This window comes from Embiotoca jacksoni, unplaced genomic scaffold (genome assembly GCF_022577435.1).
Source record: "Embiotoca jacksoni isolate LCO1_2020_lvr unplaced genomic scaffold, fEmbJac1.0.p SCAF_15, whole genome shotgun sequence".
Classification (NCBI taxonomy): domain Eukaryota; kingdom Metazoa; phylum Chordata; class Actinopteri; family Embiotocidae; genus Embiotoca; species Embiotoca jacksoni.
The window spans coordinates 335,136-460,000 of record NW_027185285.1 but is presented as its reverse complement, the minus strand read 5'-3'; the positions used below and the strand labels follow the sequence as shown (position 1 = coordinate 460,000).

The window sequence follows — 124,865 nt, the reverse complement described above, 5'->3', positions numbered from 1 at the left end:
TTGCCCATTTGACAGATTTGCTCTCTTTACTTCAATAAAAGTCTTTTTCCCTTCAAAACTGGAACATTTTGCAAACCGCTTCCAAATTTTCATCAAACTTAATCCAAATTTAATATTTTTTTTCCCTGTAAAATTTGGCTTCCGTGTGTTTGTGTGTTTGTATATGTGTGTGTGTGTGTGTGTGTGTGTGTGTGTGTGTGTGTGGGCCATCGCACTAATTTGTTGCAAGGTTATACCACATGTAAGGACACAACCGCAGTTAACTTCCAAGGATGCAGCACAGCCTTCTTTTCAATGCACCAGCTCATGTACAACATAACATTAGAGGGAAATATGCATATTCATAGGACCTTTCTCTTCACAAAAATGCCTTAGTGCTGCGTCTCTGCCTGCGTGTGTGTTTATGCGTATGTGTGTTGGAGGGTTACTCGGGATGAGCGTTCTCGTTTTTAAACGTCCTGGATAATGAACAGATGCTGCAAAAATTAGGAAAGAAACATCGACTCCTCCCAGCAGTGCCACTTTGGCCCGGTGAACTGGCACACTGGCGCACACACTGGGTTGTCCTCTCCGGAGCTCCTGGTGCTGCTGCTGGGGAACATTAAGGGACTTGGCACGGCTCTCCATCGCCAGCCTGCCAGGCTCTCTCTCTCTCTCTCTCTCTTTCTTTTTCTCTCTCTCTCTCTCTCTCTCTCTCTCTCTCACACACACACACACACACACACACACTCTCACTCTCACCGGACTGTGGAGGAAGAGGAGGAGGTGGTGTGGGGGGTTATTTTGATAGATGCCCTCTCCCACTGCTGGCTGGCTTCACTTTTGGATTGACTCCTCCCGAAATTCATGCAGCTTCTTTTTTTTTTTTTTTTTTTTTTTTTTTACTTTGCTGATGAGGCCAAAAAATAATATAGCGGCCTAAAACTAACACAAAAGTGTAACACACACACACAAAAAACCCCGGAGTGGTTTGAAACCCATAACCTGAACCAGCTCGGCAGGACTTCTGGTTTGATTCCCAACAGGGACTCTCACTGCACTCAAGCTGAAGAGGCAGCCAAATGGAACATGTTGTATAAGACAGTTTTTTTTTTCTAAATTGAATTTCGACGGGTGAAATTTATTAAAGTAAAAAATAAAAACCACTAAGCAAATCATAATTTGTCCACCGGTTAAAAATGATTGTCTACAGTCAATCTTACTTGCACGATCTACAAAATATTCTGATAATATTTCTCTATTACTGAACGAAAAAAACTGCTGCAGCCTAAACTAAAAGAGCAAGACTTTTTTTTCAATATTTTCTCAGTATTTATATTTTTAATTAAAAATGGAGATGTGTATCTCTTTTTTTTCTTTTCTTTTTTTTTTTTTGAGAGAAGGCCCGGCATTAACAATTTAATTTTTTCGTTGCAACACACGCTACAGGCTGCATTTCATGTAATTTAAATGATATTTCATAAACCGACTGAAGACTTTGTTGATTTGTTGGTTAAAATTCGCCTATAATTTACTGTAACCTGCATTTTAACCGTGTTGAAATTTTAACTGAAGCTGATTCAAAAATACGTATTTTCTATTAATGTATGCCTTTTATACGAGAACGGGCTTTTTTTGCTTTTCTTTAATGATCTTGTCTGTTCTTTAAACTTTCAAACCTGCATTTAAGAAATGGAATTCCTGTGGACACGCTCGTGGAAGCACCGATAACAGACCGGAAATTATCAGCAAGTAGTCCTGTGCTGCTTTTCCCCTTTAAAATTCATATTTGTAATTTGTATCTTTTAAGATCAAAATTGAACTTTTGGATAGCTAAAAACTTCAAGTTTTATTTTTAATTAGCCGAAAGAAAATCTGAGTTCATCTGTATTGCATTTATTGGTATTAGTGTTCGTATTGATGTGACTCACCATCTCCCGCCACCCAAAGCCTGCGTGTGTCCTTACAGCAGAGAGCACCCAGGACATTTTGGGGAACATATGGGTCCCGGGGCAGCGCTCCAAACCCAGCCGGGGTGGCAACGGCTGCCCCTTGCACTGTGTGTGTGTGTGTGTGTGTGTGTGTGTGTGTGTGTGTGTGTGTGTGTGTGTGTGTGTGTGTGTGTGTGTGAGAGAGTGAGAGAGTGTGTGTGAGAGTGAGAGTGAGAGAGAGAGAGATAGAGTGTGTGAGAGTGTGTGTTTGGACACCGTTTTTTTTTTTTTTAAATGGATATTTATATATTCATGAAAGATTAGTTATGAACTTTCCCTATGTGCTTAGTTAACACAGCTTCTGTGAGTGTCATGGTTTATATAACCAATGTAATTCATTTAAACACCTGATTATATATTAACATTTCCATATGAATCAATTTTTTTTTTAAGTATTACATAAATATAAGATGTGTGTTTGAGGTTAAAAGACTCTACCTCCTTATTTAAATCTGATGTTTAAACTTTATCAACAAATACAGTTTTTAAATAACGAATATTTTGCATTTTTCATTGTTTTCAGAGCAGCTTTTTCCCCTCTTCTCTGCGAGGTTCATCGTTTTATTTACAGAATCTAAAGCACATTTTCAACAAGTACCTTCACAACTAAATTATCACTAATCTCGTGAATGTCTAAGACATCGAAAACATTTTTTATAACTGACTGAAAGTGTGTTTTTAGTGTTTTTGACCTGTTAACATTAGACTAAGTGCATTGAGGAGACCTGGTGTGAGGCCAAAGGACCTGCATGCATAATGCATTTGTTATTTTTGGGATGCAATATCAAAATAACCCCTAAGATTCATTAATCAGTTTATAAAGCATACTGGATGAGAATATAAAGATCATTGCGTTTTACATTATGTTGAACTCTGAGTTAAAACTCACCGCCTGGACCAAACAGCAGGTGCATGAGCTGTCCGTGGTGCTGAAAAAACACACTCTTCCCTCCCATTTTACATTACTGGTCAAGAAACCAAGGTCCAATCAGCTTGTGGATTAAATCTAAATCCAAATGTCTTCACCACAGCTGCTGAAGTCCACACAGGTCAATTCAAATCATTCCATGCATTTTTTTAAAGGTTGCTTTGTAAATTGGAGCTGCTTGCCAGGAAAAAATGACGCATTGGCACCATTTCATTGCATTGGGGAGGATGGCAACACTGCTCTCTCCCTCCTGTCCTATTTTATAAGAAAAAGGCCCCGAGGCTCCGAGGAACTCCTGCAGGTTGTGGCACCAGGCCTGGTCAGACTCATATTATCCAGGCTATGTTTTTTTTAATTTTTTTTTTTTTTATCTAAAGGCACCAAGCCATCCTTTAATAACTCAAGCCATATAAAGCCATAAATTCAATCTAAAATCCTTCAGTGACAGAAAATCGAAAGTTAATTCATACGTCATGTTCAATAAGTGATATAAAAACAATCAATGTGCACAGTCTCATTTATTGTCATTTTATTTTACCACACAGTTGTTTGAATACAAAGTTGAAAGACTTGAATTTTATGGAAAAAAAAACCAATGCTCAACACAGGGTTCCCTTCATTTTCAAAGACTATTAACATTAATTACAAAAAACAACACAATAAATACGTGCAATAATAATAATAATAATAATAATAAACTGAATCAGCACTGCAGATTGCAAATAACAAATATTCAACCAAAAAAATGACGTGAAATCAAAATAGTGCAATGCCTCAAATAGAAGAAAATATGTAATTTCATGATTAAAAGTAAAAACTAAAACAAGAAAATGTCTGATTTCAGTGTATTTAATGATTTTTTTTTTTTTTTTTTTTTTTTTTTTTTTTTTTAGATGTCTAACATTTTGGCCAGAATGTTTTTCATGGGTATTATTTCCAGTGAGTGTGTGTGTGTGTGTGTGTGTGTATGTGTGTGTGTGTGTGTGTGTGTGGGTGGGTGGGTGGATGTGTTTGTGTGTGTACTTTTGTCTGAGCGCACCCGTGCGTGCAGCAACAGTGCTGATGAAACATACAGTGTCTTTCTGGGCCTCGTTGCCCGCTCTGTGGTCTCGTTGGGTTTTGCATAGATGCGAAACGATTGATTTGCTGGAGAACAGATTCTTCTAAAACAACCCAGCCAGCACATTTTTTTTTTTTCTGAGTTCAGCATTTCCCTCTGCATTCTTTTATTCTTCAAAAACCACAACCTCCTAAATCTCACAATTGCAGGCGAGCAAATGTGATTTGCATTAGCTTGTTTATTGGTGTATTTCTAATTTCATTAGAAAGCCACCACCAGTGTGCGTGTGGAACAAAGCTGCAGCCAGCGATGTAGTGGTACATAAATAAGTGGGTAAACTTTGACTTCCAGCCATCAAAATGCAAACAACCACCGATACAAACACAAATCACACATTAAAAATATTAACTTTTTTTTATTTTTTTATTATTATTCCCTTGTCGTCGCAAATCTTGATATGATTTGTTTCTCAAATTTCACCCTAAAACGCTGGATGAATTCTATTGCGCAACATAAAATCGTGGGTTGGATGGATTACCCTCCACTACATCCCTGACTATAGCAAAAACACAAAGTTAAGACACCAAATTAAAAGATAAACACTAATGGTACACGAGTGAATCTCCAGAATGCCTAAATCCTGGCGGGTACGCTTGTCAAAAAGTGTGCCGTGGATAGATTGTTGATTGCAAGGGGACGCACGATAGGCTTCATCATTTAATTGTGAAAAAACGCGTTCAGTTCATCATACGCGGGGGGCCTTTCGTGGTGTAAGTGCATGTCGTGGTAAGGCAGGACGTTTTCAGAGTGAATGCCGCTCCGGGCCCCTGAGGAGCCAAACACCAGGTTGTGGGCTCCGGCGGGTCTGGAGCCAGGCAGGCCGGAGTAATGCATAGAATAGTGGTACCCCTTCTCGTTGTCTGGGGACGCGGAGCCTTGGTGCTTCACGGAAAAGTTGCCATTGACGCATAAGGGCGGACTGAGAGGCCCCTCATACTCGGGGCTGTTGTACTCCGGGGATCCACTCCCACCATATGAGTCGTAAGCCGAGCAATAGCCGTGCGTCCTCAGCGGGTGCGAGTTCGAGCCTGGCTGGCAGTGGGGGCTGGACAGACGCGCGCTCTGGTACGGGTAGGAATGCATGGAGAAGGAGCCGGACCCGTACCTGCCCCCCTCCGGACACTGCTGCTCAGTGATGAAGTTGCGGGAGTTCAGCTGCAGGCATCCCGCCACCAGGTTGGTCGTGGGCTGGGAGAGTCCCTTGCACAGCGTCTGGACGTAGGCCACAAGGTCGGGCCTTTTCCCAGAGCGCAATATCTCCGACAGGGCCCAGATATAGTTTTTGGCCAGACGCAGTGTCTCGATTTTGGACAGTTTTTGCGTTTTGGAGTAGCAGGGCACCACTTTACGCAGATTGTCGAGCGCAGAATTCAGGTCGTGCATGCGGGTCCGCTCTCGTGCGTTGGCCTTTACCCGCCGCATCTTAGAGCGCTCGACCCGGGCCGGGGTCATTTTGCGCTTCTTGGGGCCCCTTTTCTTGGGCCTGTCCCCCTCCGTGTCCTCCCCGTCGTCTTCTTCCTCCACCTCGTCGTCCTCGTCGTCTTCCTCGGCATGCTCAGAGTGTGTCCGGCTGTCTCCTCTCAGATCAGAGGACTCCATGTCGTCCTGGGTGTCCTGGTCATCATCTTTGATGTTGGAATCGTCGTCGTCGCTGTCTTCTGCCCAGCCGGAGTATTTCTGCACGTCGGGAAGCAGCGAAGGGTCACTGAAAAGCCTCGTCAACATTGTGGCTCTGGTTAGAGAGAAAGAAAATCGAAAATTAGGCCTCACAAAGGGCAGTAAATTCACAGTGTAGGATGTGGCTGTGAGGACATGTCCGCTCCCAATATCTCCAATTACAGTCACAAAATCTTAAAAACTCACTATTACGCACTTCACCATAAACATCCAAATACTGGACCGATAGAAATATCACATATTCTTAAGATGAAATCTTTCATTTCGAGGTGTAGAGTGAATCTTTGTTTTTGCCCCCAAAGGACAAAAAGTGTAAATCTGTGTAAAAGAAAAAAAAAAAAAAAAAGAAGAAATAAAAGAGGAATAAATGAGCCCTCAAAGCTCTGCGCTGGGTTACAGCCAGACGGATCCCCATTTAATTCCCTGCTGTCATCCGTGTGCCCTGTCGCGTCCTCTCGCAGCGGGTCCCAGCGGCAGGGGCCACATTACAGGTCCCATGGGGGCCCCCACTTTCACTCCTCCTGACGCCCATATACACTCCTGGCTGCATTCCAGCACTATTCATCCACACTACGCACCTCTCCTTGGTGCAGGCAACAAAAAGGATTTTTTTTTTTTTTTTAATTTAATTGATAGGCTGGAACTCCGTTTAAAGTCTGGCTGATTATTGAATTAAGGCGTTTATACATATCTTAAATCAAGCTGAACAAGGGCTTTGAGAACACATTTAATAGAATAACCTTTGAGAAATAACCAGAAGAATTGTTTACACCTCGAAAAAAGAAAATGTGTTAAATGTCAATACAGCCATCATAATGATAATAATAGTAATAATAATAATAATAAAAACAATTTATAGTAAAAAAAAAAAAAGTGATTAAAAATAAATAAAATCCCTACAGTCTAGTTAAAATGATCCTCTATTAACTACAAACAATTAACCATGAAAGAAACGTGTTAATTTAAACATCTGAAAAACGAAAATAAATTGATCGCCTACCAGTTATCCATCAAATGGAGTCCCATCCCAGAAAAAAAATTAGTACAGAGAGACGAAGTGATCTTTGACAGATTCAATAAGCCTCGATTGGCTTCCTCCTTCCCTTCTATTCTGATGCTGTAGTGCAGCAGCAGATAGACTTGCAGCCCATCATGGTAAGGTAGGCTGTGATGGTTGGTTAATTATCTCGGGGGGTGTGCCAGGGGCAAAATCTAGTTTTTAAATCTCAGGCTCAGGAGGCTCGCTCAATTAGAAGAAAAAAAAAAAGCCCACAACAACGTTTAATTAACAGACCGTGCAGCTTACACGAAATAGATTTCACACGTAATTCAGTATGCACGAGTGCGCGATTTCAAAGCACTTTTTAAGTCAGCGATAACCTTTTACAGATGGAAATCGCTTGTATCCTTTTAGCCCTCGTTAAATATATAAAAAAAAACACAAAAAAACCCCACAAGTCGTGAAACACAAATGTCCAATCTTGGAAAAAGCTTCCATTTGCTCTACTGAAACAGCACTGGCTGTGGCTTTAAACAATGTTATGCCGAGATAGATTGCTGAAGATAAAAGCGGACAAACAGAGATAAATCATGCTGCAGACTGCCTGTCACACTCGATGGCGTTGTCCCACCCTTTCATTTGCTACGAGACTGAACGTGCAAATCATCGACAAATTCATCAATAAATCTCCCATTAAGCCCGAGGACGTCCTTCGTTGAGGCAAACGAGCTGACATTAAAGGAAGAAAAAAAAAAAAATCTTCCAAAGGAATTCTTATTGTTCACACTCTTTTGTCTTTTGTCTCTCAGATTCAAGGTCCCAGACGCAGGAATCTCTAAATTAAATTAGTGGTCCGATGTGATCTATTTACGCGCTGCCGGTCCGGGGCTCCTCCGATCCTCGGGACCGGCTGCCTGCAAAGGATCCTGGAGGTGCCGAGACCGGGACCGGGACCGGGAGACGGCTTGCCTCTTTGACTCGAGCCTGTGCTATTTTGATCATATCTTTTATAATCCAGGTAGATTTGGGTGTCAGAAGTTGAAGGGCAAGAAGAGCGAGGGAGTGAGGACATAAGTGTGCACGCGCCCGTGCGTAAGCCAATAAACTGACAAACATGGAAATAACCCCCCCCCCCCCTCCCATGTCAATGTATTCATGACATTTTCTTTTTTTTTTTTTTTGTCAGACTGGGTTTCAAAGTGTGTCATCGCCAGAATGGACATTTTTTAAAGAGGCTGCATGTCCCGGATCGATGCGAACATACCGGAACAAAGTCACAGAGACTGAAGGCGACTAGATTTCCATGTGGATTCATGCCAAATAGATTAACCTTCCAGTTTAATAATTATTCCCTATAAAACAAGATATTAAAAGTGTATTAGGACAACGTGAACACTTGACATTAAAATGCATTTGTTTATCTGTTAATTGGATTAATTTTCTCCTCCATTTTGGACGGGCACCTCAGCATCCCGGATTTTTTTTTTTTCTTTTTTTTTTTCTCCAGCTATGTTGTTCCAACTTACCTCGGCTCGGGCTCTTCACAGGGGATGGGAGGCGCGCACACACACACACACACGCACACGCACGCACACACACACACACACACACACACACAAAAAGCACGCGCTAGAGTTTCAGACCATCTTCAGGGACCGCGCGAGCGAGCGAACGAACCTCCGCTCTCTGTCGGTGTAATAGGTGCAGGGAAGCGCGCGGGCTTTCTTTCACTGCCGGTGTTGATGGGTTGTTTTAGCGGCGCTTCTCTCCCCGAGCACGCGCACTCGAATAACCGGAGCCTACGAATGAACGAACGTGCGTCTTGGCGTGTCTGTGTGTATATGTGCGAGCGAGCGAGTGAGTGAGTGAGTGAGCGAGCGAGCGAGCATGTATGCATGTGTGCAATATGCACGTGTGTGTGTGTGTGTGTGTGTGGAAGTGCGCGTGTGGCAACCGTGAGCTACCGGGGACGGGGTTACATACCAGCTAAGGCTGTGATGCCAGCGCCCATATGGCTGGCACGTCACCGGCAAGAGCCATCACATGAGAGCCCGGTGATTGACATGCGCCCGCATTCGGAGAGATTTGCCCTCCCGGGGGAAGAGAGACACACAGAGAGAGAGAGAGAGGAGAGAGAGAGAGAGAGAGAGAGGAGGTGGTGGAGGTGGTGGAGGAGGAGGAGGAGGAGGAGGGCTCAGCCATCTGTCACCGCGCTAGCGCTCACACAGCCAGAAAAAAGGAGGAAAAACAGAAGAGAGAGGGAGAAAATAAAATGGTGGAACAACAAAACTCATCATTGTTGACCTGTGCGGCTGTTTCGAGACATGGAGGCTACTTTTTTTTAATTTTTTTTTTTTTTTTATAATTATCTTTTCTTTTTTTTTCTTTTTTTTTTAATGAAACCTGAGGATTTTCTAATTCACCTGCCAAACTCACGAGTCAGTGTTTTTTAATTTTTTTTTTTTTTTTTTTTTTTATTACAATTGAGAGGTGAGCTGCACAGATTTCCCAGCAGTCACAGTGAGGAAGATGATATTAAACGAAGTGAATGTACAATTAAGTGTGTAAGGTCAATGTATAATCATATACTTCCTAAAAGTGGTGGTCACACCTCAGGGTCACTCATGTAAGCTATATAAATATAATTAGCATAAAGTGACAGTACAGTAGGATGACCTCGAACAAGAGCTGCTATAAATATACACACAAGCAATCAATCAATCAATCAATCAATCACTCAATCAATTACCCTCTTTTGAAGACTATCCTCATATACAAGTGTTGGGAGATGATACGATATTACTGTATAAAGCCTATTATACAATAACATCAATTAACTCTTCAGCAAATGAATGGAGGTGAACTGGTTTGTTTAGTTGCTGGATTTTTTTTTTTTTTACCCTCCACCACATCCCCGGTTCAGAAAGATGAGTGGGGGTAGGGGGATGGGGATGCATTATAAGTGCATTAAGGCCATGGAACAGAAGGCATATTGTTTATTTATTTACCTAATTGGATCAAATTATGCTTCTATCTATTCAGAGGAAAGACAACCAAAACCAATTGTCATTTGTTCTGACTCTTGTGGGCCCAAGCAACGGGTGCAGATGACCCACTTGCCAGCGCAAATTAATCTGATTAAAATGTATAATATTACATAGGCTTCTGCTGCATGCACGGTGTGTGTGTGTGTGTGTGTGTGTGTGTGTGTGTGTGTGTGTGTGTGTGTGTGTGTGTGTGTGTGTGTGTGTGTGTGTGTGTGAGAGACGATCAAGTGTTTACTGGTAGCTGTGTCCGAATGCGCCAGGCTTGCCAGAGCCGCTGCTGGTGTGTTTTTCAGCAGGCGAGGCTGAGAGAGGGGCGCCTGCAGGGGCGAGCATCAGAGAGAGAGAGAGAGTGAGACCCAGGTGTGCAGGCCCACTAGGGATGTATGAAAAATGAGGAGGAAGGAGGGAGGGGGTGAGGGTGGGGTGGGTTGGTGTGGGTGTAGCATTAGATGACAGGGAATTGATGCCGGTAGGAGCTGGCAGAGGTGCCCAAGATTTAGGAGGAGGCATGTTGGCACATCGGTGTTGCGGAGATGCAAGAATTCCTCGCCACCAGCATCCCGGTCGCTCCAGTATGTGTGATTTGTTGCATTGTGTCCATCACCAGCTCGGAGATCTCTCTATTTAGGAGGCATTAGTGGAGTTAATGTGGGCGAAATGAGCCCGATGACCACAAAGTCCAACTTGGCACTACGAGACCCGTCGGGCTGAGGGATAAGGGACCTGGAGGCTGAGAAATAGCAGACAGAAGCTCATCATGTCCTTGGGCTCCGGATCACCCCTACGTCTCCTCCACGGCAAACCACCGGGGGAGTGTTTGGGAGGTTGCGGGGGTCATCCCCGGGGTCACCAGCAGTTTGGTAGCTGTGGCTAGGGAGCCGTGATGCTGCACATTCACTAATGTGTCTCCTCCCCCTGTGGGATGAGGGGATGATAACCTGGCACTGCCCCAAACCATGGTGGCGTGATTGTGTCAGCGTGTGTGTGTGTGTGTGTGTGTGTGTGTGTGTGTGTGTGTGTGTGTGTGTGTGTGTGTGTGTGTGTGTGCGCGTGTGCGCGTGTGCGCGTGTGTGCGCGTGTGTGTGTGTAGAGGGGCATCCAGCTTCACCGCCAGCCAAATCGGTGCCCTATCCCTACCTCAGCTGCACCGTAGAAGGAGGAGGGGGAAATGTGAGGGCCTGTGGTCATGGGAGGGGGGGGGGGGGGGGGTTGGTGCTTCTCAACAAGTCCCAAACAACCTTCAGGTCACCTTGCCAAAATAAATGCTAAATGTCAACAGTGTGGCCTCAGCCAGCACTGGGCTCTGGGCGACTCCAATCAGGGAGTCTTTGATCTGATATTGAAACGCCAGAGGAGAGCTTGTTTGGAATTATGGTGTTTTAGAATGACTTTGCATCCGGTTTGTATGCGGATTAGTCCTAAGTAAGGACCACCTGCTGTGCTTTTTTTTCACAGGCTAAATGCTAAATCTCAGCCCCTTTCCCTTTAAGATATAAAAATCTCCATCACTCCTTTTTCCTCCATGGTCAAATGACACCCAATAGCCTTTCAAAGTCATCAAGCCACACCTCCATACCTTTGTCATCCCTCCCTCCCACCCCACTTCCCTCCTCCTTCTCCTCCTGTTCTCACTGTCAGACATGTGAGGTGATGACCTGCACTTCACTTGTCTTTCTGGAAGAAGAGCAAACTTCTGCCAGCACAGATATGAAATACAGCACACACACACACACACACACACACACACACACACACACACACAAACACACACACACACGCACACACACACACACGCACACACACACACACACACACACACACACACACACCACCCCCACCCCCCACCAGACTCCCGGACCCCATCTGCACTCTCCTCTCTCCAGCACCCTAATTGCATATGCACAAATGCAAATGCCTATTAATTAATTACTTGACTAATTAGTGCAGTGGTATTTTAGGGCGATAAATCAAGTGGAGATGGGGCCGAGGACGGCGGGGCAGGAGGAGGGCTGCACGGAGCATCGACAATGAACCCACACCAGAGGGAGTGCTCCTACTGTACGAGTCCTCTGTGTGTGTGTGTGTGTGTGTGTGTGTGTGTGTGTGTGTGTGTGTAGAGTGTGTATGTTAGTGTGTGTGCAGTGAAGAGGACCTGCACACTGGAGCTGCTTCTGGAGTGAAGCACCGTTTAAAAACCGCTGAAGAGCCCAAAGAGGCGACTGAGCGAGGCGAGCGCTTTCTGTCTGGAGGAGGAGGTGAGGAAAGTAGAGAGACGGAGGGAGGAGAAGGAATCGAGGTTGAGAAATGACCTCTGCTCCACCAACTGTGCTGTTTCCTGGCACGTGGCCAAAGCTGGGATGCTCGTTGCACCTTTTTCCACAAAGGGAGAAAGCATCAGCTACATACTGTGACTGTTCCTACTGATGCATATTTATACTCATATTGTAAACCTTGTACAATAGTTCAATGAGCATAACAGTTGGCATCGTTTACGCCGTGATACTGATGTGATAATTGTGGCATCTGTGATTGGGAGGTGAATAATTCTGGCAGCCGCAGTAAGCCGGGTATCTGCCTATGTGTGTGTGTGTGTGTGTGTGTGTGTGTGTGCGTGCCTGTAGGTGTGCCTGGCCCCCACCAATAGGTACCCATGGAGATCTCCGGACTGAAATATTCATTCTTGTTTGCTCGCCCAGACAGTGTGGTCCTAATTGCAGCATCAGAAAGCTCCACCTCTCCCTCTCGTCTTGGCTGCAGCGGAGACAAACCTCATCTGGGAGAAGGATGCCTCTGTAAGCATGTGTGTGTGTGTGTGTGTGTGTGTGTGTGTGTGTGTGCGTCCTCCTTTTCTGGGGCTGGTAGATGTGTGCTTGGCTCGCTCTTTCCTCACTTTCTCACCCATTCACAAACACAAAAAAAAAAGCCCGTTTTCAAGGAGCCGTTCACGTCTGTCAAATCCATTCATTTAATTTGCCTGCATGCCACATATTTCCTCGTGTTTCCGCTCGCCTTCATGCCTCCCTCTCTCCGCCTGTGATAGAGTCGGGTCGTCTATTGATCTCTCTGTCAACACGTCCCTCTATCTGTCGATCTGTCTGTCCACAGGGTGAGCGTGAGGCTCTGGAGTTTTTCATCAGTTCCCGTGCCAACCCTACCCCTCGCCTGGCCAAGCTGAACCATCTTGTGGGATTTTTGGCTTTTAATTATAGTAAGAGAGGATTAATTATGGCAGTGGAAACAAGGGGCCATGCATTATTGATGCTATGAGTGAAGGGCTGGAGGGGGTAGAGGGTGCTAATTAAATCACTGCCCTACTGCCATGTCCTCCTCTGTCTCTGCCTCCACCATGTCTTCCACCTGCTACATCTCCGACACCCCACCCTACTTTACTCCTCTCTCTCTCTCACACACACACACACACACACACACACACACACACACACACACACACACACACACACACACACACACACACACACACACACACACACACATTGTCACTCTCACGTACTTCTGTTTGCATCTATCTGTCGCATTTACTCTTACTTGGATCTCACTGAAATGTCCACATCAAAGTTTTAAAATGATGACCCAATCATTCTCACCTTTTCAGGAGTCTCACGTCACTTCAGAGTTTCCTTCACCTCCTCAGTTTTAGAAAATGTTTTCCACTGTGTCTTCATTTGTATCCTGTTCAGAGGGATTTATCCATTTATTCAACATCCCTCAGTGGTGACACCTTTTACATTCGCTTTCATCTTAAATGAGCACCTCAGTTTTAATTTCCAACCCCCATTAGGGAAACCCTTTGAGTCAACATGGGATGAGCCTTTTATTGAGCCAAATGTAAAAAAAGGCTGCCATCTACTGGAATTGAATTATAATTGTCACCGTGATCATCTCCATACAAGCTCAGCGTGTTGTCTGTGTTTACACGTCACCTCTCAAAACCTATTTTTAAGTTGACAGAAACTCTGTTTAGCATTAAACTGATCTGAAATTAAATGAACGGCTTGAAATATGAAGCATTAAATATTTCATTTCTTATGCCCCAAAGAAGACCTGTGCTGTAACAGCATGGTGGAGGTGTAATATTTTATTAAAAGCAGATTATTTTACACCATTTCTCAAGTTCCCGTTAGAGTACTTAATGTCAAGCCATGAGGAGCTGTTACACAACTTTGTCCAGCCAGGTTTTCTTTTTTTTTTTTCTTTCACGTTGAAGGCCAACAAATACACCGCAGAACTTTTTTTTTTTTTTACTGTATATCCTCAGGATTTGCTTGAGTCCCACACTTGGGATTTGTTTTATTATCTTTTGTTCCTGAAAGTGCACAGTCAACTGTGGAGAGAGCAAAACCAAATTATACATAATCTCTCTGAACTTCTTCAGTGAATAGTGAGCTGATCACTTTGGGACCCCACGGGGACCTCTACATGGGGCTTGGCTGGTCCTCAGACCCCAATTTTGGAACCATACTTTTACTTTTCATTTAACCTTCCACGTTGTTCCTAAACTAGTGTACAATTTTGTATGTACTGTGTATTATTTCAGGAAGGCACTCTGTTGTCCTTTCATAAAGTCTTTCTTGTTTTTGTTTTCTCTCTTCTCGAAATTTCTCAGGCGACATCGTGCAATGTTTTCCCGACACATTCCAGATGGATTATAGTTCCTGGGTGAGCTGAGGAGATAATTTCCTTTCTGTTTATCTGCCATATTTCCATGCACAGTGTTCAGTACACTACTTTAATAGACTTTTAAAATATCCATCCTGCTGAAATAGAAAGTTAAACTAATGAACACGGTGTTACCATATTTTCTAAAATAAGAAATTGAATTTGAACATCTATATACATAAAAAAAAATAAAAAAAATAAATAAGATGAATAGTTTAAAAAAAATGCCTTTAAGAAAATAAAAAGTTGTAGGACCTTGTTATTGCACCAATAGACCAGTAGATGGTGCCCATGCATCCTTAATCACCAACACAATGCAACATCACAGCACCACAGTTGGTACTGAGACTGCTGGGAGGTGCGGCTTTCCCAGGTGTGCCTGACTGTGTCTGTTCCTGCAAACAGAGCCTGTTTATTGTGTGATGGTATGTTATATAACTGGATGAGTGGGGAGTCAAGTGAGGTGTTGACTGACAGGCAGTGTCTCTCTCTGTGCCCCCTCGACAGAATTACCACCTGCTACGACGGCACAAAGCCTCTCTGTGATCCCGACTAATGGAACATTTCACCTTTTTACGGGGATGTTTGTCCCTGAAATCTTCCCGCGAATGTATCGGCTCATTAAAGCTCTCGCAGTTAAGGATGAGGGAACACTAAGGAGAGGAGCGGACACTAATACTACAAATCTGTTAGTTTAGATAGCCTCAAACTTTGCTTCTTTTTTTTCCCCAATACAGTTTATTTTTTGTTATTTTTTTTTCTTTTCTTCATTCAGAATACATACCCAGAATGCATTTGGTCTTTACAGCAGGTCGGGTATCATCTTGCAGGGGGTCTGGTGCCTGTGAATTACTTGCATAACAGGCAGGTTTTTGTCAGCTCTTTGCTCCACTGACTGTCACATGGCACAAGATGGTCCTGTTTAGGACGAGATACAATTACACACTTTCCTCCAATCTGTCTTTGGAGCTGGCTTGGAGTCTCTCCAGTTTGTGTGTGTGTGTGTGTGTGTGTGTGTGTGTGTGTGTGTGTGTGTGTGTGTGTGTGTGTGTGTGTGACTATATAGTACACATGTCACACATTTTGTACAGCATGTCCTCACTTGCTGCCGGTGGAATTATTATCAAGCTCGGTGTTGTCAGGCCACAAGTGTGATCTATCTTCAGAAGGATTTTTTTTTTCCTATACTTGTGCCAAAACTGTGATTTAATGTCGTGCCTGAAATTAAATGTATAAACACAGTGAGGCGTAATAAAAATAGAGGCAGACATACGTGGGTCCACATATAGATGGGCTTAGTGAATGTCTGTAAATACACGTAGCAGCATCACGAGTGGAGCGAGTGACATTTCTGACTTAATTAGGGGTATAAACAAACAGAAGACAGTCCCAGGGGTATTCAAACCCACAAATCACATTACAGATACACCAGCACTTGTTACATAACAGGTCAAATGTTAAACAAATCAATTCAAATGGCTCAGAAACAGGGTATTATGAAGAACAGCTGATATGCACACGGAAAACCAAAAACTGCATGAGACGGCAAGAGAAGTTCTTCTGTGAAGCGATTTTCTTTGTTAATCCCTTCATGCGCGGCTGAGTTCGCACGCCGACGAACATCCATTTGGTTTCCAATTAGAGCAATTTGTTGTACTTGTCAGTGTGTCAGCAACGTGGTGTAATTTTGTTAATATGACAGACGGCCTGGGGATTTTACAATGCCTGGCTGCTCTGACAATTCTGTGTAATAGATTTGAAAGCTTACCTGACAATTTGTCTCTCTAGTAATTCATACAGCTAAGGGAGGAGGGGTGTTCCCCCCACTCTCCAGGAGTCAATATTGTTGGATTTTTCCAAGAACAGACTGTGTCATCTGAATAAAAAAAATAAATAAATCTGATTTACTGGTGCCCTAAATCTGACTTTCTGGCGCTGCAATCCAGTCAGTACAGTATCTAATATGCAGCATGGTGTCTCAGTTCTCAGTTGTCCTTTAGTCAAATAGAAAATGCTTAAAGTCACTTGCTGTGAAAGTGTTTAATGTTTGTCAATGACCTTTTCCAGAAATGATTTTACGTATTGAAAACAGCATTAACACTGCAGCTCGTATCGTTCTGATGTTTATGCACCATGCAGCTCCCTCTTTTCTGACCAACTTTAATTGCCGTCACCGATTTGATTCTCTTCTTTGTAATTATATTTTTACTTCATTCATCAACACTATTTTATTTATGAGAAGTTACTTCTCACTTTGCTAAATCCTTCCTTATTTTACCAGAGAATTATGCTTTTTCTTGAAATGCTTCTTCTTATATTGACGTTTCAGATCACAGCTGATCATCCTGTTTATGTTTACTCTGCCAGCGTTGCTCTTGCTTGTTCAGCCTGTGTTTGGTTCATGTTTTTTCTACTTTTATTTCTGCTTGTCCTCCCAAGTTTGCTCATTGGAGGTTACACAACAAACTCTACCAATTCAGTTATATATGCAGATTTTGAGAAGAATATAGTCTATGGTGGAAACTTAACTGTCCAAATGTGGACAGTTTTACAAATACTTTATTGATTTTTGTCAGAGCAGAACAATAGAAGTCCCACAGAAACACAAGTACAGTGATAAAAGAAATGAATAGTAATAATGATAATAACTAGAAGGGAACTCGAAGACCTCTGTCTATTCTACATCTATTTAATACAACTACTGCAGTGATGTTATAATTGTACCGATTCTGTTTCTCTTATATGTACCCACTCTCTGTGCTGTATAACAAGTGCTTGCTGTATCAGATTTGTACTGATCCCCTTGAATGTAAATTATGATTATGGAGGCATTGAATTTCTAGAATGGCCTGTTTTGGCACTGTTGAACTTCACTACCATCTACTGGATAATACGTATAGTATTTAGTTGTGGAAGGATTAAATATTTGCATTATTTGGAGGTTGGCTGCCCAATAGTAAAACTTGAAATTGGGTAAGTACATGCCCGCAATAGCTTTATAGCTCTTTTAGGACTTTTTTTTTTTAGTCCAAATACATCATAATATCATTGAGTAAACTTTGGTAATAAAGAACTGATGTGGACATTTGCTGTGGGCCTTTGACAGACAGTGAACAGAGATACTCACCGATGAAATCATTTGAAACTCATCTGGAAAATAAATTCTGCAAGATATACTGATTACAAAAACAGTCTTTAAAGAGTAGCACGTGTGGTTGCAGGTGCAACTGAGGGGAAACAGTAATCTAAAATATGTTCTAGCTGCAAATAATGCTAAAAAGCAAGATGTAAACATAGCTGAAAAACTTATTCATCACCTAACACCAACATTTTCACTCCTGGTCCCTCAGGAGCTGCTGGGAGAAAAGAGAGGAGGGGGCTTTTCTGCCTGATTTTCAGCCATATGTCTTGCTAATATTAAGAACTGCAGTGTTGACCTGAGAGCAGCTAATCATCTCTTTCCCATGATGTTAACATCTCAATTCTGCAGCGTGCCCTCAAACCAAACACGTGTTGAGCATATTTGCACAGAGAGCGAGTTGAGTCCCAAATCTGTATCTTATTTGTTATGAAGAGAACAAAGGCGCTTGAGTGCACCTGTTTTTATTGCACACAGAGTTCCTTGAAGACTCTATGAGGCTTCTGTTGCCTCCCTGATTGGCCTGCCTGTTTAACGAGGAAACATTCTCTAATTCTAATTCTTTAATCATTGCCTTATTGCTGGACAAAAATTACTCAACCACTGGTTTCATTAAATGCTGTAATCCTGCAGCTTGAAGTGAACCAACCTGACTCTTGCACGGAGATTATGAGACATTCCTCTTGAAAAAAATTGTGCAATTCCTCCCAAACACACTAGAAGTTATGCAACCACTCTGGATCAAATGCCAGTGAGTGACTGGAAACAGATTTGAGTTTATTTAGAAGCGTTAAGCAACTACTTAGACAATCTGTAATTATTCCAACATGTAAAGCTTTTTATAAACCGCAACCTTTTGCGAGTTCATGGGCATCAAGAGAAGCAATAATGAGCTGCCACCTGCAGGCATGTGCTTTGGACAAGAGTGGCTTTGTAGCAGAGTCAAGCCCCCCCTCAACACCGTCGCCCACCCCCACATGGAAACAGTGAATAAATATCATTCAGCCGTGGTTGGTTCGCTCTAACCGGCGGCACAAACACTCAGCTGACTCTTTAAAGTGTTTCTGGACTCAGACGTGGTCCCACAGGGTCACATATACCTTGACCTTCTTTCTTCTGCCTACAAAGCCCTTCCGGCCTTTCTCATTCCTCCTCCTCCTCCTCCCCCTCCTCCTCCTCCTCCTCTACCCACCGCCGCTATCTCCTTCACTCCAGCCCATGCCAAAGCTCAAACTCTGCCCCGAGGCCAAATCCACCACTCTCCACTGTCCAAATCCCTCTGCCATGTGAGTAAAATAACAGCAAGGGCCTGGAAATAGCACTGTAACAGCCCTTCGCTCTCCATTCCCTTTATGTTGCCATCAACAATCTGTCTCCTCTCTCCTTTGCCCACCATTCTCTTTCCCTGTTTTTCATCTATAAATCCTGATGTCTCATTTCATCACTCTCCTCCTTTTTAATGTTCTTTGTTCAAAAACAAGGTCATGAAAACTTTGTATTCTTTTTTTTGTTGTTGTCATTATTCTCCTTTTTTGCCCCTTTTAATTCTCCTTTATTTCTGCTTTTGACACACAGACAGCCCAGGTGTTTCTCTGTGATGATAGCAGGGCTTTCACTGACATTCATTGGTCGCAGCATCACCCATAAATCTAGTGATGTCAGTCGCGTGTGCTTACAGCCGCTGGATCCCCATACATTACCCGGCACATCACTCTCTTCTTGTTTATCCTTCCCTGCTCCCTCCCTCTCGCAGCATAAATCTCTCATTCACAAATAGAGGCCAAAAGAGGCTCAGCTGGATGTGATGAGATTATTATATTTTTTTTCTCTGATTGCAAATCAACCTCAGCTTAGATAGGTAGGAAAACATAGCTGCTCCCCCTCCACCCCTCATTACATCCTCTTTTTCTCTCCTCCCCTATTTTCATTTGGCTCCTCCCTCTCCACCTCATATCCCCACCCTCTTTTGGCTACTGGCCCCTCCCCTCCACCCCTCTTACCCACCCACTTCCCTCCCTGCACAGCCAGATCTGAGGACATGCCTCATTCAGTCCTGCTGCACAGGTTTTAAAGGAGTGCAAAAAGAGGAAAGAGTGAGAAAGAGGAGGAGAAAAAAAAAAAACAGAGTGGAAGAGGAGGATATTAGCAACTGCTGGAGAGGGAAAGAGGACAGGTGCAGTCTTTCTCAGTTTGTTGCTTTCCTAAAACAGGAAGAGGGAGTCAGGGTGTGAAGGAGTGAGAGGCAAGAGAGCGAAGACAAGTCCTCAGGAGTGGGACTACCCAGCAGTGGGAGGTTCCTCCAGGGAGGTTATAGAGATTTTCGGCAGCTTCTTCTCCTCTCCGCTGGGAGTCAGACCCCCAGGATCCAGAGTCATGGAGCCCTCCGTGTCGACCGAGCTCGACGGGGAGCCCAAGGAGAGGAAGAAGATCCAGTTTGCCGTACCAGCGTCTGCACCCACCAACCTGGACCCTCGGCAAGTGGAGATGGTGAGCAGGCGGTGGAGATGTGATTGTTTGACCCATGAGGACAAATCTCTTCTGTGCAGATTTACTTCTTAGCTATGCTTTTTTTTGTGTGTGTTTCAGCCGTTTTACAACTGAGTTTCTCACTGACCAGTTTCCCCTCTGACTGTCATTCAGTCATTTAAGGAAAAGGACTGCACTGTTTATAAAGGGCTGTATCATTACTGGCCAAATTTCTCCACTTTTGTGCAGCTTCTCTTTGCATCTCCTGCTTCTGTTTTACTTTCCCTTTGAACAGGTTTTCTGTCACAGAGCCGGAGTTGGTGGCTCTGCCTGCCACACTGTTGAGAAATTATGATGCCATTTCCCTCTCTCTGTTTCCTCATGAGCCTCGCTGTGTCATGTCATCTTCACCTGTGTCACAATATGACATTGAAAGTCATGATCTGGCATTTAAAGCCGCTCTTTTGTAACAACAGCAGCAGCAGCAACAAGTCCTTGACATTTTATTCGTCACACAAACTGCTACTGTTAATAATTACTCATTTTGATCTGTGTTGTCTGATTGTCACTCCGTCTGACTTCATAACCTTCAATTTTTATCCTTCAATCCTGATTTGTCACAGAAGTGTCTTATGACTGACTCAGCATGGCCTGCAACAGTCTGTGAAAGGTTTAGGCTCATTTTTGACAGGACAACTCTGATCTTCCTTTTTGGCTCCAATGCTTGGTGGCTCTTATTTTAGATCAGGGATAAGTGGGCCAAAGTAGAAAACCGTTCGGTATCATGGAAGATCGAGGCCATTGGCTCATTCCTCCTGAGAGCTTGATGAGAAATGGGGTGGGAGAGCGAGATGTGCTAGATGAAGGAAAAACAGAGAGACAAAGATGTAAAAAGCTGATCTCTGGATTCACCTGTCTGGGGTCAGCTCCCTCAGCGACTGTCCTTGTTTAATAAGCTGTCATAGAAGAGGATTTTAATGAACGAGAGTGACCTGAGATCATGCGCAGTCCTTTCCTGTCACCTACTCTCATAATAAGCTTGTTATAAGATAGTTTCTCCCATTTATTTTACACGGTTTCCTTGAGTTAATGATGATTTTCTTGCCTTACCTTATGATCTTGTTTGAGATTATAATACATAGTTATAGACTGTAAGACTTGCTAAAATGTAAATGTTTTGCAGCACCCTACAAGACTTCCGCTCATATCTGCACATAACCACTTGCTCTCCTCCCCCTCTTATTTTCTCTATATATCTCATCACTGCACTCTGATCTCTATCATCTCTTCCAAGAAACCACAGGATATCAATGCACCATATGTCAGCTGCTCCTTCGTAGAAATGGTTTTACTTCCGTTTGTGTTGGGGTGGACTTTCTTGCTCAAACAACGTGTGGTCAAATAGTGATCACCTATTTTTAGGCTCATTGTTCTGGCTCTCCTCCCCGTTGCGTTACTTCCTGATAGGTTGTATGTGCTGAAGCTTCTGCATCTAGCTTGGTGCAACATGTTCTGGACACCAGTTCAGTCAAGCTTCCATGTCATACCAATGCAAATATAAAGCCTGAGGTTGCCTGTTTACGATACTGTGGATGCAGGTGGATGAATGTTCGTTGTTGCAACAAACGCGCTGAAGCGGCTCATGGGAAACAGAAGGAGCATTCAGGAGAGGATGTGTTTATGTGTGTTTAAAAGCAGATAGCATCTACTCGGAGCGGACGAGATTCTCCAGGGACGTGTGGGTGGGCAGGGATAATGGTTAATGACACTCAATTCATTCCCTTCCCCTCCCATTGCAATTACTGGCGCCCACAAGTCCGTCTTCGCTAATGAATTTCAATGACTAAACCATTCTTTGGAACTTGTTACACAACTGGTAACTCCTTACTGTTGTTTCCGATGGCATTTAAACCCCCCAAAACTGCTATCGACTGAACTGCCGGGGCCCTCGTTACTATGGAAACGGGGCTGCACAACTATGTCGTCGAAAGCTCCCCCGCAGTTGGCATCGAAAAGGTCAACTTTAATGGACAGTTCTGCCCATCTGAAAAGGTTGTTTACATTGGTGGTGCTACATATTTGGAGATATGTGAGCGTGAATGCTCTTTGATGGTGTGAGAGATGCTTTCGTACCTCCCACTCAGTGAAAATATTGCACATTGTGGGAGAAAACAGCAGTTATTTGTGCATGCCTCAAAGGTGTAAGATAATCGTAGCGATTATTTCTCACCTGTTTGTGGACGTGTACTATAATTTAATGTCTGTAAAACCACATATGGAGGTCAGACAAGAGCAGAAACCATCTATTGTTGACCCCTCTTGGTATTTTCATGTACATTGTATTGGTTTTATTTTGGAAAACGTTGAGGTTATTGTGTGTCTTCTTGAGTTTATCAAAGGTGTTTGCAGTGCTCACTGTCTTCAAAAATTACCTTCTGTGATTTCAAAGGAACATTTTAATCACTAATGTCGAGGCTGAAGATAGTGAAACACTGAAACCCCTTAATTGGCTCTTTGCATTATACTAGCAGTCACTTGCTTCTCATTTTGGACACAAGTAAAATCTTCTCACCTCATTTGACTCACTGTTACATTACATCATTGTGTAAAACCTTTTCTTTCCGTCCAGTGGTAAAACTAGTGAAACCCTCTACTACCCAGAGTCCTTTTAGACTCCATTTGTCATCATAATATTTCCTTTCTTGCTTTCCAGTGCCATCCCGGATGTCTTTGATGCCCGTGGCTGTGTTCTGCCATCCAAGCATCTTCTAGAAATAACAACCTTTTAAGATTAGTATCCTAAAGTATTCCTCACTTTGAGAAGTCAGGATCATCACTATTACTGTCTACAACAACCCAGAGAAGGCACATGGTTGTGTTTACCATCCCTGACACCACTCCATACACACACACACACACACACACACACACACACACACACACACACACACACACACACACACACACACACACACACACACACACACACACCAATCCTGCGTGCTTGTGCAAGTGATGTAGGGTAATGCCCATAATGGACAGAGATTAGGGTCATGGTGCAGACACTGCATCCCCTGATTCCCTCCAAGTCTGCCTCCCTGTGGACTCAACAAGCAGATGTCTCTCAATGCTTCCCTTCTCTTGAGTCAGCCTGCTATTGTCATGCTCAGGCTGACCCTTTGAGTTGACATAAAACTCAGAATATGAAAGGGAATATCAAAGGACGGGAAAAAGGCACTCGTACAGAAGCTCCCAACAGCAAACTGGTCCACATTAATCTATGATAAACCTGAAGGGGTTAGGGAGGCCATCGTCCCCGCCCACTCTCCCCGCCGCATCTCCCCCACCCTCTCCCCCCCGTCAATCTCCCCGGTCCAGTTGCTGGGTTAAACATCAGACAGTGACCTTTGATGCAAGCGAGTGTTTGTGGGTAAACATAGGCAGTCTGGGGGACTGTCAACATGCACTCACAGAAAGAACTTCTTGTCGGATGGCACAAAGCATGCTGGGACTGGACACAAGGGTGCAGTGATCTTTTCCCTGTATGTGGACAGTGAGGAATGCCACTGTGGTGGTCTGACTCACTTCGCCCAGTGACGCCAACTGTCACATTTATGAAACCGATTTTTGTTTTTATGTTGCATGTAAACTTTCCTGCCCAACGCAGTTTGTGGCTATTTGTAGTGGCAAGAACTAATTGGGAAATAAATTATTAATGAAAAAAATAAAATAAAAGATGAATGTCCTCGGCTGAAACCACACATTTGAATTTTAGTTTGGACACAATCAATGGGTCTCTGTCTACTGTGGGTTACGTATGTGTTTGTTCCTCCCTGCTTTTGACAGTCCAGGCGTTTTGATTAGTTTATGACTCTGGAGCAACATGTTCGCGGCCTGTATCTGTCCATAGAAGCTTTTCACAAAGTTTCTTTTCATGTTGTTTTTCCATTTTATTTAAGCAGCACAGTTTCTGTACAAGAAAACCTATTTATCCCATTTCATCTTTTGTATTTTATTCTGAATATCAGCCTCTCTTGAAGAACCAATCAGTCTATCATTTACCCATGGCTCTGTGTGCATGGATGTGTAATGTGTAAACAGTTAGAAAACATAAATATTGAGCGCGGGCAGAGTGATTTGTCACCTGATTACAGTGTACACAGGGAAGTTGAAGATGTGCCATAATGCCTGCTGCACCTCGGGCATGCACGGGTACGCTACAAAACCTGACGGCCTGTGATGCTGTCGCACATCCAGCCTTTCCGCACTGTGGTCAACAAATCCTAAATTTACCCACTCTCTCACTTCATCTTTAGTCAGACAAAGTCAGGCTGTAGTCAGCGTACGAAGAGATACAGTATATCCCCGTTATATGTATTCAATCATTTCTAAGTGCAAATCCACTTCTTCTTTTTTTTTTTCTGTCTGTGGTGGTGCAGAGAGAACACAGTGCATCTTAAGCACTTCATCTTTTAACCCTGGCCACTGCAACAAACAATAGCCATATCTGCGATGAGAAAAGGAGGAGAGGATTAGAGGGGTAGCAGTGGTGCACCAGGGACTAGAAACGGAGGCGTGGGGGGGATCAGAGCCGGACAAAATCTGGAGTTGATCAGGAGCTGACGTCACCAAATGTCGTCAGAAGTCAGTATTTCCACGGCGGCTGTGTCAGGATCTCAAACTGTGACTTTCAGCTGCCTTCCACCCTCCTGATTTGACCCCTCTATGGTCAGCTGCTGTAGCTGGACCCGCCACAGGACGGTCACAATGATGTAGGCATATTAAGAGGAGCACTGAAGCATGACTCAAAACAAATGGGATTGGTCTCAATCCCTGTTTCATCAACACAGGAAAGACGTAGCATTATGTTATTGCTGTTGTGCGAGTTGTAATCTCTGATTTTCAGCGCAGTAGTTGAGACGTTTTTTCAGTGTTTTTATCTGCCTGCGACTTAATGAGCTTGCACAGGGGCACAACAGGTCATCTTCAATATGTTTGGGAGGGAGTGTCCCAAAGCCAAAACAAGGTTACTACGCACAAAATATCCACACGAATCTGACCGTTATCAAACGGATTGTAGGGGCCTGCTGAACTTCCGGCACCTTCTCGTAGGCCAGAAGGTTGAATAACTGCGACGTCTACTCGCTGTAATTATGATCACGTGAGCAAAAGAGGCAGTCATGTGATGCAGTAGTACAAAGGGGGACAAAGTCTGCACTGGTTTGGGGTTGTTGGATGATATCAAAAACAGGACTTTCACCGCTGCTCACATTCCAATGTCAACACTGATTTATTTTAAATTACGCATCAAGGTTTACCTTACGCAACATTTTTAAGTTACGTAACCAACATCACATTACGCAACTTGCGCGAGTTCAACCCAAACCCAAATGATCTTTTACTGACCGAGTACTTTTGGTACCCAAACTTAACCAAACCACAACCACCAAGTTAGCCACATGTTTATTATTATAATGGATGTCCGGTGCACCTGTCGCTGGTTCTGTCCACATATCTCTTTGATAGCGTCTTGAACCAAGGAGGCCCCCACTAGACAAAATATTTGAGGCAGATGTGTGATGATAACTGCATATTGAGGTGGTCTAAATGTAGTCAAACTGGGATGTTATACAAACAAAAAGTTTGACCTGCCTGGGATACAAAACAAATATTTGTAATTTACGCAATCAGATGATAAATAATTTTTCGCTATTCTAAACCATTTAAAATTACTGCGAACAAATCTTTGTTACTTTTGCAACCAAAACAAAGACATGTAATCTGCATAGCAACTATCAGCAGTAACCTTTTTGTCATTTATCACCGGTGGGTATATGTGACGTTGTAGATGAGTAACTACAAGCGGCTGTGTCCTCTGTTTGTTGCTGCCTGTTGACCTCTGGAACTGCTCTTTGTAAGCCGCACACCGTGACATCCCTGAATTTGAGTGCATGAACGAGAAAAAGGAGAATTACCTCCGTGATTACAGGCTGTCAGTGATGCCATCGTCTCCATGAGAACTTTGATTGGCACTTTCCCTGGTGTGCGCTGTGGCCTGGCAAATGGCTTCCTGTCACTCATCAGCCACTGTGCTGTGCTGTGATGGCAAAACCTTCCTTCCAACAGTGTCTGGAACAACAGGCCAAACTGCTATCAGCAGCTAATTACATAAATGCTGGGAGGTACTGTGAGACAGAGGAGACGGAGTGGGCCGGGGTGGGGGGTTGTCTGAGTATGATATCATTGTGCCAGTGGGTGCAGCGTGATTACATTTCATATTTGGGGGTCATTGGAGAGCCCCTCCAGATGCTATCTGCAGCCCATCTGTTTGTTCAGTTAGCCAGTGGTGGGGTTAAAGGTCACTGCAGAAGTGTTGCGTAAATGTGGAGGAGGACCATGCGGCGGCCTTTCCGACTTGTGGGAATTCAGTGATGCCATGTATTTGAATAGGAATGAGCACGTTGTGCAAATCTGACAGTCGGGGTTTAAACTTGCGTCGCAGTGTCCTTGACCCTCTTTGAAACAGCTGGAAACGTATTTTATTATATTATTATTATAACTCTATTATAAGAGTTGAGTGCAGCACCGTCTGTTAGTGATGAATGAACACAATGAGCTGTTTTGTGATCACTTTTGCTTGTTTTCCTGTCATGCTTATGGAAACATCTTGTGGCCTGGTATTATAGGTTTAACACTGACAACAGACAAAAGCGTGTCATGTTGTTCGACCAAAACACAAAATTTTATTAAATCTAATTCATGAAATTGCAGTGTGAAAATGCCCACAAACAAAACATCATGTAGAAGTGATGATGAAATGATGATGTCGAATAAACAAAAATGCACTCATGCTTTAGAGTTTAAACATCCTTGGAATGGTTAAAACAATAAAACCAAATGTTTCACTAATGACAATTAGTCAGAGTTAACAGAACTCGTCGGAAGTCAGTTTTAATCAGTTATAACCGATCTTGTAGAACACATTAATCCGTGAAGTGTTGTATTCGTCTGCATGAGTAATGCACAAGCAGAAAAAAAAAACCAGTCATCTTATAGCAGGCGGGATCATTTTTCACCTTATTGCATTATTGAACTCATTGCTAGATTGCATTTAGAGCCCCACATGGGGTTCTGACGCTCCAATTTAAAAGCCTCACACGGGGGCACGGCTCGGGAAAAAAGGGCAACATCATGGCTGTTTAATTGAGTTCAATCCCGCTAAAGATCACAACCGCAGAGATGAAATGAAACTGCAGCAGAGTACCTCTGACTCAGACATGGACAGAGCTGAGATGAATAGCAAGAGAAAAGGAAATTGATATTCAGGTGTTATGTTTGAGGTAGGTAAAGACTTGTTAATGACAGTTAGTCAGAGTGATCAGAACTCGTCGGGAGTCAGTTTTAATCGGTTACAGAATCAATTAAGGAAACAAGGGGTCACAAATTAACCCGTCATGAAATCATTGATCTTTCTGGATTAGGACACACAAAGAGCAAACTCACAAATGCAAACCAAAGAAAATCAAAACTGTTAAATGCAAACTAAAATGTCAGCAATAAAGACACACTGAAATGACTGTATGTCATTTACATGTCTTCCTGTCAGCATTTTACCAACAGCTTTAGGTTACTTTTATTGTCAGTTGGTTTAGGATCCAACATTTCTTTTATATTTATTCTAATCAGGCAAATGAATGTCCATATAGTTCCTGCCTGAACCTTCATTTCACTATGTTCCCATCGACATACTGTGCTCCTGTATGCCATGCACATATATGAGTCCTTCTTTCCGAGGGATGTAGTGGCCATGCCTGCGGGCAGATGTCATAACTGCCAATCAATACTGTATGGATCTATATCTATCCATCTGGAGCTGGGTTACATCCGTACCTCCAGAGAGTTGGAGCTTCATATGGACCTGAGGCTCCCACCTCCATCACAGACAGCTGACACACACTGCCTGATAGGATGACCCGATGTAATGGAGCGCTATTGGACACAAGGGAGGGAGGCTAATGGGGAAGGAGATCTGAGGTGGGTTTCTCTCTGTGCTGTCTTTGCGTCATGGCCAGCTCTGCACAGCGGACTCCTCTGGAGACGGCCGACTTTTAACGCTGGTGCAGTTTTAGAGCCTTTCTGTCTCATCCCACGGAGCCCCCGGAGACCCGCTCCGATCTAGTTTATGCTGTCCTGCAGCAGCCGCTTTTTATAGGCCCGAACCGCGAGAGCACCAGCTTAGAGGACGGCCTCTGGGGAGCAGACCCACATCAGCCGATCTGCACCCAGGCTGCTACGCCAGACAGTGCTGAGCCAACGCACACATGCCAGTGTGCACTCCGAAACATGCCAAGTCAACAGTTACCAGTGACTCATGTACCTGAGACAGCACAGTAAGTTGGAGCCCGACATTAGAATCATTCCTGGCTACCTGTTCGCTTTGCCTCCAATTAAACCTGACAAAGTTAAAAACAAACAACTTGTTTCAGGAGATTATGATTTAAATGGGCCGTCAGAATAGACACTCTGAAATTGTTTTGCAGAGGTTTGAAGAAAACATCAGAATAATCCATGAAAGTATTGATTATTAAAACATAACCTTTTATTTAAAAAAAATTATCAAATATAACCTGCCTTCCTGTTCAGACTTAGAAGTTTTGTAGTCTGTCAAATGACCTCTGTCACATGACCTTCATCACATGACCTCCCTTTTCAACCCTGGTCATATGTGTGTACTTTTCAAGGCCAGACGTGGCACTGACACTGTGTGCTGTAGTCTACTGATAGATTACTCACCTGATACTTGGCTGACTAAAACACACAAAAGGTGTATTTTATATCATTTCATATAGCCAAATACTTTGTTGTACCATCTTTTATTGAATCCAGAAGTTTCTCTCCCTCTTCCTCCTCACACAGTGCAGAGTCAGCACATTATTTGTTTTTACACCCAAGCTTTAGATGAACTCCTTTCTATAACTATGATCCACGAGCCAATGTTTTCATTGAGACCAAAGCTCTTTCTGAAACCTGGAGAGGTGCGAACTGCCTCTCGGTGAAGCCTGCAGGCGTGCACCTGCGGAGCCACTGAAAGGCCACTTCGAGCCCCTGAGTGCAAGCCCGGCGTGGCTCGACTGATCTAGGTACAAAAAAACAATTGCTGCCAGTGGTGGAGAGGGTTTGGGAGATTGGGGGCAGGGAGGTTTAGAGAGGCAGAGGAGGGGGAGGGAGGGGATGGAGGGATAAAGCATGGAGCTGGAGTAATCTCACACGCTGTGCCCCAGTGTTGCCGTAAATGAGGAAGTCAACATACAATATTATGTAACTTGGGCAGAGTGGGGTGGTTTTAAGGCTGGAAAATTACTAGAGACACCGTGTGTGTTTATGTCATCTGGCATCGGCCGTGTCACACAACAGTGCGTCACCACCGCCGCCACTGCTTGGTGTATGTACATGTGCACAAAAACAGAAAAACACCCACGTCTGACGAATGAATGTTATTTATTATGAACTGTGTTACACTTCACCTGTGAAATGGACTGCTGTCATTTTCAGGAGGTCATGTCTTGACATTTCACAAGACCACAATGATGATTATGTAGACAAGTACAACAACCACATGCACACACACACACACGCACACACAGCGAGAGAGACTGCATCCGTTCGGGTAAATAGATCATCAGATTATGCTTCTCAGTGACCTCCATTATTCCACCCAATCATTTTACCTTCCATTTATCTCATTGTGCCTGTTGTTTTGTTTTTTATCACCATTTGAGTGAATGAAAAATCGACTCTTTAGTTATGAATCTTTTCCTCTTTTCATTATGCAACTGTATCTTTCAGTGAACCACTGTTGGTTCATGAAATGGACTTCGGACAGTGTGATCATTTTTGTTTAGTAATTTTCATTTTTACAGAAAACGGTCTGGGACCACTGTATATGTTTTAATAGATATTAATGAATTAATATCTATTAAACTAATGGTCTGATACCTTTAGTTTCTTGGTCTGGGATATTGCATGCATTGTTGTGGAAATTTGAACTTGATGTTTAGCTGGTATTTTGTTTTAATAGATATTAATGAATTAGGAGCAGGTCCCATGGATTTACCCCGAAGAGTATTTCCATAAAAAGAGCAGTGACCAAACTTTACTGTCACTTTAAGTTGAATAATGGAACACAAACATACCTCAAAAACTAAAAGAAGAGGTCTGGCAGCTAAAAATAAATTCAGAAAGTGAAATCAACGCTGTATCCCACCAAAGTATGCAATACGCCTGTCAGTCCACTAAAGGATACATGTACTGTAAGTGTCACTTTTTAACTCGCAGAGGTGTATAAAGTAAGCTGCCTTAGGTTTATGCGCTAAAAACCGTGTGCTAAAAGATCATGGTTTTGGTTCAAATAAGCATATGGATCTAACGGTATGTACGTCACAAGAGCACTTTACATAAGATACATGTGTTATGTAAAAGAAATTACAATAATTATTTCTTCGTGAACGTTATGTGTTTGTTCTGTCTAATCATCCCCAAACATCCTACATTTCTCGTACTCTCTTGTCACATGTCCTCCTCAACGAGCAGGTCTTATGTGCCTGGGGCAAAACGTGACACTGAAGCAGTATCCTAGTGGACGGACGTGAGTTATTACATGCGATGCCAAACAGTGGAAATGTCCATCGAAGATGACATTCATTTTACTCTGATATAAAATGGAGAAAAACTGAAAATATTCCCATTTATCAGCTAAATTGAAAAATGATATTATAGTCAACAAATAGCAACCAACTAAAAGGTCAGGCAAGTAATTGTGTCAGATTTAATGTGAGAATTTGTTGGAATTACAGGCTATGACTGTCAGAAGCATCGGGTGGTCCCCTCTTGGTTTCCCCTTTGACCTCTTATCATAACCTATAAAAGAATAGAAGAAACCTGAGGAACAATCCAGTGGTTTCCCCAGTTTAATGGCTTCAATTCCTCAGGACCTGGAGGACTCAGTTTGGTCATGGTAACATCTGGTGTACGCTCTTTCTCTCTCTCTGTGTGAACCACCTCCGGCTGCCCTGCAAGGCGGGTAGCAGGTGTCAGGCGGGCAGAGACAGCAGGGCTCTGAGCAGTGTGACGCCCCGGGCCCTCAGCACCTTGCCAGGGGAGACAGAAGGAGGTCAGAGGAAGCACTGTTATGTTCCCTGCTATTCAAGAGAGAAAGAGAGAGATCAAATTAGGAAAAGGAAAGATCAGACAAGTCAGCCAATAAAAGGATAATAATAGGATTTTAGACATGATGCACTCTGGTAATGCAAAGGACAGGAAGATAGTCGATGTGGGTAAATGTCACTGTCAAGGAATGAAGGATGGATATGGAAGTAAACAGGATAGATGAAGCAGAGGATCAAGTGAGATAGAAATGAGAGGAGCATGACAGATAATGTGAGAGATCCAAGGGAGACAGGAAAGCTGGAAGTTGCATGATGAGATTAAAATTTGCGTAAATAAAGGTGAAATCCACGCTTGATTACTCTGTGTTGTCCAATTTGACGGGAGCAGATTTCCGCCACGCGGCCCGGCAAGCCTCTGCTTTGGCAACACCTCGCTTAACACGACGAAAAAAAGAGAAACGAACACAAACAGGAGGCGTGCCGTTTTACACAAAACAGAGCCGGGATACTTAACTCTCCTCCTATGATGTGGTGTGGTGATGCCGTAAACAGCAGCGCATAGGTTCATGTCGGGGCCAAGGTTGGCTCGCTGCAGAGGACAACTTTCAATAGCTTGTTTGTCTGACCTGCCAAGTACACTTAACTGCTCTGCTTTTATTTTTTACAACAATTTATTCTATCCAACAGTTGTCCAAAATGTCAGCTATAATTTTCTTCACAATTGTCGGCCAAAGCGCTGAGCTCACAGAAGGGCCTCACAGACTCTACTCACCTGAGCGTTTCAGGAAAGTGATGCTTCTCCCTGACTTATTTTTTGAGTATCAAACAATCACTTCCTCTTTGTCTGAAATGTGGCTTGTAAAGAGTTCGCAGTTTGCTTTAGTTGTGACTCACAGTGAAAAAGGATGTAGTAAAGATCCACAGAAACTTTAAACCACTGCTAAAGCATAAGCAAAATCTCTGAACAGGTGAAAACTAATGATTATTTTCATCACCAATGAAGGATTAGACTATTTTTCAGATGAGCTGCTTAATAATTTATGAGTCATCAGAAAATAAAAATTCCAAGAGTTCAACGTCAAACGATCCGAAACCAAAAGATGTTTGATTTACTGTCATATAATACACATGATTAATGACTTTAACTGTTGACATCAAAGTAATTAATTGAAATGATTAAATTATTAATCCTCTGCGCTGCATTAGTGTGTCAGTATGTTAATAATGTTCCAAAACACTTCATATGTTTTGCGATAAAACAACCAAAAACGTAACTTCTGTCCCTGCAGCACCATGTTTCATACTCGACATTTTTTTTTTCCCCCTCGGTTTCACTCTAAATCCAATACAATCAGCTCTTTTGATGAGTGAATTCTCACAGGCCGGCCACGACACTGTGAGCTGGAGGGTGTGATGGGCACAGCTGGGCGTTTGTTCCCATCCAGGGACAGAGACTTGACTGTATACAGTGTGAGAGGTGCAGTGCAGACCTGCAGTGTTCGTCTGGCCCTGGTTCTGCTCTGAGGCCGTCAGCTACCTGAGTTGAGCCTCCATGGAGCTGTGTGTGTGTATGTGTGTGTGTGTGTGTGTGTGTGTGTGTGTGTGTGTGTGTGTGTGTGTGTGTGTGTGTGTGTGTGTGTGTGTGTGTATAGCTGTAGAAGGAAATTAAACGGTGAACCGGAGAGTCTGGGCGGATTTCTGTCGTTCATTTCGTCCAAAATCCCCTTTTCCACGAACTCTCTGTAAATGGTGCCCACATGTGATAAGACCCACTTGTATATATGTGAGGAGGTCATTCATCTCCAATAAATCCCGAATTAAAAGTTTTAACGGCTCTTGAATGCTGGATAATTTAAGGCATCAGTTTAGCTTCTGTTCTACACTACAAGACTTTCTCTGTCTGTTTGTAAAATCAGAGTTTTGACTCTTGCCGCTGCTCCACTGACCGCAGCATGTGCTCTGACCTGTGCACTATTGAGTGGTGAAACTTGCTGTTGGCTGCGGACCCATCAGCCATCACTAATGAAGTCAGCGTGGACCCATCATACCCCTTCGCCAGCGTGAAATGTCAACATTTTCCACGTGATTGATACGACTTTGTGGAGAGCATTATGAATAATACAGTGTTAGCAATTTGAATTATTCATTTATTTATGGCTGCCCTTTATGTTTGTGTGTGTTTGTTTATAGATCCGACGCAGGAGGCCCACACCCGCCACACTCTTCAGAGTAGCCGACCAAACGTCTCCCGAGGACGATCAATCCACCCATCAGGTAAAGGTGAAGTCAAAACACTTTCTGATACTTAGTGTCTGTGGATTGTGACCTCCATCAGTATTACTCCACCCCATCAACGGAGTAAAACGTTTGGAATTTCATAAAATTTCATAAACATCATAATGATGTGTTTTTTCATAACTGTAAATCGAGGCTGACAATTATTTAGCCTGAAATACTTTTTTTTTTTTTTTTTTTTAACCCTGCATGTGTCCACCATCACAAACTCCTGTCCTGTGGTCAGACATCGTTCAAACCCAAACACTGTAATTTTCAATTCTTTGAGCTTCACTGAAATAGCAGCATGACTAAAAAATAAAAAAATAAAAAACATGTTTACTGATGATGATCATGAGAGTTGGCTGAAATCTAGAGACAAAAAACAAGTGAACCTTTTGATAAAATTTTTAGTCAAATTCCAGTGAAGATGTCCAAAATGTTTGCGTGATTAAATATGCCAGCAGGACTTTGGGAAAACATCTTGCGGATGCTGCATCAAAATGTGCACAACATGTAGAAGCAGTCAAATCCTGACATTTCTTAACAGCCACACCTGTCTTGCAAATATTGATTTGCATTTGTGGCCATTGTATGAGTTGAAAGACATAAAGACGGATAGTTTTTTATTTGACGTAAAGACGAAGCCTTGAAAAAACACAACTTCCTGGGTTTGAATATGTCGACATCGTAAACTGCATCATCTTTTATACAATTTGTGATGCACTTTGAAATTCCCATCATGTACGAAATGTCATGCCAAGTCCATTGGAACAATATCTGTTATTTTTTCGTAGGCATTTATATGTTTCTCAAACTTTAAAGCGCCCCTTTACTCAACAATATTTTGCTTATTGTTACTTAACTTCCGCTGAAAGGACCAAGAGAGAAAGTTATAACAAAAACTTTATTTTCAGCAATTTAAAAGTTTAAAAAAAAGAATGAATTAAGGTAAATGCTGGAAATATTTTGCGGTATTTTCATGTGTTGAAACTTGTTTTGAGTGGATCTTTCAGGCGTAACTGAAGGAGAAAATCAGGTTTAATGTTTGCCTGTCTTTGTCCTCAGTGGGTCGTAGGAGAGAACGGAGTGCTCAAACCAAAACGTGTCAATCCAAACGTGTATCAGCCTCCATCACTCAAAGGTTGGTGCAGGCCTCATTCCTTACAGGTGGTGGTTGTGTGTGTTGTGATTCATCCCAGTGTTTGAGTGCTTGTTTTACCATGCTTCGCTACAGTCACCTTCCTCCCAGCTCTCCGATGTCTTATAGCAGACAAAGGGGGAGGGGGGGGGGGAGTGCATGTGACAGAAGGGTAGATATGCATTAAAAGGCTGTGTCTTTTCTTTCTACGCATGTGCCTTTTCTGATATGCATGGGTTTGTTTTCTATGATTTTCTATGCTTTTATTATACTCTACAACATGGTCTGTATATCTGTGTGTGACAGAGGGAGAAAGGGAGGAAGAGAGAGATTAGAGTGTGACAGCTGCGAGACACTGAGTGTGAGTCTAGGAAAGTCTGGATCATCCAGGATTACAGTCAGTTGTGTATACTGCTGTGACACACACACACACACATACACACACAGACATGAACACACATATAATAGACATGATTAGAATGCATACATGTGCTTTCTTTTGTGTCCTTTGTTGCATGTGGTCGTTAAAGACGACGAGTTTGTCAGTGGAGTTTCATTTACTGGGGATTTCTGAGTGTGCGCCGTCGTCGTCGTCGTCGCATGTCGACTGATGATATAATGAGCCAGGAAGCAGCGTTCCTGCATCAGAAATCTGCCCTTCATCAGCTGAGACACAGAGAGTGGAAGAGAGAGCGAACTCGGAAATCATTTCTAGTTGCATAACTCACCTTAAGCTACAAAAAAAATACAAAATGAAATAAAAGTGACCTGCCTGAGTGTTGCTCTGTGTATCTGAGGGTGTGAAAGAATGAAGGAGAGAGAAGCCAAGGTGACCTGGAGGAAATGAGGAGGGGGAAGGGGGCGGGGGGGCTGAGATAATATCAAAAGGAGAGGAGGGTGTTCAGGGAGGAAGAGACTTAATCACTTTGAGGGTGAGTCAGTGAGATAGCACGATGTGGAGGGAAGGCAAGGGTACAAACAAACAGATGGGATAACAGGGTGAGAGAAAGGGTGGAAAACAACAGCGGATGCTCTACTGTAAAGAAAAATCGGTGTGGGATACCGTTTTGTAGCTGCCTGCCTGTCTGTCTGTCAGTGCATGTGTTTAACTGGCTTCCTGCCTGCTTGGCATGTTTTCAACCCCCCCCCCCCCCCCCCCCCCCCCCCCCCCTCCAAGGCTTGATTAAAAAAACCTGACAGTGTTGAAGCGTGGTAAAACAACATTTCCCTCTATCCCTGTGCCCGTGTCCATGTGTTTGTATGGCCGTCTCTCCCTCTTTGTGTGTGTGTGTGTGTGTGTGTGTGTGTGTGTGTGTGTGTGTGTGTGTGTGTGTAGCTGTGCAGAAGATGGCTGAAGCGCATATGCAGCACCTAGGTGTCTACCCTCCTTTGGAAGACCCTTGTGAAGGGGAGGAGGAAGAGGACCACTGGCAGCGAGAGGATGGTAAGGATGCGTCTTCCACCAAAGCTACTGGTGAGAGGGAGGCTCTCTTGTCAGCCGCCTGTGACCGAGAGAGCCACACAAGGACGACACTGTTATTTTAATGAAAGGAAAAAAAACACATTGAGATGCTTCAAAGCTGTCATAAGAACACAACTGCTGGCGCCGCGACTTCATTTCCTGGGTGTCGTTTGGCTCGGAAGTTGATATTTTTCTCAGCATAAACAGTGTGAAGAATTCAAAACACAGCTGCAATCCAGTTTAATAGGAGAAAAAGAGTTTCATCCTGAAGTGAATTGAAATGTCGCAAGTCAGATTTGCTACTACATTGTATGATTTTACTTAGTAAAGTTATCGGAGTTGAAAACAAAAAACATTCTTTTCAAACAAAATCTGGAAGATTTGTTTACTATAAATTCATATCACAATATCTTATCAGAACATATAAAAGTGAAACTTCACAGACTGAAAATATTCAGCGATGTAAGAGTATCTAAAAGTGTATTTTTCCTTCCAGTTTGTGTGAATGGCCCAGTTTCCCCCTTTTTCCTGTACATTTATCCTGATGGTGTCTGCATATTTATCGCATTTCACATAATGTGAAATTTTTTATTTGTTTTTCTTCTGATATAAAACACCATAGTTGCTTTTCCTCAAAAAACTAAAGAAAGAGGTGTTGAAAAGTTGTCTAAAACACATCAAACTTATGCCTGAATATCTTTAGCCCAAGTTTATATCATATTTATTCTCATTCATATTATATTATCACTAAATTTTGTATTTATTTAGTTGGAAACATTATATGACACTCAACCGGATGGTTATCACCTAAAGTTTTTCCAAAATCCCGTGTATCTTTATCACAGTATCTTAATATTTGACTACATTAAGATTGTATTTTAAAACAATGGCAAAACAAATGATTGTTAAAGTCATAAATTTACTGTAAGTGACATGCAATTTAAGGAAATGGAGTATGATGCAGGTGGTTTCGTTTACAGCCTGAACATTCAGATTATTTAACCTGCTCTAAAATCATTTATTCCTGTAACACAACAAAATATAAAACCCACGTTCGTTTCCCAGAGGAACAGCGTTGCTGCTTTCTGTGGAAGAGTCCTGCACAGTTTTCAGAGTTCGCTCCTTTGTGTGCTGACCCGCGGGTACAGAGGTGAAGCTCTGCGTGTTGAGTAACGACTCCACAGTCATATCAGCTGTCTCACCTCATATCTGTGAGAAGTTACACTGCAGCTAATGGCCCAACATTCCTATAACCTACAAGTTAAAGAGTCCAGACCGGATTAATGTGCAGAGCGAGGCCAATGAGTTTAACCTGCGTTAAAATATTTGTGTAAATTTGATCCCCTGCCAAACAAACCTGAAAAACAGTGCACAAATCTTATTCTACTAAACATTTATGCATATACACATTGCGCTTTGTTTGTTTGGTTTTACCATGCAAACTTATAGTTTATAATCTCCATTATGTCACACGAGAGCAGCGGCATTTCATTCAGAGTTATTGCTCTGTCGGCCCAGATGACACACTCTCCCAGTAAATCCCTGAGCATGAGCGCAAAGTACCAACAGCATGTTAAAATGTACTGATTGTAGCCCGGCTCTTCCCTGCTGCCGCTCACAGCTTCGGTCTTCACAGTGATATTTGGGTCTGGTCATACTGGTCAACTCTGATGTTGGTTTGCAGCTTTGGAAGGAAAACATGAACACAAAATGAATGTACAATCTACTGAAATATTACTCTTTTTTTTATTTCAATAAAGTCAAGCTCATCTTTCCTAATCGATCTTCATGCCTGAAAGAATTAGGCATCAATCTAAACCGATCAGATATAACATAAAACCACTGACAGGTGAAGCATTAAGTATGATACAACAGCCCAGCTATAAATCCTCTATTCATAAGGATTATAATGTTAAGTTATTTTTCAATCTGATTCACAGAAGTGTTGGTTTATTTCAATGTCTCTTCCATTAAAATGAATTGGGTTGACAAAATATTAGGAACACCTCTCAGTGTAACCTGGTGCAGTTCAAGTGCACCACAAATCACAGTAAAATGAATGTTAAAATAAAGTATCACCTCTTTCACTCATTGAATAACAACTGAACATTATAATCCTTATGAAGAGAAGATTAAATATCGCTGGACTGTTACACCTGCCAGGGGTATTAATGTTATAGCTGAGAGGTGTATATGCTATTCAATAATACTAAATAACCAAGAGAAGAGCATAAAACGAAACAGAAACATAAATCTATCAATTAGGACTAAAACTAGTATTTCAGTTTTTATTTAACAACAAATGATGATGTCTTTAAATGTCTTTTTTTTTTTGTCTGCCTGCAGTAAATAAGTCAAAGCTCTTCAGTTTATGAGCTTCGAGCAGGGAGTTATTGGTAATTTTGCTTTAAAAAAGTTAGCCAATAGACTATTCCAATAATTCACTGAATGCTTCAAGCTGTCAATATATGTGTCATCCTGCCCTCACTGCAGAATTAACTCCATGTTGTCACGAAGCGCTGATATCTCTGGATACAAATACCTAAATGCAAAACTAGGTATGATTATTTCACTGCTGCTTCTGACATCAGTCTGTGCGTCCACAGATCACCAAGAGACAGCGACCACCGAACAGTCCGACAAGTTCTCCAGCGTGAGAGAGACGGTCAAGCAGATTCAGCCTGCACAGGAGGAAGACGAGGAGGAGGAGGAGGAGGAGGAGGAAGGGGGACAAAACCGAGGCAACGACAGAGGAGAACAGTCGGGGGTGTAGCTGAGAGAGAGAGAGAGCCAGAGCGTGGAAAACGTTCGGAGGGAAGATTCGGGGAGAGTGATGGTGTTTTGTCAAATGGTTAAAATCTGAAAAACTCAGAGCGGTGAATCAAAACTGGGGTTTGCTTTATTTGTGGATGTCTGAATGTGACTGAGATGAGACGAGAGCCGCTGCTCGACTGTGTAGATACTTTCATGAAATCCAACATGTGAAAGATTTCTGTGCTACTTCGCCTCCAGAGGTGGATTTAAATAAGAGGACAGAGAGGGAGTTTGTGTGTTAATCAGCCCTTATGAGCAGGTGAAGAATGATCTACTGACAGAGCAGACCATACAGACGCCACTTTGGCCCCATAGTGTCCCTTTGTTTATACTGAAAGTGGAAGGCCCAGGGGCAGTGTGACCAAAAGCCCTTTCTGACCTGTCCTCCCTCTACTTTAATGCTTCAGCTCAAAGCTAAATGTCTCTTTAAAGGGGGTAAAAATGGTCGCAAGAAACACAAAGTACGCATTTAAACTTTATAGACATAAAAGCACTTGAAGGTCTTGAAATGTGTTCCACTTTTATTTTGAAAACACAGCCTGCATCATTGGTCTGACTTGCAGCATGTTCAATGTTTAGCCCTTTACTGCCATCCTGTGGTAGAAAGTAGGAGTGACAGGTTTAAAGTGCTACTCTGGCAACTACTTCACATTAAAATCCATATTATTTTCATGCAATCAAATTCTGTTTTTGATGCTATTTACTGTCTGCGTTTTTTTTTCAACAGTCAGTAAATAGCAGCACAATGTAATTGCTTCTCTTAATGTTAATATTAGCCTCACTGTTTACTTTCATTACTTCTCATAACAGTTTATCCGATCTGTGTGAATTTACTGCAGACTCAGATCTGAAAATTGAATTATTACTTTAACTATGACCATTTGAAAGCTTGAAAGGTGGCTGTTTTAGTTTTATTTCTTAGCAAGAGCATTAGAAGTCATCAACTTTGAACTTTTCAAAAGCCCGTACAGTAATATACCTATATCAACTTCTCAAATCATTTCTGTATCATAATCTACTTCTGTCCTCCTGATCTTCGGGCTTATTATTTACCAAACTGTATAAGGCTAAGGCCACTGAGTCTACACTAAAAAGGATGAATGCTAAAAAATATTTGGCGTGGAGTATCACTTTAAAATGTATGACTCAATGGGACTCAAAAGCCTTCGTCTTTGATTTTTAATCCACCGATTGTGGGTGAATGTTTTTTTTCTTTTAGACTTTTAATGATTTAAGTATATTTGAAATCAATTTTTAAAGGACAAGGCCAACTTTTTTCAAAATACCCATCCGTTTCCTCCATTGATCACATGTTTGAGCTGGATTCATCAAAAACTGACTCGATATGAAAATCTATAACTGCAAATCTTTTCCATTTGGGATTCCCTTTTGTATATTGACACTTTTATAATGTCATCTTTTTGATTGTTCCCTCGTAATTTGTATGTCATGGATTTGTTGTAAGAGCTATTTTTCTAATCTGAAGTCCAGAGTATGAAGAGCTCAGCTCTGTCCTGCTATCTGAACACATAAATGACTCACACGGCTTCATGTAGCATGCAGAGCAAAGAGCCCAAAACCACGGCTCCTGTATGACTGACATCTGAGCAAAACCGTCACTGCAAGAACATTTTGTGGTATTTCTTTTTTTTTAACAACATGACATCACATTTTTTTCCTTGGGGTCAATAACAATTTCAAATATCTTTAGTTAGCGTTTGTCGAATTTCATTTCAAATTGAACAGAAAAAAAGATCTGACGTATGAGAACGATTCCAGTTGTGACAGAGGATGAATACATTTTGCTGTTTGTATATAAAACTTTGTGAAACTTTTTTTAACCTCTGACCTGCCCCAACTGTGGGATGACTGGATGAGCAGGTCAGGTGTGTCGAGGCTCTGCAGCCGATGCTGTCCTCCCTCCCTCTCGCGCTCTTTGTCCACCGCCTCCCCTCTCCTCCCAGGTCAGAAGAAAAACATCCACGGAAAGACATGTACGAACTCTTGTGCTTTTTCTCTCTTTATTTTCATTTATTTTCCATTCTCTTGTTTCTCAATGTGACGTGGGTGTTTTAAAGTGAGCAACCATATGATATGAAAATAAAAAAAAACCTTTTTCTCCTTCAACCCAACCTGTACTTAATATGTGTGTGTGTGTGTGTGTGTGTGTGTGTGTGTGTGTGTGTGTGTGCGCGCGTCCGTGCGTGTGTGCGTGCCTGTGTGTGTGTTTACTTATATTATTTGTGAGGACAAAAATGTGTTTACTTGGGAACATTGTGGGGACCTGCCTCCATTTTCAGGGAAGATACTTGTAATGTATTGCGATGGGAATTTTATTTCATTTTATTTCCCTTTTCCAGCCACTGATATCAATAAAAACAAACGCTGAAACGGCCATGTGCTTAATACTGTGGAAACCCCACTGTTAATTTAAAGTTATAAAAAAAGAAACCATCACCATTGTAAAAAAAATATGCAGCTTAGGTTTATAAAGAAAAATAATTCATGAAAATAATCAATCAACTTTTTTCTAACTTAATTTTATTTGAAATTAGCTGCAAAGTTAAACAAAAAAGAAATGAACAGCCTGCCTGTACTTTATCATCACTACTTCATTCCAATGAATTTGATCCCCATTAAGGTTCGTGCTATTTTCAAAAACTGAATCTGCATGATTTCTAAATAAAATCAACATCTGTCAACAGCAGATAGAAGAAATGCTAAAATACAGAATTGTGAAAGACTTTCAAACAAGATTATTTTTCTGGACTAAGCAGTGAATAGGTCCAAGCACTTGTGAAGTATGTGCAAAACATTTCATTTGTTTATTTGTTCATCAGTCCATTTATTTCATTCGTTACTCCCTCTGGGACTGCATGAATGAACCAGAGCTAACATTAGGTAGGTCATTCATTGTTTTTACAATCTGGCTCAGGGCTTGTTTCAGATTATTTACATCTAACAGTGAAAGAAAAAAAAATAAGGGAATAATACAGCTTTCATCTCCTTTATTCAATTTCTAAAGCTTTCATATTGCAACAGTTTTGCACCTGCTACTCTAAAACAGTTTGAAATATTATTTATTTCCTTGTTTTGTTTACTTTGATGCTTTCCCTCTATTGAAATGCTGATTTTTTTTTCTCACAGCCAACACTACATGGCTATACTGATGATGCAGTCTAAAAGATTTCTTGCTTCTCTAATTTGTTAATTAGGACGCAGTGTCTCCCTTTTCTCTCTCCCTCCCAAGTTTTTATTTTTATTTTTTTATTAAATACATAGAAAACGTTAGATAGACTTAAATCTTTTGCGGTGCAACCGTGAGATGTAATGCATTTTTTTATGTACTGTTTGGGCCTGTATATTCGATTTACATAGGCTCCTTGTTTTGAGACTAATTTCTGTTTTCTGACGAAACCGGAAGTACATCGCAGTTCGCACTCTTGCCTGATTTTAGAGCGCTTTGCAAGCGTGGCGGTCCCTGGACGGTAAAGTCGGCATCGTTAGCAAGGCAACACCAGTTTCCACCAAACTAACAGTTTGTTTGTTCTGAAATTGTGTTTTGTTTTTAATCTTTTTTTTCTTTTTTCTTTTTTTTTAATCTTTTTTTTATATATATATAAAAAAGAGGGTTAAAAACAGGGCTGTAGTTACTGACATGGACCACTGGGGGGGGGGGGAGCGCTGAACAACTAACGAACTCTGACTGGAACATCCGGTGCGGACCTTCAAAATAAAACTCCAAATCGGGGTCGTGGCTGCGGTCACGTGACTTCCGAAGCGAGAGGCGAGTGAAGCATCTCGCGCAGTAATTTCTTCTTTGAAAGGTCAACCCGGAAGACTTCACCTGGCGATGATGTTGTGGTAAATCAAGTGAGTTTAACGCCATAAACTTGTTGTTTTTTTTGGTTGGGGGAGGTGAAGGTGAAACCATTAATAGGTTATCTCGTACTTACATGTTATGGAGCACGACTTCCTGTTGCTGTTTACTCGAGTCATGCTGTGTGTGTGTGTGTGTGTGCACCAGCTGGCCTAGCAAATGAAACGAACTTGTTTAGGAGCTAACCGGGGGTCGTTGACAAGTGTTCCTGTTCATTAGTTCAACATAATCACATCTGTGGAGTCGTGTGAGGTTGTTTTCCAGCGATCCTAGTCGATGTTTTCTGTCCGTCTCGCTTTATTATTATTTATTTTTTTTAACAGAATTCAAATACTTTGTTTGTTTGTTTGTTTGTTTTCATAGCGGAAGTGGAGGGGTCTCAAACTAATCTGAATTTTAAAGATTTGAGATTATGTCGTTTTCCGTGTCAGTAGATAAGGCGGAGACGACCAGTTCAGGTAGTTGGAGAGATAATCGACTGATGAGTGATTCAACTGGACTAACGATGGTCCAGTGGTCCAATGGTCCAACACGCTGGTTTAAAAACAACAGGCCGACTTCCTGTTGAAAGCTTTTCTTCTGCCAAAAAAAAAAAAATGATGTCATGTCGAAAGCATCCTAAGATAAATGCATTCAAAAAAAAAGTTGTCTGAGGTGGTTTGCTGGAGGAACATTGCCTGTAAATCTGAGATCAAATCATGAGCGAGTTTTAAAACAGTTTATTTTATGTAAAAAAAAAAAAAAAAGGCAATAAGCCAACAATGCTACCTTTTTTTTTTTATTTTATTTTTTATTAAAGCTGTTTATCTGAACCACAGCGAGGTGAGGAGAGTCATCAAACTGCACTGCAGAGCAGAGAGAGTGTGAAGGATGGTTATCCTCTTTCCACCTCTGCTTCAGTGCACATAATTAACCTGCTTTATTCACCAAAAGTTTTTTTTAATTTTTTTAACCGTCTTCTCGTCATGACGATGTGGCCCTGATGTTGTCATCAAAAATCTCTGAATGGCTTGTGATCTTTTGTACTGCCTGCTTATGTTATCACGGCCCTCTTTTTCCCCCCGTTCTTCATAATATAAAATGTTAAAGGCCCACAAATGATAACTTCCGATCTCCCCTTTCTTTTTGCATCATAAATCAGATTGAGGTGCCGTATAAATCCCGTTGACGCATCGAAAACGCTCGGTACGTGGAGAAATATCCCCCGTTACTCAGCAACCGTGCCGTTTGGACAAACTCAAGCTGGTGACATACGTCCGCCCTCGGCATGACCTGCTGTCCATCATTTTATGAGGAACAAAACACCCAGCGGTCTGCGATTAGCCTGAGTGTGTGTCACTCAGAGAAGGGTCAGCCAATGGGAAGAGAGGGTCATGGATATTATTGTGCCTTGTACACACAGATGCACGCAATAAACGAATACCATTTGCACGAGGTGCAATTGCACCATTGTTTAGGTGTATATATGTATTTCTTTCTTTCTTCCTTAGCTGTATAGATGTAAATTTACGTTTTATAGGTCGATTTATGCGTGTCAGTTTTTGTTTTTGCACACTGAGAGAACAAGTTACAACCAATGTGTAAACATACCTGAACAATAAAGCTGACTCTGATTCTGATCAATGTTTTTGGTGGAGCTCCAGAGAGAAGCTAAAAGCGAAAAGATGTACAACTATATTGAGACATAAAAACACACACACACACACACACACAAAAAAAATCTTCTTATGGATATTAAGACAGCAAACAAGTGCAGGAAACGTGTAAAATATGGGATTTATAATAGCAGCACTTAAGAAAACGGTGACATGCAGTGTGTTTCATAGTTTCTATATATATATTATTTTTTTACATATATTTATAGGGGCGGTCGCACTAAATATAACAAACGGCCACCTTGCTCTCTCCTGCCGCAGAGGGAGTTTCCTGTCTCTCAGCAGGAATGCCGGGTGTAGAGTACGGGGAGCTCGGGGCCAGCATGCCTGCCATCGCCTCCCTGAACGCCTCCTACTCTACATCGCTGTCCCTCCCTTCCCCGTACATGCTGGTGCCCCCCGCAGAGCGCAAGGTCATCTCTGACGTGCGGCGCACCTTCTGTCTCTTTGTGACGTTCGACCTCCTCTTCATCTCACTTCTCTGGATCATTGAGCTGAATGTGAGTTTTCCCGTATCTTAAACGGCCGGAGGACTTTAGAGAAACACTCCGCGACCCCGTCGGCTCTTTTTGTTGCAACGGGTTCAGACTCCGTTTCATGATGATGTAGCCTCTGCTCTGTTGTCCCGCAGATTTCCAGCACAATCTGGGACAGCTTGAAGAACGAGGTGCTCCGTTATAACTTCAGGTCTTCCTTCTTTGACATCTTTGTAAGTGGGTCAATCCAACTTTGGTGCATTTTCCATTTCAGTTTAATGTTGAATTGTTGTTTTCAAATCGGTGGCGTGTAAATCCTGGTCATGTTTTCAACGCTTGGATCGTGATATGAATCGGCTCATTTTCTGCCTTTTTTATTTTTTTATTTTTTTTAAAATTATTATTGGTTTCAAAACCTGTAGAAACTGACTAGATTAGTCACACATCTGCATTCACAAGGGAATACAACGTTTACAGAGTCAACCTTCCTGCAACATGTGATAACACCAAAGGCCTGAGGTCTCACTATTTCTCTCTCCTCCTCCTCCTCCTCCTCCTCATCGTCGTCTCAGCTTCTTGCCGTGGTTCGTTTCCTGTGTCTACAAGTGGGTTATGCTGCTTTCCGCTTGAAACATTGGTGGGTTATTGCGGTGAGTGAGCTCGGTCGCAGGGAAACACGCCCTGATGAGATAGTGTATGATTTTATATTTTAATCGTAGCAGGACATAAATGAATAATTCAAACATTCTTCACACTCCGCAGGTTACCACTCTAGTGACCAGCGTCTTCCTTGTTGTTAAGGTCATCGTATCCAATGTGAGTGCCCCCCCCACCCCCCTCCCTCTTCTACACTTTCACAGTTGTGTGTGTGTGTGTGTCTGTATCTGTATCTGTCTGTCTGTCTGTCTGTCTGTCTGTAAACATGTCAGTTGAAACCACTTCTACTTTTTTGCTTCTTCATTTCTGCCGGTGATCCACAGTCTGAGCTGATGAAAGTCTTTATGATTTTCCTGCTCTGTGCCGCTCGGAGGACCAAAGACGTTTTCTTATCTGCCTTTTGACCTCCGTTTATCATCAAGTCCTTTATGCCAGATGCTTTTATGTGGCTCAATAAATGTTTTGCATGCAACAATAGGGGAGTGAACCAACACAAAATGCAGCTTCCACCTCTGTTATGGAAGGTGTAAAAGTAAAAGTAGTTTTATGTGCTTTGTACTTTTATGGTTATTGTTTTTTTTAGTGTTTTTTTTTTTTTACCTTCTTTGATCCTGCTTTCTGTCTCCTAGCAGCTCCTGTCCCAGAATGCCTTTGGCTACGTCTTGCCCATCACCTCGTTTGTGGTGGCCTGGCTGGAGACGTGGTTCCTCGACTTCAAGGTTCTCACGCAGGAAGCTGATGATGAACGAGGTGAGATACGAGTTCACACAAGACTCGACAAAAAAACCAACCTGCGTCTCCTTCTCGACTGTTTTTTTCTCTTTTGACCTCAGCCTACTTAGCAGCTGTGAACGCGGCCTGCGAACGAGCCCCCATGATCTACCCACGCGCCATCTCGGACGGACAGTTCTACTCCCCACCCGAGTCTGTCGAAGGTGACGTCTCTGATAAGTTTTGATCAAGCACCGTCTCTGCCTCAGTGGGTTCATCCCTTCCAGGTTGTTTCTGCTTTTTTTTTTTTTTTTTTTTAACCATATTTGAGCTACAGAGAGTTTTTTTTTTTTTTTTTTCCCCTGAATTGTGCCTGCAGGCTCCGAAGAGGATCTGGATGAGGAGGGTCTTGGGCGCAAAGCTGTCACTGCTCAGGTACCTGCGTCGGTCTGCGGCGTCTTTACCATCAGCCCTGCTAGCAGCTCCTCATGTGACGATTTCCTGCTGCGTCTTCTTCACTTGTGTCCTCCTCTTCCCTGTTGCCGCAGGAGAAGGAGTACGTCAGGCAGGGTCGGGAGGCCATGTCTGTGGTGGAGCAGATCCTCACCCAGGAGGACAACTGGAAATATGAAAAAAACAATGTAAGTGTAGACTCTTAATATATTTCATGTGTCCATTAGAACAGTTCTGAAAGATCAGTCAGGAGCAAAGTGTGCTGTGAACACGATTTCTCAGGAACCACTTCGAAGGAACTTGGCCACTTTTTTAAGCATAGATGTTTATGGATGAGGTTCATCCGTGCATTTTCTTTTTGTCAGTGTGTCTTACTCGTTCTCGCTGAATTTATTTTCCTCACTGTCCGTTTCTTCTGCTCTGCATCACGTTGTGCAACGCTGTGTTGTCGTTTTGTTTGACCTGAAATTCCTGTTACTGACAGTGTTTTTGTGTTTTGTGTTGACAGGAAATAGGAGATTCAGTCCACACGCTAGAGATTCCCTTCCACGGAAAGACTTTCATTCTGAAGGTACGGCAGTCGTTTGTGTGTTCAGTGTAAAACCAAAACGTATCCTGTTCCAGCAGCGACTCCAGGAAGTCATGATGTTTAAACTCTGAATAGTTCCGTCATGTCCAGACAAGTCATTTAACCGTGAATAGTTCCAGATTAGTACGCTGACACGGATGTTTTTCAAGCTCTTTTAAATAGTCACGTATAAAACTGTCACAGTAAAAAGTAAACCAGGCTCTTTTTTTTTCTTTCTTTTTTTTTAAACTCTCGTCTGCGACTGAATTGAGAATGCGTGAAGCTGATACGCGTGCACGCGTTTGAACGGCCTCTTCAGGGTAAAGCGGTGGAATAATCGAGACTGCAGGAGTGCTGAATTAAATGACGTGTCACTGAGGATTTCTGGTGTAGAAAGGAGTTCTTTCAGCCTGTGTAATTTCCCATAGAGGAAGTCAGCATGCTGCGTAACTGAGGCGATTTGTTTTTGTAGGCTTTGCAACTGTATCTTGTGGACTTATTGCTGTAAATGATGAACCAACACAAAACCAGCGTGGCCTCATATTTACTTTTCCTTGGTGACCTGCAGACTTATTCAAGTGATTGTATATTTATTTCAGTTGTGTTTTTTTTTCCTGTCTGGCACTTAACACACACAAATATGAACAAGACAGTAAACAAAATGAACATGCTTGTTGTCCGTCCTACGTGTATGATGCTGAAACACAACCTTCGGTCCATGTATTGTGTGATTTGAGTACATTTGTTTCCTCATAAAACTTTTCTGCAGGCATTTTTTTTTTTATTTTTTTTTTTTTAAATACTTTGAAATGCTTGACAATATTATTTGACTCTGACATCACCTTTTAAACTTATTTTTTGTTGAATTCGAGTGAATACAGTTTTTCTTTGCTAGATTTGGCTCCACAATGTAGAACCACAGTCACCATAGTAAGAGCGAGTAGAATAATAGACTCCTTTTTGAATATGTGGAAGTAAATATTTTATGACTGAACACGACGGGGGTTTCCAGCAGGAACGATGATGATGATAAGCACACGAGAAGTGGTATTTAATGGGCCTTACGAGTATGAATGGGCCTTTTGAATTTCGGTGTCCTGACAACTGTGAACAACCGTCAAGATGATATTTCATCAGAATATCAGGTGTGACAGGAACTTTGATCTTATCTACAGATAGCCTGCGGGTGATGCGTTTAGGGAACATCTGTAAATTGTAGCAACTACCAATGAGATGTTTCGGGGTCATCTGTAAGTTGTTGTTAAATAGAACGACCTGGGTTACACTCTTCCCCTCTTAACTGCATGAAAGCTAAAAAAAATTTGTACTGCAATGTGTTATGTCATTTTTTTTTTTTTTTTTTTTTTTTTTTGTCTTCGTTAAATTGGATTTCATGAAGTTGGTATCGTTCAGGAACATCTACCGATACCGATATCAAATGTTTTTTTGAATGATGTGGCGTATCGATTGATATGAAATAATTGGTGTGATGTATTACACATGTCTCAGCCTCATGTCTGATGTGTTCCAGGCCTTAATGCAGTGTCCCGCCGAGCTCGTGTATCAGGAGGTGATCCTGCAGCCGGAGAAGATGGTTCAGTGGAACAGAACGGTTTCCGCCTGCCAGGTGACGAAGGCTCTCTGTTCTTTTGAACATTTTTCACTGTCAAGTTGTGCCAAGCTAAAACCTAATATCGCTTCCTGGCTTTTCCTCAGATCCTTCAGAGGGTTGATGACAACACTCTGGTCTCGTACGACGTCTCCTCTGGTGCAGCAGGGGGAGTCGTGTCTGCGAGGTGCGGACGGCTTTTTCTTCTTGCTTGTCTTTTCTCTTTTCCGTTTAAGAACTTCAGGTCTGAAATAAAGTAAATTAACCGACTGATTGATTCATTTATTTTTTTCTTCCTGCAGGGACTTCGTTAACGTCAGACGAGTGGAGCGCAGGCGAGACTGCTACATGTCTGCTGGCATGGCAACCAACCACGACACCAAACCTCCAATCGGCCGCTACGTCAGGTCAGAGCTGTTCTCCAGCCGGGCTGCTTGTCACTGATCCAGTAAATCCCAGCGTCATATCGATTTGATAAAGGCCAGTTGTGTTTGACTGTCCGTCTTCTCTTTTACCTTTTTTTTTTTTTTTTATTGCCGGTCTCAGGGGAGAAAATGGCCCGGGGGGATTTGTGGTCCTCAAATCCAGCAGTAACCCGTCCGTCTGCACTTTCATCTGGGTCCTCAACACAGACTTGAAGGTTAGAAAAGGCTTGCTTGCGAGTTCTCGAAAAACATTTTGTGGCGTGAGGAAAGGTGGGATCAAGTAGAATTTTTAAATTTTGAATATAGGAAAGAGGAAAAAAACTGAACAAGACTGGAGAAAATAGGGTGTTTTAAAAATGACTCGATCTGAAATGACATCAAATCCAAGAATTTACAGGCAACAGTAGACAGAGAAGTGAGAATTTATGCATGAAATATGTGTAAAAATACATTAAAGATGCAGGAATGTAAAAATGTGTTAGAAATTTAGAAAGATATTTTAATTTGAGTAGAAAACGATTAACACGGATGTTTTGTGTCTCATTAGGGCCGCCTGCCCCGCTACCTCATCCACCAGAGTCTGGCTGCCACCATGTTTGAATTCATGTCCCATTTACGCCAACGTATCGCCGAGCTGCGGCCGTCTCTCCACCCCCACCACCACCACCACCACCACCACCACACCTAAAGCAGGAGAGATGCCGCCGCTTGTTGGAAGATGCCACTACTTCTTTTCTACATTCTTTTTTTTTTTTTTTTTTTACTTTAATCCCAAAAAAGGCACAGCGGTGACGCCTCTAAACATGGGAAATGTGAGACATTTACCACATCTCAGTCAGAGGAGACGAGGAATGAGTCGGTTCCTCCTTGTCTTTAAGCGTCGGTGTCGTTTTTGTTTTGTTTTTTTAAAGCCTGATCATTTAGCATTTTTTTGTTGTTGTTGTTGTTTCCTGATTCTGGCTCGACTTTACTATAACAAGAAGACTCGGATGAAGATGTGTGGGACGCTCACCGTCTGACTCGTTACAAAAGAACTGTTGCAACGACTGAAGCCGCCGTGTCTCTGAGCCTTATCTCGCTGCACGTATTGTTAGCCATCGATTTGCTGCTTTCTTTTACGTATTTTCTGTGCGTCTGTTTTCACTGCACCGTCGTACATCACGGTGACCTCTCAACACTTCACAGCCATATTTTACAACAAAGGCGTCATTGGAACGGGTGAAACCTTACAGCTTATTCCTTTCCTTTACTACACTGTGCTCGATGGGGAGTGCGGGGGGGGGGGGGGGGGGGGCGCTCTGCTGTCTGATCACCACTAGAGGGAGACACGCAGTGAAAGCCTCTTTGGTTGGACACAAAAAAAAAAAATCGGCTAACGTGTAACCAAGCGTTACTGTGGGTTTTTAATGCTGCTGTTGTGGGAGCAGCTCAACTAGGAGTCCGATCAGAAGACTGTTAGTCAGTCTGGACAAATAAAGATGACGATTATGTTTATGAATTAGGATCCCGTACACTTATTAAAGCGATCTTTTGTGCCAGTAACCTCAAGTGGCCTTGTGGTAAAATATCTCAACTCATTATTTGTCATTGAAGCTTATTACTGTACTGATATGACATCTGCCCCCCCCCCCCTCTCCTCCTCCCCCCCTCAGGTCCTGAGACGTGGCACTGAGGGAGGTTTTGCTCTCATTTCTGACACTATCAATCACTATGATGTTTTTTTTACAACCACGTAGAAACGTCGCCTGAGCTTTAGTTTTGTGTGAAACTGCAACTCGGTGTTACGATGTACCTCAGAAATTTCACTGTTTGTAATCACATCGGTTTGGAAAAGTGGCTAATCGCTGAGGTTTTAGTGATTTGGTTCAAGTCACGGTTGAGTTTAAAGCAAAGGCGGAGAGTTGGTCTTCCTTGTGCTTTTAAGTATTGAGACACAAAAGAAAAATTCATACTTTAAAGGTGCATAATTGGAGTTGTAACTTTGATATCCACATCAGTGGATGCTCCAATCACAGTCTGAAATTATTCCTGGAGTCCAAAAAAAAGACTTATTGGGATGAACTGAATGATTTATAACGACTGATTTTTTTTTTTAATTTTTTTTTTTAGCTTCTCACTGTACAGAAGGAATGTCAAAAGATGATATCAATGATTTGGTGCCTTTATAATGATAACTTTACATGTCAAGCCTTTTCTTTTGCTTTTGTGTTTACGTCATGCTGTTAAATCTATGCTCAATACCTTCAACAAAGGTGTATTATATTCATATGAAGCCTGTTTAAAGTTACTGTTTTCTTTCATAGTTTTTGAATGAATTTGTCTACAAATCCTCCGTCACACGTGTTTAATTTAAAGCCATCACAACTGACCAACAGTTTTTACTGAGTCTTAACCAGTGTCTTACGTCTAATAAAATATATGAACTTAAGACGGATATAACCTGCTCTTTATTATAAATCCCTTGTTGTATTTTTTTGAAATGATAAATCATACAGATGTCGTTAGTTTTTCCCCTTACTGCAACCAAACCACACTGAATGACTTCTAATTCACAGGACATTGAATCATAGGAGTGTTTATGTCTTGAAAAATAATACCCTGTGACTTTGAGCCTTTGTCACATGCATGACGGGCTTACTGTAGCAAAAAGTGAAGTAGAAGGCTCTCCACTGGAGGCTGAATCTCCCTCCACATTATGCGGCTCCATAGCATCACAATGTGTGAACAATGCTTCGCCAGTTCAGACTTTCTAAAAGACGGATGTGACGCTTGTGAATTTGTAAAAAAAAAAATCTGGAGCAAGTCTGGAAAAAACAATCGTGATTTAAACCCTCGTTACAGATTCCTGATTAATTCATCTCCGTAACCGCACAAATTAAAATTAAATAATCCTTGAATCGATCCGCCGTGGTAGGTTGGATACAGACTGTGCAATCAGACTTGTTACTGCAGAAGAGATGTGTTGTCCTCGGGGCAAAACAAAGCGCTCAGGACAAGAGATGCAGCCGCTCACATGATTGTGCTGTGACTGTCTTCTGAGGCTACGGCTGTGTGAATATTTGTCTGGGTTTGGTTTTTTTTTTTTATTCGATGAGAGTGCGAGCGTCTCACTGCTCTCATTGTCCTCCATGTACAGCTGACGAGAGACACCAGTCCTTGGGCTGCCGTCTGCCTGAGCTACTCTGGCCGATGATCAGAAGGACGAACCTCTCCTGGACGTGGAGCCGCGGCGACCTCCTGGAAAATGGGGAAGTTGAAAATTAGGTAGACTTTGGGGATCAGTGGCCTTTATTTTGTAACTTTTTCTTTTTTTTTTTTTTATACTTGTTGTTCTTTCTGATCATTTTTTTTTTTACCACATGTTCTTCCTCTGAAAGGGAAACCAGATTTCTAAGATTCATTCTAGTCGACCACATATATGCTGTGACTGCTGCCTTTTCTCACTTTGTCACATCTTTTTTTGAAATATAGGCAGTGACTGAGGTCTCTTTAGAGCATCCACGGGGGGACGGCGGCACTGGAATCCACCTCACTGTTGCTTGAGGAACCACAGAAGGCCATTCGAAGAACTGAAGCACCACTTCTCCCTCTGGATTATCTGACACTGTGAACTCCCTGTTGAGTCTGTTCTGAATAGATGGGTTCAGCCTTTAAAAAGTTCTGCCGGCAGTGCTGCTGCTGCTGCGCTAATGATGACGATGATGACGATGAAAAGCAGCCTTTACTACCGTAAGATGAAACCAGAAAGCTCGTCACCGCATGCCCCATTTTAGTATATACGTTCCTGTAAACGTCCATATAACTGATTGTCGTGTGTACCGATCTCTGTATGAATGTTTAATAACTTTTGTGTTTGTGCGCTGCTGGTCGACTTCACAGTCCGGATCCGCTGGAGTACTTTAACCGTGAGGTCCAGAAGCGTCGAGAGGAGGAGACCAACCTGTGGAGTACACCAGGAGACCCCAGCCACTCGGAGAGAGATGACGACCGGACACTTCACACACTGCTGCAGGCCAGGAACAAGACCCGCATGGGATCCACGGTTAGTGAGAGAGTCAGGATGTAGTTTAAGGCCTTAATTCAGTCCTGATGAAGTGAAGATGAGAAAAAGGAACCAATAACAACACAGACAAGTGACACTAACTGATACCAACAGCTGAACTGTAATTACATATATGGTGTGAAGTGATACAGCCCTGTTTGTGGTCGAGATCAGTTTCCAGAAACAGCCAGAGGTCAGCAGGACAGAGGATCAGATTATCCAGTTACAACACAGCAGACCAGAGGAACTGTTCTCATGAAGGAGGAAAAAAAAAAGAAACAACTTTATTGTTCTTGTCTTGTTCAGGGCTATCGTCGCCTGAGCGTCGACATCGAGGCTATGAGAGACACACGCCGAGAAGTCCGAGACAAATGGAAGACGATCCTGGAGAACCTAGGTGGGGCTGCACAGATGAGACATGAGGCAGATTGCGATTGTGTAATTACTGAGATTATGTGCCTTCTTTTCTAGGTTTCATGGCCGAGGCGGACTCTCTGCTGACGGTGTCTGCCGGTGGCTCACATGACCGCATGCGTGACGCCCCGGCAGCTCGTGCTCTGCTTCATACGCTCCACACCGAGACCTCCGTCTTCAGCAGCAGAGAGCCACCGCCAGAAAGATATCTTTTCATCCTGGTGAGAGAGTAAGGGGAGATGGGGGGGTTGTCGCCAGAGGCCCCTCAACTTTGAACTAGTCACTGAAAAAAGATGGCCCTCTGTGACCCGGAGTTTAGGGTTAAAAAGACACCCTGCAGCTGTCCTGTGAACAAGATCTTCAGGCTTGCAGGTCACTAAAGTTTAAAAAAAGTTTCAGATGTCTTTAAGGTCAAATCTGACTAGTTGACAAAATGTAATAATAGATTAGCAAGACTCTCCCACTCCAAATACTTCCTTTTATTTTCCTGAATTTTACAGCCACAATATTATGTTCTTGTTTTAGGGGTATGAATTTAAGATCCTCTGTAAATGTAAACTGTATTTATCTATGGGTATGAGCTATATTTATCTGCTTTTACACATTTAAGTCGTAAAGTTCATTAGTTCCAAACTTGTGTATTGGACATTTTTAAGGAGTTACAAAAGAAATCTAAAGGGGTTGTGAGAGGAATCGAGTAAAAAAGAGGAAACAAACAATATCTGCTGCACAAATCTGGATTAATTATTGTGCACTTTTCTTGTCTCTGATGCTAAAAGTACTCAACTACTACCTTTACAACTGGTCATCTATTGGTGTGTAGGCTTTGGCTTTACTTCCTCATTTAATGCCAGGCTTTTTTTCTGCACGTCAACAAAACTTTTTAAAATGCTTTTAAGAAGACGGTCAGTGTAGAATCACAGCCAAGAAAGGACAGAGGATCACACATTAGAGGATCTATGGTGAAATGGAAAACTGCTCCTTTAACGTCGACGTTCTGACTACATTCACCTTCAACCACTTCGTCTCCTTCACAGGATCGTCTCCTGTACCTCGACATAGCCGAAGATTTTCTGGCAAAGGCAAAGCGCTTCTATCCGCCAAGGGATGATTCTGACGAGGACATGTCGGGCCTCGGCATAAACCTGCCGCTGCTGCTGGCCAGGGTCGAGTCCATGAACGGAAGGGGCGAGGAAGAGGATGATGATGAGGAGAGCGGAAGAGAAGATGGAAACTTGAGTGACAGATCCTAAGATGCGCTAGCTGCAGTAACAACAGACACAAGGCAGGGGGCAGTAGTCATCAACCCTGGAGACCTGGATGACAGCATTGCGTTGCTCTTCAAGTGTCTCGGTGTTGCTGCGGCCTTAGTCCGAACAGTTTCTCCTTTGTCCCTCAGCTGCACAGCTTGATTCTCTTTCTGTTTTCTCTGATCAAAATTTAAAAGGGTTTAGCAGATTTTTGGTTGAATGTTACAGATGTCTCAACGTTGTGTGTGTTTTTCTGTCTAGCAAAGATATTTATGAAATTTCTCGCCTGTTCATTGTTCATCTGTTGTGAACCTTCGGGGTAGCGATGTTCCTCTGAGCAGAGCCTCTTTATATTTTGTCCTATGATCATCAGCACTTGTCTTATTCAATCACATGATCGGTAAACATCACTGAATAAACATCCCACTGATCTGTGGTCAGATCTTTTCTTTAAGTTTTACGAGAATGTGTTTCTGTGTTTGAATAATCAATACTTTAAAACTTAAAGTCTGCAAATGATTTTGGAGAACGGTGAATGGAAATGCAACGTAGTAGGTTCTGTACGTTCAACTTTTAAACTGGGTTGTGCGCGTGTATCTGAGATGAGTTTCAGGGGATGCATGTGAGGGAATGTTTCCTCTCTGGTGATTTGCTAGAAATGTCAAAAGATTTATAAATGTGTGTGGAGGTCTGCGGACGTGTTCTGGTGTCAAGTTCATGATGAAATAAAGTTCCAGCCCTAAAGCCTCTTCCTGTATGTGTGCAATGTCACATGTTCCCTCAGTGGGGCCGCCTCATGTGAAGTAGTTTCCAGCTCATCTAAAAATCAAAATACTGAAAAAGAATGAAAGAATTTGCATGTGTTGTAGCTGCATGGAGTTAAAGTTCGTGATTCCTCAGATATGTGGCATGGGAGCAAACTACTTTCGAGGTGGAAAGTCTGCTCCTTCGCCGCCACGTGGCCCGTCAGATGTGTACCCGTGGCTGGCTCACACTCTGATCCGCGGGCAGTCCCCAAATCTGGATCCGGTGCGGCCCGTCTGGCGTCTGACCGCCCCTCTGGGAGCGGACCGGGTTGCAAGATGGATGGCAACGATGTTGTTTTGGTGGTCAGCTGCTTGTTGTTGTTATGTAAGAGAGAGGGCACATGTTTGAACACTGCACCAGCCTGGTGGTGCAGCGGAACACAAATAGATGATAACACTTTGACTCTGTGGCGCAGATATCAAGCATCAGAGACTCTGGACAGGAATCAATAGAAAGTTAACTTTCCTTTAAATTCTTCTGACTGTTTCAGGAACCCTTTGTGACAGGCCGACCATTGTAGGAGGCTCATCTCTGTCCCCCCAAATTCATTCCCCTGTCACAAAATAAAAATGCAATATTTGGCCATATTTACTTCCTCCTGACAGACCTGGGCTTCATTCTGCAGTTGCCCTTCTCCTCCCTCTGTCCCTCCCACTCTCTGTTGTCTTCTTCGGTGGCAGCTCATTTAAATGTCACTTTGCAGCAGCTGTGGCAGCGTTGTTATGCAACACAAAAGTTCTTCCTGGTCGGAGTCAGGTCTGGCGCGGGTGGAGGGACTAGGACTGTGACAGACTCTCACCTCATCACTGCTCACCTTTAAAGACCCTCAACAGCACTGGCTTCATTAACATAGCATGAGTCACCAGAGAACAGCGAAGAGGTGAAGGCCATGTAACGTCCTCCTGCAGTTTTAGCTTGTGTCTGTACTAATAACAAAAACTACAAATGAATGTACTATACCCTGATTTAGAATATGACTTTTTCACTTAAAAATTCAAAAAAGACGTGAGCTCAACATGGAAGGACCTTGCATAGGTTTCTGAAATGGCATTCATGGTTGTCATGATGTCATGGCGTGTCTGAATGAATCACTCTCTGAGATGCCTCCTTGCTCACCTATTTCTGTGTGACACCTAAAAATATTTGACATGTGCAGTGTCAGCATGCTGAGAAGTTGCAGAGAGAAAACTGAAATATTGTACTTGCCAGGTAAAGGGAAAAACGGCGTGAAGCCGTTTCCTTAAATATACAGGACATATCGGCCTACGTGTCAGTGGAGAGGAACAGCAGTGATTTACACAAAGTCATGAAATACAGTCAAATAAGATATAATGTTATAAAGTGGTTCACATGTGATACAGTATGCACTGAATCCTGAAATTTGACTGATTGATCCGGGTCCTTGTGACTTGGATGGTGACACTTTGTGCTGTGTATGTAATATCTGATATTGTTTGTCTGATGATATCAGGGCCTGATGTGGATGAATGAGTCAGAGACAGGGACCGGTGGTAACTTCACACCAGCACATAACTGTCATAGAGTTGTGTGCGCGCATGCGTGTGCGTGCGAGTGTGCGTGTGCGTGCTTGTGCGTACTTGTGCGTGCGTGCTTGTGTGTAGGTGTGTGTCTGTCACAGTCCGTAACCGGAGTTGATTATGGCTTGCGTGGCGCTCTGTCACCAACGTAATGAATCACTGGGGACGGAGCCCTTCCTGCTACTGCTACTGTGAGACGGCACACTGTTACGGGATCTAATGAGGGGTGTTTGATGTTGTCATGAGGCCCAGCTGTTGTATAAATTCCCTCTGAACTGTATTATGAATAAAAAAAATAAATTAAAAAAAAGCAGCTGGATATAATGTCCTCAAAGTTCTTTGTCTCTCTTCACCTTTTATTTCCAAGTGACAGCTGTGACTCCTGATTCATACATTTTTAACCTACATGCCTGAAATATCCTTTGTGTATAAAAAACAGCTGCATCACTGTTGTCTTTCCACATTAGCAGGGTCTCACTTGCTGCTTTGTGTATGCCAAGATCAAAATCTTATTAAGATTCCTCTCCTCAGACTGAACCTGTTGTGTGTGTGTGTGTCTGTCTACATGTTTATACGATCTCTATCCCCATAATCTCCAGGATACTGTCCCCTATGTGATCAAAGCTGAAGTGGAAAATGTTGGGCTGAGTGATTAAGGAGGTGACTGCCCGTACAATTTGAGAATCGAGGGATTTTTCAGCCCAATTACCCATAACCCCCTCCTTCAGAGCGGCTTCCAGCTGTCCGGGAATGAGACTCGGAGGACTCGGTGTCGGATGTCGGTGCACTCTGATTGTAGAGTGACAACATGGATCAGAAATAGCAACAGACCATCTATAAAAGTCGCGGCCGGACCGGAGCCCAGACACACACAGCGGAGGCAGAGCCAGAGAAGATACACCTGAAGATATAGCCAGACGCAGCATCTCTGTTTCCTTGGATAAACATCCGCATCTCAAGACACCAGAACAGACCTCAGGACCGATCGAGAGGAGCTACTGAAGGCGATAACGCAGATCTTACTGCAGCAGAGATGATGCCAATCTGTACCGTGATGGAGAAGCGTAACGGCGTGGTGGTGGGAGCTGAGCTGACCTGCAGCCTCCGGGAGGAGAACAAGACTCAGAGGGAGACTTACAGTGCTGACTGGCACAGTGTGAATCTCAAGACTAAACCTCAGGACAGGTGAGACCAACCACGGGTCCTCGTGATGTGAATGAGAGGCTGTGATTTGAAACCTTCCTTACTATTATAAGATATGGACTGAGATGTTCTGATTTACTTTGCAAGTTCTTATATTGTAAATGGAAGAGTGATTAAATAGATAACTGCAGTTTCTAATTTAGACTTTTCTCTGATGCCCACAGACAGACCATGAACATGAATGACAGCTCTCGCAGGGAGACTCTGTCCCGGCAGTGGCAGGCCCGCTCTCTGATCCAGACCTGCCCCTCCGGTGTCTTCAGGGTGGGCACAGTGGAAAGAGGTGTGAGGGAGCACCAGCTGCTGCCAAAGAGAAACACCCTCCCTTTACCCATCTTCACACCCGCAGAGCTGGGCGTCAGGCTCGGACGCGGAGCCCCGCACACCGAGCAGGACCTGCTGCCCTTCCCCTCCCCGGACGGAGTCTGTCCCGGCAAGAGGACCGTGGACGACATCACCAGAGACCTCCCGCCAGTCAAGCCGACTTTCATGGAGTTCGCCAAAGCACCCAAAGACCTGGGTCGCTCTATGTCCCAGGAGGCCCAGAGGGGGTGAAGACAGAGGACAAAAGAAAAAGAGGGGATGTTAGGGAGAGACGAGGAGGATGACAGATGGGAAGGAATAGTCAGAGAGAAGAGCATGTCAGGAAAGATTATGACAAGATATATATAGATCTATCCTTAGAGACATTCATCATAAAATCCTGCGTCCTGTAGAAACTTTATCCTCCTAAATGTCACACTTTGTCATTGTTGACATTTCAGTGGTATTGGAAACAGTTATGTGAAGGTATTTGCATTGTGATAGAGAAGCAGACTGTGTTCTCAGCTGTGCTATGGGCTAATCTTTGCATATGGCCAGTTGGCTTCACCATAACTGCTGATCGGTCAAGGTGACCCACTGGCGCGCCCCAACCACTTCTTTTGCCTTTATTTTGTATTTTAAAAAACAAATATCCTCATGAGGTAAATGAAAGTGTTCTTAAGGTTAATGGCTAATATCTGACAGATGGAAAAAGATTTGCCAATTAAAGAAGCAGGTAGGAAAGTGTGACAAAGGTCAGATGAAAGGAACGAAGGGGGGGGGGGGAGTCTCTAAACTGTGTGAAGAGTACAGAATGCACCGGCGTAATCACACACTGCAGCTCTACATACGTGTGTGTCCGTCCATGTGCGTGTGCCGCCTGACACCTCTGATCAAAAGGATTTAGGAAGAAAACGATAACTTTTTCTTTACTGTGTATTAACTGAACTTCTCTGTTAGCTGAGCATCAGTTCGTACTTATATCCGATAGCGGAACAGATATTGCAATAGCTAGATGGGTTTGTAAATGAATTTGAAATGTGTGCACTGATGCTGAAATATTTTTTCCTGGAGATTTATTATTTTTGCTAATAAAAGTTGAACTGATCATCACTTCGATTCACTTCATTGTGTTTGCTGCCTCAAACGCAACATGAATATCCTCTTTTATTCATTTATTCTATTTTTATTTATTTTATTTTGAAGGGAGAGAGGATTTTTGGTACAGCGAAGGTTTGGTTAACAAACAGACAAAAATGATGATGCCTAAAATCGTAATCTAATGTTGTACTGTGTCGGGACAGTGTTATGAATCTACCAACACTGACCTGCAGCTCTATGACTGTATAACTTTGTTGAGGCCCGAGGTTAGTGGGTTGAACGAAATGGGATATAACAATATAGCAACCAGAGTTTATATCCTCGATAATGATGATGATGTGATGAAAGAAAAGAAAACATACATTGAAAGAAATATACACTGTCAACATTAAAATGACACATTCTAGATCATAGTAATATGAAAAGCCGGCATTAATCGGTGAGTAGTGTCCTCCGTCCTCTGAACAAACCTCTCTTCACCACTTTACATCCCTCGTTTATCTTTCACGTTGCACCTCCCGTGTTCTCAACACAGAGCGCTCTGTTCCTCCTGTCAGTGTTCAGAGTTTAGATGGATGAACTCCATCACCGCTTCTTTCCGCTCATGCTCTCAAACTAATTGACTCAATCTAACTTATCAATTATTACTTCTGCCATTAGCTGTGCTTCTTTAATATAATGTGATTACTCCTCTGGATATATTTGTCTCTTTAACCCCTTCTGACTCATTGTTCCCCTCGTTCTCTCACTTGTCTCACTGTGATAGGCGATGTGTGGTGCTTTGGTATTAATAGCATGGGTAAACACTGGCATCTCCCCGGAGACAGTGGAGAGACACCCGTATCAGCACGTTCTTCCCATTTGAACTCTTAATCCTGGTGTTTTATCAGAGATTTGGGTGCCTTCACTCGCCCTATCTTTAAAAGTACCCTCCCACACTACAGTGCTGCCCAACCCCGCACTCTCACAGTACAACCACGTTTTTTCCAACTCCAAGTGAACCTCTAAACCCTGAAACTATTTGCAGTGGATGCCAAAGAATGTGGGTATCGAGATGGCGCGTGTTGTCATGGACAAATCAAATAAATTGACGCTGAGATTCTTTCCTAGGCCTCAGCTGTCTCAGAGGCTCGCTGTACCAGGCAAGCTCGGACTGATATGCACCTCCAGCAACCAGGAACTGGGTCCCACTGTACATTAACTCGACACCTTTCCCTTCACCTTCGTGTGAACCGGTGATAAAAAAAAAAACATGACCTGTGTTGTTGTTTTTTTTACACCCAAAATGTTCAATCTGATACAAACCATTTCCTCCATTTTTCACAGATTCATTGCTTTTACTGTCGTCACCTGTAAAGACACTCATCGCGGTGTATTTAAAGACGAGGTTGAACAGTGTGAAACAATACTTCTCAGGTGGTATCACACTCTTGCTATGTTGCCCACAGTGATACATCATGACCTACAGCGCTGGAGCACGCAGAGTCACTTGTCACCACATCAACTCATCTTGCATGTGGTCGACTATTTGCCCTCACACTTATAATATCTGTTGCTGCTCCCTGCTGGATAATTTGGGTAACGTAGCTGGAGCGAAGTGGAGCTTTAAACATCCTATTAACAGTATTTATTTGCCTATTACGTTCATCATAAAATAACATAAAACTAAAAATGCATTCGATTGCAAAAAGAAAGACATAAGTGTAAAATCATGATCTTTAAGTGAAGTTTAATACAATTATTTTCCCCCTTATTGGTGCCCATTAGAAAGCATGTCTAATGAATGCATTAATGATCACCCTGTCTTCTTCTCTGCTTCTGCGCCAGCAGCACCGTCGGTCTCAATGAAAAGAACAAAAGATGCAACATCACACAGATCTAAAGCATCTGATTAGCTCTCGTCTTCGGTCTCCTCACAGTCAACAGCACCGTAATCACAAGCCGAGTCCCCAATCAGTGTCCATCGCATCACAATCACGGTGATGCTTGCTGTTGTTTGTCACGCCGTCGCGACGGCCCACATGACATCACGAGCAGACTGTGTTAATTGGCTGTTGGATGGGTGTTGCTGTGTGGTTGGGTTTTACCTGCTGCACGTGTCTGAGCACACATACATATGCATCGTTGTACGCTTCCCGGAGGATCTTGTGCACTTAGTAGCCATATAATGATCAAAAGTCCAGCGACAAAAAGATTAGAAATGTTTAGGCCACTGGTTTGGAGACATTTTATTGGAAAGAATTGGAGCACTTTTCATAATGGCATCATGAAAAAAATGTCTTTCGCATTAATTTTGTTTCAGAGAAAGAAATTGCAGACACTTTTAAGGCTGTATGTACATCTCTTTCTAACGTTTGTTCTACTTTTCTGACACTGTTGACGAAAGTTACAACAGGTTCTTCGAGCACAGCCAGATAGACATGAGGCACTCTTTCTCCACCCAAAATATCCTCAAATCAGTGGCTCATAAAAATATTTATTTTATATTTTATTTTTGTAGCGCTGCACTGACAATGGATGCCGTGTTATGCATGTAAATACTTTAAATTAGTTTTAACCAAAAGATCAAACTTTCAAAAAATTCATCCACCGAGTAAAATTCCTTGGAAAACTGGAACAATTGCTCATCATGGTAAAGATACAGCCCTATAATTTCATCAAGATAATCAGTAAAAAAAAAAAAAAAAATGACCCTGAATGCTTGTCTGATGTACAATTTATATAGAAATGTCTTCGAACAGACTTGTATGAAATTTAGCTTCATTTTCTGTCACCTATTACACAGATTCACATGTGTCTCTCTCAAACTTGCAGTAATTAACAGAAATTGTCATTATGCATCAATTTAAATTGTTGTACAAATCACACACTGGTTAAATGTGCCTTTGTACAGAAAATGACCCATTTAACTGAAATCCTATATTTCTTCTGTCTGTCTAGGTTAAAATTTGCTGTCTGTTATAAAATCCTCTCTGCCTGCCATTAGGTGATGATTTGATACAAAAGAGAAAATTTCACTTTCACTGGATTTGTTGGAGCCTTCATGGTAGTCCAGTGTGGCCTGAGGCAGGTGTACCTTGCAGGGTAGGACAGGTACAAGGCCGGCCGGTAATAGTGATGTTATACCTGTGGGTCAGCCTCATTCTCCTGAATAATAACTAGATTTCTGGGAACCTGACACCGCAGCTTCATTTCTCAGTTCAGGACTTTTTCACTGTTCAAGTTTTAGTTTAGTAACACTGAAGTGAAAAGAAAAAAAACTGTTTGCAGACTGCAGAAATTCAAATGTTTTTTTTTTGTTGTTTTTTTTTTGTGTGTGTTTGCGTCTTCAATTTCCTTTTTAAATTTTATTTTATTTTATTTTTTTTTTTTGATTCTTGCCTTATTGTCTCTGTCTCTGTTATTGATTGCAGACAAAAACAAATGAATTTCAAGGGATACCGAGGTAGAGTTCTCCTTTTCCTTCTTCTCAAGAATTTGTTTTGTCTCTGCAGCCATGCTGCGCTGTCCACTGTATCTGCTCGTGGGCAGACTCATGCGCTAAAAGATGACAATACAAGCATGTTGAAATAGTAAATTTGAAAATGTTTTTCTTTGCTCCACAATTTGCATTTGCTACTTCCTTTTTTGCAGGAAACACACAAAGGCAGGAAATGGCCTTTGTGTGTCTGTGTCTTTCCTGCCTACGTGATTGCTTGCCCTGCCCATTTCCAACCCGTCTGTTTCTCATTAGCCTTTGCGCTACTATCTAACCTGTGCTTTGACTCATCTGTGCCAGCTCGTCTTCGTTTCTTGAGACAAATGTGTCCACGGTTTTTTGTTTTCTGCTCTGTTTCCTGGACTTCGTCTCCTGTGTACCGAACAAGGTGTTTTACTAAAACACCTTGTTCGGTACACAGGAAAAAAAAAAATCAATCTCACGGTGGCGCTAGTTGAAATGTTAGAGGATCTATCAGCTAACTATCGTCCAGTAACCTCATATCTTGTAAATTTAAGGCCAATCTATCCTATGCTGTATATGGATATATTCCACTCTGAAACAGAAATGTCATCCTTGTTATTTTATTGCTGGGGGTCAACGCTTCCATCCTCAGAGCTGCCATGACAACACAGCATCTGTAAAAGTGTTATCTTAAATGAACATAGAGGGAATTACAGGCTATTTTAATCAGTGTATTTGTTTACTAAATTTAAATAAATAAAAAAAAATGTAAGTACATTTTCTAAAAGATTGGTTATGCTCATTCTGAAACATGTCACTTCACGTTTTTGTGTCAAAACTGTGAAGAAACTTTGTGATTCTGGACTAAAATCATGGATATTGTGTGAATGTAAACTGGAATGATTTGACTCTGAAGTTATACTCATTCAAATTAATTGACTTTTTACTTAACACATTTGCATATCAGGGTTAAAGGACATACATTTTATCAGAGTTCAAAGTTTTCCTGATGGTGATGACTAAATTAACGTTCACGTTCCTCGTTTATTACAAATCAGAGTGCCAACCAGTTTTGCTGTAATTAAATTTGACCTGATTTCTAAACTGAACTGACCTCGACCCTTTTCTGTTACCCTGCTCAGGAGCCGGTGAACGGCTGGAGTATCCGCACAACCTGAGAGCCGACGTGGTGGTGTTGTTCCGAATGACCTGCTGCGCCTGAGTATTTTCTGGATCATCATCAGCTAAACAAGGTCTGCATATTAATAATATTACACCCAAACACACAATTAATCACCCTGAGCGTCCTCAGTTTTATCACCCAGTTATTCTGACCTCCTCTGCCGGGGTGACTCAGCGATTAACCCACATTGTGTCAAACTGAGGTGGTGGTTGTCAGGTGCCAAGCTCAATTTTCTCCCCTCGTCCTCACTCAATATTTGTTGGGCAGTGACTTGACTCTTTAAATTATTTAACTCCTTCCCAGCAATATAAATATGCTTTCCGACCAAGACTTAGGAGAAGTCTATGAAAGCTTCTTCAATTCCACTGTCATTTAAAAACTCATTTTAAATATATATATCTGACCTCAGGCAATATTTGTCATCCTGCTAAATTATTTAAGGCTTGCAATATAAATGATGTCTCTGGCCACCAGTTTTTTTTTTTTTGATAGCACGATGATGCAATATTCAGTAACACAAACTATGAGATAAATTACCCTCCTCTGGGAATTAAGTAAATTTTTATGTCCGCTAATGTAAATCTGAGGACCATTCATGCAGACAACATGACTCATTGAAACATACTGTATGATGGCTGGCTGTGTTGGATTAGTCTGGCATATGAATGACAGAAAACTGTGTGGTAATTTCTGGAAAATAATAATTGTCCATATTTTCATCTTTAATGGATTTATCCCCAAAGAAATTGAGCCTGAGGTATGTGATTTAGTGAGAAATCATCTGATTATATGATGTTTGATTTGTTTTGCTAACACACAATACAAAACCTAATTTTCTATAACTAAACGATGTCCATAGAAGTTGAACACTTGGCTAACTAACATCTGCAGCAGCATTTTAGCACAGCGAAGGAAATTCAAGGGAGGCAAAAAGGAAAATTCCCCACGAAATCTCAGAATGCTCCTAAAGACTGTGATCAGGGGCAAAAATAATTGCTCCCAAGATTGTGAAAAATCTATTATATTTACAAATTTAGGGTCAGTACTCTAAACCTACATTAAGCCATCATTTTTTATTTTATTTTATTTTAATTTCTGTCCCTAACAAACACTCACTAACAGCACTGTTACAATATCAGCGAGAGGCGAGGCAATCCTGCACCTGCAGTGTCGAAGCCTTTAATTAATCCATTAATTTGTGCATTGTATATATATATAAGATGACAAAGAGCAAGATAAATGCTGAGTTAGAATTATCTGCTGCTTTTCTCTCACACATACAGATGATATTGTATTCACATAAAGATGATTGCACTCTTTTCTTTAGAACAGCAATGGCATTCTTTTTATTCACTCTTGTTGGCACAAGTTGGTGTTTACTGAATGCATTTTAATCTGGACTAATCTGGCATTCAAAACAGTTATTTTATGTACTAATCACAGTTTTTATGCCCCCAAATTTTGTAAATGTCTTTTTGAGGCAAAAGTTACCCCCAGATATTTAAGAACAAAAAATTCCTACACTGGTTGAGCCTGACTTCAGCACACTCTGTCATACACACTCTCAGGCACACACGTCACACACACACACACACACACACACATACACACACACACACACACACACACACACACACACACACACACACACACACACACACACACACACATTTCATACAATTATCCAGGCACAAGAGTAGACCATAAATAATATATCTGAGTTCTTTGCTCGCAAGCTGGTAACGTGACAGACAGGCGAGAACCGCCTTGAGTGTGAAATCCTGAGATGTTGTTTGTGTGCGGTGACAGTTTGCTGTAGCCTCCTTGACGTGACCACCAGGTCTAATGGAAGGAGCAGAGCCGGGATGCGTCGCGGTCGCTGGGAGCTGCTGTAGGGTAGTGGAGGGCTGAGGAGCCTGGGGAGGAGAGCTGGGACTGTAATGAGGCTCCCTGCCCGGAGGCACAGTGGCAGAGAATATAATGCAGTTTCTACCTACACGGGAGGTGAAACGTCACACCGCAGCAGGGAGAAACAAATCGAGGGATTATCCTCCCAAATGCAAACAGTATTAAAAACATCACTCCTTCCGGTAGAAATAATTGTCAGACTTGAAATCAGTGCCTTTGAGCTGCACAAAGAGCAGCAGGTTTAGTTGTCGCTAAGATAAAGAGCTGCACACGACACTGAAGAAAATGTACAGAAAATATGTGAAAAGCAATCAAACGGCTGAAAGTGTGGATAAATATCTTCTGTCCACGCTGTATGTGAGAGCTTCAGCTGATAGTTTTTACAAGATACTCGGTGTGTAACCTGTTTGCTGGAGTACAGAGGCACACAGTCGCAGGTTGCCAAGGTGCCAAGAAACAGTCTGCACACACATATGCACACACACTCACCCACACAACACATATACACACACACCAAACCACACACGCATACACACACACACACACACACACACACACACACACACACACACACACACCCTCTCTGCCTCCGTCTGTGATCACTACATTGACCTACAGTATGCAGCACAGCCTGTTTATGTAATTATGCTCACTTTGGAAGCTAAAAGCAGAGCAGCTGGGAATCCAAGGAAATGAAAGTGTGCAGTGCTTGTTAAAAGCAGCCACCCTCTTCTGACTTAAAAAAAAAAAAAAGGTTTTACAACAGTGAATATCAGTGGAAGTAATTAGTCTTTCATGATACTCTTCATCAGTGGGAAAAAAAACCCTCTTAAATGTCAGAGTAAAAACAATATCTACAAGTTAAGTTTAATGGACAAACTAAGTATGGTTTGTTCGAGATATTAATAGTTTGAACGAACCATGACTTTATTTACTTAAATATGAGTCTGTTGCCAATCAAAAAAATAATAGAATAAGAAGAATCAAATCATTAGATTTTACATAGAGAACAAAGTGACTTTAAAAGACTCTTTAATTTAAAAGAAATATTTATTGTGTGATACATACTGTACAGTACACGTCTGTACAAACACAACAGTTTTTGTTTTTTTTCGAGATCCCCATATGTTTTGATGAAACAATGTATGTTTTTCTTATTAGTGCTACAAGTATACATTCATTATGTGCTGTGTTCAGAGGGCTTTCTACTTGGTATAATAATGTAAAGTAGATTACATCTTTAATCAGTTTACATAGATATATTTAGGACAGAAAAACATCTTGCTGGCAAGATCACAACACTTAATTTTTACTCATATTTACAGTAGTAGCACTTTGTTTTGAACAATAGCTCCTCTTATGGAGAACCCATAACTGCTAATGAATGCTTAATAACTCAGTAGAACATACGGTGTTTAAGTGCATTTACCAACAGCTAATTAAAAGTTAAAAGATGCTCAACAATCAGCCCATCAGGCATTACAAGCCTTTTTTTTTTTTTTAACCAACTCGCCTTGAAACTTAATAGACGTGTTTTATCACTTCGTAAATCGTTTATTTCTAAAACAATAAACAATTCAAGTCCCTCCACAAGAATATTAAAGCTGCAATGTATTAGTTTATGTGGATGATAATTTTTTGTTCATACTGCTTGTAAAGGCGTAAACAAAGTGTTACTCTCAAACTTTGACATGTCGGAAAACGTATTTTCTCACTAGTTTTTCCCCTGATGGCGGTAACCAAGTGTGACACAGGTGTAGCTTGTTTTAAATTGCTCCCCGTCTCCCCCGCAGGAGATTTGTGAGCATTAATATTCAGAATAACAGAGATGTGGCCATAGGTGTGCATTTTATGGCACGCTCAATGCAACACAGCCAACAATGCGTGTTTAATAGACGCTTGCAGCGTGAGAACTTCTCAATTTGAGACGACACTAATTAGCACACGGTTTGCATTCGGCTCTGCCTTCCAAATCTCCCCACTGCCTGTCAGTGCGAAAGGGCCTCGACGCCCCCATCGCATTTCCAGCTCTGTAATTAAAACGCTGTAATCTGGGTTGGATCGTCTCTATTTTTAAAAGCCCCCTGTCATCGTGTGGGCAAAGTGACACAAAGGGAAGCGTCAAGCGGTGAAAGAGAAGGAGGAGCAGGAGGAAAATAGGGGAGACGGGAAGAGGCCACAGCAGCAGGTGATGACCAACTCGATGAGAGATGAGGAAACTAATAAACTATGTTTAATTGGCAGAGTGGCCTAAAGATAGCCTGATTTTCCTCTTGTGAGCCAGCGCAGCACACAGCCCAGGCACTGTGCAGCAACTATGAATTATTGGTTTTCATAGTCACATGAAGAACAGAGAGAAAAGTGCTGTGGAAATGCTACCAAAGAATTTAATCCATCTCCGTGTCATTATTATGGGAACATTCTAATGAAACCATCAAACACAGAAGCAGGGGCAGGCAATACTTCCATATTATCATTTGTCATCTTTCATCAGAATCGTGAAATTTTGTTTCTGTGATAATATGAGCTTCGCGTGTTTGCACTCAATCCTGATGTCGAAATTCATTTAAAAAAAACAAAAAAAACAAGTTATTGTTTTATACATAGAGGGAGTTTTGACTTGTGTAATGCAGATCAGTTAAGCACAGTTTCATATGTTCGACAAGTTAGATGAATCAATGTGATTTTGCAAGTATTCGCCATATTGTATTACATATCGATACGTGAAAATACTTGTATTGATCGTGATGATTTCAACCCTGTATGGTCAGCCGTACCTGACTTGCAGAGAGGTCACACGAGGTGATGGCACAGGCTCACTGTGAGCATCTCCAGGTTATTATTGGAACATTTCTGGAAGCTCATATGCATAGCTGATATATGTCAAATATGAATGAGAGCCTGCAGCATTCGGACACTTACATAGTCCTCTATAGGCACCGGGCTGCTGAAGTATATTTAATCACACGCACACACAGAAATGGCCATCAGTGTTGGTTAAAGGGTTGCAGAGGGGGAAATGAAATGGAAAAGGCTTTTTCCACTAAACCATAGCTGAGGGCAGCTGAGGGGAAGTTGAAGCTGAAAGGAGACGACAGCATTGGCCACCTTTCTTCAGTCAGCGTGGGACTGTCAGGCTGCTGAAGACCGATCCATAATCCATGAGTTTGGCTGTGGTCAATCAAAAAGATGAGCCTGACTGTACAGGACTGTGTTTATTACTTACATTTCTCGTTATTACTGTCTTTGTAATTATTGTTATTGTTAATTATTTTGCCTGCATTAGGAATCATCTGTTCATACCCAAAGGGGTGCTAAGTGAAGGCTATGCATGGAGACGCACAGCAGCTCTCCCAGCATCAAAGCTAGCAGCATTATCATTCACATCAGCTGGATGTTCTGCTGAAAACAGATATCATGGAATCACTGTTGCTCTGAAGTTATTGCATTTCTTTTTTTTGTTTTGTTGGTTTTGTTGTTCTTTATTAATTTTCCCCATTTGTGCGCATGTGTTCGCGGAAGTTGTCGCCCGCTTTCGTCGGCAGATGGTGACAGAAAGACGGCAGGTTTAGAGTTAGAGCTGTTATCATTAGTCCTTAAATCAGACTCACTTTCGCCTCTCCTCACACCCCCGTGCGCCCCTCTTTTGCCCCTCAACCCCCCGCGGCATCAGCTCAAGAACACGGCCATTACCTTTCCTCGTTCCTATGGCAACACCATCCTGCAGTCCGTCTGTGGGGGTAGAGTGTGTGTGTGTGTGTGTGTGTGTGTGTGTGTGTGTGTGTGTGTGTGTGTGTGTGTGTGTGTGTGTGCGTGTGTGCGTGTGTGCGTGTGCACATTCACATTCACGTGTGGGTGTGTGTGCATGTGCACGGTGCGCCGAGGTTTGTTTAGATAATGTCACCAAAGAGTAAGATCAATTTTTTTTTTTAAGGTTTAATGTCGTCCACTTCCTCTCACTCTCTGTCACCGATAAATGGACTCACAGCCTTGAGAAAAACACCCATCAATAATTGAGGTTTTTAAGTTTTTGGAAATGAGTGCCAATCGGTCCAGTGTGTGTCTGTGGTTCTCAGTAAGTTTGTGGCTCTGTTGTAAATCTCCCTGATTGATCGGTGCAGCAGGTCACGTGTACATCTCTGAGCAGGATGTCTGGACAGTCAGAGACGCTTTGTGCTTTTCTCACTGTCACCTCGACCCCTTCAGGGAAAGCAGAAGTTTGAAGCCCTCTCACCAGCAATGTTCTGTAATGCTAAATGGGGGGGAAAAAAAGAAAAAGAAAGAGATGATATCTAGAGACAAGAGCACCAGAGTGACACGACAGAACCAAAACAGAGGAGGAGGAGGAGGACAGGGTAATAGAGTGAATGTTATTCTCTGTGGTTGTCCACTGTCTGACATGTATGGATGAGGAAGAGAGAGAGCGAGCCAGAGAGAGAAGCCATGTGAGATAAGGCTTTGAATATATCTCCACTGACTCTCGTCTTTTCTCTCTTGTCCCTAAGGAGTAGGGCTGACTGACAGACACCTCCCATCACTGCCACTTCCTCCTCCTCCTCCTCCTCCTCCTCCTCCTCCTCTCCCGGCTGTGGGCTAGCTTTGTCTAGTGCCTACCACCAACTTGAGCCAATTAGCACGTCTCTACGCACACTCCGAGTTTATTAATATGTAATATACTAGTTAACCACACACACCAATTGTCTTCCATTTGGCCATTTAAATGTAAGTCCTTCGGGGAGATATATTACAGGTGATGGGAAGGGAACTGCACCAGTTTATGGTCAATACAACTGATTTTCTGTGGAAATCAATGGGATGAGACACCCGGTGTCCCCGTGAGAGGGCCTGGTCATTAGAGAAAAGCATATTAATGCCATTTACTTCAGACAGAATGAGCTCCCACTCTGTTGGAAGTTTACTTCTTTGTTTATTGTGGGCTTGATTAGTCCCACGGTGATCTTCTCCATCTAAGCCAGCCAAGCTGGTGTCATTGTTTCTCGGCTCTTCTCCCTTCAGCGCCTTCCTCTCCGAACGCCGACTCAATCACACACAACCTGTGCCAAGCTCCCGTCTTCCGTCTTGATCCGATCTCCCCCGAGCAGAGCTGCCACCTCACTTTGACTGGATCCGCGTGCAAAGGCAGGATTGACCCGAACGTGATCCCTCAGTTAAATACAGAAACGGAAATGAAAGACTGTTTAGCGCAACGTATGACTCGCCATCCCTCATGAGAATTAGATTTAACCTCTCTGCCGGAGGTCTGCGCAGAGCCTTGGCTGTATTAGTCTCCATTTAAAAGTTTCCCTCAGGTCGGAGGCTCATTAGAGGATTTCTTTTGGAATAGTTTACTATCTTCTCGATGTAAACTTGGACACAGAGGCAGGAACTTGTCCTTCTCTATAACAGTGAGTCTCTGACTGATGTGACTGTTCTGCCTCTTTTTTTTTCTCTCTCTCTCAGTGCATAAAAGCTGCAGTACAGAATCAGATTGAGGGCCCACCTGTGCTGCTAAAGATCACACTACCACTGGCCTTCTCTCGGTTTGTTTCATTTTATGGGAGACATCTGTTCTTTCTGAATATGATTAGGCTCTTTACACACAACAGCACATGAGAGCTAAACCTTTGAATACTAAGTATAAATTTGCATACGGTTTGCAATGACTCCAAAATAAACTGTGGTATGAATATAAGAGTCTCACCTTTTTAAAAGTGTAACACCCCCCCCCCCCCCTCCTCCTCCTCCTTGACATCAGGGTTGCTATTAATATGGTACATTTAAAAGCACACAAAATAAGTGTCCACATCCGTTAAGAAGTGAATAAGAGGGAGAATAATTACTTTCTATGAAACTTTTGTTGTTGCCTGTTTCCTCTGGTAAATTTCCTCTCCTTCTATGTCCCATGGCCACATTTTCATTTGATTTATTCTTAAATTAAACATTGTCACCTTGTTTTTTTTTAATTTTTTTTTATTATCTCCCAATTTCATTCTCTAGTACACAACAGTGTGCGTTTGTATGAGTTTAATGGCACAGCTGCTTGCTAGTGTCTGAGAAAGATAATTTTTTTTTTGGGGTGGGGAAGTGTAGACAGACAAAAAGCCATCTGGAGAGGAAGGGGCAGAGCTGCTGGAGTGAGAACATACTGACATCCTGACAGGCCAAGTTCAGGACCGGGCAAGTGGGAAAAAAAAAGAAAGCAGTGACACATCACATCACCCAAAAACTGAAAAACACCCCGAGGTTAGAGCTGACAGCACAGTATTATTATGAAATCAATGACGGTCACGCTGGTAAATTACGCTCACATTCAAGCTGAGAATATGTGCAGCATAGGAACACATTTGTGAGTGTGAAATGATGTAGGCGGATCATTTTGTGGATGGTTTGAAATGCGTTAATTGAGTTAAGAGTGTGCCTGCGCGTTGCCAACTTTTCAACTCTCAATGGGTTGTGGGTAATGGAAAGAACGAGGTATTTTTGCTATTTGTTGTTCATTTGCCTACACATAATAGATTTATTTAAAATTGCTTGAGTTTGTATCCAAGGACCGATGGTTCCCTGCTGAATTGGACGCAGCACAGTTGGCACCGCTGATGAGGAGAAAAGGTGTGCGCGCACGAATACCTATAAGTTTACAGCACATTTGAGAACTCCACCGGTTTCAATGGACCAGAGAGGTGTCGCATTATCATGCGACATCTTTTTAAATGATTGCCATGTCACGCGTGCTGTTGTGTGCTTGTGAGAGCACCAAAGGGAGAGGGAGAGAGGGCAGTGTTTACATCCACCTGTGTGAGATATGAGATACAGCTTCCATCCCTCAGCTTCATTGCATGTATTGTCATTACTGCCTCCTTTGAATAAAGCACATCCCATTAGAAACAGATTGAATGGGAGAAAGGCCACTTCATCCTTGTGGGATCTGCGGCACCACATAGAAAACAGATCTTTTGTGTGTCTCGCCCTCTAATCAAAAATACTGAGGGAATTAAAAAATGGCTGTCTCACTGACAAACGCTTATGGCACAACTCGAGACCTCCACGGTGATATTTCCACATTTCCACTTGAAGCCGAGCTCCGTGAGAGAGAGCTAACTTTGTTATGGTTAAGTGTTGAATGCCACTGCTGGTTTAATCACCATTATTTCTGTTATGATTTCATGGCCTGTACTCTGTTCATTATTTCCGGTGAGGTCTCTGTTGTAAAAGGTCAGTGGTGACGCTTTGTGACAAGCAGTTATGGAGAGAAATCTTCAAACACAACAAACCTGCACAAGCGCACACATGTTGATTGGGGTGACGGGTGAACATGTTTATGTGTTCCTGCACAGCTACTGTAATATTGGCCTATTAATATCCTCTTCATGCACTTATCATAATTAACAACATCTCAGTCTTTGCTGGTGCGGTCTTCCTCGTCACATTCAAGGTTCATTGTCATGCAGTCCGACATGCAGGTCCTTCACAGTACATGTCGTCCTTCTCTGAACAATATACTAGGATTATTCAGCTGATGCAAAGAAGCACCAAAAAAAAGTGCATGTGGACAACAGATTGCGGCCACACGGACTGTGCTCCATGCTAACTCTTGAGCATATGCCTCAGTGCTAGTGGGCGATTAGTAGTGTGACAACTTTAACTGGATCTTAAGCAAGGAGGCGATTAATTTTAACTGACATGCAGCCAAGTTAAGAGAAAAAAAAAGCATTTATGTGAGGAAGTGACAAGACCTACGCAGAACGTGCAGAGAAAAATAATGTTATTTTTAATTGTAACGTGCTTGAATGAACTGTTAAAGAAAAAGGGTGCTTATTAGCAACATTTTAAAATGCTGCGGTCTCTTGAATATGTTGATATGCAGCATTTCTACATTTGAAATGTTTGTTCAGTTGCAGGTTTGAATTCAGATGTGTGATGTTAATTTAAAGCCGCACGCAGTAAGGATGTTTTAGTTTTGATGATTGTATATGGTAATATTGGTCATTTTGGACAATGTATGTGCCCCTTTCTTGTTTTTTTACAAGTTGTCCATCGTCAAAACCAAACAGGTAATTTGTCCACTGTTGGATAAAACGCATGGAGTGATTCCTGAAATACCACTACAATGGAAAAATAGCACAGACATCTTTTTGCCCAAAACAGCTTGGTTAGGTTTAGGGTTTAGTTTGAAACATGAAACAAACAGCAATTGGAAGTTGTAGTTATTTTAATAGAAATTCATCGCACCGAAAATACTGTGTTCACTGGAATGAAAGCCAACTGTTTGATCTCCTCTTTATATAAAAACTCTGGTCCAGAATATATTTGAGGAAGTCATTATTGGCACATGCTTTAAAAAAAAAAAAAGTCTGTTGCGATACATTTTCATGCCTTAAAAGAAAATATGACAGTAAATCTCTCAATATGGATCAATGTCAGGATTAATACTCCTTTACGCTTTCATAATAAAGTCTCTCTGGTGTTCTAAAAAATTATGCGCCTACATGTTGTGGTGGTCATCATCTGTTTAAATACACAGTATTTTTCATACACATGCGTGTGTTGTGTCTGAAGTAGAGTGTAGACTTGTTCTTAGTCGTTGAAGTCTAATTATCTAATGAGTTTTATTTATTCATGTTGTTTTCCTGAGATACTTTTGTCAGAATTTGCCGGTCTGCTGCACGTCAGTGTCCGATGTGTGCATGCTGAATGGGCACATGTGTGAATGCATGGGTGTGTTTGTAAGGACTCATCTACCCCAGCTCTCCTAACAAGTGCTGAAATAATAATGAGAACAGTGGTTGCTTCTGAGTGGGGTGCGTGAAAGAGGAGGAGGAGGAGGAAGGAAGGCAGAGAGACGTAGAAGAAGAAATAGAAGAGAAATGGAACCAAAATGCTCAGCTGGATAAAATGGAAACCTAATATCTGACTAATATCTGACACTGACAGAAACTTTATGCGGGCTTTCTTTTAGTCTTAAATGGAAATAGTTAGGAAATATGTTTTATTCTGGACAAAGTAAAGAGGTGTATGCAAAACAGATAAGAAATGTAATGACACCTTAAAAAGCACAATATGTGAAATTCTTCTAAAGCTGCATTGAGGATGTAGTTCTGTCACCGCTGACTTTTTCACATTTAGGCTCCCTTTTACACACCTTGTGATGGAGCAAAAAAAGAGCATGAACTTCTCTGAATGTCATACTGTGACTCTTTAAGGTACATTGGTGGCCGCTTCGTGGAAGTGGACAAGGTGAGCCAGGATTTTTTTGATTGCAGCTGGTCATTCATCCGAGAAATCAGATTAAACACTCTGAAGCCAACATGAGCTCGACCTGTTGTACTCCAGATGGATAACTCAGCCTGGCCTCTCATCTATATAAAGCTACAATAAATGCCAAGCTACTTTTACTGAGGACTCTATTAAGTGTGATTGTGTGACCTCAGTGCTTGAGATTTTTTTTCTTCATCTTAAATTCACCATTAACGTGTAGCGTGTATTTCAAGACATTTGTGTATTTATGTAATGCTTTCATCGTGTGAATAAGTACTGATCAAATCTGATGAGATATTAAGGGAGAGGAGGGTCATTTCTGTAGTCTGATTAGATTTGTGTTTAAAATGAAAAAGTACAATAGTTTTTTGAGAATATCATAGTTCTAAGTTAAAAGACTTAAACACAATATTGGAAGAGAATTAGCTTTCTGCAATATAGTGTTACAGTGAGAAACCTTTAAATAAGCAAGCAATGCTTCAATATATAATTAATTAACAGATGACAAAGCTTAACGTTTCATTATTTTAATTGCATGCTGCAATTTCAAGTTTTTGGTACAAAATAATTCATGCAGCATCAGTGGTTTCAAAAGTGCAAAACGGTTCCAAAGTCACTGTACAGATCAATTAGCAAGCATGCCAAACAGGACCAACATCACTCCATAAAGCTGTGACGGAGTTTGTTGAAAAACCGACAAGATTTCTGTTTAGTTACCAAACAAGACCAAGAAAAATACTTTGTATAGAGAATACCCACATATCCACCACGTCCACGGAGTACACTGGCAGGCGTGGAACTATAAGAATTCACAATCATGCTTTTTGACAGTTTTTAAGACATTCATTAACAATCATTTCAATTTACAAAAAGAAAAAAATAACCAACCAAACAATGAGGTAACGGCTTGTAAACATTTTCGTCACTTTGTTCAAGTTGGCAATATCAAATTCACTCAAAAGATTCAACAGATCGGCCCACGTGTAAACAACTGCCCGTGTTTTACGCACAAACTTTACGCACAAACATTGGTCGCTGGACTACTTTCCTGTAGTCATTTTTCGGAAGGTAATGTGAAGTTTTTGCATATCTGTCATTAGTAGGACACAGAGAGCGTCTTTGATACTGTGATGCAGATCTTGACATGCGGTTGGAAATCCGCACCAGATCTCCCTCCAGTTCTCACAAGTACCTGATCTCAGTGCACTAACTGAGCCCAATCATGACCGTTTCCACGTCTTTGGAGGGTCTCCGGTCCTTCACCAGGAAGTTAATCATGCTTTCCGATTTGATCATCAGGTTGCACCCGAGAAAAAATATACCGAACATGACGGTGAGCGACAGCACGCACAGCACCGCGATTTGCACCACACGCATGACGAAGAGTTTGCGCTCGTCTTGCAGCAGCACCAGGGATCCTCCGCCGTCGCCGGTCACTACGTTGTCGGTGCCGTTGCCGGAGAGTGTAGCCAGAGTCCCGGCGAGAGTCTGACTCCCGTTGAACAGCGCACCCTGGGTCAAGTCGAAGAGAGAAACATTCATGTTTCCTTGCGGGTTATCAGCAACAAGACACGCGACTCCAGTTGGCAGGCAAACAGTCTCACCACGAAACCTGGACTCCAAGCAAAACTTTGCGTCATGTGACTTCAGAAAATTATCAGAATAATCGAAACGAAAAGCAACACGATTTTCAAGTCCAGGTCTAGAGTTAAACATGGAGTTGTGCCACAGCTTCAGTGCGTAACGACCACATCCACATTACCGAGCTGCAGCAGAAAAGAGAACGTCGCCTTAGCTGGAAGCATTAAGTAAGTTTTCTTCAAGTCAAAGCCCACGTTTTCCTCCGGTGTAATAAGAGAGAGTCCCCTTGCGCCTGTGCTCGCCTGCGAGCGCTTCTTTTGTGCCAAGTCTCTGGTGCGTTTTAAAGTGATGAGTTCCCCGTGGACCACACCACCACTCCTCACCAGGGGAGGTAGTCAGGTGGCCTCGAATAATGCGCTGCATTAGAAAGAAGGGAGGAAAAGGAAAGGAATGAGAGAAAGAGTTTGCTTATTTCTTTGTTCTCATTTTCTTTGGATTAACTATCACTGGATACAAAGACAGATCTGTTTCTAATACATTGTTGTTGTTGTTGTTGTTTTTTATCATAGGTAATAGTGTAATAATTCGCCACTTCATCAGGGAACAAGATGTTTCCTAAAAATCAGGCAAGTGATACTACCTCAAAATAGTTTTCTAAATGCAGTCTAAATGAGGCTAAATGACTGATACACATGGATAATTTGAGGTATACCCACATAGCACTCACAAATGCACATGAATAATAACTGAAAGCTTCAGCAATATTAATCCAGACATACATTAACTGTGAAGGCTTCTCATGAAAGCAGTCAAAATCATTTAATACCTAAAAACGTTCACTTCCATTAGAAGCAATATGAGCAGCAGATTGTCAACTGCATGCGACAAACCATAAAAACTTTGAGAGGTATTTATAGAGTTTAATGTGGTTGCTGAGGAAACTGTCACCGGGACTTAGGAACCCTGAGAGAGACCAATATAGATACAGTGAGCTTCAACTTAGAAATGAAGACATGAATTAATAAACTGTGATTGAAACATGGCAAATATGGATCAGAAATAGTGGCGTTCCTTCTGAGGCTGTGTCTGAAAAGACCTCCGCAACAACAGACAGATCTTTGCTTTAATTGGAATGTGTTATTGAAACATCACTTTGTGTTAACTATGGCAGAAGCCTGCTTACTGAGGTGGAGGTGAAAGTCCTGCAACCTGATCTGTAAAGAAAAATGAGCCTTAGGAGAAGCTTCCGTGGAACCAGTTGAAGAATTGGTCCGAGTAGAGGATGCTTCTACATAAATGATACTGATGTTATTCTTCTTCATCACTCAAGCACGCTCATTCATGCATAATGTGAGGTTTCATTTCATGAAGTAAATGAAGTTGAAATTCATGAGAATATCTTTGCAGATGTTTATGGAGTTGCGGAAGTGCTACAAGGAGAAATGAACCTTAAAAAATATCTGAAAAGAAGTACTAAAACTAAATAAAAAACTATTATACTTGGCTGACTGAGCACCAATTTAAAACTTTATAACATTTCAAACAAATACAGCTGCTGTGTCTTCCCCTGAACTGAAAATATAATGTAATTAAATATAAACACACAGAGGAACTGTTTTTCTCTCCATTTTTCTACAAATACCCAACTTATATAGATATGAAATTGAACAAACTTCAACAGGTTAATAAAAAAAAACAACCTCAAACATTTTTGAAACAACTCTCCAAGTCTTGCGTGCAGAGTCTGTCAAGATTAATCTTCTGTTTGTCTGAAAACAAAGGCCATGAAATTCAATTTGGGTTGCTCCTGATGTGTGGGTAAGCAGCTTTCAGCCACCAACTGACAAGCATGTGTACAAACAATGATTAGGTCCAACCACCGGTACCTTTCATCAGCCTGGAGATGGTTTACTCCCAGATAATTTATTAATACCTGATAACAGAGGAACAATGAGATGTTTTCTGTGTACAATGAGATCAAATAGCCTTTTCGATTGGTTGCCACAAATTAATTACCCGCATGTAAATCCATGCTGCGCAATTTGATTCTCTTCTATTATTCACTGCAATGTGATTATGGAAAGTAACATGTACTTACACCCTAATCCCTCTCTGTCAATATTTAAATCCTGTGCTACGGTTCGAACCTAACAATGCCGCTTTGAGCCTTCAAACCACAAAACTTCAAAGAATTCAGACATTAGGAAAAAAGTGGTGTCAAAGTCAAGCAGGAAGAAACTTTAATGAACATGGGACTCATTTGAACTCATGATCAAATCCATACACAAAAGTACAAGTACAAAAAAATGTGTCATGTTACCATTAAAGGTCTCTCAAGAAGTTTTGCCCTTTAAAAGCGTTAATGTAAGAACCTGTTGCTGCTTTTTAACTTCAGACTGTGAATGCTGCACATTTCTTTGATGCACCTCACGGGAAGAAACATGTTTCCAACTAGTGGTTATTGTTTGCATGACTGTATATGAAGATTTATTAATATGAGGATGCATACATGAATTTGAGTGTCTGACTTGTTCCTAAGCAACAGTAGACCTGTGAGCTCAGTGACAGATGGTTGGTGAAGTTATTTTGGTTTAGAGGAGATAGAGAGGGAGGGAGCGATGAGGTGCCTGGACGGAGGAGAAGGGGGGAGGGGGGGTGGGACGTCTCCACTTAACATGAGGGAATTGGCAGCCTAGCAACACAAACTAAGTGAAGACATCCCTAGCAACAAAGAATTGGTGTTTGACCCCACCCACCTTCCCGCTGCTCTTTTGCCCCTACATTATTGTTTGTTTGCGGTGCAGACACGGGGCCTGACGTGACTCTGGACTCACCCCTCCTGAGCCCAGAGGAAGATGACTGAAAATATCCCCCTGTTCCAATTAACAGATTCCTCCTAAGATACCCCATTATTAGCTGATCAAAACACACTGTGAGGAAGCCGCTGCGTCCCAGCGTGAAGTGTCCAATTAGATGCAGGGAAACGCCAGGGAGAGTAAAGTGTGCATTTAAAAAAGCATGTTTTAGATATTAAAAATGAATAAATCACTAGAGGCCACATTTGCCACCTTCATGCTGATGTAAATACAGTCATTAATTAAATACTGATACGAATTGCAGGGATGCTGTGCCACAGCAGAGGGGTGCCCCATACCAAGCAGCCATATTTTAGGGAGATAATGACTTCATCGCTTTGATTTGTAGGGGGATTTCACACTCTTGATAGTGCGTGCTGCACCTCCTGCAGCCCGTCTGCTTGAATGGCTGCTGAAATCTGTTTGTTTGCGGTCCAAATTTCATGAATCTAATTGAAGAAATTCTTGTTCTGTCTCTCCAGCACAGACATCTCCTGCACCCGGTCGCCGCCCATTAACCTCATTTCCATTTAGACACATCTTCACATCTCAGAAACGCCGGCTCCCATGATTTGTATTGTCTTTTTCTTTCCCTTTTATTCACCACATTCAGTTTCTCTTTGTGACTTCAACCCCTTTTCTTTCCAGCTGTGTCTCTTTTATTTATCAGCAGGCTACATTAGACTTCCCACAGTTCAGAAATCTTAAAAAGAAAGAAAGAAATAAAGGATAGAAATGCCCCCCTGCCCTCTTTCCATTTCTCCATTCCTCATGTGCCCTCAGTTAAATGTTTATTTATCTATTTTTACTTTCTCTCCATACAAGCTATCATCCCCTGAGAGAGGAGCTGCAGACTCTGAGGCAGATCAGATGGCAAAGCATCACAACACAAATACACATTGTCCCACATCGGCGCATTTCATGAGCCGGCTGACCATTCACCTGAGAAAAAACTCATATCCCCCCCCCCATCCCCACTTGGCCCTCCCACCTGCCAGTTAAACCCGGCGGTGCAGGAAAGGGTAAGCTGGCTGCGGTTAACCAAACACTGATTTTGTCTGAGAGCGATTGCGTTTTGATATTGGCTCTCTGCGACAGCATTCTCAGACTCAGTGAAAAGCTTGAAGGGCTCTGGATAGATCTGTAGCACAGGTCAGGACCCCTTCATCCCCCCCCCCCCTCCCCTCCCCTCTCCTCCCCCTTCCTCCAGCCCACCTTCCCTGCTTCTTGTTCAGTCTTAATTGGCTGCCATCTGACCCAGTCTGTGGCTTTTTATACAGGACGACTGGCGCTATGCTCGCCCCAAAATGCCATTCATCTGTGGGTGTGGTCGCCGCGGACGGCTTCGGAGCCAATAGATCCAAATCAGCCAATACTGGAGAGGGGTTTTTATTGCCCACCATTTATACCTGCGCCATCCGCCCACACTGAGAGTTTAATGTCAGCAGAACAGTTGACTATTATAGCTTTTCTACTTATTTCTCTATTTCTGTCATTTCTTCTCGCGGCAATTCTTGGACGCGGATGGCAGTAACTTAGCAACCAGCTGGGGAATAAGAGCAGGGCACAGGGATAAAGATTCAATAAATGGACAAGTGCAGAGATAAGAAGCATTGTCTGCTTCTACAAGCCAGACCAGACCATGCACACACAACCACCAGCGCACACTTCTTAAAGTTGATTTCTGTAGGGCAATCTGAGCCATTATCCCATTTTCTCTCTCATTTTCTTTTTATTTATTTCTGTTGTTTTAGAAGCTGGCAAATTTCCTTTTGCTCCATTATTCGCTCCGATGGGAAGAGAGGACTTATCACATTCATAAATTTACTGAGGAGGAAACAGAGCTTGGCTAGACTCTATAGGGGACGTCAGATTACACAGCAATAGCTTGTGGCAAAGTCAGTCCCTTTAGACCTTTGAAAACTCTAGAAATGCCTGCTGATGACAATCACCCAGAATTAACTCTTATATTGTATATAAGCTCATATTCTTTCCTTCTGTCGAAATTAGTGTTGAATTTGTCAAGACTTTGTGGGGATTTGTTCATTTTGAGCCTATAATGTATCTGGGATTTTGCGGCACAGTTAGTCAAGATAAATTAATTGTTACATGCTGTACTCTGTCATTCCAGTAGAGGGCAGGGCGACACTCAGAGCAGTTCATACCTGACAGGACTTATGTCGCTGAACAATTTTTTTTTCTCCAGAGCAACAGACTACCAACTGCAATATAATTAACACTGCTGATACGTGTGTTTGTGGTGACTCACACTCACAAATGACAAAACGGAATGCATTAGTGGTGATGGCCTTTATTAATTATTATTTATTGTTAAAGGAGCTCACAGTGGAAAAGATGAGCTGCAGGTTTCAATGCAACTCAAACCTTTGTTGAGAGGAAGAACAACAACAAAACATGCCCTGTGGGTTGTGAAAAATACTACTGAGTCACTTGTTTAGGCTTTGCGCAATCTTTCACAATCAGTCACCGGAGCTTATCAAATTTGACCAAAACTTAAGATAGCATTATGAGGCGAGTCTCAGCTCGCCGCACTGTCTGCATTCAGGGTTTAATGTGTGCGCCAGGACGACCCAACATGCGGAATGAGGAAAGGCGTTCAAATTGCTGAGAACAAGCCCACAGGGGAGCACGACACATTTCAAGTCGGCTCCGTTACTCTGCAGTCATGGGAACTTTGTTAGACCGAATAATCATACTGTTTCTCGTTTTGTCTTCAGCATCAAACGTCTACGGTACGTTTTTGTTTGTATTATTATTATTATTATTATTATTATTATTATTATTATTTGTTCGGCTACTTTGAAAACTTTCACCTGCTGAGGCGACCCGGAGAACTTCAGGGCATCTGTGAAAGTGTTATGACGTGCTTACATTTGTTAAACCTGAAGTTCTCAAGGTGAGCAGAATAATTCGCTGTTTGACGGCTTGAAGGAAGCGACTCTGTTAGTTGTAATTGCAAAGCTCGGTTGGAGCTCTCGCCACATTTCCTTATTAGGGAGTGAACATAGTTGTTTCCCACTGCTTCGTGAATCTTACTTGAAGTATTGCAAAATACGTTTTTTTGTTTGTTTTTTTCTTTTCTTCCACCAGTCAAGCTAAATAGTTGTTTTATATCACGTTGTCTCTGGCTAACTTTATTCGAATCCATCAGACTCACTAATAATAAATATAATAATAATATAATAAACTCCAATACTGTGACTGAAAAACGATACACTGTCAGAAGTTTTCAGCTCAGTTAAAAAGACGTGTATTTACTTCACGGCCCTCGACTTTGCCTCTTGATTTGGGAGCTGATAATGATTCAAGAGTTAAATTAACTGTGATCATGTTATCTTGTGCATTCTGTCAGATTGTTCCTCTAAATTTAACACCTCATCAAATTTAAATCAACACTGGTGACTCTCCCTTCCTCTTAAACTTTGCCACAATTATTACAATGGGTTAATTGTGTTTCATCAAGGCTTCTAAATTCTTGGGTAACACTCTTGTGAAAGGTTGAATCTGAAGGATGACTGCATTTCCTGATGGTGAACAAAGTTGCACCATACCACAGTAATGTTTCATTTCAAATGTGTGGTCAACTAAATTTGGACAGCTCACTTTGTCTCAGCTTTAAGTGTGAACATTTTTTATTTTGGGTTTTTACATCTGTCCTGATGTAATTGTCGCAGGTTCCAACATATGCACATCCAGAGGAGTCAGCACTTGTCAACAGTGCCTGGCTGTTCACCCCAGCTGTGCATGGTGTTCTCAGGAGGTAAAAATACACAAGCACTCAGTGTCTGGTTGCTCCTCCCATTTACTGCTCAGTGCAGCAAGTTGGAACAGAAATCTCATTTCTCAACATCACTGTTGTCATTCTCTGATGTTTGTCTTGTGGTTTTCTCGTCAGCATGCAACATTACACTCTGTAGCCTCTGAAGTAAAAAAAACTAAATAAGGGGAAGTTCTCAGATATCTTAAGTCAGTCTCATAAATGCTAATTATTCTATGTTAACTGATCATTTAATGAGTGCTCAACAGACTGGATGTGGTTGTTTCAGGAGTTTGGGAAGGGGGGATCCAGCGCTTCTCGCTGTGACCTGAAAGAGAATCTCCTGGGTGGAGGGTGCAGTCAGGCGGCTGTGGAGTTTCCCTCCAGCACCCTCACGATACAGAAGGACAAACCGCTCAGTGACAAGGCCACGGGTACCGCTGATGACGTCAACCAGATCAGGCCTCAGAAACTCCATATGACTCTAAGACCAGGTATGTTCACCTCCAACCAGATGTCATCTATAAAAATGCATTTATCTAATTTACACTAATAACATGCAAGACCAGACAGAATACATTCAACCTTATGCAACATTAAGGATCATTGCTATTGTTCTACATGCACTAATACCCTGATGCCCTACAGATGGTTGCAGATGGATTCTTATATCTGATTTGATATTTAATCTTTTTCACAGGAAAGACAAATGGAAGGTTAAGTTAATCAGTTTCATCCTTCTCCGACTCTGTGGCCCTCTTCTGTTTCCCTCTCAGGCGATGCCAAGCTTTTCACTGTGACGGTGAAGCAGGTGGAAGATTACCCCGTGGACCTCTACTACCTGATGGATCTTTCATTCTCTATGAAGGACGACTTGGCCCGTCTACGCACGTTAGGCAACGAGCTCGCCGAGACCATGGGCCAGACCACGAGCAACCTGCGCATGGGGTTCGGAGCCTTCGTGGACAAGACAGTGTCCCCGTACATGTACACATCCCCTCCAGAGGCTGTCCAAAACCCTTGCTCCGGGTGGGTAGAGAGCATTTTGTTGGTGTGAGAGTATAAAAGAAGAATTTTATTTTGTTTTTGTTTTTTCTGAGAAAGTCTGTCCAGTTGAGTTTAACAACTTAAAATGGATTTTTCTCCTTCACTGATTTCTCTTTCCCACTTTCACCTATTCAATATAAACAGGATTAGTGAACAATGCCAGGCTCAGTTCGGTTTCAAGCATGTGTTGTCGCTGACGCAGAAGGTGGCTCGTTTCACCGAGGAGGTGAAGAAGCAGCAGGTGTCTCGAAACAGGGATGCTCCAGAGGGTGGATTTGATGCCATCATGCAGGCTGTGGTGTGCAAGGTATGAAATATGCAATCAGATGTCGATACACGTGCTGAGTACGTGTATACATACTTATTGGTTTCTCATTTATGTGTTGTGTTTATGTCTCCATCATGATTAGGAGAGGATTGGTTGGCGTCCAGATGCGTCGCACCTTCTGGTGTTTACCACGGACGCCAAAACTCACATCGCTCTGGACGGACGTGTCGCTGGCATCGTCCAGCCCCATGATGGACAGTGTCACCTTGACAGTGACAACGTTTACAACAAATCTACAGTGCTGGTAAAGAGAAACATTTAAATACATCATTAGTTCAACTTTTTTATTGATTTTTAAGATCTTTTGGACAGACCGTGTGCTTCTTGTGTCTTCCAGGATTACCCATCTTTGGGGCTCATGACGCAGAAAATGTCGGAAAACAACATCAATTTAATTTTTGCTGTGACCCATGTTGTGGTGGAGCTTTACAAGGTAATCAAAGTACACTGCTGGTGCCACCCTGTTATCATTATAAAGGATAAGAAAAACTGGGTCATTATTTTGCCGCCATGTTATTTTCTCCCCAGAATTACAGTCAGCTAATTCCAGGAACAACTGTGGGAATGTTGTCTGATGACTCTGGGAATGTTATTCAGCTAATTGAGGATGCCTATGCGGTAAGGAAAATAATTGGAATATGCAAATTTGTGCTCTCTATTCCTCTGGAAAAATGTGTAGCATGAGTAGCAAACTAAATGAAAACCTCATGTTGAACAGAAAATTCGCTCTAAAGTGGAGCTGGAGCTTCTGGGAGTCCCAGAGGAGTTGAATCTCTCCTTCAATGCCACCTGCCTAAACGGACAAATCATCCCTGGCCTCAAGTCCTGCTCTGGACTCAAGATCGGAGACACCGTATGTACCGGTTGATACACGGCACCTCTTTATGCATCTGGTATCTATGAAAACAGACGATCACAGAGACGTTTCCTCTTCTTCAGGTGTCTTTCAGTGTGGAGGCTCAGTTGCGTGGCTGCCCAAAGGAGAAGAGCCGCACGTTTACCGTCAAACCTCGGGGCTTCAAGGACTCCCTGGAGGTCACGGTGGACTTTGCCTGCAGTTGCGACTGTGAGGCGAAGGTAGAAGCCAATAGTCCGCTTTGCAACGACGGCAACGGGACGTACGAGTGCGGCATTTGTCAGTGTCACCAGGGTCGACTGGGCCCGCGATGCGAGTGTTCGGTGGGGGACTATAGTCCATCCGATGATGTCAACTGCATCCCCAAAGAGGGGAGCCCGCTCTGCGGCGGAAGAGGCGACTGTTTGTGCGGACAGTGCTCGTGTCATGCCAATGGGTTCGGCAAGGTGTGGGGAAAGTACTGCGAATGTGACGACTTCAGCTGCTTGCTCTTCAAAGGGGATATGTGCGCTGGTGAGTAGATAAACGGCTCTCTACAACGAGTGCTCTCTGCAGCCAACACCAATTACACATTTTGCAAAACAATAAATGAGGACGCGCTTAATGGATCTGACAGCGATGTGACACAAAACACTCCCAATACTCCTAATGCACCGACAAGGCACACAAAATCCCCCCACAAATCAGGGTACAAAAGTCAAAAAGCTTTTAACAGTGGCTCATGATTAAAACCACAACTAACGTGTATGGCCTTGCACACCCGTCTTTTTCAGGGCCAAATAATCACATACAAGCACAAGTTTCAATCAAACAGGAGACTTTCCCGACCACATCCAATATCGTCATGACACCTAATACACAATGAATAAACAACATGTCACAGTTAAAAGTAAACATACACTATAAGCAGGTAAATTATCTTGAACCCAAGATATTTTGTTGGTAAGTCTTCGACACAACATGAGAAAAAGTTCTGGGTTATAAAAGTCGATTCACCCAAACTACAACGAAACATATTTTCTCAGTTTTGAAAGCATGTTTCCATGCTGATGTGACCAGTCACACAGTATTTATCTCCATTAAACTAGGCTGTGGCAGAATCAATCAAACATAGGGACACAAAACCAGAACTATGCGTATGGCTCAATACCAACATGAGATTTAAGACATTGTTCTTAGTCATTAATGGCAGGAAAAATCAAGTTCTCTCTCCCTTCCTTTTCCCTGCTCCGAGGCTCATCTCACCATGCTGGAACAGTCTGGTTCTTTCTTGGCACTTGCAGTCCGTAAACACTTCTTAGTCAGTTTATACGGGTGTTTTTTTTTTTACCTAGTGTGACAAATTAACAACCTCATATGTTTTTCAAAATGAATGTCCCACCATTAAGCTGTATTTGCTTGCTTATAGCACACATAATTATATGATAAACCTAAAGTTATGCTTAAAAACTACGTCAGGCCTGTGAACGTGTGTGTGTGTGTGTGAGTTTTCTGTTGAAGTCTCGTTGGACGACACACCCAATTGTTGCTGCATGTGCTGCGTGATATACTATCACTCCCTTTTTACATGTCTGCACAGCTCAGTGCACAGTTACTCAATTACAAAGAAACAACTTTAAGAGGCTTCGTCATTGGGTGATTTAATGTAACAGCAGTTCGGGTATGTGATTGTAAGAGGACGGCTGAGCAGGAAACGGCTCTTTTATCTTTTTGTACATGAATCAGAGCAGACTTAAGCTGTGCATACTGTCTCAATCAAAAGGAATTAAGAGCGTCTCAACATTATCATGTCCTGTTTTTAGAGGGAACCTCACTATTCAGTTTATGAATGTAGTTTAATGTGTTCTTTGGCTATGGAGGAAGTACCAAAGAGTGATGCCACCAAGGTATCTCCTCTTCGAAAAGTATTTTAAATAATTCTGTGTCACAAAAACAGCTCATGAGTTTGGGTAAAACATGGTCAGGCAAGGGGGGTCCAACTAAAAGATGCTGGCAACGTTTATTTATTATTTGGAGCTGTAAGTCAGGATATCTCTTCCTCTGCTGCATTGAGTTTGTCTCCTGTGAGACTCTCAGCTTCATGAAAATGTATTTACAATGCAGGAGTAGACTATTAAAGTAAAATCACGAGTTCTATACATTTGAATGGTAATCCACTATAGTTTTCCTTGAAGTTAACTGAAAGTGCAATGTTTATTATATGGCTGCATTATGACATGAAGGTCATCCGTGATGGATATACACAAAAATGGCTTGTTTGTATCAGCAGGGAAGACATTTCCAGAGGAGTGTTTCTAAAGAGCGGTTGTTTTTTCGGAGAAATAGGTGTTAAGGCCTTGTAGGATGACACCCGGGGTTTTGTGCGCACCCACTCACCATACACACAAAGCTGCAATTGACGTCAGACAGTCCACACAGCTCAATTTGGGACCTCTAAGTTGCAGCGTCTCAGTACAATCATAATGTTGTCTTAAAAGAACGAGTGTCCCCCGGCCCCAGTAAAATTGGAGCTACTGCGACCCAGGGCTCTTAGATATTCCCTGCAGTTGTGTATTTCTTCCACTGCTGAGGGGCTGAGGAAACCGGTGCAGGGGCCAGGGAGCAGGAGTCAGCAAGCACATCCCCGGGAACCATAAATGCAAAGGGAAGAGAGAAAAAGAAAGTTTGCATTCCTCTGCGAGCAATTTGCCAAAACCTTTTTTTTTCCCTCTCCAGCATGTGTCTATCCACACTTCACTGGTTCCTGTTCCCTCTCCCTGCTCTTGTCCTTTCATCATGGCCCCGCTGTTAAACTTCTCTCCGAGCTCCGGCACGTGATTAATGGACAGGATTACTGTGCAGTCTCAGAGAAACAGGAGCATGATGTAAACCTAAAACACTCTCTTTGGTATGTTTGAGTCAACTTTTACAATTAATGAGAACAAGATAACAACTCAGTCTTGTCAAATTTAAGTGCTCTACTGTGCAAAAAAAAAAAAATCTAAGTGTAGTCTTACAGTGTTTTTAACCAAAGAAATATCCCAGATTCTTCTTAGTATCAAAGTTTTTTTTCTACATGTCTGAGCTGTTATCTTGTTATCGGGGCAGGAAGGATTATTCAGAGACTGCATTGTAAAGATATGAGACTGTTAACCATTAACACCACCCGGGGCGACGTCTGATCCAATCCTGACTAAAATCGCAAACTAATGGAGACGCTGCGGCCGACAGGGTGGGTACTGGGTAATTGTTTTCTCAAGTTTACAACGGCGGATGATTTGTTTTGAGCTCTGGAGTTAGGTACCCTTGGACCCTCGCTGGTATTTTATGACGAGTCGCTCCCGCAGTCTGATCCAGCTGGGCTGTGACTCACTCACTTTGCTCTTAGTCATCGAGTGCCAAAGCCTGTTTGGTTTCCTGCAAAGAGCGCTGCTATCTCTGGGGCTCTGCCTTTGTTTCTGAGGTAGCTTAATGTGCTGATGCGGGGTGTCTCCTCGGTAATCTGGGGAGAAAAGCTCGCCCCCAGGTCCTGTCAGCAAACGCTTGACTAAAATGATCGGGCTTTATATGCTTTCTACTCTTGAGTGGAGTCTGAGCATGTGTTTGTGTTTCTCTGAGTGTGTGTGTGTGTCTGCCTTCCTATAATGAGATCAGGAATCATTAGACTGTACTCCTACAACAGAACATTTTCTGCCTTTGTCAGAATGGGGATAATTAACAGGAAAGCATGATGTCCGCTTCTGAGTAATTCAGATGCGCAAACAATTAATCACCAAGTTGTACCACCAGATGGAAAGGGGTATGTGAAGATACTTAAAATATACTGATCACTGTATTTAAATGCAGGTTAGTGCTTTGATTTTTGAATAAATTAGTTAATTAATTAATCAAGTTAACCAACTGATGACATAAGAGGCAACATTCTAATTTTAGAAACTGACACACAATACTCAGTGCTTGGACAGCATAATATGACCTTAATTAGCAATTATATGGTTGCCTCAGTGTGCACCATGTTTTTTATAAACACAGGTTGATGGGCAACAAACTCCCACACACACACACACACACACACACACACACACACACACACACACACACACACACACACACACACACACACACACATACATACACAAACACACACATACACACACACACACACACAGTCTTGTTTCCATCTCTTACATTTAGTTCCTGAAGAGATACACTTATCTTATGTAGACATATTTATTGAGTAATACAAGCACACACACACACACACACACACACACACACACACACACACACTCACTCCCTCCCTCCCTAACAGTGATTCATTGTAGTTTTGTTTGCCAGCCTCACCCTTGTGATTGTGGGCACTCAAAACACGTTACAATAATATGTTAAGATGTAACCTTTGACCTCTACATATTGGATGAAATTTGACAGAATAATTTTGAAGGACACTTGTACGATAAATCATTTATTTCCTGTTGATTCTTTCAGATCACGGGAAGTGCAGCTGCGGCTTCTGCCAGTGCGACGCTGGCTGGAAAGGAGAAAACTGCAACTGCACCACCCGTACAGACACCTGCATGTCCAGCATCGGCCTGCTGTGCAGCGGCCGGGGCAGCTGTGAGTGCGGGGTGTGTCACTGCACTCAGCCCGGCGCCTACGGAGCTACCTGTGAGAAATGCCCTACCTGTCCTGATTCCTGCACGATAAAAAAGTGAGTTAATCACCTTGTGTTTGAAAATAGTTACTCTGTCTCAGGTACACAGAGTGCAACCGCCAAGATTCTTGAATTTTGATGTTTTAGAGAGCACAACGATTTTAAAACCTTATTAGCTAGAAACTACAACTAAAAAGGTGTTTTGTCCTGAGGATGACATTAGAACGAGGCCATAGGCTTTTTTAACAAGATAATCTGACTCCGTTCAACTATTGCTCACAACTTATCACAACCTTATCTGAAGGGCAGATCAAACACAAATCAGTGGGGCAAGTGCAATAATGTTCAAGGGAAGTGTTACTTTCATAATTGATCTCCGGTAATGGCAGTTGTGGTAGAGTTCGGTGAAGCTAAAATAAACAGCAGTAGCAAATATTAAGGAACTGAAACCAGAGCAAAAACGATGTTTATTTACGGACATTGCGTTGCAGGTACTCTTTTCCCATGCTTTCTACCACCTGCCTCACAGCACTGTCACCTGTTGTAAGAAAAATATGTCCACCTGTATTCTAGCACTATAGTGCATGTATTAACAAAACTGGCTATACTCTACCAATAATACACCGAATACAAATATGTGCTTAAGTGGCTTATGCTGGCTAATAATAATGAAAGGGCTGGAGAGAAAGGGGTCACAATAAACAGAGATTATCCTCTGGGAAATATGAATATCTACAGGGGGGAAAAAAACATGGAAATTCAACCTACTGGTTTTCAAGCCTTTCTGTCATGAGATGGACTAAAATGATGGTCAAGGGATTTATTTTGACCTTATGAAGACCTTGAATAATAATGATTCAACGGTAGTAATTCTCAATAGCTTTGATATAGATGTCTTGTAAAATACATAAAATAATGATGTAATCAGGCTTGTAGTTGTCGAAATCACTCCACCATTTAAACCGCAAATTATGCCATCTTCAGGCCTTTCTGTCTGTTTTGGGAAAAATAAACTACAGCACAGAACAACTTTCAACATTCTAGGATGAGAGCAACAACTGCTCCCACGCATAGCTTTAACAAACTCAGGTTTGGTATCATGTAGTGCACAAAGAGGTCAAACATTTCTCACAGCCTTGGCAGTGAGGCGACATCAACATTTCCCACGTTCATGTTTTCCGTTTCTCAGTTTGCCCACACTGCTTGACGGAACTTAGCCAAATGCTGCCACTGAAGGGAAACTGTGGTAGACATAATGCGCTGTGCAAGGGTGATAGTGTGTGACTGTGCTTGCAGGGAGTGCGTTGAGTGTCAGCACTTCACAAGGGGGCAGTATACCAAAGACAAGAGCTGCAACAGGATCTGCAAAGATGAAATCCAAGTGGTTGAGAAACTGGGTGAGAACTCTTCCACCTCCAATCTCTCTAATGTGATGTTGTGGTGATGTTTATGTGTTTCTGCTCCTGATCAAAAAAGCTGGATGCTTTTAAAAGCAGTTGGAGGCTTCACACATACAGTTTTGCAGAGTAATGAATATTATATCCTTTTAAACCCTTTTTATGACCCTGTTTTTCCTCTCGTTCTTCCTCTAATCTTCGTCACACAGTTTTCCATGATAGAAATGCGGTGAACTGCTCATACAAAGATGACTACGACTGCGTGGTGCACTTCCAGTATTATGAAGATGAAAATGGCAAATCCATTCTGTTTGTGGTCAAAGAACCAGGTAGTGTATGAGTTTTTGTGCATTCGTGGGACATTTAAACTGCCAGAGAATGATAATAATTTTGGTACATTACTAGGACAGAATAGTGTGTTCTTAAAGGCCATTTCAGTCTGTTTTCTGGCAGGTTACAGCAGCAGGGGAACAGCGTGTAGTGTCTAGCTATGTGTTATTATCTAAAGACCAAATCACCAAGCACTGAACCACAGCTACACTCTGCCACACCATAACTCAGACATGTAATGATGATGTTCCAGATGATTGGGAAATTGTGTATCTGACTGCACTACTTAGCAGACATCATGGAAGCCTTTTTTTCTGCCTCTCCCTCTTCCTACTCCTCCTCTCCCTTCCTGTTATCTCCTGTTCCTTCCTGTTTCTCAGATTGCCCTGATGGTCCAGACACCCTCGTTGTGCTGCTGGCGGTGTCCGGAGCCATCCTGCTTCTGGGTCTCATCGGCCTGCTCATCTGGAAGCTGTGGGTCACCATTCACGACCGCAGAGAGTTCAGCAGGTTTGAGGAGGAGAGAGCCAAAGCCAAATGGGACACGGTGAGAAATAATTACAACAAAAAATGTAAACTGCAAGCAGTGATCTGCGGCCCTCGCACGCTGCACGTCAGGGATCCAGCGGGTCGGGGCCGCCGGCTCCCCGACGTGCAGCATGCGAGGGTCCGCATGTTCCCCCTTGCAGTTTTAATTTTTTTCTCGATCTCAAGCTTATTATTTTAAAAAAAAGAAGCTTTTTTTCAGCGACTTTAACATCTTCAAAAACTCATGAAAATTGGTGCTTAAAGCATTTGCAAAGTTTCGTGAGGTTTGGAGCATCGTTTGACCTTAAACATCAACTTCCTGTGTCACGGCGAAACATCAAACTTAGCCGCATCGCCCTGGCTATACTATATACAATAAACTATATACAAAAATGACATTTTTCTTTTATCACTTTTTGGAGTATGACCTTTTTCTGAACCGCCTCAAGTGGTGATCGAACCCAGTTACTTCTTACTGAGGCAACTGCTCTAACCACTGCACCACTGTGTCATGTCATCCAAAATATGAAAAAAAAAAAAAAAAAAAAAAAGTCATTAAACTGTACTAATGTACTAACTTTTATATTGTAAAAACTATTTTGTTTTAGGGTTTTTGTATTGTTGTTCTTTGGTTTTTGGTATTAGTTGGACTCCATATACCAAACGCGAACCCGAAACTTGAAACCTTGAGCACTCTGTGAACCGTGTGGCTTACCCTTACAGGGATTTGTCTTAGAGGGACTCACCCCTCATGAACCATAACCTTACAGGTTACTTGAACATGAACCAGGAGAAAGTTAGGGTTAGGGTTAACCCTAACCGACAGTCTGGTTAACTCAACAGGTAAAAGATTCTACTTCACCAAGGTTGCTATTAATGGTTCAAATTCCACCTGTTGATGGTGATTCAGCTTTTAGTGAAGTTGAAACGTTTGGAGAAATTCAAAAAGTTTTGCATACACTACACATTACAGGATGATATTTAATATCACTGCAGACCCCCTTGAAAACATGTATATCTACTATCCAAAGAATGTCTGTGGCAAATTTTGTTGCATTTGAATGAATGTTTATGGATGGTGAACTTATAGGCTGCAGTGAGCCAAAGATTTGTCACAATGCTGTCTAACTCCCAGGAGGATAGATGGTGCAGTGTTTAGCACTGCTTCCTTTCAGTTACAAGGTGTGGGGTTTGATCCCCCCCCTTTGTCATGACTTAAAAAAACTCATGTCATTTTTTTGAACGGCATGCTATAGTATGACTTTTGGCACACCGATTGACGAAAAACGTATTATTTTGATAACTTTTAATTCCAAACATGTTAAGAGTGCACAGACTCAATTTCAACTCGGTCCGACAAAATCTGTGGGAGGAGTTCGTTAAAATACAACGTGTGAATCGCCAAAAATGGTGACTAAATTCAAAATAGCGGACTTCCTGTTGAGTTGACGTAATGGTGTGTTGGAACATTTTTGTACATCTCGGTGTGATACACATGTCCACCGAATTTTGTGCATGTAGGTAAATGTAGCCGCTGGGGCATCTGTTTGGGGGGGTGCCCATTTGGCCACGCCCACTCGCAACTCCACTAAAATACGAAATTCTTTGCTGGGAGAGATTTTTGTATCAACTTTCATGAGTTTTTGAATATGATAAAGCCTCCAAAAATGCATTTAAACTTTCAGGATAAAAAGAATAATAATTTTACGAATAACAATAGAGCACCTTTGGTTCTCGGGCCCTAAAAAAATAGCAGTTTTTTCCACTCTGAAGGGGAAGGTCTAAACTGTACAAAGTTGCATATCAGTGTGGGACTTTCTTTAACAGCATTACCTCTGTTCTCATTCCCCAGGCTAACAATCCTTTGTACAAAGGAGCAACCTCCACCTTCACCAACATAACATACCGAGGCAACTAACGACAAAACCCAACGAGGAACAAACTCAGGGGTCAATGACAGAGATGGAATGTAGCAGCATAGACATGGATGGGACATTGTACACTGTAAAGGGACCAGATACTGTAAAGAAAACTGTTGATATAGGTCACAGGTGGTTGACTGCTCTTAGGTTTTCTGTTTCTATACTGTGTCACGTCTGCAGCGTTCTCTAAACACTGAATGTGCATTCGGAGAGTTCATGAACACGAACATCCAGACTGTCAGTTTACAGTGACGGTAGCTGCTGCTAAAAGTCACTTTTTAAGAAGACTTTCTACCACTGCAATATATGTTGCTTGAGTTTTATTTGTATTATTTTTTACATCGATCACATCGATCACGACTTAATAGTAATTACTTGGTATAAAAATGCATATATTAATGGGAATTTTTGAGTTCTTCATCACTGCCTATTTTAAACGGCTTTTTTCATTCATGTAAAAGAAATAAATGAAACCGGCATCGTTCATCAGTGAACCTAAAATGTTTACTATATTTTGATAGATCCATGCACAAGGCCACTCTTCTTTTTTCTGACAAACAATTTTCATAGCATTAATGATTTTTACCATGAATGCAGCACTTCGACTTTTAAGAGAAATCAAAAAAACCTTAACTGCAGCCACAATGCTGACTTGGTTTACAGTGATGTCAGGGGTATACATTGTATTTGAAATGCAAACCAGCAAAGCTGACTCTTGAAATGCTTCATCCCCACTTAATTACCCGTTTAGTGCTTTTTTTTTTTTTTTTAATATTGTCTATTTTACTTGTAAAAGTGTAATATGTTGATCCATCTGTCTATTGCTGAATTGTAAATTGTTTAATTTGTTCCCATTTTCTACCGACCAGCATGTGTCACTCTGTGATAAATAATAAATGTGTTATTCTGTGTTTTTGTATATGAACAGATTTTATTGCACAGCAGATGATACGGTCATGAAGCCCTGTTGTTGAACTTATCAACTTATAGAACTTTTTGTTCAATCTGTGGGAGATAACAAGCAGACTGTGAGGTGGACCAAGGTTGTACAGTTCTGATTCACTTCCTGGGTATGGCCTTCAAAGTTGTTGTGTGGTTTGTCAAACTTTTTGTGGTTTAGCTCTCATTTTGTTACACAGAGTGGATGCATAAAGTTTCATTGCACCTGTCTTCACCAAGGTTTGTGTGATGCTTGATATTTGGGCTGCTTTAAAAAAAATTCAAATCTGCTTTTACCCTTTTGTTGGATCAGACTTTAAATGCCTGAAAGACAAGTTTTTTGAGATTCAGATTTCAGATACAGAGCAATAAATGATCTAAAAAAAATTATTTCTGTATTTGTCATGACAAATGAAATTGCACAATGTACAGTACATTTTGGATGAAATTTCCAATAAATATCACTGATGCCGTGTGAATTCAGGAAGAAGCAGAATCCCAGCATCATTGATGCAAACATGAAGCTATTAGACAAAGTACGACAAGAAACACAATGATAATGTAAACACTAAATATCATGACAAACAGAAAACCAAGATGTGTCAATATAGTTTTATTCTTTTGGTATCACATATTTCCACGCAGGGTTTCCAAGCAGTTCATAAATTATCAAGCAAGTTGCTCTCAAGCAAGTTCAATATAATGTACATGTGTGGAGAATACAAATAAAATCAATGTCAGAGATGAAACTTTCCTTAAATCACATTCTCTTACCATTTGTCTGCTGTATCAACACAGAATATGTCCTGTGGCACACGTTGTCAAAAACAAACAGGAAATAACAACCTAAAATTGGCCTTATTTCCGTTGTTTTGCGCCTCCCTTCACATAATGTAATATATCTCCTATCACCACATCTAGAGATTGCAGATCTCATACAAGGCCAATAGTTCACTCCTTTATGCAAACCTGCAGCCGCCCGCACAAATGGTGATGCTGATCTGATTATCTATAAATTAAGTGTGCCATTTTCTAAACATGTGCATCATTTGTTTTCCGGTCTCATGGTAAATACCATCCATATTTAGTTCCTCTTACTGATAAATTTACCCCAGCATTCTGTTATCTGACATCTTTGATCATGTAGCATTTCCCCTACCTTCTGCATCACATCACAGCTCATCATTGCTCTGAGTAATATGACTCTATCTCTGTCTTTGAAAATATATTCCTTCCTTTAAGATGTTAACTGACTTAAAACTCATCACAGTATTGGTGATAGTCTTATATAAGGTATTGTTTATCAATCTGGTAAATAATATTTGAGGGTTGCTCTTGCAGCACACACAACAGCTATATTTGAAAATGTGCATGGAAGTGTAGAAATGTCTTGTTTCTTTCCACTGAAGATAAACACACAGAGACCTTTTTTCCTTTAACACTGTGTATTTCTAAAAGTCACAACTGAGATTTATAACTGCTCTCAGTTAAAAGTTGAGATGTTGCTGTAGGCTATGTGCAAAGACTCGAGGGTGGATTATGTCCAATGTCAACAACATAAATCCACAGATACCAAATGCCAATTTTGATTAAACATACATTTTCTCAAATCTCTGCACAAGATAAGACAAAAACTGACGTTTTCCACTTTGCTCTTTAGGACTGTTAAGAACTTTAGATGCATGCATATTCAACCTCTTGAACATTTCCAAGACTTTTCTTTTATGTGGTTCGTACTGACACCAAAAATAATCCTAACATATGTCTCCCTCTGGTGTATAAACACTGCAGTGGACAGATGCCACAGCACGTGTACAGGAGCAGCCTGCAAGTTTAAATAAGTGGAAACATGTCATTAGAAACTATTTAGACACAATACACAACGTAATCGATCAAAAACATCCTCTCTTTAGTCTAAATGTACTGCATCCCATCTCGTGGAACTGCTATTAACCAATTTAAAGAGATGTATTTACATTATTCTGCTGAATTACAGTATTTCCGCTGGCCAATGAACGCACCACAGTTAAACGCCCGGCCCTTCTTCCTTTGCGTCAGTTCCAACATGGCAGCGCCCGATGCTGTGGACGGAGTGGAGGGAGGCAGCAGTGAAACGGGGCTGATTCTGTCCGAGTCAAACACCGGGGACACAAAGAGACCTCAGTTCGGGACCCGCTTCCTCACAGACCCGCGACAGGTGTTCCAGCACAACGCGTGGTCGGTACCTTCCACCACAAACCACCACAAAGGGCCGAGAGATGTTCATGTGCATCTCTGTAACAGCTGCAGGCTGGGACATTAGCACTTACAGTAGTTTAGCAAGCCTTCCTTCTGTAGTGTGATTTTATTCATTTTGTAAAAAGGCTATTATTGCGCAGCTTTGACTTGTTACTGACTATTTTGCATTCGTTGTTTTGGCTCGTTGTTTATCAGAGGACATGTGCTGTTATTTTGGCCTGTTTATACAAACAAATCTCATTATAAAGTCTATTAGGTACTCTTAGGTCATTTTATTATCTATACATCTGATTTGTTCGTAATTAACAAAAATAATTTCATTTTTTTTTTAATATATATTACAGTTCTACATTTAGTTATTAAAATTGTTGCAGATTATTTCTCTGCTGATAATTGATCACTTGGCTTTCAGATGTGTTCTGTTGCCTGATGTACCAGCATAAATCATTCTGGGTTAAAAAAAAAAAAAATCTTTATGCGAATATGTGTATTTGAATGAAAAATTGTTAAAAGTAAGTTTTCCTGGAAGCATCGTCTGATGTAACAGGTTATAGTTTTGCCGGTGATATAATGTACCACTGGGAAAAGCTTTGTCCTGAATGTCACAAGAAAACCTTCACGTTGAGGTATCTCAGGACCGCCACGTGTTTCTGTGCTGTTATTCGCCGCAGTGCTGCATCCTCACCGGATACTTGTGTTTTGTTTTGGACAGGGACAACGTGGAGTGGACTGATGAGCAAGAAGCAGCTGCCAAGAAGAAAGTCCTGGAAAACAGTCAGCCACTACCTCCAGAGAAACGAGGTGGCGTTATTGCTGTCCACGCTCGTGGCTCATACACACACACACGCACAACAAGCATTAAGAGTACATAACAGAAGTATAACTGCTTGTAATCAGCAGGACAGCATCCCACAATGTTGCATTCATTTTTCCTTTCATTTGAGTGACCCTGTCTTTGTTGGAGAATGTTTCTATTTGCGGTGTCCAGATATAAGTCATATTAGGTTTTTTTTGTCAATCAATATTATACATAATGTTTCTCTTGTGATGATTTGTAAACATGTCGAGATGCGGTACGTTGTCGCATTAACACGGGTGGTTCACCTTCTTCCCGCAGAGGAATACGACAGCCGGGCCAATCAGTTCTGGAACGAGTTTTACACGATCCACGAGAACCGCTTCTTCAAAGACCGTCACTGGCTCTTCACGGAGTTCCCAGAATTGGCCCCCCAGTGCAGCCTGAACCATGAAGCCCACCCCGCTGTCTGCGGTACAGATGGCAGTCAGCGGGATCAAAAACAATGCGGGGAGTTTGCAGCTTTGTCTCTCGATGATGGCGACTTTCCCGGCTCCTCTGCCAAGTATCGTATCCTGGAGGTGAGAGATTATCATGAGAGCATTTTAAATCTCAGAAACGTGTTCATAGATTTTCATAAAGATTTATTTTTTTATTTGAGATGCAGATAAAACATTTTTCTGGAAGAAAAACATACATGTTGCACTCAAGAAATTGTATTTATCTGCTGAAGAACGAAAAGCTAAATGTTTTTTTTAGCTTCAGGATCTCGCTGAAGAATTTGTGGCCACAAAATCACAAAACAGATCGCTAAAAGCAGTTTGCTTTGAATTATTTGAGGTGTTCAATCTGTTATTTTCCTCCTGAATTCACATGGGTCACAATGTTGCATGAGAATTGTGCGGCCTCGACAAACGCACATTTTGTAGCAGCTGTAGCAGTCGGTCTTTATATCTGGAGAGGATTCAGTCTCTTGAAACAATGACTCCCGTACTGTGGTACTGCTGACGTGGGGTCAAAAGAAGTAAACGCCGTCTGAATGGATGTACTTTGTTACAGGTTGGCTGCGGTGTGGGAAACACAGTTTTTCCAATACTGAAAACTAACAAGTAAGTGCAGATAAGACATTTTGAGGCATCAGGCCACGTTTTAAAAAAAAAGAAAAAAAGACCAGTTATATCGTGCAGCATTATGTGTACTGAAAACTGTAACTTCGCCTTTTGCAGTGACCCGGGACTCTTTGTTTACTGCTGCGATTTCTCCAGCACCGCTGTGGAGTTAGTCAAGGTGAAACGGCTGGGATCATTAAAAAGGATTGATGTCTGCTCATCTTTTGGGTTTTGGGGCTAATTATTGAATTAAATCTGTCTTCTTCTTCTCATCAGACTAATCCGGAGTACGACCCTGGGCGCTGCTTTGCCTTTGTTCACGACTTGAGTGATGTAGAAGCCAATTACCCCGTCCCCGACGGAAGCCTTGATGTTATAGTGCTAATCTTTGTGCTATCAGCGTTGCATCCCAACAAGTAGGAGCTTCTTTCTTTGCCTCGATTCTTTTTTTTTTTCCCCCTTTTGGTTTTCACTCAGCGGGAGTCATTAGATATTACAATGTCTCAGGATGCAGGACTCCATCAGCAGGACAGCACGTCTGCTGAAGCCGGGGGGAGTGATGCTGCTCAGGGACTATGGACGCTACGATATGGCACAACTCCGCTTCAAGAAAGGTTCGTCTGGCTTAAAGCCAAGACAGACTTCGGTCTCTGAAAGATCCATTATTCATGGACTATTTACTGGTATCGATCCTCGGACATGATTTTCATTCACGTCTGTTTGCACAGTTTCAGGATTAACTGATTTATCGGCTCACTCCAAAGCAAAATCTGTGTTTTAAATTTTTTTTTAAATGACAGTGTGCTGCTTTTAAATATGTTAAAGAACATTATGGACTACACTTAATGCAAAGAGGACAAGACGTTGCAATCTTTGGACATATATGCAATATTTACAACGACACCGCAATTTAAAAATGGCAACGCATTAATGAACACGTGTTGAGTAATGTTTGCATTTGTTTGTTGTTGTCTTTATTTCTTTCAGGAAGGTGTCTATCAGAAAACTTTTATGTCCGAGGTGATGGAACACGAGTATATTTCTTTACTCAAGGTAAACATAAGGACATATTAACAGATTTTCATTTTATTTTTTTTCAGAGTGACTCTTTAGTCGCGTACTGTATATAAAAATTATTTCCGTGCGTCTTTGTTTTTCAGATGAGCTCCATGAGCTGTTCACTGAGGCGGGGCTGGAGAAAGTGCAGAGCCTCGTGGACAGAAGGCTCCAGGTGAACAGAGGGAAGCAGCTCACCATGTACAGGGTGTGGATCCAGTGCAAGTACCGCAAGGCTCCCGTTCAGCCGCCCGAGACGCAGGGCTGAGAGCGAGGAGAGAACCTGCCCGGCTCGACCTTCAGCTACAGCTGAAACAAAGGCGGTGTCGGCTTCCTTTCAAGGATGTGTAGAACTGACAAGCTTAAGTTGTGATTGTGGTGAAAGGAATGCAACAGGATGGTCATTTTCGGTGAAAGCTTTACACAATCTAAGCTGCCACGATGTGGGTGGACTCGTTTTATGGCCAGTGTTCTTAATTGGTGCTGCAGTCCTCGCCCCAAGAGCGATGATTTATCATTTTCTGCCGAGGGGTTCGGTGATCTGAGAAACGGCTGGTTACCCCGGTGTACATCTTTCTACTCTCCCAGACATTGTTTTTTTTTTTTTTTTTTTTTTTTAATTTGCTGGTGTTTTGAAATAAACGGCATGATTTTTTTTTTTTTTTTTTTTTTTTTTTAAAGAAAGATGAATGACCTTTTGTACTTGCAAAATAAAGAAAGAAACTATTAGAATTGATTATTTTTCCTTAGTATTTTAAATCTGTTTCCATGTGTCCCAATTCTACTTAGTTTCCCACCACAAACAAACAGTTCAACCCACATTTCTGCTTAAATAGCTTGTTAAGATAGAAACAAAACGTTCATTTTGCAGATAATTGATATTAAGTGAGTAAATAGTGTGGGTGTGAATGTCATGGGAATGGAAACTTTGTGGTAAGTGATCATTTAGGAGGTTGTGCGGGAGGGCGTTGTTAAATTGTATTGTGTACAGAGGGATTTGCCATTGGTCCAGACAAGAGATCTGGGGCAGGCGTGGACTGAACGAAGGTGAAAATACTTGGAACAATCTCACGAGAAAATATGAGATTTTACTGATTATTGTTTACATTGCAAAAACATGAGAACCGAACCGAATCGATCCGGATTCAACTGAAACGCTTTGCAACAGCACAACTTCCGAAACAGATTGGTTTCTTCCCTGCAGCGAGGAGGGCGAGTGGAGGCGAACTTTGTTTTGATCGAGCTGAAAGCCAGGACCCGAAATTCATCTCACCACCGGGGGAGATAAAGATAGGGGGGGGGGGGGGTAACTAACGCTGGCTTAAAGACATTATTTATACCTGGTGAAAAACGCAGAATCTCGAGGGTCGCCATTGTGTGGAGCGAGATACCCGACCTAGGCACGGCATGGTCCTCAGAGACAAGGATGCGATGGGGATCCCCGCCTAAGGAGCGCAGAAAGGCGGGTTTGGGATACCCGGAGTCGTCGAGGCCTCCGAGGGGGGGGATCCTCCGTCGTCTACCTCGAGCCGCACGGCCGCGCTCCAGTGTCTGGATCGTTAACAATCGGCCACGCGAGGGACGCGGCTGCGAATGCGGCCTAAGCCTGGGAGGGTCCTGCCGAGCACCGGGGAAACAACGGGGACGGTTTCGGGGTTAAAAAACGGGACCTCCGGAGGACCGAGAGAAAAACAACAAGTTACAGTAAGTGTCTCGTCAGATTGTCGGGACAAAAAGAAGAGATGTGGACGGGTCTCGTGGCGCGAGCACCTGGCGACGCGGAGCTGGAAGATGCTGCTTTTTTTTTTTTTTTTTTTTTTTTTTTTTTGTGGAGGTAACGCTAGCCCGTTGGGGTACCTAACGTTAGCTTTCTCCTGTTCGTTAAAAAAAAAAAACACAAAAAAAAACAGTTCACCTGCTGCGGGTGAAACGAATCCGACCGCCACATTTGGGTCAACATTTATCCACATTTGCCTGATTTTTTTTGGGGGGGGTGGTGGTGGAGGTGGAGGGTGGAGGAGGTGGGGGGGGGGGGGGTACGTTAGCTCCTTGAGAAAAAAAATAAAAAAATCACATCTCGGGTTACTCCGCCAACGTTTAACCGTTAGCTTCCTCCCGACGCTACGCTAAAGTGATGGGTCGACGTTATTAGCTCGTTTAAAACAACCACGTCAGCCGGCCACCCCTCTCGGGGATCGTTGACTGGTGATCATTGTTAAGATCGAGGACTCAAATTACGTCTAAAGTTAAAACATTTCACAGAACCCGCTTCTCCAAAATGGAAATGCATGCTGCAGGTTGCACTCTTTTTTTTTATTTTTTTTTATTTAAATGTATGGGAGCCGTGGGGGGCGTTTAACTTACAACCTTTTGTACAAACTAAGGTACTTCTTGTCTACTGTGGCCTTTTCCCACTGCTGTGAGGGGGGGGACCTGGCGGTCCCTCCATTAAGTGACCTTTCGTAACTCCAGCGCCATGTAAGTTACGCCTATAATGCCAGGGCGTTATCACGTGATGCCATCATTTTCCAGGCAGTGACTCTACACATCTGGGCTACGACTTAGATGCAAATCCAATGCCTGTTATTGGCTGTATTTTGTGGGTGAGTGTTTCACTTTGGCAACCAAGTTGCATGCCCACTGAACACACATGATGGTGTAAAACATCATTGTCAAGCCTATTGATGACTCAGAGCAAGAATTTTCCACATCTATATAGCTAAAAAAAACAGCCGTGACTCATCACACAACCAGTGTCTTTTGAAACGGTGATCCCTCACTCATACTTGAATAACCCAGACTCCACAACGCCTTCCTTAATCTGTGCTCTTGTCTCTGCAGCCATGATGGAAGAACTGCACAGCCTGGACCCCCGACGGCAGGAGCTGTTGGAGGCTCGCTTCACAGGGGTCGGCGTGGCTAAGGTTGGTCTCGCAGCAGATGTCGGGCGAAGGTCTTGTCAAAAGTGCTCATCATCGCCGATTTTCTTCATTACACATTGTTTTTTTTTTTTAATCTCTTCCTTTTCTTTGTCTCACTCTGCCTCGGTATCATTCTGCTGTTTGGCCTGGACCGGCTTGGCCCCTCTCCTTTTCTTTGTCTGTCTCTGGAGAAGGTTGAGCTGTGTCTGTGTTTTTTGGCTGGTGTGACATGGCATCTCTCCCTGGCTCATGATGTAGTGACTGTATATGCGAGAGTGGTGATGCCTGCCAAAAAGGCCACGGACGGGACAGGGGGGACAGGGGTGGTGGTGGGGTGGGGGGTGAGGAGGGGGAGGAGTGAAGGCAGAGGAGGAATGCAGAAATAGTTCATGACCAGGTATAAGTGGAGGCAGCATTTACCCCGCCGCCCCCCCCCTTGCTTGCTTACATGGGATGGAGCTGTCTTTGTGGAAGGTGATCTTGGAACAGTTAGGGAGTCGGCTCCAGGAGTGGGCCCTGTGCCAGCCATAGGCAGAGCTGGGCCCAGAGCATGGCATGGCTGCTGCCGCAGAGAAAATGGCGGCTTTCGCTAAGGCATCATGCCACAACCACCCTGTATGACAAGAGATGCAATGTGTGTGTGTGGTGGGGTGGGTAGTGGGGGTGAGTAGGGGGGGGGCGCAAAATGAGTGAGAAGTGTGTCAACAAATGGCTGTGGAGAAATATGGGTTGGTGGTCTAAAAGCCCTTCAATGTCACAGAGTAGCTTTGAGTTTTTTTGGTTTTTTTTCTTGACCTTGGACAGCCCCGTGGCACCACCGTTCTCCGTCATCACTGAGTTGGCATAAAAAAAAAAAGAAAGAAAGATTGTCCTCCTGTGAGGACAAAAGGACAGAACACCCTTTGATAATGGAACACAGGGGGGCCTAAAATTGTTGCAAAGTGCATTTCTTTTTGAACAAACAACCAAGATATTTTCTGGTGGCGGCGGCAGGGAGGTTAAAAAGAAACTGTCATTCTTAGATCAAGCAAAGCCTCTTTTCCCCAGTTTTCTCCAGAAAAGCAAAGAATGGTTGCGTCCATGGTGAACAGGAGAGAAATAGATGACATTATCTAAAGGTGACAGACAGAGAGAGGAAGACATCCCCAGCAGCATGCCTAATGTTCAGCCATTTTAGGAGGGTTCAGTGAGAGAGCTCCAGTGTGCTCTGAATGACTAAGTATCTCTCCCTGATTGGACAGTGCCTGCTGAATTCTGATGTGATTCATTTGATTGACAGGCATCACCTAGGGAACCAGCATTAGTACTGATGCAGGTCTGCATACAGTGGGAAGTTAATGGTGATGGTATTTGGCCAAATCTCCGCCTCAGTTTCTCACTCTTATTTTCCATCTCTGCGTGCGCTCTCTCTTTCTTATAAGTGCATGAATTTGGAACGTACAATTTTAGATGTACATATCTTTTGCGTAGCTTTGTTGTTTAATGGATCCCTGCGCTTTATTTTTATACGCTCTAACCTCATTTTTAAACAGGGCTCGGGTCAGAATCAAAATGAGTCATCCAATCAGAGTCTATGCAGTGTGGGCTCGCTCAGCGACAAAGAGCTAGAGGTTAGTCTCCATTAGATATTAACAGGATTTTTTTTTTTCCTTCTGTGCCAACCATCTCCCCCGTGTTGCTTCATTATACATTTGGTCGATTCTTCCCCGACAGACTCCCGAGAAAAAGGCAAATGACCAGAGAGTGAGAAAACGCAAAGCAGACCACTTTGACAGCAGCCAAGGTGAGATCGTCCCTCTGCTGTGACCTCGTCATCACGCATCCCAAATACCCACCTCCCTCCCTCTGAACTCTCTCCCTCTCTCTTCCAGGCAAAGCAGGCTCAAGGGGACATAAAATTAGCGATTATTTTGAGGTGAGTGCCGGGAAATGTCCCTGTTTCTTTCTAAGATGCTCCATTATTGGGTATATAACTTTTCTCACCTACTTTCTAACCCTTTCTTGTAGCCAGTCTTGGTCTTTCCATTAAACAGCTTTCTTCTTCTTCTTCTTCTTCTTCTTCTTCTTCTTCTTCTTCTTCTTCTTCTTCTTCTTCTTCTTCTTCTTCTTCTTCTGTCTTTTTATGTGTCTGTCAGTTTGCGGGAGGTAGCGGTCCTGGTACCAGCCCTGCCAGGGGAATTCCACCAGTGGTCCGCTCTTCCCCACAACACTCTCTGTCAAACCCCCCTGTCACGGTGAGCATGTTTGCTCTGTGGTCTTTTCTTGTTCTTTTTTTTTATTTAATTTTTTTAAACACTCTTTCTTTCCATTCTCTCTCTTGCACACTTGCAGTCGACACCAGTGGGTTAAGTTTGTTAACAGTTCGGAAGATTCTGATTGTCGTCTGTAAACACCATTGTTCTTCAATTTTCAAAAGCCTTGAAATCATTTTGAGAGTTTCTAAGTGCTTTTTTTTTTTTTTTTTTCATTGAGAACATCACTTTGAAATCTTCCATCTCACGTTCCTCTGATGCCATTTCTTGGTTATTGCTTTCCTGAGAGTCTCTTAATGTCATGTTTTATCATGACCGGCAGCTCCGGCTCTCGACAAATTATTAAATAGGATGAAATTCGCAGATGAAGGCATGTGTGAGGTTTTTATTGCATGAGTGTTTGTGCCTCCCAGGTGCAGCAGGGAAGCCCCTCCTCCATCAGCTCGGCCAACACGGAGCACTCCACGTGTTCAATGAAGCCCGCTTCTCTTCACGTGCTCCACAAAGCCACACAGGTACATGTCACACACCATCGGGTACAATTCAAAATAAGTTGTTAAACAGTTTGCATATAAACCGAGAAATTAAAAGAACCATCAGAAACTGGGACATATTGTTAGATGGGGCTCCTTGATGCTCAACATATGTCCGGGATGCGGAATGATTCTCCATTAACAAACACTTTTTGTGCTCACTATACCCTTCAGTCTGACCTTACAATAGAGAAACTAACAGCAATGGAGAACAACAAGAACTCTGACCTGGAGAAGAAGGAGGGCCGAATAGACGATTTGCTGCGGGTACTAATCTCATTACACTTCATCCCTGCTACTCTGCCTGCCACTTTCTGTGGTTTTGAAAATATTATGTTCTCTCTGTCTTTGTTTTTTTTTTTTTTTTTTTACTTCAAGCATGTCAGAGTTGACACATTCCTTCTGTACATGCATAGCCATGTATACATGTTGTGAATTGTTTTGACCCGGCCGTGTTTCTGCTTGTTTTGTATGCTCTGCTCCAGGTGAACTGTGATCTGAGGAGACAAATCGATGAACAGCAGAGGATGCTGGAGCGATACAAGGAGCGCTTAAATAAGTGTGTGACCATGTCCAAGAAGCTGCTCATTGAAAAAGTATGTTCATGTAATAGCACTCTAGATTTATTTTAAGCTACAAGTTTCCAAAGTGAGTGGGTCATTGTGTTGTTGTTTTTTTTAAGCCCTGATTTAAACCACATAGAATCAATAGCTCATGTTTGATGCCTGCCTTTCTTTCCCTATTTACTTCAGTCCAAACAGGAGAAGATGGCGTGCCGGGATAAAAGTATGCAGGATAGACTTCGACTGGGTCACTTCACCACAGTGAGACACGGGGCGTCTTTCACTGAGCAGTGGACAGATGGATATGCCTTCCAAAACCTTATTAAGTGAGGCTCCTCAGTTTGTACCTTTTAACCTTCTGCTTTCACAATTTGTCTTTGTTATAACAAATTTAAGAAATTTAGCTTGTTTAAGAGTCAAAAACAACGTACTTCTCTGTTTCATTCCGTTTTACTTTTTTATCTGTCAAGATACATAAACTTACATAAATGTGTTCTTGTAGATTAAGCAAAGTCAGCACATCAACATGGGAGATTACAGTAGATCATAAACAAACAGGGAGATTAATTCTGTCTGTATTCCCCACTAATGAATCGTCTTGTGTTTCCAGACAACAAGAAAGGATCAACTCCCAGCGAGAGGACATTGAAAGGCAGAGGAAGCTGCTGGCCAAACGCAAGCCGCCCTCCATGGCCCAGACGCCACCGCCGAGCCTGGAGCAAAACAAACGCAAAAGCAAGACCAACGGAACAGAAAGTGAAACGTATGCTGCTTCTGTGTATATTTCATAACAGCTGTGTACATATTGGAAGTTGAACTAAGTTTTTTTTGTTGTTGTTTTTTTTCTGTTCTCGCAGGTTATCGCAGGCGGAGTATCATGAGCAGGAGGAAATCTTTAAGCTTCGACTAGGCCATCTTAAGAAGGTAATACTTTTTTGGTGTCTCATTGTGGTCTTTCTTTGTATGGATTTTTTTCCCTTAATTGCACAATTGTTATTTTGTCGTCTTTTGCAGGAGGAGGCCGAGATCCAGGCAGAGCTGGAGAGATTGGAGCGGGTTCGGAACCTGCACATACGAGAGCTGAAGAGGATCCACAATGAAGATAATTCCCAGTACGATTTCTTCTTGAGTTCGTTTCAGATGTGGCATATATAACACTGCTGCCTTCATCAATCTGTCCAAGGGAGGCCTTTTGTGCCATTCACACACGGCTGACTTTTCTATTGATGTCCCTTACGGCTTCAGTCAAACATGCCGAATTCATTCAGCCGATGCCGGATCGTCACTGAGAAAGTTGTGTCATTGTCCCCCCCAAAAAACCCCAAAGCTGTTCCTCTTCACGGTTAAACCTGCTACTTTCAAGCGATGGGATTAGGTCGCAGCTTTTTTAAGCCTCACCTTCTCAGTTGTGCTGATTGGTCGGCAGTGCACTATGCATTAAAACATCCTGTTTCAATAGGCCCTTATCTCGTGCAGGCCTATTCATAGAAGTGACTGCACCATTCAGAGTCGCTCTGTGTTGAAACTGACGAGAAAATCTTACTCGGTCCAATTCGGTAACATTGGTTCTAATGCAGACCTGAGACTGACACATTAAACTGCTGTGGGATTAACAGAAAGCTGTTTGTGTGTATAAGTGGCTGTGTATCTGTTACGACTATAATATTGTATTGTCCCCCCCCCCCCCAGATTCAAAGATCACCCTACGCTAAATGACAGATACCTGCTTCTCCATTTACTTGGACGAGGAGGTTTCAGTGAAGTTTACAAGGTGAGACCTTCTTCCCTCCTGCTCTTCTCATAGTTTATACATGGTAAAGATGTTCTTGTTGTTGTTTTAATAAATGTAGACCGTAGACAAGACGTTGTGTTGCATTTGTGCTCTGTTAGTACAGTTGTTCGACTTAAAATGTGGCACAATGTCAAGTCCATGTCGGCACCAAACACATGTTGGTTTCGTACACGGTTGCCTCGCGAGTAATGTCATTTTTCTGCTCCTTTTAAAGGTTTGAGGGTTGTCGGTTTAAATATGTGGTACATTTCGAGGCCTGAGATTTTTTATGTTACACTGTTGAAAACTAATTTAATTTCTGAAAGTGATGACATGTCTGCGCTGCTTATACTTTGCTTATAACACACTCCGTTGACATCAACATTTTGAAGTAAATGATGAAGCTAGAATGTGAGCGTTGTTCCAAGAATCTGCTGTAGTCACAGCAGAAATATTTCATGAGCACAGCTATCAAACGTGAAGCAAAAGTCTCAGTGCAGTAACGCCAAATGCAGTTTTTCTTAACTAATAAGAAGCATTTATTTTCCAGGCCTTTGACTTAACAGAGCAAAGGTATGTTGCTGTCAAAATCCACCAGTTAAACAAGAACTGGAGGGACGAGAAGAAGGAAAATTATCACAAGTGAGTGTTTTTAAGCAAATACGACAGTATATCTACCTGCTCACCATTCACTTTATTCATTGTGCTTTAGATTGACAGTCATAATTAATGGTGAAAATGTGTGTTTTCTTTTCCAGACATGCATGCAGAGAATATAGAATCCATAAAGAGCTGGACCACCCACGAATAGTTAAACTCTACGACTACTTTTCACTTGACACTGACTCGTAAGTCATTCTCTTCCCAACAAATTTCTGCCCTCCCCTCCAAAATATATACTTACGCTCCATTATGTGGTTTTAATCCCGCTCCGTTGTTGTGGAGCAGATTCTGCACGGTCCTGGAGTACTGCGAGGGCAACGACTTGGACTTCTACCTGAAGCAGCACAAGCTGATGTCCGAGAAGGAGGGCCGCTCCATCATCATGCAGATCGTTAACGCCCTCAAGTACCTCAATGAGATCAGACCGCCCATCATCCACTACGACCTTAAACCCGGTGAGTCTCCACGTCTCTGTAGCTCCGGCGTCGTGGGAGAATACGCCATCTTGTTTCATTTTCTTTGGCACAGTTCTACTTCACATTAAATTAATAGAAGTACAGCCAGTAAAATGAACTACTTTCCACCCTGCTGCAGCTACTGTACTGCTGATTGGGAGTTTTTTTTTAATTTTATTTTTTTAATTTTTTTTTATGGGGTGCCAAACACGGGTTATTAACAAGCAGCTAAATGAATGAACACGCAAAGTTATAATTCGGTCATCACGACTGAATGGGGCGAGTCGGTTAAACTCAATTGCTGTTTTAGATTAAGTCTCTAATCCTGCTCATTAATCCATTTAAACCAATATAAGCATGTTTGTTAGTTTGCAGAAAGTGACGGCGCTGCCTTCAACAGAACTGAATAATCCAAACTTTAATTAATATTTTAACTGGATAAGCATAAATCGGAACGCTTTTCTTTTCTTTTTTTTTTTCATACCTGTAAATCCTCTCGTCACCCCGCTCAGGTAACATCCTGCTGGTGAACGGCACCGCCTGCGGGGAGATCAAGATCACAGACTTTGGCCTGTCGAAGATCATGGACGATGACAGCTACAACTCCGTGGACGGGATGGAGCTGACTTCACAGGGAGCGGGGACATACTGGTGAGAAAGTGACAAAGTACAGGACCCGGGGGCGAGACATTAAGCCAGCTGTCGGTAATTACAGCCTCCATATGCATGAACAAGTGAATTACAGAGAAGCAAGCAAGGGAGAACGGAGCCGATGCTTTTAAAGATGGCGACGCAGGGAAAAGATCCGTGCTCGTGCGCAGCTCACGGGGCCCAGTGGGCATGCAGAAGTAGAAACCAGCTAACATCAAACAGAAGCAGGGGATTGTCTCCGGCAGGTGGGACAGAGCAGCCAGATGCTCAAAGCACAGCAGGCGCATGGAGACGGGAGATGGAGGATTTTTGTCAGATGGAAGACGGATGGCAAACGAGTTGCCGTTAGATAACGAGCACTTGAAGTCACTTGTGCTGATTAGCTGGGTTTGTTCCTTGATAACAGCAGAGTGTGTGTGGCGGGGGTGGGGGGTGGGGGGGGGTCTTCTTGTCTTTGATCGTCGATGTACCGTCGTAGGCATAACACTTTCAAGATGGAAAAGCAAAGATACGAAACACAAACAGGGTTATGATCAAATAAAACAACATTTCAGTGTAAAAAGTCAACTTATTAACGGCCAAAGTGCAGTTGTTGCGTCGCACAACATTTGGATCATTCATCGCTTCACTCACAATAATTAAATGTTACTGAAGTATTTCTCGGTGTTGGTTAAATCTTTTTTTTTTTTTTTTTTTTTCTTCCTGGGGTACGAGTACATTCACAAAAGTAATCTTGTTAAGATGAGCCACGTAATGCAAACAATTCTACAGCGAGTGCCTGGTTCTTACTTAGGATGCCATTACTTCCCATGTGGGCACAGAGAGCCGAGATCATGTTGCAAGAAATGATTGTTAAACTCGCCTCGATGTCGTTACCTTAAGAGGCATTTGAAAGTCTATAAATTATAATCGGGTTTGTTGAAATTGACGCGTTTTAACACGGCTCCCCCTTTTCTCCCGCAGGTACCTGCCTCCGGAGTGCTTTGTGGTTGGGAAGGAGCCGCCGAAAATCTCCAACAAGGTGGACGTGTGGTCTGTGGGAGTCATTTTCTACCAGTGTTTGTACGGCCGCAAGGTAGGAGACACACCGAATAACAGAAATGTTGCAACAAGACATTTGAGGTCTAAAGTTTGTACAATAGAAAAGTAAAAAAAAAGAAAAAAAGAAATGCATTTGGAATATTGTCAAACGGTTTTAATTTTCCGTAACAATTAAGAATTTATCATTTTAGACCGAAGATTATAACGTTTTAATTGCTCATATTCGCTTCATTTAATTTGTGTTTTGTCCACACTTCGGGGAAACGTATCGGTAACACCTCTTTTCTTCCTCTTTTGTCTCCAGCCCTTCGGCCACAACCAGTCCCAGCAGGACATCCTGCAGGAGAACACCATTCTGAAGGCAACAGATGTTCAGTTTCCCCCAAAACCTGTAGTCACACCTGAAGCTAAGGTACCGCACTCTCTCATCTCACTGCTTTTCTCTTCAACTCCCACAGGACCTTGTGTTCTCTCATTATGCTCTCATGTTCACTTACATGGTCTTTTAGGAGGATTTTTTTTTTCTTTTTTTGGAGGGGGCAGGGGGTCGGGATCATTGTCGTTTTCTGTTAAAATCTGTGCTTGGGATTTTCTTTTCTCAGATATTTCAATCTCTTATCTTTTCCCCCTTCCAGGCCTTTATAAGGCGCTGTCTAATCTACCGCAAGGAGGACCGCATCGATGTGCACCAGCTGGCCAGCGACCCCTTCCTCATGCCTCACATTCGCAAGTCGGTGGCCTCCTCGGGCACCTCGGGCATGGCCGTGGCCTCCACATCCAGCTCCTCCAACAGCAGCGCCTCAAACTGAGCCCACACCCCTGAACTGAACTTGACCGAATCATTTGAGGAGAGTGGGCTGGGGTAGGGGGGGGGCGACACCGTGCTGCGTCCCCCCCCCTCCCTCCCTCCTGACAGCATCCCACTTTGCCACGAAGAGCCCAGTGGGTGGGGAACTGGTCAGATGGCATCGAGGGGTGGGTGAGGAGTCATGGACGGGTGAGGAAGGGGAGACCGACGTCACCCTTCGGGGCCCTCTCATGTCCATCCACCCCGGCCCACCTGTCCTGCTTTCACAAAAAAGGGGGGCGGCATCGTTCTGGGGGTCAAAGCCCCGGATGACTCGCACGGCAATGAAAGGGGCAAGTTGCGGCACTGCGTTGGTGGAAAGTGGGGTTCAGTGTTTTTTGAATTTTTCTTTTTCTGCTTCAAAAAAAAAAAAAAAAAAACCCAGAGAAAATAAAACGAAGTATAGAACTGCTTCAGCCGGGCCGCATGGAAAGAACCGCGGACGGCCTCATACGCACTCTCACACGTAGACCCATGCATGAGTCGATCTGGTCCGGGGTAGTCGGAACTCCCTCAGCTCAAACATTTGTTTGTTTGTTCTCATCTCTCCTTGAATCTTAACAGAGAGAACCAGTCCGGGCTGTCGTCTACCAAACCCTGAATACCTATGGCACTACATCATCCAAAACCCGCCGGTCTGGGTAAAATTTCGCCTCAATTAAATTCCAGACCCGGATAGTTTGTGACGAGGAGGGACAGAAGTTAACCATCTCACCACCACCCACCACCCCCTCCCACCACCTCCCGAACCCCTCGTCAAGCTCCTGTGACCAAAGCGTAGAACTTCCAGCTGGTGGCAGTGTTCCACCTCAGTTTTTATAATGAATGGTTTAGAGTTGTGATACTTGATATGGAGTGGAAGCTGTTGAGGAATGACCCCTTTTATGCTTTTTTTTTTATTATTTTAATTTTATTTTTTAAACAACTTTTCAATTTTACCAGTTTTATGGAGAAAACTGTTGTGTTTTCAAGTTGCCTTTAATTAGAACTGTTCTCGTTTTGATCGATTCCCCCTCCCCTCCCCCCTCTACCATAAACACATATTTATTTAGGTATGTTTGAATTTATTTTTGGCCAATAAAATGCAAGGGACTGGTTTACCTAATAGTACTGTTGGGGGCGATTGGGCCTTAGCAGAACGTTGCATAAACCATTAAATACTATTGGTTAAAACGTGTTTGTTGTGCTCGTCTTCTGTGTTACCCGGGTTTCCCATCACTGATTTCTTCAGAGGAATATTCTCTGTTTACAAAACAGCTGAGAGTTCATTTATGAGCATTGTTTCTGTACTTTGTTATTAATTTATTTGTCAGTTTAAAACTGGTTTAACGGACTATAAATCAGATTTAAACACCACTAAATACTCGCATTTAATTGCACCTACAGTAGCCAGGGATAGGTTGAATTATTCATATTCAGAAGTTGGGTATATTCTCTTATAAGTGAGCAATTTGAACAGGAAACAGACTCTTGATAATCAAGAGAAACCAGCTAGCGTTGTGGGTGAGTACAGTGTTGGTGTCATCCAGCAGTCAAATGGGTAAAACATCTTTGAGGATGTCTCATTTTCATAAATCGGGTATTAAAATAAATAAATAAATAAAAAGTCCCATGCTTCTGCTTTCTTCAGAAAAGCCAAAAAGCTTCTGCTTTCTTCAGAAGCGGAACAGCTTTGTTAAAAACATCACGGATGTTGTTATTTGTTCTGAGTCGGCAGTGGCATGCTGAATAACACTTGATGCGATTAATGTTTGAACATGCACGCCAAAACTCCGTAATAGGCCGCTAATGGGTTCCATGTATTCTAGCAGCAGACTTCAAAAATTTGATTCTGTATAAGGGCCCCGAGCAGCTGTCACTTGACACGTACTAAATATGTTTAATGATGTTAAACTTCAGCAAAATCAAATTATCTCAAGGATATGAAGAAAAACTACAGAAATAATCATTTTAAATGACATTAATTGATATTCCTGCCAGGCTTTAAGTCTCCAAAGAGCTATAGAACCACTGAATGTTAATAATGTAGATAGGATCACTGGGAAGGTATTGAGCACTAAAAGCCTTCGCTGATTATTTTAAGTTAAATTAATGCTCTTTTTACTATGCCAGGTCTCTCATGGTTTAGCTGGGCTGACTTTTCTGACATAAAAGCTCAGATCTGAGTTTACGAATAGAGTTTGGACATTTAAGCAAATGTTATGTAAGTGTTATCCATTAATACAACAAATACTAAAATGTGCTCTCGAGGAAAAAACAAAACTGATGAATTATAAATGACAGATACTAGAAATTTAGTCTGGGATTCAAAATATTACATAAGTGAAAAGAATTGTGTATGCCAAGACACTTTTAACAAAATCACGATTTTTGGCTTTATTTTATTTTTTCAAAGTAAAAAAAAAAAAAAAAAAAAAAAATATTCTCCGTTTTAAATGTTCTGACTGCGTAAATTACAAATGGACTTCTTTTTTTTTTTTTAGCTCAAATTTATGATAAATAGATAAAGTCTTCTGGCCTACGTTTACAGACGCCTGTAGGTCCCCGGACCTCATTTTGGGAACCATACAAACAGCGACACGCACCCGCACCCACACGCACACCACTGTTGACGCTGCTCCATTCATCTCGGTCTCATCTGACTGAGAGGCAGACGGAGCTCTAGCGGTCAAACTCGCCACCAACTCTGCACCATCCGTCCTCCAAAGAGAACCACTCGGGCAGTCGTCGCTGCTCCGGCTGCACTTTTTTTTTTTTTTTTTTTTTTTTGGGGGGGGGGGGGGTTTACTCGTTTGGTTTTTTGGGTTTTTTTTCGCAGCGGTGTGCGTCCGTGCGTTTTTTTTGTGTGGCTGCGAGCATGCAAAGCAACGACCGTTACCGAAACAAGGAATCAAGGGCAACATGGACAAGTCGGAAACTTGTGTTTTACAAATGCACTTTATATTTATTCATCTTTAGTCTGGAACTGAAGAGGAGCGTTACGGGTGAGAAACAAAATCCCACTCTGGCTTGATTTCATTCATGTAGAAGTCGGAAAAAAAAACAACCAAAAAACAACAACAACAACAACAACAACAACCTTGCAGACAGTGAAGCTATTGTGCATGCTTTTGTTTTGGAAAGCACATCCACGGGGAAAACGCACTGAAAAGCTTTCGTGCTCTGGATTTTGGTACCTCGGTATGCCACGAACCAAAAGTCCGAGCAGTGAGTGGAACCAGATGTGGAGAAAAACGGGGGGGGGGGGGGGGGGGGGGGGAATGAGGAACGAGGCTGCAGGCTTTACTTTTTCTATCACGGTGTCTATTTTAAAGTTTATTTGATAAAGCGTGAGGAAGCGCACTTTGTGTTTTTCCTTCCATTTCTTTGTTCTATTTTTTGTGCCGGATGGGTTTTTTTTTTTCTGGGGAGGGAGGGGGGGCTGCAAAAGTGACGTGGAGTGACGCTTCGTTTGGCACCCTGCGGGCAGATGTGACCTTTGAATCCTGTTACAGGCTGCAATTAACACATTCAGGTCGGTTCTGATCAGCTACTAGACCATTACACCACCCCAAAAAAAAAAAAAAAAAAAAAAAAACACACTTAAACATCGTTTTCTTGTCGAGATTAGACACAATATTTATTGCACTTTTCTTGTAAAACGATCAATTTGTTTTGCTTTTTGAACACCTAATTACCCCCCCCCCCCCCCGTTTTTTTTTTTGTTTTTTTTGCTTGTCAACAGACAGTTTGTTAGCTCCCCTCATCTGTTAGTGACTTTTCTTCTGTGAGCGAATGAGATGATGTAAAATCTGGGTAAACTTGGATGTTTTGTTTTTTTTACTGGCTATTATAACACAATCAGCAGTATATTCTATATGTTCTGATCTGTTTTCCTTCACGTCATCTCGCTAAAAGGTGGTTTAAAGAGGCACTTTGGATTTGCCGGAAAGTTATAATATGAGAGGGGGGGGGGGGGGGCGACACATGCCAAAACATTCATTTAAAAAAGTTAATTAAAATCAAAATACTGGCATTATGTGGGTTTACATTATTCCATTCCTAAGGATATACCGTTAAACGCACACCCTAAATAATCTGAAGCTCTTTTTTGGCCAGGCTTCGTTTCTTAATTTTGAAATTACTTGCACCCCATCTGCCATCAAATTCCCCCACCACAGAAGCTGAAAATCCGCTGCCAATCACTTTCAGACCAAAGCGATGAGATGCAAAACAAGATGTAAGGGTTCGTTGATTTGTTTTATTAAATGTAGTCCCTGTTGCCGAGCCACCAGAGTTTCACTAATCATAAGTAATTGGGTTTGTTTTGTCTGTAGATGTCTTGTCACTGATATGCTTGTGTAAAACAAGGGAGAAAAAGATTGACTGTGACATTAATGATACCCCAGAATGATTAATAGGACATTAAGATCAGATTTGTGTTGTTGTTGTTATTGTTGTTGTTGTTGTTGTTTAAAAGAGGCGCAGCTGCGATGCGAGAGTTTATTTAGGCATGAAAGTACACACGAACACGGTGTGGGAAAGTAAGTTTCCATTCATTATCAATGCAGCGATCTCCAGTTCTGTGGTTTCCGCTGCTTCTGGGCTCCTACACTCATCTCCCACCCATAAAATAATCCATTTTTAAAAATATCAAATTTATTACAGCTCTCCCTTTTGGCAGAGGAGATAGCGCAGCTCTTATCTCGCTGCCAGTTAAACCTACACTGTGATCATTTGTTATCCCCCTGTACAGTGTGCATAAGGGTGGGAGTGATGGAAAGTTTCGACCGTGTGCTCTTATTCTCACTCATGGTTTTGCTAAATTTGAGACACACTTTCCCAGACCTTCCGGTCGCGCCGTCTCTGAGTGTGGCTGCAAAATGCAAATATGCTTTTTCCTTCAAAAGCCTCCCCTCCCCCCCCACCGCACCCCACACCCCACGCCTCTCGGATGAGGTCAAACCTATCCACAGTTTGGGTTGCTTCAGAGGCCAGGCCACCATAAAACACCAATGAAACAAACACAGCAGGCTGGAATTTCCTGCCTATTTGTTGGTTGACATTTGACATTCACTTTGACAAGTTGGAGGTCTCTTTTTGTTGTTCTTTTTCCAGACGTCTGTCAAAATAAGGTTTCGGTAAAAAGCCTCTTCATCCATCATCAGTCTAGATCTTTAGATTAGATGTAAGAATAATAATTTTTTTAAAAAGAGGTCCACCTAATAATGGCAGCAACAATGAGTCACGTTCAACACTCTACAAAAACCGTGTGCTGCTGCAGAAGTTTAAAAAACGTTTCAAGCTGAGGCTCGTTATTGATTAGTCACCCACACTTTCACGAACTATTGTTGTCCAACCTGGTCCAAAGGATGACCGTATATTGAGGGGGTGGCAGTTCTGGGAATATCTGCCTCTTTTGGCGAACGTCACCGGTAGATTTTGGCCCGTGCGTCTCAGCCTCTCTCTTTGGTAGGAAACTGTGTTTGTCGCTGAAAAAAAGAAAAAGGGGTGACAGGGCAGAGAAGAGGATGAGATCCCAGCAGGAGAGCTGTTGTGGCTTAGCTTTCACAGGGCTCAATGGCTTAAAGTTAATCTGGAATTCTGCACTCTCTCTGATTGCCCGGGAGTTTTTCCTCACATCAAACATGCAGCCGTGGTCCCTGCAGACTAGAATTAAAAACTCCTATTTGAATATGCTCCTTTGCTGTCTGGAACTTCAGCTTCAGGTTGTCTGGAAGTTCAAAAGCTTTTTTGCCAGGAAGGTTTCATATTGTCAACGTATAAACACCGAGCTTATATTCACACACTGAAGTGAATTCTGCAGAGTAGTAATTCTGGTTTTTCCCCACAGCCACTGTGAAAGTTGATCTATTTCTTTTTCTTTTTTTTTAATGGTTTTAATTCCCATTGTGAAAATGACAAAATAGCATTAGAGCGATTTATTGGCATTAACAAGTCAGCATTTTGTAACTCTTGCTATTCAACTGTCCACATAGCTTCTATTTGAAATGAGAAGTTTTACTAAATCCAAAGTTAACATTGTAGCGTAACTTATTATTGGTTGTTGTGGCAGACGTCACCCTGTAACTGCAGAGAAAAAGTGCAACAGAGAACAGAGAGCAGTCCACTGTAGATGGTATTATATGACCTGAGGCAATCAGTCAGTCAATTATTAAGTCATTTTTGAGCTAAAATGTCAACATTGTTCTGGCTATAACTTAGCAAATGTGACTTTTTGGTAGTTTCCATGTCCTTTATGACAGTAACTTAACCCTCGTGTTGTCCTCGGGTCAAAATGACCCGCAGCTGTGTTCAACCAAGTTTTATTTTACTTCTATATTTTTATATTTTTTGGGATCATTGGTCATCATTCTTTAAAGAAACCCTCACAGCCTCCTTGTCACCAATGATCCCAAAAAAATGAGAAAATAAAATACTGCTGCGGGTCATTTTGAGCCAAAGACAACACAAGGGTTAAATACGTATTTCTTTCGGATTGTTGGATAGACAACACATTTGTGATGGAAATTTTTACAATTTTCTCGCATCATCTGTAGGAATTGCCAGATATTGAAATACTTTGTTCAGCCAGTTTTTTAATTAGCTGTTTGCACGTGAAGAAAACATGGGACAGCATTGATTTGACAGAAGTTCGATGTGTTTCTGCTTTTTGTTTAATGGAAACACCAGACAGTGATTTTCCACAGAAACAGGTCTTTGCTTGCATGTTTTATACATCTCCAAGCTCTGGATTATGTTGCATTAATTGCAGGAGCTAGAATAACAGTCACATGGAAAGATGATTTTGCCTCAGAAGCAGTGAAGTATTTATTTATTTTTTTGTTAATTGCAGCAGTGTTTGGATGCAGTGTGAGTTTACAATTGTTTTATTTAAAGGTTTTTGTGCCCCGTTCAGACAAAACACACTTTCTCTGGTTCAAATCTTTCATGATTAAAACAATGAACTGGCGGTAAACAACCTATCATCTGGGTGTTGCTATAAGATGAATGACTTGTGGGTGATTACATCTGATTACACTGTGCAGAGCACTTTCAAACTCATGCTGAACCACTCTGCTGCTGAGCTGTGACTTTTGTTTGCTGCCGAGTAAAACGAGCGAACACGGCTTCTGAGAAACTCGACCACAGAGGCTGACTGCCAGAAGAAGAGGGGCGTGTTGGTGCTCTCCACCAGATTACAGGGATTTTGTTTTTATGGAGCTCTCGATAAGACTCTATTGTCTCTGTGTCCATAAAAGCAGAGCAGGAGGTTTGAAGTGTTTTAGCTGAGAGGTAGGAAGCGAGGGATTTGAGCTGCCCGCACATATTTCAACCGAAGACCCGGTGATCATTCCTCTTTCCTGGCCTCTCACAGGAACTGACGGGAGAAGACTGAAGGTCTCAACTCCTTGAGTCAAGGAGAAAGACCTTTCTGTTTATTTTGGCGACGTATTTTAAAATAGTATTAATTTAGAGTCACTCCCACAGTCCTGACTTTGTACGCCTTTGTCTTTCTTTTTCTTCCTACGTCTCGGAATTTAATAAATCCTTGCGTCTTGGTTACCAATCTGAATCCTCCAAGAAAGAATAGAAAAGAAAAACAGGAATGAAAGAAAAACCCACATATGTTTTTGTGCAAGGGGTGTTTGGGGTTTTTGTTCCTGAAAATTCCAGTCACGAAGGCCTGCACTGGATGTGTTAAATTCAACACTTTTTTTTTTGCAGGATTTTCTTTTGTTAACATGTTATTTTAGATATTTCAAAGTGTTATCCTGTTAGGCTCTGTGAATACCACTGCCCTGCAGGCAGCTACAGCTCCTCAGAAAATCATACAGTAATCATAAGTCATACCAATGAAGACATCAGTGAGCAGTAGTGAGAAATCTGTGGACCAATAACAGCTACATGCTTCACCCCTGAGGGCCATTACAGTTTCGTCAAAGTAATCAAATTCAGACCTGTTAAAATAATCACTTACACGTGACACCTTACAGAATCTAATGATACAGATCTACATATATTCATATTTATATTTATAGTTAGTCACCAACTGCTTCTCTCCCTGCAGGAGAAATAGACCCCACAAACTGCAGTGAACAAGGTGTGAGGTAATTCCAGGTTGGAGGTGAATTCCTGACACTTTGGGGGGTGGGGTGGGGGGGTAGTGAAATACCTCGACCTAACCTTTCATTAAACACACGTGAAACCACTTTTCACAGTTTTATTGTACGTCAGTTCTGCAATTACCTCATTTTGAGAGCTCTGTCGTGTCATATGTATGCGGGACTTTAGGGGTTATTTTAGGATTATTAGAGAATTTACACCACTGCAGTGTGTTATACTGGAACATCAGAGCTCCAGCGAGTTGTAACCCATCAGCGCATATCCATTAATGGAGCCATCGATCCAGTCCCTGACCTCCTCTCGTGTTGCCACATCAGCTGCAAACATGAAATTCTCTTTTCATTAGCATTATTGACTGCTGCTGCCGTTGTGTCCCTCCCTCTGCACAGTGCCGCTGGAGTCTGACGACTTTGCTTTCTTCCTTGAGGGCGCCGAGGGGTGCCTGGGGGTGCGGGATGACACCCTCTACCTGTCGCCCTCCTGTGAGGAAGCCAACCAGCGCTGGAAGTGGGTGACTCGGGGTCGCCTGTTCAATCTGGGCTCCTCGCTGTGCCTGGGAGTGACCACCGGTAACTCCAGCCTCAGAGGGGACAGGTCTCCGTTCAGCGTGTACACCTGCGATCGCGAGCCTCCCCGCGTGCGCTGGACCTGGAACTGCGGCCAGGTGCTGGACAACCTCAACAGCTACATGTCTGTGCTGCGGTTCTGGAACTCCACCTCGACCTCGCCCCCTCCCAAGTTCAAGTGGACGCTGCACGGTGGTTTGCAAGATCTGTGCTCCAAGTCATATCATGGTAAGCACAATCAGAATCAAACAAGTTGCACTGCAAGGTTTCTTCAGATTTTAGGTCAGTCGTTATCTGTGTTTGGGATAAAAAAAAACTAAAAAAAAACACAAATTCTAAGCAATCTGTGAAAGAGACAATACAGCAGATTAAAGATTTTAAAAAAACATGTTTGAAATAACTGATAAACCTGGTTTTCTGCATTAATGAGTCATATAATGTCATCTGATCTTCGTCTCAGTAAAAAGTATGGACAAACACAATGTGCTCAAGTTTGTAACACACAAATAAGGACAATATTCTCTCTTAATCCATTGAATTTTCGCAGTGCTGGTGGAAAAACAAATTGGCATTAATAGCTGCTTGAACCCTCTTTGGCTGGACTAACTGAAAACAAAGACCTGCACAATGATGAGGAGGATTTGTGGCCCAGTCTTCCTCACAGTACTGCCTCTGCCCCTCTGTATTCTCAGGATGTCATGCTGGGAGTGGCTCTCTTAAAATCGTTCCACAATGTTTCTGTCAGATTAAGGACTTGGCTCGGACTTGGCCGCTCTAACAGGCACATTTTCAGCGGTAGAGTAACTTTGATGTTTCGGGTCATTGTCTTGCCGCATTAATAAACTCCTACTGAGCCTCCGCTGGTGAACAGCCACCCAGACATTAGCCTAATTATTACCCTTCCTTCACTGCCATCCAACTTTATGTTGTTGATTTTCATTTTGGTGTGCAGTGTTCTTTTTATGCCAAAGGTTGGGCTGTGGGTTCCTGAACAATTGACCTGTTCTACATCTTTGAAGCCCATCTGATCTCTATTTAAAGACAATGTGTCTGCGAACTGATTCATATTAGAATCCACCCAGTTTAAGGCAAATAAAAAAATCCTTGACTTTTACTCCTTTTAGAGCTCTGGTTTTTGCAGAGAGATCTTGCAAAGAGCAAACTCTTAAATGTTTGAGTTTAGTCTTGTTTCATTTATTGGACTCCACTTTTGCTCACTCCTGATTCCTTAAAGCTGTTATTAAATTAATTCTCAGAGGGTTTTGCATCTTTTTTCCCACCTACACCGTGAACGTTTGAATAATTTATTCAGTACGCTCAATAACAATACAATATGTGTTAATAATTCAGTTAGATTGTGTTTGTTCATATTTGAAGATCTAGATGTTTAAAGCCAGATTTATACATAAAAGCACATTATTCCAAATGGCTCGCCTACTTTTTCTTTCCCCTGCATAAAGAAATAAAATGAGACTGTATATCAAAGACAAGTAAAATCCTCCAAAATAAGAAATTAGATCGGATCTTTATTTGCACCACTTTGAGGAGGACACGTGTGGTGGTCCAGTGACCCGGTAAGCTGCTCCTTCCCGGTGTGTTCTCGGCCTATGTGTGGCAGAACCCACTGCGGATGCCACAGCTGCATCTGATCAGATGAATGCAGAAGGATGTTGCTTTTAGGGAATGTTTGAGGACAAGTGGCCGGCTGCCAGTCGGAAAAGCCCAGGGAAAACATTGCCGGTGTTTGTAAACTCCAGTAAACACACAAGTTGTCCTCAATTATATATATTTTTTTATTTATATTGAGTTTTCAGTCCAGATTAAATCTAACCGTCGCGGTTCGCAGCTAAGCCTCATTTCCGCTGTCAGTGCGCTCCGTACCAACATCACATGTCATGGTAGTTCATATGCAGCTCGACTCAGTCAGCCGGAACAGTCTGTAGTTAACAGGCTCTGCTCGACCGCGATTAAAACCAGATCTGTAAATAAATGTAAAAACCAGAAAGTCTCCCATTTACTCTTTCCTTTACGTTTCCTCTCCCAAGTCTCTTTTACTTTTTATGTGGCGAGGCAACATTGCCTTTTAAAAAAAAAAAAAAAAAAAAAAAAAAAAACAACAACTTGCAATCTTCACAAGTTCATTTGAGAAGTGGAGCCGCTGCTGGAGAGGAATGCCACTGACATTAGTCAGCCGGGGAGCAGCTCCACTGCAGCCAGTCAGCACCGGAGCTGAGAGGGAAAGTCAGGGAGGGAGCTTCACAAATCTTTCCTCCCTCGTTTAACATGTCTGCCCTACTTTCCATTGGCCTGACTTGTTTTGGTTCTCCAGCCTCTCCCTCCCTCTCTCTCTCTCTCTCTCTCTCTCTCGATCTCTCTCTCTCTCTCTCTCGATCCCTCTCTGCTGGCCTTTTTCTTCACACTATGCTGTCCTTGTGGAATGTAAAGACTACAGCAGCGACCTGATGGTATTTTGTCCAACTGTATGAATCAGAAGGAGTTTATAAGTTAAACTAGCCTACTGTCATATCTTAAATTTGCTTTGTAATATATATAAAAGTCTAATCTTTTTTTTTTCTAAATTCCTATCTGATTGTTTTCACACGCATAAGATACTTCGCTTCCCTAAAACTCTTCCTGCTGCTGGCCACTCTTTGATTTGACTGTTTTCACACGTATAACAAGATACTTCGCTTCCCTAAAACTCTTCCTGCTGCTGGCCACTCTTTGATTTGACTGTTTTCACACGTATAACAAGATACTTCGCTTCCCTAAAACTCTTCCTGCTGCTGGCCACTCTTTGACTTGACTGTTTTCACTGTAACATCATCCTCTGTTTTTCAACCATGTGTTTGGTTACACAAGCTGCTGAGAAAACATATCAGGTATTTCAGTTCAGCGCAGTTCACAACCACGACTTTTTAGACAACGCCAAGCGAGGCCGATCTGTTGCCTCATGCGGGCCATTTAAAGTCCCTCTTTCTGTCGGCTCTCCAGAGATCTACACGATCCAGGGGAACTCTCACGGCCGCCCCTGCTACCTGCCCTTCCTGTACGACGGCCAGTGGTTCCACAACTGCACCGGCATCGGTCGGGAGGACGGTCACCTCTGGTGCGCCACCACCTACGACTACGGCAAGGACGAGCGTTGGGGCTTCTGTCCTGTCAAGAGTAAGTGCTTTTCATATTGAAGACCTCAAAACATCACCAGAAACCCAGTGACCTTCATCACACTTTCACTCATCTGCTTACTGGACTGTTTGATTCCTCCTGCTTTCTCCCCTCCCCCTGCTCCAATCGGACTCCTCATCCCCTTCCCCTCACTTGTCAGGCAATGGCTGTGAGA

The 124,865-nt window shown here is 42.4% G+C and overlaps 10 protein-coding genes across 18 annotated transcripts in view; 8 read left to right on the top strand and 2 right to left on the bottom strand.

Moving 5' to 3' along the window:
• Window positions 1-3,397: 3,397 nt before the first annotated feature.
• Window positions 3,398-8,703, bottom strand: neurod2 (neuronal differentiation 2). 4 transcript variants are annotated; one of them, XM_069148623.1, is made up of 2 exons: window positions 8,679-8,703; window positions 3,398-5,750 (listed from the first exon to the last, which is right to left on the bottom strand). In XM_069148623.1, exon 2 carries the CDS (start codon window positions 5,741-5,743, stop codon window positions 4,676-4,678), a length of 1,068 nt encoding a protein of 355 aa, XP_069004724.1. In that variant the 5' UTR covers window positions 5,744-5,750; window positions 8,679-8,703; the 3' UTR covers window positions 3,398-4,675. The 4 variants fall into 4 exon arrangements, with proteins under 4 accessions (XP_069004724.1, XP_069004722.1, XP_069004723.1 ...); XM_069148621.1 differs by lacking the exon at window positions 8,679-8,703 and adding an exon at window positions 8,222-8,650; XM_069148622.1 differs by lacking the exon at window positions 8,679-8,703 and adding an exon at window positions 6,696-7,814.
• A 10,880-nt stretch (window positions 8,704-19,583) lies between these two features.
• ppp1r1b (protein phosphatase 1, regulatory (inhibitor) subunit 1B) lies at window positions 19,584-41,007 on the top strand. Of its 2 annotated transcripts, none has more exons than XM_069148618.1 (5): window positions 19,584-20,045; window positions 33,380-33,463; window positions 34,532-34,607; window positions 35,941-36,048; window positions 38,673-41,007. In XM_069148618.1, the coding sequence occupies exons 1-5, from the start codon at window positions 19,932-19,934 to the stop codon at window positions 38,837-38,839; spliced, it is 549 nt and encodes a 182-aa protein (XP_069004719.1). In that variant the 5' UTR covers window positions 19,584-19,931; the 3' UTR covers window positions 38,840-41,007. The 2 variants fall into 2 exon arrangements, with proteins under 2 accessions (XP_069004719.1, XP_069004718.1); XM_069148617.1 differs by having other exon boundaries at window positions 33,380-33,469.
• A 1,686-nt stretch (window positions 41,008-42,693) lies between these two features.
• On the top strand, window positions 42,694-51,737 carry stard3 (StAR related lipid transfer domain containing 3). 2 transcript variants are annotated; one of them, XM_069148616.1, is made up of 15 exons: window positions 42,694-42,753; window positions 44,677-44,915; window positions 45,047-45,124; window positions 45,464-45,541; window positions 45,654-45,707; window positions 46,181-46,298; window positions 46,382-46,483; window positions 46,639-46,694; window positions 46,808-46,900; window positions 47,221-47,283; window positions 48,812-48,907; window positions 48,997-49,076; window positions 49,192-49,296; window positions 49,436-49,529; window positions 49,862-51,737. In XM_069148616.1, the coding sequence occupies exons 2-15, from the start codon at window positions 44,703-44,705 to the stop codon at window positions 50,000-50,002; spliced, it is 1,371 nt and encodes a 456-aa protein (XP_069004717.1). In that variant the 5' UTR covers window positions 42,694-42,753; window positions 44,677-44,702; the 3' UTR covers window positions 50,003-51,737. The 2 variants fall into 2 exon arrangements, with proteins under 2 accessions (XP_069004717.1, XP_069004716.1); XM_069148615.1 differs by having other exon boundaries at window positions 46,178-46,298.
• A 1,060-nt stretch (window positions 51,738-52,797) lies between these two features.
• On the top strand, window positions 52,798-55,751 carry mreg (melanoregulin). The gene is made up of 5 exons (XM_069148482.1): window positions 52,798-53,043; window positions 53,194-53,356; window positions 53,663-53,753; window positions 53,828-53,991; window positions 54,808-55,751. The coding sequence occupies exons 1-5, from the start codon at window positions 52,952-52,954 to the stop codon at window positions 55,021-55,023; spliced, it is 726 nt and encodes a 241-aa protein (XP_069004583.1). The 5' UTR covers window positions 52,798-52,951; the 3' UTR covers window positions 55,024-55,751.
• Window positions 55,752-58,243: 2,492 nt separating this feature from the next.
• Window positions 58,244-59,984, top strand: tcap (titin-cap (telethonin)). Its single transcript, XM_069148613.1, has 2 exons — window positions 58,244-58,550; window positions 58,733-59,984. Exons 1-2 carry the CDS (start codon window positions 58,399-58,401, stop codon window positions 59,121-59,123), a joined length of 543 nt encoding a protein of 180 aa, XP_069004714.1. The 5' UTR covers window positions 58,244-58,398; the 3' UTR covers window positions 59,124-59,984.
• A 16,295-nt stretch (window positions 59,985-76,279) lies between these two features.
• On the bottom strand, window positions 76,280-77,652 carry rprml (reprimo-like). Its single transcript, XM_069148481.1, has one exon. It carries the CDS (start codon window positions 77,474-77,476, stop codon window positions 76,967-76,969), a length of 510 nt encoding a protein of 169 aa, XP_069004582.1. The 5' UTR covers window positions 77,477-77,652; the 3' UTR covers window positions 76,280-76,966.
• A 5,201-nt stretch (window positions 77,653-82,853) lies between these two features.
• itgb3a (integrin beta 3a) lies at window positions 82,854-95,926 on the top strand. Its single transcript, XM_069148606.1, has 15 exons — window positions 82,854-82,949; window positions 83,892-83,977; window positions 84,264-84,468; window positions 84,751-85,003; window positions 85,166-85,328; window positions 85,432-85,593; window positions 85,687-85,782; window positions 85,878-85,967; window positions 86,068-86,202; window positions 86,289-86,718; window positions 90,673-90,895; window positions 92,135-92,235; window positions 92,445-92,564; window positions 92,946-93,112; window positions 94,946-95,926. The coding sequence occupies exons 1-15, from the start codon at window positions 82,883-82,885 to the stop codon at window positions 95,009-95,011; spliced, it is 2,364 nt and encodes a 787-aa protein (XP_069004707.1). The 5' UTR covers window positions 82,854-82,882; the 3' UTR covers window positions 95,012-95,926.
• A 2,064-nt stretch (window positions 95,927-97,990) lies between these two features.
• mettl2a (methyltransferase 2A, methylcytidine) lies at window positions 97,991-101,824 on the top strand. 2 transcript variants are annotated; one of them, XM_069148611.1, is made up of 9 exons: window positions 97,992-98,171; window positions 98,905-98,993; window positions 99,310-99,569; window positions 100,048-100,097; window positions 100,215-100,275; window positions 100,374-100,513; window positions 100,605-100,711; window positions 101,085-101,150; window positions 101,258-101,824. In XM_069148611.1, the coding sequence occupies exons 1-9, from the start codon at window positions 98,020-98,022 to the stop codon at window positions 101,419-101,421; spliced, it is 1,089 nt and encodes a 362-aa protein (XP_069004712.1). In that variant the 5' UTR covers window positions 97,992-98,019; the 3' UTR covers window positions 101,422-101,824. The 2 variants fall into 2 exon arrangements, with proteins under 2 accessions (XP_069004713.1, XP_069004712.1); XM_069148612.1 differs by lacking the exons at window positions 100,048-100,097; window positions 100,215-100,275 and having other exon boundaries at window positions 97,991-98,171.
• Window positions 101,825-102,169: 345 nt separating this feature from the next.
• On the top strand, window positions 102,170-114,027 carry tlk2 (tousled-like kinase 2). Of its 3 annotated transcripts, none has more exons than XM_069148609.1 (21): window positions 102,170-102,857; window positions 103,995-104,077; window positions 105,607-105,684; window positions 105,788-105,857; window positions 105,946-105,989; window positions 106,210-106,308; window positions 106,746-106,841; window positions 107,034-107,126; window positions 107,345-107,455; window positions 107,612-107,748; window positions 108,033-108,185; window positions 108,280-108,346; window positions 108,437-108,534; window positions 109,112-109,193; window positions 109,744-109,835; window positions 109,952-110,041; window positions 110,142-110,311; window positions 110,824-110,962; window positions 111,926-112,037; window positions 112,308-112,415; window positions 112,639-114,027. In XM_069148609.1, the coding sequence occupies exons 2-21, from the start codon at window positions 103,997-103,999 to the stop codon at window positions 112,810-112,812; spliced, it is 2,094 nt and encodes a 697-aa protein (XP_069004710.1). In that variant the 5' UTR covers window positions 102,170-102,857; window positions 103,995-103,996; the 3' UTR covers window positions 112,813-114,027. The 3 variants fall into 3 exon arrangements, with proteins under 3 accessions (XP_069004710.1, XP_069004709.1, XP_069004711.1); XM_069148608.1 differs by having other exon boundaries at window positions 106,740-106,841; XM_069148610.1 differs by lacking the exon at window positions 106,210-106,308 and having other exon boundaries at window positions 106,740-106,841.
• Window positions 114,028-115,633: 1,606 nt separating this feature from the next.
• Window positions 115,634-124,865, top strand: part of mrc2 (mannose receptor, C-type 2) — a 26,771-nt gene continuing 17,539 nt past the window's right edge. Inside the window, exons 1-4 of the mRNA XM_069148605.1 lie at window positions 115,634-115,834; window positions 121,346-121,750; window positions 124,517-124,690; window positions 124,851-124,865. The exon at window positions 124,851-124,865 is cut by the window's right edge and continues 150 nt beyond it. Coding sequence (XP_069004706.1) covers window positions 115,708-115,834; window positions 121,346-121,750; window positions 124,517-124,690; window positions 124,851-124,865 — 721 coding nt within the window. The 5' untranslated portion in view covers window positions 115,634-115,707. The remainder of the gene's footprint in view (window positions 115,835-121,345; window positions 121,751-124,516; window positions 124,691-124,850) is intronic.

Bases quoted from the DNA above. Each gene is read 5' to 3' on its own strand.
- neurod2 (XM_069148623.1), bottom strand. From the start codon at position 5,743: ATGTTGACGAGGCTTTTCAGTGACCCTTCGCTGCTTCCCGACGTGCAG.
- ppp1r1b (XM_069148617.1), top strand. From the start codon at position 19,932: ATGGAGCCCTCCGTGTCGACCGAGCTCGACGGGGAGCCCAAGGAGAGG. The intron at 20,046-33,379 runs GTGAGCAGGCGG...GTTTGTTTATAG, and splicing joins ACCCTCGGCAAGTGGAGATG to ATCCGACGCAGGAGGCCCAC. The intron at 34,608-35,940 runs GTTGGTGCAGGC...GTGTGTGTGTAG, and splicing joins TCAGCCTCCATCACTCAAAG to CTGTGCAGAAGATGGCTGAA.
- stard3 (XM_069148615.1), top strand. From the start codon at position 44,703: ATGCCGGGTGTAGAGTACGGGGAGCTCGGGGCCAGCATGCCTGCCATC. The intron at 45,125-45,463 runs GTAAGTGGGTCA...TCGTCGTCTCAG, and splicing joins CTTCCTTCTTTGACATCTTT to CTTCTTGCCGTGGTTCGTTT. The intron at 46,484-46,638 runs GTGACGTCTCTG...TTGTGCCTGCAG, and splicing joins CCCACCCGAGTCTGTCGAAG to GCTCCGAAGAGGATCTGGAT.
- mreg (XM_069148482.1), top strand. From the start codon at position 52,952: ATGGGTTCAGCCTTTAAAAAGTTCTGCCGGCAGTGCTGCTGCTGCTGC. The intron at 53,357-53,662 runs GTTAGTGAGAGA...TGTCTTGTTCAG, and splicing joins AGACCCGCATGGGATCCACG to GGCTATCGTCGCCTGAGCGT. The intron at 53,992-54,807 runs GTGAGAGAGTAA...TCTCCTTCACAG, and splicing joins AAAGATATCTTTTCATCCTG to GATCGTCTCCTGTACCTCGA.
- tcap (XM_069148613.1), top strand. From the start codon at position 58,399: ATGATGCCAATCTGTACCGTGATGGAGAAGCGTAACGGCGTGGTGGTG. The intron at 58,551-58,732 runs GTGAGACCAACC...TGATGCCCACAG, and splicing joins AAGACTAAACCTCAGGACAG to ACAGACCATGAACATGAATG.
- rprml (XM_069148481.1), bottom strand. From the start codon at position 77,476: ATGTTTAACTCTAGACCTGGACTTGAAAATCGTGTTGCTTTTCGTTTC.
- itgb3a (XM_069148606.1), top strand. From the start codon at position 82,883: ATGGGAACTTTGTTAGACCGAATAATCATACTGTTTCTCGTTTTGTCT. The intron at 85,004-85,165 runs GTGGGTAGAGAG...CAATATAAACAG, and splicing joins GTCCAAAACCCTTGCTCCGG to GATTAGTGAACAATGCCAGG. The intron at 86,719-90,672 runs GTGAGTAGATAA...TGATTCTTTCAG, and splicing joins CAAAGGGGATATGTGCGCTG to ATCACGGGAAGTGCAGCTGC.
- mettl2a (XM_069148611.1), top strand. From the start codon at position 98,020: ATGGCAGCGCCCGATGCTGTGGACGGAGTGGAGGGAGGCAGCAGTGAA. The intron at 100,276-100,373 runs GTGAAACGGCTG...TCTTCTCATCAG, and splicing joins CCGCTGTGGAGTTAGTCAAG to ACTAATCCGGAGTACGACCC. The intron at 100,514-100,604 runs GTAGGAGCTTCT...ACAATGTCTCAG, and splicing joins TCAGCGTTGCATCCCAACAA to GATGCAGGACTCCATCAGCA.
- tlk2 (XM_069148608.1), top strand. From the start codon at position 103,997: ATGATGGAAGAACTGCACAGCCTGGACCCCCGACGGCAGGAGCTGTTG. The intron at 107,749-108,032 runs GTGAGGCTCCTC...TTGTGTTTCCAG, and splicing joins GCCTTCCAAAACCTTATTAA to ACAACAAGAAAGGATCAACT. The intron at 112,038-112,307 runs GTAGGAGACACA...TTTTGTCTCCAG, and splicing joins AGTGTTTGTACGGCCGCAAG to CCCTTCGGCCACAACCAGTC.